The sequence below is a fragment of the Canis lupus genome, chromosome 24 (assembly GCF_011100685.1).
Source record: "Canis lupus familiaris isolate Mischka breed German Shepherd chromosome 24, alternate assembly UU_Cfam_GSD_1.0, whole genome shotgun sequence".
NCBI lineage: Eukaryota > Metazoa > Chordata > Mammalia > Carnivora > Canidae > Canis > Canis lupus.
Genome location: NC_049245.1, coordinates 26,533,517 through 26,650,379, shown reverse-complemented (window position 1 = coordinate 26,650,379; position 116,863 = coordinate 26,533,517). Strand labels below are relative to the sequence as shown.

The following is a 116,863-nucleotide window of genomic DNA, read 5'->3' as shown; positions in this document are numbered from 1 at the left end:
GCACCCAGGCACCCTCAGATGCTCCATGGCCCCCACAAGACCTCTCCAGGGTGTCAGCCTGTGTCCAATTTCATGTAAGCACCAGGTTGGACTCAAGACTTCTGTTCTGAGATCCGCCAAACTTCTCTGGGACCGCATCATATTCCTCGCTGGGACTCAGCCTAGCGGCTGGGGCATGATATTCTGCTGGGGAACCAGGCAACGCCAAAGTTCTAGTCAACGCCCTTGGATTTCTCTCCGTCTACCCACAGGTTGAACATTTACCCTTTCATGAGGCCCAAGCTCTGAATGGTCTTCTCAATCTGCTTACTGTCTTTGCGTAAACTCTTTGTCCCTTCCATTAATTTTGACTCTAAGCTTAGTGACATCCAGAATCTTTCCTTTCTCAAGGCCCAACTCTAGTTCTGAAAGGCAGTGGCTCTCATAATGTAGGCTCCCCTCTGGACGAAAGTCTGCATGATCGTTGTCTGTGCTATGGACTTAACAGAAGCCCACACAGCAGCTAAAGGCCAAGCTAGGGACTCTATATAAATGTCATTACCCCCAAGAGCGGTGCATCCAGGAAGTTTGGATAGTGGGGCAGGGAGTGAGGTAAGAGGGAATTCCACCCACACACAGCATAAGAGAAAAACATTACCATACCCCACACAGTTAAAAAGGGGGTGCCCTGAAGCAGTAAGGAAAGAAGAGATTAGTCAATCAAAGGTGCTGGACAGATCACTAAGCTGTTTGGAAAAGCAAATCCACTTCATTCTTCACTTCGAGTCATACATCAACATGGAGTTCAGATGGATTAAAGATTTAAATTAAAAATCACACTCGAATAAAGCACAAGTGAATATCCATTTGAAACCCTGTGTGAGTGTTACCTTCTCAGCTTAAAAGCAAGGGAAGCATTCAAAAAGAAAAGATAAATAAAAAAGATTTTAAATTTTAGACCTTATAAGAAAGTTGAAAACAACTTGGAGGATGTCATGCAGAGGGTTAATATCCTTGGTGTTTAAGAATCCATACAAATTGAGTTTTAAAAATTCAAATCACTGCTGGATAAATGTGAAGGGATAGGAACACTCAATTAACAGAGATTAATTTTTTATGGCTCATAGGTTGAACCTATTTTCCAATATCTAATTATTTTTTAAAAAGTAAATTAAAACAACAATGAGATAACACTTTTTGCCCAGTACAGAGCAAAGAAAAAAATTTTAATGAGAATACCCCATGCTGGCTAGGGTGTGATGAAACAGACAATACTGCTGATGGGAATGTAAATTACTACAGCCTTTGACCCAGTAATCACACTTACAGCACTCCATCAAAAGGAAATAATCTCAAATTGACAAAGATTTATGTACAAAGAGATTTAGTGTGGCCTTGTTTATAACAACAACAGAAAAATTGAAACAACCAAAATAACCAATCGCTGGAAAAATGTTAAACAAATTATTTCATATCCAAATGGACTAGTATTCATCAAGGAATTGTGATTTTAAAAAAAAATCTCTGAAAAATCCTTTCTATATCAAAATGGGAAGACAAGTGAGAAACCAGGGTGCAGATGGTATGCTGGATACTATCTCAGCTATGGAAACAAAGAAACAAGAACTTTTTTTTTTTTTTAATGAAAGGATATGTGCTGGGACCCTGAACCTAAGGATAACAGAGGGGGTTCAGGACAAATAAGCTTTGAGGAAGGCAGGGAAATAAGTGGTCAAGTCCTAAAAGATGCCCAAGTGGGGTCCTGGTTGTCATCTCAAATCCAAAGAATTTTATAGCTGGAGGAGAGGGGGAGGGAGAGGTTCAGCCTGCCTAAAGCTCGGAGAAAGAATTGCCTTGGGCATTGAGCTCAAGAAACTGCCATTTGTTCAGTACACACAGAGCAAAGAATGAAGAAGGATGGTGGGAAATCTGGGTGAGCAGCTCACGCAGTCTCATTGAGCCATGCCAGGGAGGTTAGGATTTTATCCCAAGGTCAGTGAGGAGCCCTGAAGATTTTTAAGCTTTCCATTTAGATAGATTACAGTATTAGCAGGAACTCTCTTTGCAGTAGCAAAAACCCAGTTGAAACTACTCAGGCACAAAAATAAAAGTAAAACACGAGCCTGAGTGGCACATTTGGTTAAGTGTCTGACTCTTGGTTTCAGCTCAGATCAGGATCTCGGGGTGGTGAGATTGAGCCCCATGTCGGCCTCTGGAGTCAGTGTGGAGTCTGCTTGAGATTCTCTCTCTTTTTTTTTAAGATGTTATTTATTTATTTATTTATTTATTTATTTATTTATTTATTTATTTATGAGAGGCAGAGACACAGGCAGAGGGAGAAGCAGGCTCCATGCAGGGAGCCTAACATGGGACTCGATCCCAGGTCTCCAGGACCAGGCCCTGGGCTGAAGGTGGCACCAAACCACTGAGCCACCTTGGCCGCCCTACTTGAGATTCTCTTTCTCCCACTTGTGTGCTTTCTGTCTCTCTCAAATAAATAATCTTAAAAAAATAAAATAAAAGTAAAAAATTTAAAGGGTAAAATCTAAAACTAAAACTTCTAGAATAAAACATATGAGAAAATCTTTGTGATCTTGGTTTAGGCAAAGATTTCTGAGCTGTGACAACAAAAGCATGATCCAAAAAAAAAAAACAAAAGCGTGATCCATAAAAGAATAAATTGATAAGTTGGACTTCATCAAAGTTTTAAAAAACATGGTTTTTGAAAGACATTGGTGAGTGAATGGAAAGACCAACCACAGACTGGGAGAAAATAGTTGCAAGTTTTATATCTGACAAAGGACTTGTACCTAGACTATATGAAGAAGCGGCAAAACTCAGTAATACAAATAACAAGCAATCCAATAAAAAAAAGGAGCAAAGGATCTGAACAGACACTTCACCACAAAAGATCTACAAATGGTAAATAAGCACATGAAAAGATGCTCAACATAAAAAATAAAATAAAATAAAAAAGAAAGAAAAGATGCTCAACATCATTAGTCATCTGGGGAAAGGCAAATTAAAACCGCAATGGGATACCATTTCGTATCTATTAGAATGTTTAAAATTAAAAAGACCTGATCAGGGGCTCCTGGGGGACGGAATCAGTTAAACACCTGCCTCTTGATTTCAGCTCCAGTTAGGAGCTCAGGATCCCAAAATCGAGCCCTCATCAGGCTCTGCGTTCAAGAGGGAGTCTGCTTGAGGATCCTCTCCCTCTGACTTTCCACCCCGCACACTTGCTCTCCTCTCTCAAATAAATAAATAAATCTTAAAAAGACTGATCAGGAATCCCTGGGTGGCGCAGTGGTTTGGCGCCTGCCTTTGACCCGGGGCGTGATCCTGGAGACCCGGGATCGAATCCCACGTCGGGCTCCCGGTGCATGGAGCCTGCTTCTCCCTCTGCCTCTCTCTCTCTCTCTCTCTCTCTGTGACAATCATAAATAAATAAAAAAAATTAAAAAAAAAAAAGACTGATCAGACCAAATGTTGGTGAGGATGGAACTGGAACTCTCATACATCATGGGTGGGAATATAAAGCAGTACAAACACCTTAGAAAATAATTTGGAAATTTCTTTAAAAGTTGCATATACACCTGTCATACAACCAGCCATTCTTCTGCTAGATATTTATCCCAAAGAAATGAAAGTGTGTGTCCGTACAAAGACTACTACATGAACATTCATAGTAGTTGCATTCGTAATATCCACAAACTGGAAACAGCCCAAATATCCATCAAGAGGTGAATGGATAAATAAACTACGGTCCACCCATACAATGGAACATGAGTCAGCTTTAGAAAGGAATAAACTATCAATACACCTCATGGATGAATCTCGAAATCTGCTGAATGAAAAAAGCCAGACGAAACTGGATGGCTCCATTTGTATAAAATTCTGGGGATTACAGATTAACATATAGTGACAGAGAGTAGATCAAGGATTGCCTGGGGAATGGAAGGAGAGGGTAGGGTAGGTAGAAAGGGAAGGGAAGAGGCGATGACAAAAAAGACACAAGAAATCTTTGGAAATAATGAGTATGTTGATTATCTTGACCACCCATGGTTTCATGGGTGTATACATGTATCAAAACTTACCATGTTGCACTTCATATATGTGCAATTTATTTATATGTCAACATACTTCAATTAAACTGTTAAATAAATAAATAACAAAATAGGAATTATATTGGTCCAGCAGGGGATCAGGGACATTGCCCCAGCTGTCATCTCTATGTTCAGTTTCCCAGGAATCCAGATGAATACCTGCCCTTCCTTTTGCCTAAGTTGTTTCAAACCTTGGGATCCCTGGGTGGCGCAGCGGTTTGGCGCCTGCCTTTGGCCCAGGGCGCGATCCTGGAGACCCAGGATCGAATCCCACGTCGGGCTCCTGGTGCGTGGAGCCTGCTTCTCCCTCTGCCTGTGTCTCTGCCTCTCTCTCTCTCTCTGTGACTATCATAAAAAAAAAAAAAAAAAAAAAAAAAAAAAAAAAAAAAAAAAAAAAAAAAAGTTTAAAAAAAAAACCTGGTTTCCATTGCTTGCAACCAGAAACGTTCTGGGCTAACATAGAGATAATGCTTAGAGCATTATCAGAACACAAAAAGGGGTTTATAACCTCACCTTGGGGACTCAGAATCAGTTAGTGGGAAGGGATGCTCAGGAAAGGGTGGGCACCCCAAGAAGGTAATACCTCAGTTGACTTCTCAAGGAGTGGGGACCAGGGTAGAAGAGACCAAAGAGGTCTCACGCTGCAGAGGGAGCAGCGTGAACAAAGTCATGGAGGATAGGAGACAGGACATGAGGTGTGTGCTTGAAGGCAGCTGGGTGTTCCTGGAATTTGGGATGAGAGAGGGACTGGTGGGAAAGAGCAGGGAGTAGCTAGTGCTATGTTAAAGAGCCCGAATTAACCTTGTTGGTGATGGGGAGCAATGGAAATGTTTAGAGCAGTCAAGTGCCATGGACAGATTTTTGTTTGAAGGAGCTGTCTCTGGGACCTGGAGAAGCAGGTGGACCAGGGAGGGGTCATTGGCACAGTTGAGAGCTGACTTTGAAGGGCCTGCTGACACCTGGGAGGGATGACCGATAGGGAGGCAGGGCCAGGACTCCGGTTCTCTGGAGGACATCTCCCCTGGAGACATAGAGCTGGGGTGGTCACTGTGCCCATGGCCATGGCTGGGGAAGGCTGACAGGTAGAGCGAGCCCCGCCAAAGTCTGAGGACCTCCAACCCATCATTTCAGGGGCTGGCAGAGCCTGGGGCGCCTCCAAAAGCAGCAGAGAGAAGGAAATGTCAGTGCCACGTGGCCACGTGAGCAGAGCGGAGAGCAGGTTGTCATGGAAACTGAGCTCGTGAAGCGTTTCTAGGAGAGAGGGATCAGCAAGACCAAATGTAGCATAAAATTCCAAACTGATGAAGGCTGAAAATTTTCTTTTGATTTGGCAATTAGTAGAACATTGATGAGCTTAACAAGAGCAATTTCAGGAGCTCGCGGACCAGCAAGGGGGTGGAGATGGAGAGAGATTTAGGAGGTAAAACGGACCAGAGTTGGTGATGGGGCACATACTGGAGGAGGAGAAGCAGGAGGGTGGTGTTTAGGAAGACCCCCGGTTCTCTGGTGCTCAGAAGGGACTCGATGGCAGTGGGGAATGCTGTAGAAGGATCAGGTTTGCAAGAGGAAGATCAGGAGTTCTGTGTGGGACATTTTTATCTAACAAACACATTTTTGCTTTGACGGTATGCTTGATATCGTTCTAAGAACTTTACTTATATGAATTCATTTATACTTATAATTATCCTATAAGGTACCTGCTACCACACTTACCACCATTTAGACATAAAGAAACAGAGAGAAACTTGCTTGTAGCAAGGAAGGAGCGGTGTAGGGATGTGAAGCCAGGCAAACCAAACATGTTGGTGTGAGGTCCCCAAGATAAGCAAATGGGGCGTCAGGGGGCAGGTGGACCCAGGCTCCAGGGCTTGGCGGGGAGGTTCTGGCTGGAGGTGTAAGAGCAGCCACCATGTGGGGAAGGACCTTGACTTGCCTCAAGCCAGTGGGAGGTTCATGCTGGGGTCCCTGGGTCTAGAATAGGGTTGAAGCTTCATGGACAAGTGATACCGTGGGAGAGGGTCCAGGTGAAGGCCCAGACCATGCCAGCATTCAGAGGGGCCCACCAGGGAGATGGGAAAGACAGGACCAGAGGGCAGATGTGGGGAAGGCTGTCCCTGCAGGAGGCAGCCAATGGGAGGCCTTGTCCAGAGAGGTCAGGGGAGGTGACCGGGCCACAGACGCTTCTAAGAATCTTTGCCAGGTCAGTCTCAGGGGAAGAGACAGGAACCCCGACAAAGGAAGCAGTCAAAGGTCTGGCTGTGAAGGAAGAAGGGAGGAGGAGTGCTAGGGAGGAGAATAGAGTCCAGAAAGGTACTATTTTTAAATGAAAATGATTTTTTAATTAAAAAATGTTAATTAGAAAATGCATTCATGTGGTTCAATATTTAAAACCTACAAAAGAAGGTCCAGTGAAAAGGCTCCCTCCCACGCCTCTCCCCGTCCCCCAGGTTCCCTTCTTCAAGGCAACCAGCCTATCCTCCCAGAGACAGAGAATACAAATTCACAATTTGGGATTCTCCATTTCTGTAAATACACACAGAAAATACATTTCAGAACATTGAAGCTCTTTGGGGAAGAATGCCTTACAGAGCCAGTGATGGAACAGAGGGACCCCCAAGCTGGAGCCACGGGGGTCCCAAATGGTAGTGGAATATTAGTTTTGGACAAGAGCCTGTGTTTCATTGCGTGGAACAAAATTATATCATCCTCCCGCTACCAAGTACCCAGTATGGGGAGCTCGGTGTTCCGGGCCCCTTTGGCCGCCTGGCCCGGTGGCAGCTCACACTCTGAGGAGTCTGTCCCACCCCACGGCCAGATCCGGGGTGGCCTTTGAATCACTCTCTGCCCCTGGCAACCGCCTCAATCCCGGTGGCTGCTGAAGAAGTGTCTCCTGACACAAAATGAAATGTCTGAAAGGCAGCTCAATCTTTTTTTTTTTTTCTTTTTAATTATCGAAACCAACTGGAGTGTCCAGGAGACATGAATGGAGCCTCCGGGGCTGAGGGAAGGGTGGCAGGGACTGGGGGCAGCGCGGGGGTGAGCAGGGGGGCTCCAGAGCACCAGCTGCCTGTGGCTTGGGGAAAAGAAGCCGCCTGCAGGGGGGCCGTCATTCCTGGGGCGCTGGGGCCCCCTCACAGTAGGGAAGGGGAGCTCGCCCCCCCTTGCCACAGTCCCTGACTACAAGGACGAGGATGCAGGCCTGGACTGAGGAGGAAGCCCAAGGGGTTATGGGCTGGGCTCGTGGTCAGGGGTCACTGTGTTCCCCGGTGCCTCTCCTCTGCCTCACTCTCTGACTCCAGGCAGACAGCACTTCTCTCTGCATCTGTTTGGCTGTAGAAATGGATGGAGGGGTCTTGGGGAGAGCTTGCATGGATGACCTGTCCTTGCTGCCACCATTTTGGGCCTTGACCACAGTGGACTCTCGGGCTCTATGGCTCACCTTCCTTATCTGTAGTGATGCCCCTGCAGCCACCCAAGACTCTGTTCACCACCCATGGGCCTGAGGGGATCCCACTGCCCAGCACACACCAGCATCATGGATCCAGATCATGGGGGCTCATGAGGTCGGTGGCACACCTGAAGACTAGCTTCTGCTATGTTGGAGGAGTTGAAGCTGGGCCCTAGGGCCCACCTGAGCCTTGGGTGGTACATCCTGGGAGAGCCAAGTAGAGGTGGCTGGGTCACAAGGTCACAGGTGGGCTGTACACAGCTCACATGTTGCGGGGGGTGTGTGTGGCCGGTGCTCCCTACTGCCTGGCCCTTCATTCCTCCTGCTTTGGAAAGTGGCCTTCGACAGCCTCGTTCAGTGCAATGACCCCTAAGCAGGGGGCACCCAGGAAACTGCTATGAGGCATTAACACTCTTAGATACATTTTTAATTGAAAATTAGTACATATATGGGGTGAATGCCTCAGTCTCCCTCCTCAGAGGCCACCTGTCACCCGGCTGTTACCAATCCTTGAGGCCTTATCGGGGATGGGTGGAGGAGAGGGACTGGGGGTGCACAGGAGAGGCTCCCCATCAGATGTGGGGGTGACAGGATGGGAGCAATGGGGGTGCTTGTGCCCAGGCTCCCACCTGGGAGAGCCAGTGAGTGTTTGCAGTGCTCCCATGGGGGCAATCGGTAAGGAACATTCTCAGTGAGAGACAACTCATTGGGTTTAGGACACGTTGGACTTTGGGAGGCCCAAAAGTCAGGGAAGAAATTGCCTGGCAGAGCAGATTGGCCAGGTACATCTCACCAGCCTTCCCTGTCTCTCTAGAATCTTCCCCTGCACGGTCCCAGCAACTATTTCATACATTGTCCACTTTCTGTAGAACACTGGCCTCCTCCCCACCTGGCCCGCTTCCCACCAATTGTCCTGCCATAGGGTGGCCATAGTCTTGCCTCAGACCCTGTAGCCTCCAAAGCGGGAATCGCCCTTCCACCCAATATCAGCAGGCCTGTATTTCCCTGAGGCTCCAGATCACCCACCCCCTCCACCCCCGCCAGCCTTCCCTGAGCTCACCCCTCCCCTCTGAATCTCCAAGCCCTCACGCCCTTGCAAAGGACCCCAATCCCATCCAAAGCTGATTGAGGCCAGGCTCCCTGGACCCCATGCCCCACCAGCTCCCGTTTCTCTCAAAGTCCTGGCAAACTTCCCATTTGCCCCCCACACTGCAAGCCGGATCCACTCCCCGTGGGACCTTGAGACCGCTGGTGGCCAGGTCCTGGCAAACCCAATGCCATCTCTCAACTCTCACCTTGCTTGGTGTCTCAGTGAGGCCCCACTGAGGCCCTGAGTGGTACTGCCGACCACCGCCCCATCCACAGCCTCGCCTCGGTGCCCAATGCCACCCTCTCCTGTCTCCCCTTGATGCCCTGCCTTTCGGGGCTCCCTTTCCATGTCCCTTTCCAGGATTTCTCCTCAGCCGTCACATGCTGAAGTCCCTCACGGTGGCCCCCAGAGCCCTTGGCTCTGCTCACTCACAGCCTCTGCACCCATCGCTCTCCTTGCCGTGGCAGGCGGCAGACCAGCCTCTTCAGGTGGGAGAGTCAGAGAGGACCTCCGAGGAGGTGGCATTCCATCAGAGGCCAAAGTGACTGGAGGGAGGGAGTCAAGAGAGGACAGGGGCGGGAGGCATGCCTGGCAGAGGGAGGGCCTTAGTTTGCTGGCGCTGCTGTACCAAGTACCACAAATGTAAACAATGGGAATTCATTGGCTCACAGTCTGGAGACCAGAAGTCCAAGATCAGGTCGCCGGCGGGGTTGGTTCTGTCTGAGGGCTGATCGGGAGAGTCTGTCCCAGGCCTCTCTCTTATCTTTTGGGGGTTTGCTGGCCATCTTTGGCATTTCTTGGCCTGCAGATGCAATACCCCAATCTTCGCCTTCATCTCCACATGTTCTTCCTGTGTGAGTGTGTGTCCAAATGTCTCCTTCTTATAATGACACCAGTTTTTTGGGGTTAGGGGCTCCCCCTATTCCAGCATGACCCCATTCTAACTGAACTCATTATACCTGTAGTGACCCTATTTCCAAATAAGGCCACATTCAGAGCTACTGGGGTTATGACTCCAGTATATGAATTTGGGGGAACACAATTCAACCCATAACAGAGAGTCTCTAGAGGGAAGGCCTGGCAGTAGGAACAAGCCTGGTGTGTTCCGGGAACAGCAAAGAGGCCAGCGTGGCTGCAAGGGAGAGCAGGGGGCAGGGAGTGGTATGTGGAGGTGGGACAGGTAGGCACCTCACATGGGGCCTGGTTGGCTTTTATGCCAAGTGCAGTGGGGAGCACTGTGAGTCTGAGATACGACTTCCATTTGTACAGATCCTTCTGGCTGTCGGCTGGAGAGTAACTGGCACAGAGCGAGTCTGGACGTGGGAGTCCTTTGAACCTGAGATGTGAGGAGGCCCAGCAAGAGTGAGTGGGAGACAAGAGCGTGTTATGGAAAGGACCGGCTCCACACATCAGTGGGACAAGCCAGAGGGCCAGCAGGATTTGGGGAGCCAGTGGCTCTGAGGACAGAAGAGGAGATGCTCGAGAAAGCCTGAGCACTCTGTGTGCAGCCCAGTTGGGAGGGCGCTGAGAAGCATCTGGCATGGTCGGCAGCCAGGGGGCTTCGGTGGTCTGGTCTACAGCTCCGGGGGCAGATCTAACCCAAAACTCCAGGCAGGGATGGAAGAGACAGTCCACGAAGCTGAGGGCACTCTGTAGAGAGGGATCCAGGGGCCTGGTCAGATCCAGGCTCCGGATGCAGCAAGAGAAGCCCAGCAGGGAGACCGGGAAGGCCCAGACGGGGTGGTGGGGAGAACAGGAGAGGACAGGCTGCCAGGCGAAGGAGGAGGGCGTTTCCAGAAGGCGGGAGCGGTCACCTGTGGGCTGTGAGCACGAAGGTTAGAATGGAGATGAGAGGAAAGCCTGGGCTCAGGTGACTGCAGAACTGCCTGGGCCCTCCATGAGAGGCGGGCACAGCAGCCGGAAAGCTTCCTGAGACGGGAAGGGAAAGAGAGGAGGGAGGCAGGGCCAGTGGGACTCAGTCTCCAACATCAGATCTGGGGAAGTTAGTTTTCAGAGGGGACGCAGCAGGGACACAGCAAGTACGGGTGTGGCAACTAGTGACCATACGGGACCAAGGGTGCAGACAGATGTGTGTTAGGCTAAACAGGATTTCATGAAACCGCCTACCTTTCCTGGGCAACCTCATCTCTCCTGTGTTCCCCTCCACGGGTGACAGCAGTCCACGTGGGTGCTAGTTCCATCCTCCTTCTAGACGGGGATAGGGTTATTGATCACCTTCTATCCCCCAGGCCACTTGCAACAGTCAGTAAAACTGACAAGTGCTGGGGCACCTGGGTGGCTCAGTGGTTGGGTGCCTGCCTTCGGCTCAGGTCGTGATCCCGGGGGTCCAGGATCGAGTCTGGCGTCGGGCTCCCCGCAGGGAGCATGCTTCTCTCCCTGCCTATGTCTCTGCCTCTCTCTGTGTCTCTCATGGATAAATAAATAAAATTTTTTTTAAAAACCTGACAAGTGCTGCATATATTTAGTTTTGCGTTAAAGCCTCATATACAAGCAGTGAAGTGTGCAGCTCAGTGATTGTCTGATTATGCATACACCCATGTAACCGCCCCCCAGATCAAGATACACAACGCTTTCATCCCCCTGGAAAGCTCTCGGGCACCCCCTCCCAGTTAGCACCCAGCCTCCAGAAGTGATTACTACCCTGACGAGCTTCACCCACGAGTGGTTTTGTTTGTTCTTGAACTTCACACGAACAGAATCAGTGTGTTCCCTGTATCTGGCTTCTTTCACTAAACATACATCTATGAGACTCACCCATGTCCGTGCATGTAGATTGACTTTGTTCTTTTTCACTGCCATCAGGTGCTCCTTTAAGTGAATATGCCGCCAATGGATCTATTTACGCATTCTCCTTTGGGTTGTTTCTGATTTTCTGTGATGACAAAGAAAAATGCATGAATGTTCTGTGCACATCTTTAGGGGGACCTACACACTACTTCCCATCGGGGTAGTCCTAGTAGCAGACTGTTTGGGTCAGAGGGCAGGGGTATGCTTCACTTTTACAGATATTGCCAGTTTTCCAAAGCAGTTGTACCAATTTACACCCAACACGGTAGGTTTTCTTAAAGGTCATGCTTATTGATACACGATTTACAGGGAATGACATTCACTGTTATTTTTGTGTGCAGTTTTGACAAATGCATATCGTAGCATAGCCCTCACCATAACTGAGATAGAAAATATTTCTATCACTGCAAAACATTCCCTCGTGCACCACCGACCACCACTGGTGTGTTCCCTGTCCCTATGTTTTTGCCTTTTCTAGAATGTCATGTAAAAGGAAATCACAGAGCATTTGGGGTCTGGCTTCTTTCACTTATGATAATGCATTTGAGATTCCCCCCATGCTGTTTCAGTACTCGTTCCTTTTTATTGCTAAGACCTGCTCTACCTTGTAGGTGTGCCACATTTTTGTTGTTGTTGTTTTTAATCTCCATGAGTTGAAAGATATTTGAATTGTTTCCAGTTGGGACAGCTGTGAATAAAATCGCTCTAAACATCCATATAGGATGTTTAAGTGGATGAAAGTTTTTTTCATTAGTTAAATGTCCAAGAAGGGATCATGTGTTCTCCAGTTTAACTCTGCAATGAACTGTCCAACGGTTTTAAAGGCTCAGCCATTTGGTGCTCCCACCAGCAATGGATGAGCGTTCAGGTGGCTCCTCATCCCTGACAGCACCTCATAGTGGGTTTTGTTGTTGTTGTTGTTTTTATTTTAGCCACTCTTGTGACTATACAGTGGTTCAGGTATCAGGCCCTTGTTTTGTGGGGCCGACTAGAGGGGTTTTGAATGAGAAAGGGCACAATCAGATGTGTGCTCAAGGGCTGGCTGGAGGCAACCAGAGCAGATGAGCCTGTACCCTGGGATCTGGAGGGAACCTGTTGCATAGTGACAAGGCCACACCAGGGGTGGCCCTGAGGATGCAGAGTGAGAGGCTATAAACATGGTTCCAAAGATGTTGGAGAGAGGCTGGTGGTCCTTGGCTGTTGTGGTCACTGCTGACTTAGGTCAGGGTCTGCAGAGGCGGTGCATCGACAAGAATTTAGGTACAGGTGGTTGGTTTATTAAAGAAGTGAACCCAAAACAAACAGGTGAGGTATGGGGAAGCAGGATGGGAAAGGAAGAGGCGGACAAGGTCCCACAGGGGGCAGCCCCGGCCTGATCCCACAGGGAGCTCTGGAGGGTCAGGCCCCTCCAAGCTGCCCTTCCTGGCAATAAGGGAGCTGGGCTCGCACCCTGCCTCACCGGTCAGCATTGGCAGGGCTGGAGGCGGCTGACATAAATCCCCATACACTTCTGATTCTCAAAACCTGTATGGAAAGAAAGTCCTGGAGCCTAAAAATAGTCCTCCATCACACAATTGTGAGTGCTAGCTGTAAGAAACTAAACATAACAAAAATGGGGTTTGGGGAGCACAGAAAACTGGCTGAAAAGATGGAGACAGAGAGTCGACATTGCCCATCACCAGTGCTGCAACCTCACACCTAGAACAGTGCCTGGCACTGAGCAGATGCTCAATAAATCCTTGTTGACAGAAGGAGTGGCAAGAGCCACTGAGGCAGGACAACCCAGAAGAAGAGCCAGTTCAGTAGGAAGGAGAGAGACTGGCTTGGGGCCTGATGACTCTGAGGTGGTGATGGGTGATGGGTCTGGCCCCTAGAAGAAGGGCCCCCGGAAGTGGGAGTAAAGAGAGGGAGGAGATGGGAGGGGAAGTCTCAGGGGCTTAGGGCCCAGGGAATAGGAGCTGCTGAAGGTGAGAAGGTGCCCAGAGACAGGGAGGGAGCCCGGAGAGACAGATTTGAGGAAGAAAGGCAGTGGGTCATCCCTGACTCTGCCAAGCGAGAGGCCCTGGCAAGGACCCCACGGAACACCCCGATGTCTTCGGCCAGGGAGGCTACAGTTGCCTGAGGGCCTGGAGGGAGACCAAGAGGGGCAGCCAGAGATGGGCCTGGGAAGGAGGAGGCCTGTGGGCAGAGGAGAAAGAGAGGGTGTGTTAAGAAAGAAGAACGGGGCTGGGGGGTTGTGGGGTGGGGGGCCAGGAGGGGGTGGCCCACATTGACAGGATCCAGGCCGAGTGGAAGGATTAGATTTAAACAATACCTCAGTGTTGGGCTGAGCTGCCTGAGGTGAATTAATTAAGTCCTCAGCGGGTAACACTATCCCCGTGTCCCGGGTGAACCTCATGGGGTCCCCAGCGGTTGTGCCACTTAAACTGCGGCCCACATCGGAAGCCCCCAGAAAGGTGAGCAGGCAGGCAAGATCCTGGGAGCTTTCTGGAAGCCAGATTGGAGGTGGGGTGGGGGAAGGCAGGAGGGGGGCAGGGGTAGGGGGAGCTTGGTGGAGAAGCCAGCCTCTGGAGGAGAAGAGGGAGAGGTGGAGGCAGAGGTGGTGGGTTGGGAGCAGTTGAGAATTGTTCTGGGCAGAGGAAAAAGAGCCAGCAGAGAGGGAGAAATCAGAGGAAGGAGAAGGGGGGTGAGGCCCGGGAGGAGACGGGCAAGGGACAGCTGGCCTCAGACGTGAGAAGGTGCTGGCAGCTCTCTCCGGAGCTGGGGGGCGGGGGGGACAGTGGCAGGAGCCAGCACCCCACAAAGGCCTCTGTTTTCTCTACTGAGTGGGGCCCAGGTCGCCTGCCTGGCCCAGGGGAGCGGGGGGGAGCTGTGGGGCTCAGGGGGCACAGCTGCTGTAAGAGGGGATGGGAAAGAGTTTGGGGACCACTCGAGAGGCTGCTGCACTGCATTTAAGACCCAGCTGAGGTTGAAGAAAATTAATCTGTGTTGGCGTCAATCAGCGTGGTGATGTGATTTTCTCTGGCCACACTTGGCGGCCCAGAGGCCGGATGGAGAAAACAGATGGTTTTCTGAGCTCCTGCTTGTCTACTGTTGAGTTTAGTCTACCCGGCAAAGCCAGCCTCCTCTGGCCTACAGATGAGGAAACAGGCCCAGGGCAGGGAGACCACACGCCCAGGTGTTGCAACAAGTAAGTGGCAGCTGGACTTCCTGCAAACTTTTGCTGGCACACACTGTGAAGAGCATTGTGGCTGCCCCCTGGCCCCTGACCCAAATACTTATGGAGCCCGCTGCCTTGTGTTCCCAGAATTGCTCAGCTCACCTACTCACTGAAACCTCTCCAAGAGGGACCAGGAGGAAACAGGGACACAGATATGGCACATGGCTGGTTCGGGGTCACGCAGCATTGTTAAGATGTCAATTCTCCCCAAATTGATGTAGTGATTCAACACAATTGCAGTCAGAATCCTAGTAGGCTTTCTGTAGAAATTGACTAGCCAACTCTAAAGTGGATAAAGAAATGCAAAGAACTAGAACAGCCAAAACAATTTTGAGAAAGAAGAACAAAGTAGGAGGACTTGCACTATCTAATTTCAAGACTCGCTAAAACCTACAGTAATCAAGACAATGTGGTATTGGCCTGTGGAGAAATGGAATATAATATAGAGTCTGGAAATAGAACCATGCATATATGGTCAATTGATTTTTGACAAGGATGCCAAGGCAATTCAATGGTGAAAGGATAATTTTCCTCAAACTGTGCTGGAACAATAGGAAATCCATAGGGGAGAAAAATGAACCTCAACTCTTACTGACCTCACACCATATCCAGAATATATAAAGAAGGAGTAAATACTGGGCTCAATATTCAACCTGACTTTTTTTGATTGGCAAAAATATGAGCAGATACTTCACCATAGAAGATATAGGAATGGCAGATAAACATGTGGAAAGATGCTCAACATTGTTAGTTATTTAGGAGATGCAAATTAAAACCACAATGAGATGGGATCCCTGGGTGGCGCAGTGGTTTGGCGCCTGCCTTTGGCCCAGGGTGTGATCCTGGAGATCCGGGATCGAATCCCACGTCGGGCTCCCGGTGCATGGAGCCTGCTTCTCCCTCTGCCTGTGTCTCTGCCTCTCTCTCTCTCTCTCTGTGACTATCATAAATAAATAAAAATTAAAAAAAAACACAATGAGCTGCCACTGTACACCCACTAAAATGGCTAAAACTAAAAAGACTGATAATATCAAACGTTGGCAATAATGTAGAGCAACTGGAACGTTCATACATTGCTAGTGGGAGTATAAAATAGTACAACCACTTTGGAAAACATTTTGGAAGTTTCTTATAAAGTTAAACATGCACTAACCATTCAGTTCATCCAGAATAAATGAAAACACATGTCCCCACGAAAACTGGCTCTCAAACATCATAGTGGCTTTATTAATAATCGCCTAAAAATGGGGGAAAGAACAAAATATTCACCAACATGCAAAAGGGTAGAGAAATTTTTATATATTTACACAATGGAATAGTACTCAGCAATAAAAAAGAACAAATGATTGATTACGTGCAGCAACAAGGATAAAATCTCAAAAACATGATGCTGAGCAAAATTAGCCAGAAGCAAAACAATGTGTACTACGTCATTTCATTTATATGAACCCCAGGAAAGTGTCAATCTAATCCATAATGGTGGAAAAGGGATTACTAGTTACTTCAGGCAGCAAATGGTGAGAGATTACTTGTAAAGAGACATTGAGGGAAGTTTCTGGGGGAATGGAATGTTCTATATCTTGACTATAGTAGTGGTTACATTGCTATAGAGTTTGTCAAAACTCATCAAAATGGACACTTAAATTGGGTGCATTTCATTGTATATAACTTAAGCTATGATCATTTTAAAATATTATTAAAATTGTCATCATGAGAAAAACCAGAACTATGTGGACTTCCCTTATACTTTATAGTTCATCAATTGTTTTCATTTATTGTTGAGGTAGAAGGACCATAATCTTGGAGCCCCTGAAGACCTTGATCCAGTCCTGGAGGGCTAGTCAAGGCTAAATACCAGAGGGTCTTGAATGCCAGGTGTAGTGGTTTTAAGATATATCTATAAATTCTTTTACACTCCTCCCTTAGTGACTTACTTCTTACAATAGAATAAAGCAAAACTGATATATAGGATTTTGAGGACTAGGTGATAAAAGGCACTGCAACTCTTCTTTCTCTCTCCTTCTCTCTCATCACTTCCTCTGGGGGAATCCAGCTGCCATGTCCCCAAATACTTCAGGAGCCCCCTGGAGAGCCCACATGGTAAGGAACTGGGGCCTCCTGCCAACAGCCATGTCAGCATGCCATCTTGGAAGCAGATCCTCCAGCCCCAGCCAAACCTTCAGTTCACCAGAGTCCCAGCTTGACCACACCTCCTGAGAGAACCTGAGCCAGAATCACTCAACCGGGCTGCTCCTGGATTTCTGACACTCAGAAACTGTGCGAGAAAATAAATATTTGTTGTTTTATGCTGCCTGGTTTGGAGGTAATTTGTTATGTAGTAAAAGCTATGACACCAAATTAAGAAGTTTGGAATTTGTCCTAGGGACAAATTGAGGAGTTCTGGAAGGTGCTAGAGAAAGGGAGTGACATGGAAAGAGCTGAACTTAGGAAGAAGTCTCTTGGTCCCAGAGTGGAAAAGGGATTGGAAGTCACAGGGTCCAGAGAACATTAGAGGCAGAGACTCTGGAGCTGGGTCTCTGTGCCAGGTGGCTGAGTCAGGGAATTGCACTCTGGCCAGAGGAAACAGCGTGTGCTTAAGTCAAGGAGGGCAGATGTTGCCAAGTGTCAGGGGCTGTGGGTACAGATGGAAAATGAGATCGTTAGCACAGGCGTGGATAGACAGTGAGGTGCTCAGGGCTGGGTCCCACCCCTTCCCACTCTAGCCTTCATCAGGACCAGCAGTTGCTCCAGGATGTGTCGGACACTTATAGAAACCCAGCTCAACTTAAATCCCCCATGACCCCCATTGTGCTGGCCACCCACACTGGGAAATGTAGCAGTGAACAAGCAGACAAAATTTCCTGCCCTCATCAAATTTTCATGTTAGTGGAAGGAAGCAGGTAATGAGCAGAATTTAATAATAAATATATAATAAAAGAAAATAAATATGGAGAGAAATGCCTAGGATTATGTGGATTATAAGTTGGGGTGGTTGTGATTCTAGGTAGGGGGCCACCTACTTAGAATTCACTGAGAAGATAACATTTGAGCAAATACGTGGCAAGTAAGCAAGTTAGCCATGTGGATATCAGCGAAAACAGTGTTCCTGGTGGAGGGAACAGCCAATGCAAAGGCTCTGAGGTGAGTTGATCTTTGAGACAAAAAGTTCAGGTAGGCAGAAGGAGTTGTAAATTGAGGGGCAGATTACCTGACTGAAAAAAGCTCTGCAGAAAACTAGTTCCAGAAATTTAGAGGGGAGTTCCCTTGAGTCATTAGTAAATGCAATGTTGTTCATGTGTAGGGTGAAACCCCACAAGGACAGGCCAAGAAAGACTGGGGAGTTTTGAGCTGAACAATTCTCAGAGCCTACATAGGGTAAGGATGTCTACAAGTGCTGACCAGCTAGAGCTTGAGTGCTTGATGATAATCTGGGCCATTCAATCATCTCTTAGCAGAGAGATAAACTATCCCATAAGTGAAGGCCACGGTGAACCCACCCTAAGAGCCTTAAAAATGAGCCTCAAGGGGCACCTGGGTGACTCAGTCAATTAAGCATCTGCCTTGGGCTCGGGTCATGACCCCGAGTCCTGGGATTGAGCCCCATGTCAGGCTTCCTGCTCAGAGGGGGATCTGCCTCTCCCTCTCCCTAAGCCCCTCCCCTCCTCTCTCTCTCTCTCTCTTAAATAAGTAAATTAAATCTTTTTAAAAAACGGAGTCTCAACAGGTGCCTGAGTGGCTCAGTTAGTTGAATGTCTAACTCTTGATTTTGAAGCAGGTCATGATATCAGGGTTGTGAGATAGAGCCCTGCATTGAACTCTGTGCTCAGTGTGGAGTCTGCCTGATTTGTCTCTCTCCTTCTCCCTCTGCCCCTCCCCGCTAATCACATATACTTTCTCTAAAATAAACAAGTAAATCTTCTTTTAAAAATGAGCCTTAAAAAAAAAAAGAGCCTTAAGGCAGCCACGGTGGCCCAGTGGTTTAGCACCGCCCTCGGCCCAAGGTGTGGTCCTGGAGACCTGAGATCGAGTCCCACGTTGGGATCCCTGCGTGGAGCCTGCTTCTCCCTCTGCCTGTGTCTCTGCCTCTCTCTCTCTCTCTCTCTCTCTGTGTCTGTCATGAATGAATAAATGAAATCTTTTTAAAAAATGAGCCTTAAAATGATTAAAATAATTAGCAAGTAACTTATTTTCATGTCATTTCTTAAAGGAAAACAAACAAAAAAATCCCAGATCAGCAGTAGCATAGCATTCACAATATCCAGCACCCAATAAAAAATTTCTAGACAGGCCAAGAGACAGAAAATTATGACCTACCACTAGAAGAAAAATCAGTAAACAGAAACAGACCCAAAAACAACAGAGATGGTGTGAGAAGGCAAGAATGCTAAAGGGGCTTTTATATCCATGTATTTGAAAGAAAAAGGCGATCTATCTTCTAATCAAAAGTAACCCCAAACCAGAGCTCATGCCTAGAGGAACAGAATAAGGGCTGGATTTTGGCTTCTGCTCACATCCTCAGCAGGGCACCCTAAGCAACCTGGTATGGGTTGTTCAAGGAACCCCAAGAAGGCCAGAGCAGCATGAGCCAGGGGAAAGGAGCAGGAGATGAAGGGAGAGAGGTAACAGGGAGACAGACTACAGAGGCACATAGGCCGTGGTGAGGATATTAGCCTTTACTCTGAGTGACACAAGAGCCATGGGAAGATTTGAGCAAAGAAGATCCATGATCCCCCTGGAAGTTCATGGAGGATGAGGAGGGTGGTCAGAAGACCGGCGGAGGCCCCTGCAGTGAGCCAGACATGATGCTGGGCCTGGGCCAGAGGCCCCGGCTGAAGGGATTGGGATTAGAGGGGTCTCAGAGCGGCCCCTAGGAGGCAGATTGGGCAGGAAGTAGGGACAGATGGCCATGGGTGACAGAGCAGAAGGAGTCAGGGATGACCGGGGCCCCTGGCTGTCATAGCCCCTGGCACACAGAGGCGCTCAGTGGTAGGTGGAAAAGAAACACGTTTCAGGCTATGAGGATGAGGCAGCGGGTTTGAGGCTCCTGTGGATGGATCCGGCTCACGCTGGCTCAGAGTCTATGGCTTGAGGGAAAGGAAACAAAAGACGGGGTTCTGGCTGCTGAAGCAGTTGTGAGGGGGGCGGTGAGCTTGTCTGGGGAGTGTGTGGGCAGTGAGAGAAGAGGAGGGAAAGCAAGAGACCAGACAGACAGGTAGATGCCACCCAGAGCTAACTCAGCATGCTGTGGACAGAGGGATGGACAGACAGACAGGTGAACAGTCCATGACAGTGAGAGAGACAGAGAATGTGGGAGCCACCACTGACAATGCCTCGGCGAGACGTGGCCCACCTGCATGTACACCTGTGCATCCACACCCAGACACACACAGCAGGGTACAGAGAGAGAAAGAGAGAAAAGTCCACAAAGGAGTGAAGGAAAGGTGGGCAGGCACGTCCATGTATGCGCACGCACAAATGCACACACGCAGCAAGAGTGATGCACAAACAGCATATTCAATAGGGCTCCTCTGGAGAGTGGGAAGAAGCGTGGCTGAGTGAGATGGAGACAGAGAAAACAGGAGTGGGGCGGGAAGAGGGCTCCTAGGGACAGTCCCCCCAGAGGGGCAGAGACATTGATATGGCACATTTGAGGGGCACATACATAGATCCACATGCATGAACCACCCCAGCTCCAATACCTGGGAGATTCTCAGTGTCCACGGTAGCGGAGTGGTCGGGAGGACAGTGGGTGTGTAGAAGTCACCCAGCAGACGCGAACTAGGATGAGAAAAAAGATAAAGAGGAACCCACAGGTGATGGGACATGTAATGGGACACACAGACATTAGGTGTCTGACAAGTTGTGAGGATCAAATCTAGAGGGAATATGGAACATTAACTTTACCAGGAGGGCAGTGGGGTGCTGGCTGAGCTGGGTAAGCTGCCAGATGGGAGACTTGGAAAGGTGGCTTGGGCAGCTTCACCAGATGTGGATGGGAGGGGGCAAGACTGGGGACTGGCATCCAGATAAGCTGGTGGTCTGCTAGAGGCAGAGGAGGGTCCCCAGTTTTCATGGAGGGGACCCGACAGCCCTGGGTGGGACTGGGTGTGGCCAGAAAGAGTCAAGAAGATGCCTGTAACTCAGTCCACCTACACCAGGTGTGAGGAGCTAGGCAGTGGGAGGGCAATAGAGAAAATCATTGTGGAAGGGATGGAGAAGAGCCCCTGCCCCCTCCTCCCCTGCTCCTGTATACAGATGTGCAGGTTCCAGTTAGGGAGAGAGCTCTATGGCCAAGAAGGACAATGATGGCAACAGATGTCCTGGAGGAAGGGGAGCCACCCTCGGGCAGCAGGCAGAGTGGGAAGAGGAGGGCTGGGCCCTGCAGAGTATTAGCCCTGGGGAGGGGGTGAAGAAGAAAAGCCCAAGGGATGGGGCAAAGGTCAGGGCACCCAGAGTGCTACGGGAGGAGAGAGGATCTGGAAGCAAGGATGGGCACCATGTCAGGCCTCTGATGGCCAGTGGGAATGAGCAGGCGAAAGGGGCTGTAGGCTGGAAAAGCAGGAGATCAGTGGAGACCTAGCTCAAGAACCATGGTAGACTCAGGGTGACTATGGTCAGCGGCAATGGATGCGGTGATTGGGGGAGAGAACGCAACCCTCTAGCCCAGAGCTCCCTCCACAGCATTTTGGACGGACAGACAGATGGCAGAGCAAGAGAAGAAAGAATGGGTGGCAGGAGAACAGCCCTCATCATGTTAGAGGAAAGTGGACCCCAGAAGAGGGAAAAGGATAGCTGTTGCCAAGGCAACCATACTGGCCGTGGGAACAGAGAGGAGCACGAGAGACGGTGAAAGACTTTGGAGGAAGAAGTGGCGCAAACTAGGGGCACCTAGATGGCTCAGTCGGTTGAGCGTCTGACTCTTGGTTTTGGCTCAGGTCAAGATCTCAGGGTCATGAGATCGAGCCCCGCATTGGGCTATGTGCTCAATGCAGAGTTGATTCAGATTGTCTCTCCCTCTCCCTCCCATTCCCTCTCTCTTACATATAAATAAAGTCGAAGAAGAAGAAGAAGAACAACAACAACAACAACAACAGCAACAACAACAACAAAGCTGAAGGGCAGAGGCAGGGAATGAGCTAGATTCCTGTTCCTGGGGAAGGAGCACCGGGAGTGCAGACCAGGAGTAGAGAGGGTAACGACTGGTCTAGCTCAGGGAGTCTGTGATGATGGCGGTACCTCCGAGTGGGGCTGAGCAGGGGACAACAGGTGCAGGGGACTTGAAAAGGTGGTGGGAGGGGGGAGGCCAGCACAGAAACAAGGGGACCTTCTTGTGGAGGGCATCCCTGAAGCCCTGGGGTGGCCAGTGTGGCTCAGGAGAGCACATGGAGCAGGAGGAGCAGAGGGATGAGGACACAGCCCTGGGGATCATGGCTAAGGAAGAGCAGGAGGAAAGTTAAGAGTCTGAAGAGGTGAGCAAGGCAGTCTGCACACTCACTGGCACGCACACGCAGTGACACCGAGAGTGACTTAGAGACTTCAGAAGTCTTCGGAAGTCCCATCACTCAGTGATAACGGGGTGATAACTGGTCTACCTTCCCCAGGACTTCTTAGAACTCGGCCGGGGGCTTTGAAGCTCCTATCCTCAGCAGAGCACCCAGGTACCCAGGGCAGGTCCCTTGCTGGATGGCCAGGTGCATGGGCCAGTCGTCCACTCAACCATCACCACGATGCCACAGCAGGGGCTGAGGGGGTGGGAGGCTCTAGAGCCCCTTGGAGGGAGAATTGGTGAGGCGGGAAACAGATAGGCTGTGCGTGGCTAAATTGGGGTAGTCAGAAACAGCAGAGGGCTCTGGGCTGCAAAGGCAGCAAAGTTCTGCATTAGTAAGAGAAAGAAAACGGCTGGTTGGGTGTGGAGAGAAGGATTCCAGTCGAGGACATCTGTGGAGGGGGCAGGCCAACACTGGCTCCAACCTGTGGCTCCAGAGACAACGCAGGTGGGTGGTTCTAGGATAACGGGTGTGGGTGGTTCTAGGGTGCAGGAGGGGATTGGGTGCCCTCTCAGGGGGCAGTCGGTAAATTTGTGCGGGGAGCAGGTGCAGCATAAGAGGAAGGGCATCGGACAGCCCCTTGTCCAGAGCCCAGGGGCACTCTGTGGACGGATGAAGCACCTGGGAGTGACGGAAAGGGCAGGAAGCAGCCCTGGCCATGCTGCGGGGAGGCACAACTCACACACGCGTGTACACACAGAGAGACACAGAGAAAGAGCAAAACTCCACAAGCCCCAGAAAGAGAGGGAGGGAGCTGGAGAAGAAAGTTGGAGGCACACTGGCGCACTCACACGCGCGCACACATACACACGCAGTGGAATGACGCACAGACCCGGAGCAAAATTCAATAAAGCTCCTCCGGAGAGCGGGAGCTAAGGCAGCTGAGCGAGGCGAAGACGGAGGCGGGGGAGGGGGGCACATCAATAATAAAGTTAAAAAATAAAACAAAGAAGGGGAGGAGGGACCCTCGGGGAGGCAGAGGCAGGCAGATGCGGAGATGCACGCATGGCAGATGAACGAGTCGGGAGGCTGGAGGGAGGCGTGGGAGGAAGGAACCTGATAAGGAGCCTCTGAAGCTGGCACCCTGCCCACATGTCCACACAGAAGCAGGCACCCATCATGACCCTGGGGGCAAGGGCCAAATCTGGGGAGAAGGAGAAGGGAGGGAGGAGATGAGGCAGGATGAAGGGGGAAGCAGGCAGTACTCAGCCCTGGAGAGGCAGCCCTTCCAATGCTCAAACAGACAGATGGACAGACGGAAGAGGATCCACACACTGTGGACACATTCTGGAGGCCTCCCTAGAATTCAGAAGAGAAAAAGGAAAAAGGGGAGGTCTGGGCATGGACATTTTATCTGTCATAGTGAAAAAGAGAAAGCAGTCTATGTGTCCATCCACAGGAGGACATGCAACCGTGGTCTAGAATATACTCGGGAGCAGATTTTTGACATAGGGTGCATCCTGCAGTGTGCTGGCAAACTGGCTCTCTGAGGAGAAAAAAAATCCCAATTTATATCTTTCGCCTACTTCTGTGGCATAAATACTACCACCGAGGCCGATTTTAAGCTATCTGTGCATCTTCGTTGGATGGAGTTGGGGAGAGATGCCCATGATTGGCAAGGCCATGTGTGAACATGCTCGTGAGAAGAGCTCTAACACTCACCAATGGGCAAAGAAGCCTGCTGGCAAAACCCATACCTAGTAAACAGCATTTACGTTTTAAAATAAATCCCTCCACTCCCCCCAAAGCAACCATATTTATTTAGCTGAGAAGGCATGTATGGACAGTGTGGACGAACGGGTTCACGCAGAACTAGTCACAGTGGTTCTTTGGCGTGGGGGAGGGGTTAAAAAGAGGGTGGGGAGGGGCAAAGACACTCGAGTCCTTTCTGTCATGCTGCATTTGCAAAAAGAATGTCCTCATGTATCACATTTATAATTTCAAACCATTTCTTTTAAATTGGGAGAGGGAAAAAATTGGAGGGGAAAAGAGAAAATTGGAGGGAGAATGAGACTGAGAAGGGGAAGGAAGAGGTCTCCAGTCCTTCATTCTGTCTGCCTGCCCATTCTCTCTTCAGCCAGAGTGCTCCCCAACCCATTTCTCTGTGCTGAGAAGTAGAGAGAAATCAGGTGTAGACCTGCCCTCAAGGAGCCCACAGCCTGGGGTTGGGGGGGACAGGGTGGTGCCCTGATGGGGAATCCTCCCCCCTCCCCCCATACGGTGGGGCCTCCAGGGAGAGGTTGGCAAAGACTTCTTTAGGAGGATGAGGGTTTTCTGGAGTGTGCCTGTGACCCTGCTTAGCAGAGCTGTAACGGGGAGAGGGATGGGCTGGGTGGCATCAGCACAAGGCTGGCTGCCCAGGCCCTCAAGGAAGACCATGCAGGGTAGTGGAGAGAGCAGCAGGAAGAGGGAGGAGGGAGCCCCAGAAGGATAGGCACTAAATGGAGAGATATCCCAAAAAATGGGAGTCGAGGAAGTAGAGGGAGTCCAGTCACCAGGATACACCCCCTGGCATCAGAGGCCTTGGATGAGTAAGAGATGAGAGAGAGAAGAAATGGGCTGTGGGGTCTGGAAGCCTTGCCCAGCCACTCTGGTGGGTACAGAATGGCTGTGGTGGGAAGTTGTGCAAGAAGATGGGTTGGGGGAGTAGTGCGTAGACGCCACCATTGCTATGTCCCTCCCCAGCTGTTCTGTGGATGGAAAGAGAGAGGACAGAAGGAAGATGGGAACAAAAGGTCAGGGGAGAACTCAACTCTTCAGGTGGGAGGGAGATGAGTATGTCCACCTGCTGGTAGAGCCCAGAGGAGGGACAAAGAAGGGGACACCTGTTGCTAAGGCAACCACATAGACTAGGAGGATAGAGAAGATAGGACTTTGGGGGAAGAATCAGTCATAGGTTGGAAGTAGGGGCAGGCAGAGGCGAAAGGGCTAATCTATATTTTCAGCCCTGGTTTTGGGAAGTGGAAGGAACACAGAGCCAGTCCTGGACTTAGTGAGTCTATGATGCTGGTGGGACCTCAGTGGGGTGCCTGGTAAGATGCATAGTACTTCAGCAGAGGATCCTAGGGAAGTAGGGGCATCTCTCTCTCTCTCACACACACACATACATATTGTGATGCTCAGAGAAAAATAAAGAGAGGGGGTTCTTACCCCCATATTCTCATTAACCTACTTCCCTATGGACTTAGCGCCACCAGGATGTAGCGTGGGCTGTGGAGTCTGTGTCCATTGCCAGGCACCCAGTTGGTGCTCAGTGCATGCTTGTCAGATGGACAGACAGATGGATATATTTGGTGCAAGCATAAGATTGTTATATCTGAGCTGAGGTGGAGGTGAAGGGCTGGAGAGAATCTTGACCTGTGCCTTGGAGGAGACTTGGCAGGAAAGAGAATGGGTGAGCCAAGGAGGCAGGAGTAGGAATAGTCAGGGATGATTAGGGGCTCCTGGCTGCATAGCCCTGGGTGCCAGTGATGTCAGCACTGATGAGAATAGAGACAGAAAGACATCCAGCAGGTATAGAAACAGTGCAAGAGGACTGGGGATCTGCGTAAGGGTTGCCTCAAGCTCCAATCAGTTGCTGGAGAAAAATGAGAGGGTCTGGGCTATGGAAGGCACAGTGGAGGGGTCAGCACAGAGGACAGTAGACAAACCCATCCAGGGAATGTGTGTATAGTGAGCAGAGAACCCGGGACAGGACCATGGGGGCCCGGAGGTAAACAGAAAGAGGAGAGTTGGGGAAGGAGAGGAGGAGAGACAGGACAGACACTGAACTAATTAACAGTTTATGGACACGCAGAAGAACAAGCAGAGAATCAGGCAAGGAGAGTGAGGGGGGTGGAAGCCAATTCTAGTCATGCCTCAGAGAAAAAGGCATGAGCCACAAGTGTTCACACATGAGATGAAACAAAGAAAGGACACAGGTCCCAGCACCCAGCAGGTGCTATGACATTTGTGGATGATGGACAGATGGATGGTGGGTGGGTGGATGGATGGTGGATGGATGGATGGATGGGTGAATGGATGGATGGCGGATGGTTGGTGGATGGATGGATGGATGGGTGGTGGGTGGGTGGGTGAATGGATGGTGGATGGATGGATAGGTGAATGGATGGATGGATGAATAGGTGAATGGATGGGTGGTGGAGGGATGGATGGAGAACTCAAGGAATAAGAATAAATTCAGTTAACAGAGCCAGAAAGAGAAAGACTCGTGTGTGACCACTTTGCTGGTCACCTCCCCGAGATGTCCTGTGGGGAAAAGCTGTAGGAACTAGGATCAGGGAAATAAAAGAATTCCAGGGCTTTAGAATAAAACTCTGCAAGCCCCCAGAAAAAGAGAGAGCTACGGGGGAAGGGCAGGCAGCCCAAGCACGCACACTCGCACATACACAGCAGGAATGACGCACAGCCTCAGAGCAAAATTCAATAACTCTCCTCTGGAGAGAGAGAAAGAGCAGAAATGAGCAAGACACAGTCAGATACAGGAAGAGAAGGGGAATTATGTCAATAAGAAAGTTGAAAAGAAGCAGGGGCGGCAGGACCCACAGGCAGACAGGTGGGGGGCAGGCAGAGACCCAGGCGCAGGCTCACGTGTATGCACACACCCCTCGGCAGGTGCTCACCCCACACAGGGCACCTGGGAGAGGCTCGTGCGATTTGCTGGATGGATGGATGGATGGATGGATGGATGGATGTGTGGAAGGGGTTCGATGGATAGATGGATAAAGTAACCCAGAGCTGGAAACAAAACCTGATAGAGGGCCCAGGCAGAGAATGTTCTAGATGTCTTCTGCTTGCTCCTCCAGGTCCCCTTCCACACTTCTCTGCTCCAGGAGGCTGACTGTGCAGATTACCATCAGTAGGCTCCCTGCCCTCTAGCTTCCGGTTGGGTTCGGCCAATGAGATGCCCTGGCAGGAGACAGGCAGGGGAGGAGGGTGGCTCCCCTGGGTCCACTTTGGCTGGATGGTCCTTCAACTGAGGGTAACAGCTCCTCTCACAGCAAAGCCTCTCTGCAACTCCACTTTCTGGTAATTACTGCCACCGCTCGTCCCCTAGGTAGGAGAGGTGGTCATAAACTCCCCACGGTTAGTCCCAGCTGTCGGCAAAATCCCTCCGGGTTTTTCTACTCCACACCTTGCAATATAGTGCCTTCGTGGGAAACACTCCTCAAATGTTCCTAATTTGAATGTTCCATCTCTTTTCTTTTGGGGCCCTGACTAACACACGCACACACACACACACATACACGCACACACACACGTACACACACAGAATGACAACCACATCTAGAAAGAATGGGGAGCCATGAACAGCTGAGAGGGAAAGAGGAAAAGAAGAAGAGAGAGACTAGTTCAGAGTCAGAGCCTGGAGAGGCAGAAGGGAGAGTGCATCTGGAAGGGAGCAGAGACACAGGCATGCATGGCAACCTCGTTTGAATGGCAAGAAAGTAGAAATCATCTAAACATCTATTACTGGAAGAAAGTTAAATAAACCATGACAGTTCGTCATGGAATACCATGCAGCTGATAAAAAGGCTGATGTACATTGTTATGTATTGAGATGGAAAGAGATCCCGAAAAATCAGTCAAAAATCCCACTGAACAGAGGCATGTAGGTGGCTCAGTCAGTTGAGTGTCTGCCTTCAGCTCAGGTCATGACCTCAGGGTCTTGGGATCAAGCCCTATGTCAGGCTGCTTCTCCCTCTCCTCCCCAGCTTGTGCTCTCTCTTGCTCTCTCTGCCTCTCTCTCAAATAAATAAATAAAATCTTTTAAAAATGTCTCACTGAACAATATTCATAGCCTCCCCCATAGCTCAATATCATTTCTATAGGGAAAACACTGTAAACCAAAACTTACTAAAAACCTTTATATTTTCATCGGAAAAAGTATATACATATATTATAGTTTATGTGTATATGTATACGTTTGTATGTGTGAATGAAAGTATAAGTACCTAGTGTGGATGATCCTGCTAAAGCATTAGCTGTGGTTCCACCCCACCTCCCCCCACCCCCCACGAGGAAGTAGCCTGGGAACAGGTGGGAGGAGTGTTCAGGGGAACCCTATCACTATATCTCTGATACTGTACTTTGCATACAAAAATGTGTTTGTGTGTCACTTATGTAGTCAAATATTAATTTTTTTAAAGATTTTATTTATTTATTTATTTGAGAGAGGGAGAGAGAGCATGCGCGAGCAGAGTGGGGGAAAGGCAGAGGGAGAGGGAGACTCTCCGCAGAGCAGGGATCCTGATGTGGGGCTGGGTCCCAAGACCCTGGGATCAGCACTCAAGCCAAAGGCAGACACTTAACCAACTGAGCCACCCAGGAACTCCTCAAATACTAATTTTAAAAGGAGAGGAAACAGCAAGGGTAAAAAGGACAAGAGAGTTGAAGGAAGAAAAGTGACCCTCTGGACAGAGACAGCTTCCATCTGTCTGTCTGCTCATCCTCTCCTCCAGGCACAGCTGTTGGCCAGTTCCTCTGGCTAAGACCCCAGACATGCACATCGGGTCCCAAGAAGCTCAAAAAGACACGCAACCCTCACATGCCGGAGTGCTCCAGGCACCCCTGTGTGTGCCCTCCTCAGGGGAGGATCAGCAGGCACTTCAGGGGGGAGGATACAGGTCTTCTTCTGGGTCGGTGATGAGAGGCACAGGGAGGAGGCCTGTGAAGGCCATGCCAAGTGGATATGGGGGTCCCAGCTCAGCAGGAAGAGGCTGGGGCACAAGCACAGTGGGATGTGGCCAAGATGTGGATGGTCCCAGGCCGTGGGAGTGGTGGAGCTGGGGGTGTTGGCAGGACGTCCAGGTAGAAAGGAAGGATTTAGACACATGGGCCTGCGGTGTAAACAGGAGGGCCTGTGTGGACACAAGACACGAGTGAGGGGCATCTCAGGAGCCCCACCTGTGAGTAGCATGGCCCGGGGAACGTTTGTCAGTGGAAAGGAATAGAAAGAGGAGAACACAACTGATACTAGAGAGATGATGAGGGAGACAGTCTAGAGAGGTGGGCAATGCAGAAAGATCACACACACACACACACACACACACACACACACACACAACCTGTATGGGATCCTCAGAGATCACAACCTGGGGAGCCTTCATCACTCTCCTCATCTTCTCACGCTCTGACTCTTCAAATTGCAGCTTGGGACTTTGGGCTCCTTGCCCTTAGCAGAACACACAGCAGGCATTCCACTTGCATTTGCTGGATGTCTACTGGATGGATGGGTGGGTGGGTGGGTGTGTCATCCAGGTACGAGACTCTGGGTCCTCAGTGAGGCCGGGCTAAGGAGTTAGACAGGCACCCTCAGCAGCCTCTTTGAAGGTCACTTGGTAGGAAGTGGGGATGGATAGGTCATGAGTGGTAGGAGGGCGCAGGGATGATGCAGGGCTCCGAGGAGGGGTGACATTCAGCATTGGCAAGAATTGGAAGAGTTACCCATCTGGGGTCCAGAGATGACGGTGATGCTCTGAATTCAAGGCACCTGGGGAAGGACCCAACCAGTGTTGGCTCTGAGAGGGTCGCATCTCCAGGAACATAGTGGGAGGACAGCATAGGCAGGAGGTCCAGAGGACATGTGAGAGTAAGGGGGGGTACAGGAGAGGACCCGAGCACCCCCCCGCCCTGCCCTGCTCGTGTGAAGTGGGTGGAGGAGGAAGCATAGTTAAGGAAGAACATGAAGAGGGCAGCCCGGGTGGCTCAGTGGTTTAGCGCCACCTTCAGCCCAGGGCCTGATCCTGGAGATCCAGATCAAGTCCCACGTCTGGCTTCCTGCATGGAGCCTGCTTCTCCCTCTGCCTGTCTCTGCCTCTCTCTCTGTCTGTGTCTCTCATGAATAAATAAATAAAATCTTTTTTTTTTAAAGGAAGAACATGAAGAGAAACAGGGCAGACAGACAGATCCTGGTCCAGACCCCTCCACATACTCCAGGGATGTGTGGGTGAAACTATGGAAGGATGGAAGGATAATGGATAGACAGACAGACAGGCAGATGAGGTGGGGACCAAGTTTAATCATGAATACACAAGTTTATACACACACACACACACACACACACGGTGAGGGAAAGAGAAAAACTCTAAACGCCTCAGAAACAAGAGAGAAAGCTGTGGACGAGGCAGCAGCTACACACACAGCAGGAGTGACCCCCACACAGAGTCCAATTCAATAAGTCTCCTCTGGAGGGCAAGAAGAAGCAAGGCTAGGGGAGATGGAGCTGGGGGGCGGCAGGTAGTATGTCAAAGGAAAGTTTAAGAAGTCAAGGGGAGCGGAACCCACAGGCAGCAGGGGATGTAGGTGCATACACAGTTCCCCACAGACATAGCCCACAGGGCCCTGGCTCCCAGACTTCAGATGCTCACCTGCATGCACTGCAGACAGGTGAACGGGGCAACCCAAGGGGGTGAGGACAAAGCCCAAGAAAGCCCCAGAATGACACAGGGTGCCAATGACTCCCGCTGGCCTTGCAGCTCCACCCTCCCTACTGGCCTCGGCCAGTAGAGACCCCCAGCAGGAGATCTGGGGGAGAGTGGGAGAGTCAGCAGTCCCCTGGAGCTCAGGCTGTTGTGTCCCTCTCCACTTGAGGTGGCCTTCTCTATGAAGTTCTGGAAGCTTCTTTCAGTGTTAATGACTGCTCAGTGCCACTTACCCCTGGGCTCCTGCACCAGCCCTCATGGTTGCTTCCACCCACACCCCAGTACCTCTGTAAACACGCATTCCTCAAATACACTTCCTTCAAGGAGACATCTGCTCCCTGTTGGGACCTGTGAGGCAAGAATGGGAACAGGGATCAAAGGCGACTTCTGTTGTATATGGAAGGACTTCATTCTTTTACAAATATGGCTAAGTCCTTACATCACTCATGGAATTAAAAATTATTTGCAAAAAATGAGAAATGGAGCAAGAAGGGGAGAAAAACAAGAGAGCAGGGAAGATGAGGTCCACAGACACCTCTGCCCAGCCTCCCTTCGGTACAGACCCCAAGAGAAAGCAGACCCAGGCCCCCAAAGAGCCTGTGCCCCGGTGGGAAGGGACAAAGGCATGTGCTGTGGTTGATGCTCCCAGAGGGTGCTCGCTGGGTCCAGCAGGTCCTAAGGGATCCTCCCTCGTGCAGTGCAGAGTGGCTGAGCCAGGGCCAGAGCTGAGTGTGTAAGTGGTAAGCCTGGTGGGATGGGAACCAGGACAGGGCCCTGGAGAGCTTGAAAGCTCCATAGAGGCTGTTGGAAAAAACCCTCCCAAGGAAACATATGGAGCACGGCCTGAAAGGTGGAAGAAAACTGAGAGCACTCAGTGTCCCCAGGGGACAGCACAGGGGTCCCCGGAGGCAGAGAGAGAGTGAAGAGTGAAGTGGGCTGACCACATTTGTTGACAAGCAGGTGGGGGAATCTTGCCAAGATGTAGCAGGGGACTTAAGGTGAGAGTCCTTGACTGCAGAGCGTGTGTGGCAGGGGAGAAGAGAGAAAAGACCAGTGCCTACTGTTCCCCCCTCAGCTGTCTGTGGATAGAAGGAGAGAGAAGACAGGAAGGAGATAGGAACCTCACTTCTCAGGTAGGAAAGAGTGAGGGAATCCACCTGTCAAGAGGATCCAGGAAGAGGGGAGATGACAGCCATTGCCAGGGCAACGACACTGACCTTGAGAATGAGGAAGAGCCTGGGGACATGGTGAAAAGCCTGTGAGGAAAGAATCATGAAGAATTGGAAGCAGATTAGAGGTGGGAGTAGTGAGAAGGATGGGGCGGCCAGAATTCTGGCTCTGAAGAGGGGGCTGGCTCTGGTTAGAGGATGAAGAGTTTGGTCCTCACTTGGGGAGTCAGTGGTGCTGGTGGGACCACTAAGTGGAGGCACCAAGCAGACAGATGTGATCTGGGGAGTGAGCAGAAGAGACTGGGTTGGGGGGACTGAGGTGAGGCAGCATCTTGTGGAAGGGGCTTTTGAACCCTCAAGAAAAGACAACAAGCTCAAGAAATCTAAGAGGGAGAGAAGTAGCAGGAGGGCGCTGCAGTTATGAGAGCGTCAATGCTGGGAAACCAGGATGGAGAAAGGTCTAGAGAAGTAGCCCAGACACACACACACACACACACACATACACAAACACACACACACAATCCTCAGAGTGACTTAAGGTCTTGAGGCACCCTTATCACCCATCTTGTAGTGTAGTGAGTGATAACTGGTCTCTCTTCCCCCCTGGATTCAGTTCCTATAAGACACGGGCTGGGGTTTAGGGGCCTTTGTTCTCAGTGGAGACCCAGTGGGTGCTTGGGGCAAGCTTGTTGGGAGATAGATGAATGGATGGGTAGATAAGTAGGTAGTTGGTTGGGGCATGGATAGGGGGATGGATGATGGGGGGATGGATGGTCCAGGCATCACAAAGTTGATAATGGGTCTGTGGCCGAGGCCCCTCAGAGGGAGAGTTGACAGGACAAGGGACAGGTGAAAGAGTGGATGGTGTTAGAGAAAGGACTGGGGGCTCCTGAGGTTCCAGATAGTGGTGATGCTGAGCGCTAATGAGAGCAGAGAAGAAACACACATGGGGCTGGGGAGAGAAGGCACTGGGCTTAAGTGTGGGGGCCCAGTGCCCATGGCAGGAGAGAAAGAAAATTAGTAGAGTCTGAATGGCAGAGGGACACTGGAATATATATGCAAAGAACTCTGACTGCATCCAGGGAGCGGCTGAAATAGAAGAAGGATGCAGGGCGGGGACCTGGGGGCAGCACAATGGGAGATGTGTGAAGCAGGAAGAGTCAGGGAAGGAAGACCACCAGGATAGACAGATCCTAGAACACAGCTCAACAAATATGTTTTGGATAAACAGACAAGTAGATGGATGAAGAGTCACTGAGAATGACAGAGAGCATGGAACCCAATGGTGACCCACCTCAGAGAGAGAAGCACGATGCCACCTGCAGACCTCTGTGTACTCATGAGCACATGGTAAGGCACAGTGAAAGCAGAAAGTTTTACAAGCTTGGGAAAAAGAGATGGAACTGAGGGGGCGAGCTGTGCATACACACACACACACACACACACACACACACACGCCTGCAGAAATTACGCACACAAACTCAGAGCAAAATTGAATGCTTCTCAGGAGAGTGGGAAAGAGTACAGCTGAGCGAGCGACATGAAGACAACAGCAAGAGGAGCACAATGAGGGATAACTTGAAAAATGAGAAAATAACAAAGAAGAAGGGAGGAGACCTTGGAGAACTGAAAGGCAGGCAGACAGAGACACAAGCATGTTCCTGGGCACATGCTCTAACATACACGTGTTTGCTCCTGGGACATGCTAAGGATGTCCTTGTGGGCAGATGCACAGTGGCTGGGAGGACGTGCGGATGGAGGAGACGATGGAGGAGCCACACGCACACTCAGGAGCCACATCCATCAGGAAATCAGTGTTGCAATCAAATTAGGGTAGTCTGAGGAGCTTTCCTCTCTCTGGGGCATTTTCTCAGGTGTTGAGCCCCTGATGGGACCTTTACTGATGCCCATTCAGAGTGGGGAATGGGCAACATGCACACACACATGCAAGCACACATGCACTCAAGAATGAGGGCCAAATGCAAACAGAAGTGGGGAAGATGAAGCAGAAGGAGTGAGGCAGGGAAGGAGACAGAGTTCTCTGAGGCCCCACGAGGCAGGTGAATATACAGACAGGCTGCAGTGGCTGAGAACCTAGAGCAGAGGGAACCAGAAGGAGATGCACATTAGTTCAGTACAGCCTTATCTGTAGTGACAGACTAGAAACTACCAGAATGTCCATCCTTGAAGGAAGGGTGAAGTAGACGCCAGTGCAGCCCTCCTCTAAAACCCTGTGCAGTGGAGGAAAAGAACTGACTGCAAGATACATGCTAAGAGGGAAAATAGGACCCTCAGAGAGCTGTTGAGTGTAAGAGCTCACTGGAGAATAATATTCACAGTATGAGGCAATTTCTTTTAAGAACAAAGACAACAGTGTTCTGAATACTGTTCACCAAACCATACTCTGCATTTTTTAAAGGAATATATATGCTTCCATTTCCAACTGTTCGTTGATTTTTGTGTACTGAGTTTGTACCTTGTGACCTTATAAACTCACTTCATAGTTTTAGGAGCTTTTTTGAAGGTTTTTATAAGTCTCTATGTAAATAATAATGTCATCTGCTAATAAAGACAGATGACATCTTCCTCTCCACTCTGTATGTTCTTTTATTTCTTTTTCCTGCCCTATCACACAGGCTAGGACTTCCACTATGATGCTGAATGGGAGTGGTGAAAGTAGTGTCCTTGCCATATTCTCGATCTTGGTGAGGAAAGCTGTCTTTCACCCCTGAGTATGAGTTTAGCTGCTCTTTAGGATAGTATGTGTGATTAATTTTTTCCTACTCATTTGATAACTCTGGTTTCCACCTGGGAAAGAATTGAGTACCAGAATGTAGGATGAGGAGAACAGTGGAAGAGTCTTTAATTTCATAGGCAATGTTTTAATCTTCCAGGAAGACAATGTATTTGTATATCACTGGTGAGACTGAAAAGTAATATTTATTTTTTAAAAAATAGAGAAGGGGTGGCAGAAAGGAGAGAAAGGGACCACTGGTGAAGAACAAAGAGGAAGAGGAAATCCACCTTCCATCTGTCTATTCATTCTTCCTCCCTACTCAGCCCCAAACATCTCCTAGCTTCCCCCCTCACACCCCTTCTTTTCTGGAAAAGAAATCAGATGCAGGGTTCAGTCTGGTGTGGAGAAAGGCACCCAAACCAAGCCATGCCCAGCTCTGCCTGGGGGAGAGCTCCTGTAAAATGATGGGAATGTGATGGGATATGGGCAGAGAGCTTCATCAAAAAGGGACATGGTGCCTTATTCTTGAAAGATGGGTTTGGAAAGGGGAGGGAAAGAGGCCATTGTAGCCTTGCTGACAATGATGAGAAACCTGAAGGATATCCATGAGGTACTCTCCACTGGGATAAGTAAGAGAAAAGAGACTGTGAATCTAGCAAACAAGAGGCTGGTAGAGAGGGCTTTGCCTGAGCATCAGGGTGGGTACAGAGAAAGTGGAGGCATCAAAGCTAAAGCCAAGATTTAAGCTCTCCAACTCTTCTGAAGATGTAAGAAGAGTGAACAAGAGTGAGATGGGGAAAGATGAAGTGTTTCTCCTCTAGTTAGAAGTGACCCAGCTGGGCAGCCTGGTGGCTCAGCAGTTTAGCGCTGCCTTCAGCCCAGGACCTGATCCTGGAGACCCGGGATCGAGTCCCACGTCAGGCTCCCTACGTGGAGCCTGCTTCTCCTTCTGCCTGTGTCTCTGCCTCTGTGTGTGTGTGTGTGTGTGTGTGTGTGTCATGAATAAATAAATAAAATCTTAAAAAAAAAAAAAGAAGGGACCCAGCTTAGAGGAGCTTGGAAAGAAGGGAGAGAACACCCATGGCCAGGGCAACCATGTTGGCCATGAAGATGAGGAGGGACATGGAGGAGGACTGGAGGGGGACATGGAGGAGGACTGGAGGGAGATGCTGGAGAAAGAATTGGGAAAGAAAGAAAGAAAGAAAGAAAGAAAGAAAGAAAGAAAGAAAGAAAGAAAGAAAGAAAGAAAGAAAGAAAGAAAGAAAGAAAGAAAGAAAAGAAAGAAAAAGAAAGAAAGAAAGAAAGAAAAGAAGAAAGAAGGAAAGAAAGAAAGAAAGAAAGAAAGAAAGAAAGAAAGAAAGAAAAAAAAAAAGAAAATGGAACTAAATTGAAAATGGAGAGGAAGGGAAAAGAGAAGGTGATGTCTGGATTTCTGGTCTTTTTTTTTTTTTTTTTTTTTTTTTTTGGATTTCTGGTCTTAAAGATGAGAAGTGGGCACAAAGGATGAAGGTGAGGACAATTAGGAATTTGATCCTATCTTGGTAAGTCTGTGATGTTGCTCGGGCATCTGAGTGGGGCTGAGGTGTCGCTGAATATACGTGAGGGAGATTCTGAGTGGAGGGGGTGGTCTCTGGAGCCTTGGGCATGGACGGCATGGTGCAGGAGAACTCATGGAAGGGGAAAAGCAGACTGCAGCCCGGGGAGCACAATTCTAGAGATTTGGAAGGAGGAAGGTCTGAAAAAGTGGCCAAAGCAAATAAGATGGATGTCACACACACCCCTCCCCCAAACATACACAGTGTAGTGACCACAGTGACATAGATTCTTAAGCCAAAGGCAGGCGCCAAACCGCTGAGCCACCCAGGCATCCTGACATAGATTCTTGGAACAGCCCCATCACACATCTTCTAAACCAATGATAATTGGTCTGTATTCTCTCTGGACTCTGAGCTTCTGTAGGACATGGTTTTAGGAACTTCGTGCTCAGCATAGACCTAGTAGGTGCTCAGGGCAAGTTTGTTGATTGGGTAGATGGATGGATTGACAAATAAGTGGATGGATGGATGGATGGATGGATGATGAATGCAGTGGTCCAGGCTTCAGTTTTCTGGGCCCAGGCTGAGACAAGGCTGATAAGACAGTGGGGGGTGGGGGCTGCTGAGCAGCTTTTGGGGAAAGATTCTACAGGAAAGAAAACAGATGGGCTGTGGGCGGCAGGAGAGTGAAGACTCAGATGACTCGGGGCTCCTGGCTGCGGACCCAGGCAGGCAATGACAGCGCTAATGAGAACAGGGAGAGAAACCCATTAGAGGTGTGGAAATGATATGGTGAGCTTGTCTTATGCTGGGTTTGAAGTATCAAAGCCAGCTGGGGACTGGCTCTGAGTTTTCAACTCATGAACAAAAAGGGAGTGTGGCCTGCAGGGCTGTCAGCACCAAGGGCAGAATAAGCACATGCAGAAGAGGAGTGGAGTCCAGTGCACACGCTGGGGGTCCCAGGGTGTGAAGGTAGGTGGAGGGAGAGGAGAGAAGAAGACAAGCAGTAGATAGCAGACAGCCATGCACTTACACAACACACACATAACACCAAGGACTGGCCCAGGTCTTGGCATGAAGCAAGTGTTTAATAAACCTCTTGTGGATGAATCAACAAATAAATGGACAAAGTGTGAATGACAGTGACCCAGAGACTGAGAGCCACCTCAGCCTAAGCCCCAGAGGGAAAGATGTGAGAGACTGACAGATGTTCACACACACACACACACACACACACACACACACACGCAAGTTAGAGTGTCACAAGAAAAGAGCATAATTTCACAAGCCATGGAAAGAGAGAGCTAAGAGGAAAGGTCAGCCAGCATGAGTGCATGCACATGCACCCACACATACCACAAACGCTCACAGATTCAGCACGAAAATTCAACAAGCCTCCTTTATAGAAATAACAGAAATGTGGCTTTGCCCAAAGGCAGTGAAGAAGGGAGAAAGGGACCCTCACACAGACAGCAGGGACACAGAAACAGGCACAGTGTGCACAAATACTCACATCCTCACTCACTGGAATAGAATCTGGCACTTGTCAGATGATGGATGGATTGATGGATGGATGGATGGATGGATGGATGGATGGATGGATGGCAGGCATAATCTAGAGAGGAGAACACATGTGAATCACACAACACACACCTAAACTATCTAATATAGCATCTACCACAAGGTATTTAAATATGGGATAACTTCATAAAATTATAAATTAACAAAGGAGTGAATGAATGGAGCAAATCAGAAATTTGGTCAAAACCCATTAAGTGAGAGAGACAGACATGTAACCCATGGTAGGACAGACACAGTTGCACACACACAAAGGTGTGGATATGAATTCACACTCACACACACAGAATGCTCCACTCTCAAGGGGAAGACCACACCTGTGAAGGTTCAGAGAGAACTCAGAAGCTAGGAAAGAATGAAGAAGCACAGTAGAGCAGGGCAGGGAGGCAGAGGGCTGGAATGGAGGCTGCAGAGATGAGAGCTGTCAAGGAACAGACCTGACGGGACTTGGTCTCCAATCAGATTCATGCATGTCACCCATGAATATTTACCAAGCAACTACTATGAGCCAGACACTGTTGAATGAGAAAATTACAGCAGAGAACAGAACAGACTCAGCCCCTGCTCTCCCAGAATGGACCTCCCAGTACAGAAGGCAGAAAAAAATCCCATGTAAATTAAGGAGACCATTTCTGATATTGATAAGAGCTAGAAGGAGCATAAGGCAGGGTGGTAAGACAGAGCTCTCGGGGGAGTGGAGGGGTACTTCAGAAAGGATAATTAGGTAAAGCCTCCCTGATGTGGTGAATCTGAGCTGAGAACTGAGGAATAGGGAGGAAGGAGGCAGCCTTGTGAATTTCTGGGAGAAGGGGTTTCCAGGATGAAAGAGCTGCAAAGCTAAAGTCCTGAGACAAGAATGAGCTTGGCATGTTGGAGGGCTAGCAGGGAGGTCGGTGGGGCTGGAGCTGAGTGAGTAAGAGGGAGAAGTGGCAGGAGGTATAGCTGGAGATGTGGTCAGGGCCACACATGTCAGACTTTGTAGGCACGAAGCTTCGGTTTCATGGTCAACATAATGGGAAACCACTGGAAGGTTTTAAGCAGGTAGTGGTCTGATTCAATCTAAGACCCTTCTGGTTTGTGGATGGAGAATGAATTGAACACAGGAGTAGCAGCAGGAATCCCAAGGAGAAGTCTGGGCTGTTGTCCCAGAGAAGCCATGGGGGCTTAAGTTAGGATGGAATAGCCGGAGTGAAGAAAACAAAATACATTTGAGATCTTTGGGAAGTTTGGTCAGTGGGACTTACCAGTGTATTAAGCATGAATAGGTATGAGTGATGAAGGCAACAAGGGACTCCAGGATGACTTTTTAGGGAGTTAAGATGGTATCATTTACTGATATGGGGAAGGAACAAGTTTGTGGGGGAGATAGAACAATTTCAGCTTTAAACACAGCAAGTTTGAAAGGCCTTTTGGGCATCCAACTAGAGATGTTGAATGGACAGTACAGTCTGGAGTTCAGGGGGAGCTAAAGGTTGTGAGTCACCAGCAAATAAAGAGTATGTCCAACGATTTAACCAGATGAGATCCCCTAAGGAGAGTGTGTAGATGAAGACGAGAAGGGAGCCATTTGGAGACTGGGGGAATTGGAAGGATCCAGCTGAAGAGCCGAGAAGGAAAAACAGAATGTCTTATCATGAAAGCCAAGAAAAGTGAATGCTCCAAAACTGAGGAAGTTCTTGACCACATGCAATATTGCTGATGGGGCAAGGAAAGTGGGGGACTGAGAACTGACCATTGGATCCGACAAGACAAAAGCACTGGTGACCTTGCCAAGAGCAGTGTCAGTAGCGAAGTAGGGATGAAAGGTTAATTAGCAGGGGTTAAAGAAAGAATTGTTAGAGGCTGATTTCCAAGGTCTTGTTGAGATCAAAGCATGAAATGAGAAAATGAGATGGGATGACAACAGATGATGGCTGGCTGGGGAGTGCGATGGCTTGAAATTGGGGTTTCAGATCCAAGCTGTTATTGGGTGACAAGGTCAAAGATGTGGTCATGGTTGAGGTCAAGTAGAGGACAAGATTGTCAGCACTTGGGAGGTCAAGACCATGGTATTGGCTACATCAACCAGTGGTTGTGAAGTCATCAAAGATGGCCATAGGACTAGGAATAGAGAGAGAATAAAACAGGAAATACAGTCCTCAGTGACTGAGGGGGCCCAGTGGGAGATTGGCAAATGACCGACTAATGAGAAGCACTGGTAGAGTGAGCAAAGAAGAGTCAAGTGTGATTTGAGGGTACCACCCTCCATAGTAGGGCACATAGTGATCTTACTAACCCAGGTGAGGCTGGAGGAGCATATGTTGGGGAAGATGCTGAGTTCACTTTGGGACACATGGGGTGGCAGGTGCCAAGGGACACCCAGATGGAAGCATCTAGGAAATGCCTGTACAGATCTAAGGCTCAAAATCATGATTAGGCAGGAGAGAGAAACTCAAAGGTCATCAGCATTTGAGTGGTCATCGAAACAGAGGGCAGGGAAACCGGTAGAGGGAGAACTGAAGACTGGGGACACAGACCTGAGGGTGAGAGACAGTGGCAAGTCTGAAGCAGGGCCCTTGTCTCAGGTTTGGGTAATGGTTGTGCCAGTTACTGAAGTGAGGGAGGTGGGGGAGGGACTAAGCTTGGTGGATGCAAGTCCAAGGCTCATCAGGAGCATGCTTGATTTGAGTTGCCCATAGACTTCCACATGAGGTGTCCAGAGGCAGGTGGGTGCAAGAGTCTGGTGTCCGGGCCCCGGCTGGCAGTCGTCTGCATAAAGCTGGTGTTCAAGTCACGAGACTGGATGAATCAAGATTCCCAAGGAATCGAGAGACAGAGACAGTGAGATATCCAAAGACATCCATTAGCTCACCAACATTTCAACACTCACAAGGGGGTTCTCCAGCTTTTCTCCAGCAGCCAGTCCTGGAAGCACAGGAGGGGAGATGGAGCTGGGTGTCCTGGAAGCAGAGAACAGGCTTGAAATGCTGCTGAGAGTTCCAGTAAAATGTACGTGTCCCTTAAACTGGTGGCTTGGAGGTGGCACCACTGATGTCCTGGGATGGGGTTGCTGATGGTAGCACATCCTGGAGGAAATGGACTACCGGGGGCAATTCTTTCCCTAAACTTTCACAAGGAGAGAGGAAGGAGTAGCTGGGGGAGAGACAGAGTCCAGGGAGGAAAATTTTCTGAGATGGGAGAGATGTGCACACTGACTGGAGGGATCCAAAATTTTTCAAAGGGTAGCCATCCTTCCAACATGTTTAACAAGCACTGCCTTACAGACAAAGTGGGGCAAGGAGGCAGCAGGGACTCAGAGGAGGGCTAGGAAGAGAAGAATGGTGTGCCCACTGGGTCATTCGTTCGTTCATTCAGAAAATCTTTAATAACAACTACCCATTTAATCCTTCATCACGGCTCCGGATTGTGAGCCTGGCCCTGCCGTAACAGCTTTTCAAAATTCTTCTAATCCTCGAGACACCCCATGAGGAACGTGACGTGGGCGGCTTTGTTTACAGACCAGGGGACTTGGGAAGGTGACAGGTGTTTGAGCAAGAAGTAGAGGGGTGGGCGCAGAGGTGGGGGGCCGGGAAGGGGCCCGGAGGGAGAGTCAGCAGGAAGCAGAGACAGATGGCAGTGGGCGGTAGGAGCTGGAGGAGTCAGAGTCGACTCCCGGCTCCTGGCTGCAGCCGGTGGGAGCTAATGAGAACAGGAGAAAAACATGTTTGGGGGCTACGGAGGCAAAGTGGGTGAGGGGGTGTTTAGAGGCATCTGTGGAAAGGCCTAGCTGGTGCTGGCATGTGTCTCGATCCTTGCAGACTGCAGGGAGTCCAGGACACCGGGCAGGGGGACGTACTGTCCAAGGAGAAGGTACGGAGTGAGGGCACGAGGTGCTCAGGGCAAGACAGGAGCTGCAGAAAAGACAAAGACCCTGAGATCCTTTAGACTTGGAGAGAAAAAATGCTTAACCCATAAGCATCTTATATCACTTAGAAGATGTCTCTGGAACCGGACAGCATGGACAAATCCCACCTCCACTATTTGTTTGCTGTGTAACCTGGAACAAGTCACTTAATCTCTCCGAGACTTGGTTTCTCCACCTGTAAAATGGAGATAATAACGTGTCATTTTATGCAGTACTTACTGCCTGCCACAGTTTCCGGCCGGCAGTAAGCACTACATAAAATTAGGTGTTGTCCTTGTTATAGGCTATCTTACTCTACCCTTGAGCACCTGTAGCCTTTGGAGAGACACACACAAAAAGAACAATGATGTGACTCGAGGTTTGTTTTGACAGCCACACTTATGAGAGAACACAGGGAGGGGTCCACTTCCAAATAGGGGGTCAGGAAAGGCTTTAGTGAAAGGGGGCGGTGGCGCGGCAGATGGTCACTTGAACTGGACGTTTTGGGATGCATACAAGTTAGCCAGGTGGAGAAGGAAGGCTTATGCCTTATTTCAGCTACCCTCCAGCATCCCCCCAGCGCCTGGCCTGTGCCAGAGGGGTGAGGCCGAAGCTCCGGGGAAGAGCAGTGCATCTGGCCAGAGCCTGTGTCACTCCCAGGCTGGTGGGGGAGGCAGATCCAGTAGAAATGGAGTTGAACCTTGAACAATGTAGGGATTAGGGGCGCCCACCCCTGCACAGTCAAAAATCATGTATAACTTTTGACTCTCCTCCAAATTTAACTACAAATAGCTAGCTTCCTTTGGACCAAATCCTTACCAATAACGTAGATACCAATTAACGCACATTTGGGAGTTCAATGTATTATATACTGAATTCTTGCAATCAAGTAAGTTAGAGGGGAGAAGAGTTATCAAGAAAATCATAAGGAAGAGAAAATAACACAGTACTACAATGTATTTATCCCCAAAAATCTGCATTTAAGTGGACCATGCAGTTCAAATCTGAGTTATTCAAGGGTCAGCTGTAGATTGGTAGGGAACCGCAGGGATGGGGATCGCCAGGGCTCACGGGAGCCCCCAGGCAGGACGCTCATGTGGGGCCGACAGGCGGAGCACCGCGAGGGAGCAGAAGGAGGGAGTCAGGTAAATGGGATGGGGGGGCGGCTCGCAGCCCACGCCAGGGGACAACTACAGCCAAAGCCTTCAAGGGGGGCACGCTGTGCCGCTAAAGGCCGCTTGTGTCCCCAGCCTTCCCTCCCCCACCTCCACTGCCCACGGGTCTCCATGGTTTCTCTCACCCACTCATTCCCTGCCTATCTAAGTGACACATTGGAAGGGCGGCACCTGGGTGGACCCACCCCCTGCCCTCCCCCGACTGTTGCCCAGCCCCTCCCACCGCCTTCACTGTCCTTCCTGTTCGCTTGCTGTCAGAGGGCTTGTCACCAAACTCCACCACTGCAACAGGATCACTCCCTTGCTCCACAACCTTCACTTGGCCCACAGGGCAAAACCCAGAATTCCTCCTGGCTGCTCTCACCTCTGGGGCCAGAGGAAGCCAGACCATCTCTGGGTCCCCCGTTCTGACACAGGAGAGGCCTCAGCTCACATTTGACTAAATGACGGGCTGGCTGTCTCTATTTGGGGTGCAGTTCTGACTCCCCCACACCCCCTCCACCCACACACTTGCCACAAACACACACTCCTCTCTGTTTCCGTCTTCTGTGTGTGTGTCTCACTTGCTCAGTCTCTCCCTGTCTCCCTCTGGCACCGACACCACTCCCTGACTCTCTCTCATCTCTTTGTGTGTCCCTCTCTCTCTCCCTGTGTCTCTAGGTCTCTACGACTCTCTCTATGTCTGTTTCTCCCTGGATCACTGATACCCTTTGGTTCTCTCCTTCTCTTCCTCTGTCTTCCTTTCTGGCTCTTTGTTGCTCCTTCCCTCTGCCTCTATCTCCGGGTGTCTGCCTCTCTGCCTCTGTGGTCCCGGTTTGCACCGACCAAACGCCCTCAGCAGGGCAGGCTCCCTGCCAGCCTGTCAGGCTCCTGGGCTCTCTGCTGAGGGTCTTTCTCCCACCCACTCCCCAACTTTTGTTTTCTCTTCCTCACGGCCTTCTCTGGGGTTGAATTCAACGTCCTTCCAACCCAAGGGCCAGTCCTGCTGTGTCTGGAGTACACACGCTCACATGTGCAATCGTCTCTGACCATCCGTCTGTCTGCCTGGCTCAGGCCTTTTCTCCAAGTTGTTCTGAGTCACTCATTCAGATGCCAGCAAGGGGGCACCTGCCACGTCACGGATCAGGACCCCCAGTCCCTGAGGAGAGACACAGTGACAAGAACAACCATGGTACGGTTAGAGCACATGCCCACGGAGCCCTGGCCATGCGCTAGGCCCTCTTCTAAGCCCTTGCTTGCATTCTTCAGCCCTCCTTCTGCTTCTGTCTCATACTTGAGGAAACTGAGGCAATGGGGGGGGGGGGCGTGGCAAGGCCCAGCAAGCAGTAGTTACCTCCAATACCCCAGGCTCTGGAATCCACACTCAGAGCCCCTCCAAGTACCCCTCCCTCCCCCCACCCTCTCACCCTCCTCCCCCGAAAAGAAGGAGCCTCAGAGACTGCAAGCCCCACATCTGCCCCCCTGCTCCCAGCATGCCAAGCCCCTTGGGACACAGAAGTCACCACAGGCTAATGGAGGGGCCCTATGAAAGTCCAGGCTGTTCCAAAGCCAAGGCTGGGCCAGGTGCAGGGGTGGGGGTGGAGGAGGTACTTCCGGGAGAGGTTCTGGGGACCTAAGTGACAGGAAGCCGGGACAGTGCAAGAGTGGGTGTTGGAAGGCAAGTGTCAAGTGGGGGCCCTGCTGGGTGCTGACAGCAGGTGACTGGTGGGGCCAGGGGAGACCCCAGATGGCTGCTCAGAGGGGAGTGGGGGGCAGGGAGGTCCCTGAAGCAGGGACCAGGGAGGGAGCTGGGGCAGAGTCGGCCTGGGACTTCTGGAAACTTCAGCAGCTGTACACACACACACACACACACACACACACACACACACACGTGCACACCCAGGCCCAACGCAGAGCCTGGAGCTGGGGAAGAAGTTGTGTGTGGAAGAGAGAAGAGGGGGGAAAGAGAGAGGAAGAAGCATGTGAACAGCCCCTGATTCGGGCAGAGAAGAGGGGAGAGGCAGCCTGGTGGCACCAGCACTAACCAGCGCATGGAGCGCTTGCCGCAGGCCCGGCTCTGCGCTAAGCATTCTTCACATGATCCATCACATTTGTGCTTAAGAACTCCTATTATCCCCATTTTGCTGGTGAGGACACTCAGGCTACCAGGAGTGTCACTAGTCTGAGGACCAGTAAGATGTGAGCCAGGTGTCAGACACCAAAGTCCAGCGGCTCATCCTCTGTGTCCTACGAGCGTCAGAGCCCGAGCAGGAATGGAGCCGAGGGCCCTAGAGGCAGCGGAGAGGGTCCAACAGTGAGACGGAGGGACCTGGAGGGAGACAGCTTTGTTCTCAGCGGGAAGCAGCCTGGGCCTAGGGGAGAGGCTGGGAGGCTCCAGGCCGCCCCACTCCCTCTGCTCCCCTATGCCTGCTCCCAGCCCTTACAGGGGTGAGACGAGAGGCAGGCCCTCAGTGCCCAGGCCCCTGCTCCTCCGCCACCCTCGTCTCGCAGGCTGCTCAAGGAGACCCTCCAGAAGCACTGCCCGGCTTCCTGCTTTCCCTCGCTGGTGGAAGGTGTGCTGTCCACCTGCATTATCCTACCCCGATCCCAACACCATCCTCTAGCTCTTTCCTTCCTTCTTAGGGAACCAGAGAACAAAGAGGCAGGAAAAGGAACGGAAGGACAGACGGACAGATGCGAGGAGGCCCCCAGCACGGTGGGTCCTGCATCTAGAGGGAAGCAGCTGGACAGAGACAGAGAAGGGAGGGGAGGGGACATGGGGTCTCTCTCTCCCCCACCCCTTTTCTTCCTGCTCACTTTCTCTGTCTATCTAGCTTTCTCTCTCTCTCTCTCTCTCTCTCTCCTCTCTACACACACACACACACACACACACACACACACACACACACACACGATACAGCCCCAGAGCAAAAGGGGAAGATGGGAGGAAGGTAGGAGACTGTCAGACAGACAGACCTTCCCAGACAAAGACATTCCGACCGTTCAGCTGGGCTGACAAAGACACCTGGGGGGTGTCCCGAGTGGGGGCCCCCCAAATGCTTTTGAAGGAACGAATGAATGAGATTCCAATGAAATCGAGGGCAGAGAAAGACACACCCAGGGGGAGAAAAGATTCATAGGCACAGGGAAGAGACTGGAAAAAGACCCGCAAAATTAGCAGTGGTTTCTTTCTGCCTGGGAAGCGGGATTACAGGGGATTTTTATTTTATACTCTTCCACACCTTCTTTTTGGTATTTCCACCTTTCCTGCAGTGAACACATATGAGTTCTGAGACCAAAGGAAAACAATACATGTCTTTTCTAAAAGAAAGGAAATGTCCACAGAGGGAGATCGAGGCTGCCAGGGCTGCCAGGGCAGCGAGGGTGAGGGAGGGGACGGAGCCAATACACACGCTCACACACGCTCACACACACTTGCCCCCAGGCCCACACACAGGCTCTTACACACTCACATGCACCTACTCATGTACACATACACACAGACACACACACACAACCCATTCCTTCCGCTCACAGAGGAACAACCAGAGTGAAATTCCAGAAATCTCTGAGGGAGGAAGAGGGCAGAGAAGGAAAGAAAGAGGCAGACAGGGAATACTGGAGATGGATGAACAGACAGACACACAGACCCAGCACAGGGCATGACTCAGCGTGGATGCTACCCATGGCGCCTAACACCCTCACTATTCTTATGGTGGTTGTGGTTATAACTTTAATGGGCTTTTCTTACTATAAAGGTAATAAAGCAATTTGTGCTTCTGGCAGACAACTTTTTTTCTTAAAGATGTTCTGTATTTTTGAATGAGCAAAAGAACTTATGAACGAAAGTGACCAACAGAGACCAAACTGTGAGGAAGCCAGAGAGGAGGCTGGCAAGGCAAGAGCCGCGTGGAGGGATACACACATGTGCACACGTGAGACGTGTGCGTGCGCGCGCACACACACACACACAGGATGGGGCAGGAGCAAGACGGCAGTTCAAAAAGGCTGCAGAAAGAGGGAGGTGGCAAGCAGATAGACAGGCAAATGGGCGTCCAGGGAGCCAGACACATGGACACACACTCCCAACATGTACCCCAAGGAGCTCACAGAGTGGGGGCAAAATTCAGTGAGACGCTATCCCATAGATACACCCCCCCCAGTCTGCAGAGTGAGTCGAATGAATGAATGAATGAATGAACGAATGAATATCAGTGTGGATGGAATACCCAGGACAGGGCAGGGGTGATGCCCCCAGAGACAGAGGGACAGGCTGTGAGAGGCACAGAGCAGGCCTCAGAGACCCACCAGGGAGTGACAGCCATAGGTGGGAACAGAGTGCGAGACAGAGAGGGTGCCCCAGGTACAGCCCAGTGCAGGGTCCACTCCCCAGTATGCTCCCAGGGAATCCTCCTCTTGGGAAATGGGACTTCTATTGTTTCTCCAGTGCTTCTCCGTATTATCTAAACTTTCTATTGTGAAGATGGATGCATTACCTTTGAGATCAGGAAAAAATATGTGCCTTGAAAGAAAAAGAAAAAAGGGGACCTGGGTGGTTCAGTTGATTGAGCATCTGCCTTCAGCTCAGATCACGATCCTGGAGTCCTGGGATGGTGCCCTGCATCAGGCTCTCTGCTCCGCAGGGAGCCTGCTTCTCCCTCTGCCTGCGGATCCCTCTGCTTGTGCTCTCTCTCTCTAATAGGTAAATTTTTTAAAAATCTTAAAAAAAAAGAAGAAAGAAAGAAAGAAAGAAAGAAAGAAAGAAAGAAAGAAAGAAAAAGAAAGAAAGAAAGACAGACAAACAGTACAGAGTGAATGGAGATGAAGCTAGAGAGTGTGCACACATGCACACGCACACATGCACACACTGGAACCATGGGGAGACAGGAGCAGGGAGCAGGGAGGCAGTGGGGAGGAAGGGGAAGTGGACTGACTGAGGCACTGAGCCCCAAGCCTCCAAACACATTCACACAGGGCAAACAAACTCCTGGAGGAGCCTGGCAAGTGCATTTAGGATTGCCGACTGTGTGCAGGCTCCTAGGGTTACACTGATCCCCTCAAGCCCGCCACAATCTTGGTGGCATGGCTGGGTTGACCCAGAGACCTGGGACAGGGGAGGGGTCTCCCAGAAAAGCGTGGGGGTGGGGGAGTTGCCAAGGAAGAAGGCGTGGGGCAAAGGTGGGCCGGCTGGCCAGACAGAGGGTAAAGCCTGAGCACAAAGAGCAGAGTGGTGAGGGGGAGAGAGAGAGAGAGAGAGAGAGAATGGGAGGAGGCTGCAGGGACAGACAGGGCCTGAAAGTTGGCTTTGTTCCTCGAACAGGATTTAAGATCAGGAGATGGGGCTTGTTTCTGGTCCCCAGTGGCAGCAGAAGCAGGGAGACCACAAGGCAGCCCAGGGAGAGATGGGGTGTCCTGATGAGGGGGGAGAGGAGTCGCCTGAGAGCAGCTTAGGGGCAGCATCTGCATGAAGGTTTTCTCTGGGTGTGGGGAGCAGAGGGGAAATGATGAGGGCCCCCAACTTGGAAGCCCTGGGGACCAGGTCTCAGAAGAAGAACATGAGTCTAGATTCATGGCAAATATGAGGGAGTGAGGATCTCTTCCGCAAGAGGCCCCAGGAGCGGGGAGGTGACAGCTGGGGGAGCCAGTGGGAACACAAGACTCCCAGGCAGTGCCCCCTGGGAGCCCCAGAGGTTGGGAGCAGGCACAGGGAGTGGAAGGAGGCCCAGGTGTGAAGGCACACTCACGCCAGGCATGCACGTGCACACACACACACATGCACACGCATGCACACATGCACGTGCGCCAGAGACCAGGAGGAAGGGGAGAAGAGAGAGCCTGAGCGAGGGGGAGGGAGGGAGACACGTGGCGTGAGAGTCAGACGTGGGCACATCTGGAAAAATCAGGGAGGAAGGAGAGGGAGGCCCTGAGAAGGAGGAAGAGGGAGAGAGCGGGGAGCAGAGAGGCGGAGAGGCGCAGCGGGAGAGACGGAGAGAGGGATAAAGTTAGTGATGGGGAAGAGAGAAGGATAGACCCAGAGAGTCAGGGTCAGAGCTGGGGTGTGACACACACACAGGAGAGTCAGGGACAGAGCTGGGGCGTGAGGCCGAGAGAGAGAGAGAGAGAGAGAGAGAGAGAGAGAGAGAGAGAGAGAGAGACCTCGGAGAGCCAGGGCAGATTTCAGTGCCGCCTTAGAGACAGAGAGAGGGCAGAGGGAGGGGGAAGAGGCGCTCCCTCTCCCTCCCCCTCCCCCTCACACACACACACACACACACACACACACACACACACACACACAGAGGCACGCACACCCAAGCCACAGCCCAGCACGCGGAGGGGTGTTGACTGAGCAGAGGGATGAAAGCCAGTGACTCACTGGAGCAAGCACAAAAGCAAGAACCCTGCAGAGAGGGGCCATGCAGGGGGCTCTCTCTCACTCCCTCTCTCATTCTGGGCTGGAGGGGGCGTTGTGCGTGTGTATCTCACACACACATACGGAGAATGACAATGACTCCCAGCGCTGGAGCAGAGAGAAAGCAGGAGTACAGCTGGGCGGGACAGTCAGCTGCAAACAGACAGACTGGCCAAGGGAAGAGGAACAGACACACCCTGGAAAAGCATCTGATGCTCGAAAAGAGCACGAAGTCAGCTAATGCTCCAGAGAAGGAAGTGTGACAATCAGATGGACAAAAGCCACCCTCACACAGTGTGAGAGGAGACTGGGGCTCGAGACCCTCAGAGGAAGAGGTGAAGACAAGGGAGAGCAGGGCCTGAGGGGCCCTTCCATCACCCCTTCTTTTCCTCACCCATAAGTCCCTCTCGCACCTGCCTGCCAGGAGCGCCATCCTGGGCACCCGTGACCCAGGACCTGGACCAGCACACAGTGGGGCAGGAGCTTTCCTGGAAGCCCCTTCCTTCCAGAACCCATAGATGGAAAAGGCATGCATCCAGCCCAGGGTGGCCCAGATTATCCCAGGAACATGAGGGCCAGAGAAGGAAGAGTCCAGCCTTCGAAAGGGGGTCCTTTGAGACTCAAAAGGCAGGGCGGATAAATTACACCATGCAATATTATTATTCATCCATAAAGGAGGAAAGAAGTCTTGATAAGTGCTACCGTGTGGGTGAACCTCGAAAAACTTAGGCTAAGTGCAAGAAGCCAGACTTGAAAGGTCACATTTCCTCTGACTCCTTTTATATGAAATATCCAGAATAGATAGTCTGCAGACCAGAAAGCAGATCTGTGGTTGCCAGGGACGGGAAGTGGGGAGGAGAACCAGGGAGTAACTGCTTAATGGGGTTAATGGGATTTTATCTGGGGGTGATAAAAAAGGTTTTAAAACTAGACAAAGCCTGCATGAAACATTGTGGGTGCCACTAAGCTGTTTACTAAAATGGTTAATTTTGTTATATGAATTTTACCTTGAAAAAAATGCGTTTAATTTTTTAAAAAGTAGGAGTTCACTAAGCAGACACCCAGGGAAGAGATTTCCGGGTGGAAAGACCAGCACACGCAAAGGTGTCGAGGCTTGGAAAGCAGGTGAGGGGGGAGGTATGGCTGAGTGGGGCGAGGGGCTTGGAAGCAGGAGACTGTACAGGAGGTGGGGTGGGCTTGGCCACTTCTGGGAGGTGGGAATGTATGATCCAGGAGGATGGGGGAAGACCTGAGATAGGGAGACCAGGAGGAGGCAGATGTCTGAACCACCAAGCACGGGCTGCTGGAACCAGTTAGCCAAGGTGGGGGGCGGGCAGATTGGGAAGGCCAGGATGGAACCAGGAGTTGGGGTGAACAAGGAGAGACACTTCCCCACATCCTGGCCAAACAAGGCTTAGAAATTAGATTGTCCATTCATCGTCAAACATGAGTGCCTTCTGCGCGCAGGGCAGTGTCCTAGGACTGGAGACCCGACACCAAGCAGATAGACTATCCCCGCCCTCCCGAGGTGCACAGTGCAATAGCTTAAAAGACTGAAGATAACCAATATATCAATATATCAGATGACGACCAGAGTGATAAGTGCTCTGAAGACAAATACAGCAAGGGAGTGGTAGGAGAGCAATGGAGAGCTCTTTTAGACCAAGTGGTCAGTGAAGGCCTCTGTGAAGAGGGGGGACTTTGGAGCAGAGAATGGAAGGGCATAAGCAAGCACACAGATCTCCAGGAAGAGCCCTCCAGGCAGCAGGGACAGCAAGTGCAAAGGCCCTGAGGTGGGAGCAGCTCATGTTACATTTAGAGAAAGACATAGCAGGGAGGCTGGAGCAGAAGGAGGTGAGGAGGGACAGCAGAAAGGACACCAAAAGGCCTTCCCACAGGTCTAGGTGAGTGCTTTTGATTTGGTTCTCCAGAGACATGCCCCTGGAGGGAGGGGGACCCTATTGAGGACAAGAGGCAGAAGGAAAGGAGGAGTCATGTCAGGCCCTCAACCCCTCCCTACCACCCTGTGATTCACAGGTTTGTGAATCAAAGACTGAGTAAACCCTAAGTTCCCCTGATAAACTCACTCAGCAGCAGAAAGTTAACAGGAGGCGAGAGGAGAGAACTTCACGCAGATGCCACACGAAGGAAGGGGAAGAAAGCTCAGGAAAGTCTCAGGCAGAGGGCAGGAGGGAGCCAGGGGAGCCGAGCAAAGAGGCAAGACCCCCACACAGCCAGGGGCTCCAGGATGACGCACAAGGGGACAGCGGCAGCAGTGGCAGCCGGGGCTCGGCACAAGGTGTGACGCACGCCGCCTGCTTGCAGGCTTGCAAGGCGGCCAGACACAGACGTGACGTGCAGCCCCAATAAAGCCCCCCGAGAAGGAGAAGGGACGCAGGGAAGGAAGAGGAGGGGGGACACGTGAGGTAGACAGCCAGGCGGCGCATCGCGGCCAGCGGGACAGACGGGAAGCCCGGGACATCAGAGACAGAAGGACCCACAGACAAAATCACCCAGACAGACCCCTACACTCGGGGAGACACAACCAGAGACACGGTGATGCTCGCAACACGTGGAGACACAGCCAGGAGGGACCCTCCCTGATACACAGACAGACATCCCCGCACACGCACATCACTGCACACAGACGGGACTGGCCAACAAACACACACATGAGACAAAGACAGACACACAGAGAGACATAGAGACACAGCTGCCACACAGACACATACGGACCCACCGACACTCCCATTCACACGGACAGAAGTCGGAAACCCAGGTCGGGATGCACAGGCTGTGTGACGAGCAAAATGAAGAGAAACAGACACAGGCATACAGGCACTAGAATGTCCTGACAGTCGGGGACACACACACACACACACACACACACACACACACACACGCTCGCACATCCAGACCCACAGAGAAGCAGGAAGGCCAGATACACACACCGGTGTCTGTCCCTGATGCACAGACAGATCTCAATGCCTGACATGGACAGAGATGCAAAGCCCCTCACTCTGACATTGGAAAGACACAGTGTGATGTTGGAGACAGACGGGCTGGACAGCCCGAAGGCAAGACCGAAGCAAAGGGAAGTTGGTAAAAATTAGAAGATGAAGAGGAGGAAGAGTAGAAGGGGCCTCATGCCGCACCCCGGCCCACGCGGCTCAGGGTCCCTCTTCCACATGAGGGTACCAGGCCACGTATAGGCTTTGACCACGAGGCCTGCCCCACCGTGGGCCCTCTGCCACTGTTTGTTGACCAAATGCTCGACCAAATTTGCCCAATGCCTGAAAGTCGCTTTGGGAGGCCCCAAGTGCAGACCAGAGCATTGCAACAGGAGTCAGGGGGCGGGGAGCCAGTGAGGACACTGGAGCATAGCCCAAGAGAGGGGACAAGCCCCAAAAGAAGGCAAGGTGCTGGAACGGAGAGGAAGGAGCGGGGCAAGGCCCATGTGGGGGATCACATGAGCAGGAAGTAGGCAGGGAGGGGACAGAGGAGCCGGGACAAGCCCAGGGGTGGACCTGGGTGCTCAATGGGCAGTGGTGCCTGTGGAATGTCCAGGAGGCAGGTGTACGTGGAGATCTGCCAATGGGAGGGGAGAGGTGAGGCCCAGAGTGAGTGAGGCCACCAGGCACGGGCAGGAAGGGAGAGGAGGGCGAGGCACAGAGAACGAGCCATCTGGGAGGTAAGGAGAGACTCAGGAGATACAGAGTCACTTATGTCTGCAGAGGCAAACCCCAGGCTTGCTGGCAGGCGGAAGAGGTCATGGTGGGAGCCGTACTGGGGGTTGAGAACAAAGTGCAGCTGGACAGAGAGGGAGAAGGAGGTGCTGACAACGGACAGCTCTGGGACAGGATGGGACCCGGGGAGGGGGTCTCGCCCTGGGAGAGATGGACCTGAGCCCGGGCCAGTCAGGGGCTTAGCACCAAGATCCCCACTAGGGACCCGTGGGCAGAAGGTCGACCCCGAGCAAAGAGTCTGCAAAGGGGGCTGGGGAGATGCAAGGGGCAGCAGGCAGGGGCGAGGCTGGAGCTGAGGTGGACACACACACACACACACACGTGCACACACATGCTCAGTGCCAGCCAGCTCTCCCCCACCCCTCAGAGATAGGGAGGGGAGAAAGGAGGAGAGAGAGAGAGAAATAGGGCCAGACTCACCTGGAACAATCTAAATCTTTTTTTTTTTTAAGATTTTTATTTACTTATTCATGAGAGACACAGAGAGAGAGGCAGAGACACAGGCAGATGGAGAAGCAGGCTCCATACAGGGAGCCCGATGTGGGACTCGATCCCAGGTCCCCAGGATCACACCTGGGCTGAAGGCGGCGCCAAATCGCTAAGCCACCTGGGCTGTCCCTCACCTGGAACAATCCAGATGGAGCCCCCAGGAGTGGGAGAGAAGAGGCAGAGGTGGGTTGGGGAAGCAGTGAGTGAGGGGGAGGTGGTGGGTGGGCAAGCGGGGACACACACACGCACACACACGCACACACACACACGCACTCCTGCAGTGACTCACAGAATGGAAGGAGAATTCAATAATGGCTTAGAGACGAAGCAGGGGGAGCGGGAAAGAGGGGGGGCAGCTGACATACAGCCCCATCTTCGGAGGTACTACAATTGTTGAGGGGAGGAAGAAAGATGAGGGACTCCCAGAAAGGAGGCAACAACCCAGAAAGTTCTCAGACAGGCAGGACATCACACATGCACACAGTGAGAACACCACTTCCCCATGAGAGTGAACAGTAAGAGTCAGAACAGCAGCTCCCTGGGAGTGGGGTGGTCGTGGAGAGGGGGCTGCCGGGCGCTGGGAGGCCTGGGTCTCACTCAAGAAGGTGGATCTGCAGGTGTGGACACATGTAAAATTCACTGAGGCTTTTCACTTAAGGTTTGTGCATTTTATGGTATGTATGGTATGTATTTATTATTTTTTTATTGAGAGAAAGGATAAGAGGGGAAGGAAAGAGGTGTGCATCAGACAGGGAGCCAGGAATAGAAGCACACACACAGGTGCACACACACACCAATGCCCAGGTGAAAGAGCAAATCCTGACCATGTCTGATGAAAACGGACATAGAAAAGTGATGTGACCAAGAAACACTGACGCCAAGACCCTCACGTGGAAAGGGAGAGACTCCGGGAGACACCTGAATGCTGGGGAGGCCCACAGGGCAGGAAGAAAATCACCAACCTTGGCCCCTTGAGCTGGAGCGAGTGTCTACCACTGTGGAATGGCCCGGCCAGGGTGACTTGTTCAGGGCTGTGACATGTGGGGTGAGGGGGCGGGATGGGTCTCAAGGGATGCGGGGGCTGGGGTGAGGGAGTGGGGGGCCAAGAAGCTCACACAGAAGGGCCGCAAGGAGATGGAGGCTGGTGTGGGGGCCCAGATGGCCCAGCAGTGTGCCGCTGAAGACCACGGGGGCCCAGGAGGGGGGTTAGGAGCAGGGCCTAGAAATAACTCTCAGACACACAGATGGAGGGGTGGACACACAGACAGATCACCATATGCTTATCAGCACAGAGAAAGCAAATGCCGGACAGAGCCTCAGACATGGATGTAGAAGGAGAAAAAGAGAGTTTGGGGGAAATGGGAGAGACCCAGATACCAGTGTGTCTTGAAAAATCCAGATGGAGCCAGAGAGGGGATGGGACGTAGAGAGCAAGAGGGTGAGAGATCTGTCTGTCTGTCTGTCTCTCTCTCTCTCTCTCTCACACACACACACACACACACACACACACACACACACCTGGGCAGGAGCAGCTGTTTCACGATGAGTGTTCTAGGAAGAGCAGAGGAGAAAGACCCCCAGGGGATGGCTGTGACCCTCCGAGTACTGATGGGCGGCAGCAGCTGCCCACCCTGGAAACCCAAGTCTGCAGAGATGGGGGGTGCCCAGGCTCAGGGACCCCCAACAGGGCCACACAAACACAAGCACAGTCCTAAGAAGCACTGACCCAGTGTTGGGGGCTGAGCGAATGGGGGGAGCATGTTGTGGCACACAGACACACCCGTGTGCACACACACATGTGATTGCGCAGTCACATCTGGGTGGGAAGACCCACCTCACGCTCGGGAGCACACAGAGTCCCGCTAAGGCTCAGAGGCAGAGACAGACAGACAAACAACGACAGGCAAACAAAGAGAAAAAGGGAGAAAGACTGGGAGGGGCGGTGACAGACACAAGTGCAGGCAGGACACCGAAGTCTACAACCAGGCAGCACAATGGCCCGGAGAGAGGAGTTTGGAAAGAGAAAACCGAGATGGAGACCGAATGAAGGAGGATGAAGAGAAAGATCAGCCGAGGGAGAGAGATGCACCCGTGCGCCCTGGGCTGCCGCCTAAGAATGGCTCGAATCAGGATTTTAAGTCCGAATAAATGAAAGAAATGTTTGAACGCATGTGAGGCGCTGCCTATGCAGGATCCGGGCAACAGCGACGGAGGGGGAGGGACCACATGCCACACACAGCACCCCTCACACACACACCACACACCGCTACCCATCGCATACCACCCCTCACACACACACACACCACACACGTCACACATGCCACACCTACTACACACAACACATCACATACAACACACACACACAAGACACCATACAAACATCACACATCCACACCTACCACACACACACCACATATACCACACTTGTCACACACAACATACATACCACACACAACACACATAACACGTACGCCACACACTATACTACATACATGCCACACAGAGGTTACGCACACCCCACACACACTACACCACACATACCATACATGTGCATGCACACACATGTCAGAAGCCCAGAGAAAAGACAAGACCCAGAGATGCCCCAGAGAGAAAAAGGAAGGAGAGAAACAGGAGATAAACACAGGAAAAGCAGGAGACTTCCATGCGCCTCTCTCGCCCTCCCCCAGGGCCTGTCTGGATGTCCGTTCGTCTCCCTGTCTGTCGGGCTTCCTCACACAGTCACAACCCCGGGATGACTCGACAGCCATCCCACCCTGGCTCTGCTAGCTCCCGCTTCCTGGCCTTTGTCCCCTCCCTCAGCAATGCTCCTCGCCATCGGGCCTCACTCAGGCCTGTGTCCTCGGGGAGCCCTCCACACCTCCGTTCCCACTCGGGACCCCATCTCCACTCCCCCGGGACCACCTGTTGTGCTCATCTGTCCCAGGCAGGAAGTGCCGTGTCCGTGTCCAGGCTTCCCAGAAGTTGTTCCTCACCCCTGAACCTCCAACCCCACCAGAGCCAGACACACAGCAGGTGCTCAATGGAAACTTGTCGAATGGGCCGGGGAGTGCATGAATGCTGACACACGTGGGCGGAGGCAAAGTTGGGGAGCAACAAGGTGAACAGGTGAATGTGCACAGAGGGTAAGAGCTGGGTGGAGGGAAGGAAGGCAAGAGCTGGAGGAGATGGAAAGGCCAGGCAGGCACCCCTGGAATGATCAAGAAGGAGGCTGGGGTGGGGAGAGCCCTGGGAGCCTCTGGCAGGAGTGGAAGGAAGCACTCACCCCCCAGCCCCAGCCCCTGCCGAGGGGAAGGGACGGGGCTGCAGGAGCAGGCCCAGGGGAAATTCAAGAAGCCCACAGAGGGACAGATGGGGAGCCAGACACACAGACAGCAGGGCCACATGTTAGTTGGAGGAATAAATGAATTAATGGGGGGACCCCTAGAGAAAAGGACAAACCTGCTAGGGCAAGAGAGAGCTGGACATAGAGAGACAGAGGCAGTGGGGGAGAGGGTGACGCACCCCACCTTGCTCTGATGCACCCGCACTGAAGTCAAGGGCAAACCACAGAGGGCGGAATGGAGAAGCAGGAACAGAGAGGGCAGAAGGCAAAGAGGACACATGGCCTGCCGGGAGCAGCATTTACCCCCGCCTGGCTCAGAGGAGAGGCTCAGTAAATCTATAGCCCACAGTATTTTTAGGGGCCCACAAAAAAATTAATTTCTCTTAAAATCAGAAGACAAACTATTAGCTCAATTTCTTTTTTGACTAAACCCTACACCCAGCTTGGGACTCAAACTCATGACCCAGAGATCGAGAATCACACATTCCACCAACTGAGCCAGCCAGGCGCCCCTCAAACAATGTTTTCATAGTTAATTATAAATTTGACTTTGCACCAATATTGTAAACTAATTTTGCATATTTCCTATGGAGGAAGGGACCCACAAAGGCAAAGCTAACTCGGGCCCACCAGAGTCAAAGGGGGCCCTCTGCAGAGGGGGTGGGAGTAGACAGGGAGTGGTTGAGTTTGGGGTGCGGGAGGATGAGGTGTCCAGGGAAGGGTTGGCAAGGAAACCGTCCTGGAGGAAGGCCTTGGGGCTGAGGCTGGACAGAGCATGGGACTAAGTCTGGGGTTAGGATGGCATGTGGGCAAAAAATCACCCTGAAGGCCAAGTCCCAGGAGTCCTGGGGAAGGGAAAGAGGGTGGGTGAGATGTTCACACCCAGACATATGTACAGAGGTGGGAAAGGAGGATTTTTAAGAAAACTGCAGAGACGTGGAGGCAGGAGGCAGAGAAAGACACAGAGCTCCAGCCACACACACAAGGACACACAGACACACCCCACCCAGGGGAGGGGGCAAAGAAAAAGATAAACAGTGAATGAGACCATAGTAAGGGGGGAGGCGTGGGGGGGAACAGAAGCAGACGGACGCCAGACAGAGAGACACAGACTCAGGATCGCAGGGGTCACCCTCTGAGGGCAGCACAGGTCTGGGCACTGGGTGGGAAGAGCCCTCCGGTGGGGAGGGCTGGGGACCGCGAGGCCTGGATGAATGACAGACAGACAGACAGGGCTCCATCTCCCCCTACCCATCCAGAACTCCTTCCCTGGCTCTTCCCAACTCTGCCTCTGTTTCTGTCTGTCTCTCTTTTTCTCTGCAAACCACAGCTTTTTGGCCTGGGAGAGAAAAATGGGAAAAGATGAGATGAGAGGAAATGCAGACAATGGACCTTGCATGTGTATGTGTGCACGAGTGGGTGGGTGTGTGTGCACCCGTGTGTGCATGTGTGCATGTGTGTGTGTATGCACACGCCTTCGGCACAGGTCGGGTCAGAGTTTCATGAGGGGATGAAAGGAGTAGAGGAGGAATGAAGAGAGCCACAGCTTGGGAGGCTGCAGGGAGCAGGGATGCGCATGTGGCCCACACACCACACACACACAGGGACACACACACACACACACACACTGGAAGTGCAGTAGCCGAAAGCACAACCAGCACAGAAGGCCTGACACAGATACACCGGCAGTCGGAGGGCAGATGGGGGGCTGTTTGCTCACACCTCCACACGGGCCACGGCAGCACCGGGCCCAGGGCAGATCTTCAAGACGAGTTTTCCACGTGAATGTATGGCTGAACGGGCTAGCAGCCCACAGTGAGAGCCAGTGAGCGTGAGCCGGAGCTCGGAGAGACAGAGACAGACACACTCCGAGAGGGAGAGAGAGACAAGGGAACACGGAGGCCGATGGGCCGAGAACAGACGACAGACCTCCAGGGACACGCACAGAGACACGTGGCCCACGCTCTCCAGGTGGGAGGGATGGGCTAGGGGGCACAGAGTATGGTGTTTTTTTTTTTTTTTAAGATTTTATTTATTTACTTAGACACAGAGAGGCAGAGACACAGGCAGAGGGAGAAACAGGCTCCATGCAGGGAGCTCGATGCGGGACTCGATCCAGGGTCTCCAGGATCGTGCCCTGGGCCGAAGGCAGCACTAAACCGCTGAGCCCCCCGGGCTGCCCGAGTATGGTGTTTTTTTGTGTGTGTTTTACTACATCTTTCCTACTTTGCTATAAGGAATATGTATCATTTTTTTTCATGAAGGAAAGCATCTCATTTTCCTCCAAGGAAAAAAAAAAAAAAGCATGTGGCATAAGAAAAACACTGAGTCCAGGAAGGGAAGGTGGAGAGGACGTGGGGGACCCAGGTCTCCCACCCCCTGAAGTGGGCTAGAATCAGGACAGGGCTGCAGGAGGAGCAAGCAGAGGGGCTGTGGGGCAGTGGCCCCAGCAGACGGCACACCTCTCACCTCTCACCTCTCCACTGTCTCTCTCACAAGTCGAGCAAAAGCAAACTGGACAGCAGCCCAGAGAGAGGGATCAAAACCAGAGGAGGAGCCAGAGACGAGAGGTGGGGGAGACAGCAGCTTTCCCGCCTCCCTTCCCTGACCAGACGACGCCATCCATGTGGGCCAGATCTGGGGGCATCAGCTAGAATTTCCCCAGGCCCTCAGGCTCTTGTTCTAGTGGGTGAGCTTTGTGAACGAGCACAGCAGCGTTTGCAAGTTCCAGGGGAGTCAGGGGAAGCTCCGACGGGTGGTCTGTGGCCTCTGAGATGTGTTTTGAAGGATGAATAGGAGTTTGCCACGTTGCAGAGAGAAAAGAAAGGGCATTCTCCATCGTGTAAAGAGCTTGGGCAGAAGCACGGACCCGTGGGAGGGCCTGAGGACGAGTCAGAAGCCAGAGAGATTGATGAAGAAGAAAATGTGTGAGACAGAGACACAGAGAAACAGGAGAGAGAGAGACAGCAGCCAGGCACAGAGCAAAAGAGAAGCCAGCAACAGCCCGAAACAGACAGAAACTCAGAAGCGCACAGAGCTGCGCTGGAAACTATAGAGAAGGGGGGGGGGGGGGGGGGGAGTAGAAAGAAAGAAAAAGAAATGTTGAGACAGAGAGCCAGGGTCAGACAGCCAGAGACTGGAGAGGCCGACAGAGGCGGGAGACTGACGGAGACAGAGACAGAGAGACACAGAGAAATGCAGAGCAAGATAGGTGCAGAGAAGGGGGGCTCAGCGAGGCCCCACGCCCTGGGCCCACCACCCAGCATCGTACAGGTGTGCTCCCCACCTGCCGTGCAGGGTGAGCGCCTTGTCCCTGTCCCCGTGAGGGCTGAGGCACACCCCTGGCCTGCTGGCACGTGTTCCTGAGTTCCTCCAGCCCCAGCCCAGCGCACGTGGGCCCTGCCAGGAGCGGCCAACGCTGTGTGCGCCCTCTGATCCCACAGAACCAGCTGCACGCATCGGTGCCCGGCCCCCGGAGCCCAAAGCTCAGGCACCAACTACCTGCATTTGTATTCATGTGCTACACACAAATCCTTGCACACACAGCGGGAGAAAACAGACACACTGGTTTCACACCCCACTCATACCCAGGTACACACTTACCCCAGGAGCCTGCAGGCTGGCACACGACCTGGACATGTGTATTTACAGATGCACACAGCCTCGGGCAGACCTCCCATTCACACACCCATGTGAACATAAAGGTTCACACAGCTAGATACACAGTCCCAGGAGCCCCAGACTCACAAACCACCCGAACACATGTCCACATACACCTACACAGACACCCATGGGTAAACTTATATACCCACGTGAACACGAAGGCACACACGTCCTAGGCACACAGTCCCAGGAGCAAAGAGGACACATGCCACAAACATCCATGCTCTTACGCTCCCAAGTCATGCCCATACCCATGGAGTCTCTGGGTGTCCATTCTGACCTGGATACTATGGGATTTGGCTTATGAAAATACTACTGCAGAGAGAAATGTCCTAATTCTGAAATTTGTTTTTAATTGGACCCTTATTACGGCCAGAGGTGACACACGAACACATGTGTGGTCTCACGTTCTCACGTAAGATAAATGTCTTCATATAGACTGTCGCAAATAACTACCTAGTTGTGTCCCTTAGTGGTGAGGGAAAAGGGAGGAGACGAAAGGTCTTTGGGTTTTTCTCTAGAGTGGATCCAGCTCCACCCCAGCCTGGCGCTCCTGCAAAACACAGCACACACACAGCCACATCACCCTGTAAGCACGCCTGTGACCCCACACAGGCCTGACAGTCCCTCCCGGCCCCCAGAGTGTCAACTGCCACCATCCACCCAGGGCATCTGCATCCTGAATGGCTCACCCTGTGGGAGTCCTGGCTTCACTGGTGCATGTCAGACACAAGCCAGCCTCTGCCAGATGTGCTCACTCTGGTGAGTGCAGACAGGTGCAGTCTGTCTCCAATCTGATCACGTCTCCCCCTGGCCTAAAGCCCTCTAGCCACCAGCGTGGCCCGAACAAGGCCCCTCCCACCACAGTCTGTCCTCACATCCCACCCCTCTCACTCTCCAGCACACGGTAGATGCTCAATAAACCACAGGCCAAACTTTGAGGTCTGTTTGTGTTTAATCAGACAATATGCAAAGTATTTACAACCAATTCTGGATCCCTCCCCCCCAAGCCTGGGCCGTGAAATCTGGGACCCCCAGGCCCTGCCCAGAGCTGAGGGTCCCCTAGGCCTCTGCATAGTCATCTGAAATCTACAAAACACTGTTTATTTAAAAAAACAAAACAAAACAGTATTAGGACACCTTATACAAAGGGCCCCGGGCAGCTGGAAGGGGGACTTGAGAGCACGCCGGGGTCAGCGAGCCCAGATCCGACTGGGACGGACAGCAGACTTGCGTAATAAACATGTATGAAAGGAAAAGTTGAAATTTCATAGGCAGGCACCGCTTGGCCTCCTTTCCCACTGGCAGGGCCTGGCTGGCTCGAGCACCCCTGGCAGCAGGAATGTTATTGCTATGATGGGGGGCTGTGGGTGAAATGTACAACATGTCTCGGGGACAGAGCAGGGGAGCATTTTTACATGTTAAATATGGACATACATGGAAGAACACACATGTGCACACACACACAACGCACATACACACACATGGGGCCCTTGGCAAGATGCCCACAAACCGTCAGCCACCCCTTTTAAGATGGGCACACCAAGGCCCAGGGAGGAGCCACCACATACCCTAAGGCTAAACACCAGAGCTAGGGCCAGAGAGCCTCCGGATGCCCCAGGCGGGGCTCACCAAGTGATGCCAGGCCACAGGGTCTGGAGCAGAGCAGTTGCAGAGGCCACGGCCACACATGAAGGCAGACACTGCAGCCGAGGGAGGAAGCAGGGGCCACCCGAGGTCACACCGCCAGCACAGCCAGGCTTGGCACATAGCAGCGGACACTCATCCTCTCCCACCCCAGCATTAGGTACTCCTTTCCCCGCTCATGAGTTAAGGGGTGCCAACTTGGGGAGGAGGGCAGGCGCCAGGCATTGAAATGACACAGGACAAACTGGGGTTCCTCCTGAGGCCAGGACCGCCCAACCACTTAGATCTTCTATTTCTGTTCAATTGCGTCCGGAGCCTGGGAGCTCACTCTCTTTCATGCTGGCTGGCCCCAAGGATGAGAACCACTCACATTCTGTTCGACATCTTCCCAACGCCTGCATGGTCACCCCTCATTCCTAGCCCCGCCCTCCGTCCCCCTCCACTCTCTCCCTGCACAGCAGCCCCGCCAGGCAGGCAGTGGCAGCAGGACTCTCTCTGCTATCTCTAATTCAGCCTCAGGCCCCTGGTCCCCTAGGCTGCCCTGGGCTGTCCACGCTGCCTCCAAGGACAATCTTGTTGGTTCCTGAGGAAGACAGAGGGAGCACCGGGTTCCGAACCCACCTCAACCCTGAACTTCTCTGTGGTCTTGGGCAAGTCACATCCCCTCTCTGGACTGTTTCCCCAGGGGTACTATGAGGACAAGGAATTGGTGATCTCTCAGGGTCCGTGGGGTCTAAGAACAGGACTTGAGGGGGGTGCCCACCCTACCCACCACCATGAAGTCAAGCTACACCTCAGCTGCACAGCCGGGGAGCCGTGGCAGAGGGGCCTGGAGCCAGCAGCTTCCACCAACAGGTGTTTCAGAAATGGACGGCAAGGGGTAGGGTGGCGGGCAGGCCGTGGGCCAGGGGCCCATCACTCCTCTTTGGAAAGGCTCTTCGGCCAGCTCTGGAGGCAGACCTGGGATGACATGGAAGTGGGAAGGAGCCAATGTGGGGAGCAGCCCGTCCTTCTTCCTGCTTCCTCCTGCTGAGCAGCACAGAGCTCCAGAAGGGAAGGCTGGGGGGACACATGTGGCCGGAGCAGGAACCGGGATGCAGTCACTGTGCCAGCCTTGGACCCTGTCCCCGAGGCCACCCCAGGCCCCAAGCCCTTCCATGCCACAAAAGAGGGAGGGGCCTCATCACTGACAATTCAGCCCCACAGAGGGGATCAATGCAGGCAGGCGGAGGGAGGCAAGATCCTACATCAGGGGCCACCCAGCCCAGGATCCAAGCCGAGAAGCCAGTCTGGCCCTGTAGCTTGCTCCCTATAGGTTCTCTCCCGGCTGGTACTGGGGCTCGGTGGATGTGAAGTAGTCCTCCAGGAAGGCCTGCAGGTACTCAAAGGTGGGTCGTTCCTCAGGCTCCTTCCGCCAGCACTGGCACATGAGGTCGTGCAGGGACTCGGGACACTCAGGCGGGCAGGGCATCCGGTAGCCCCGTTCCACCTGGTCAAGCACCTCACGGTTGACCATCCCTGTGGGTAGAGGGAAGCATGAGGAGACTGGCTCTTGTGAGGAAAGCCAGGTGGGGGGAGGATGATGAGGAGAGCAGAGATGACCTCTCGCCTAGGGCAGGGGGCTGTGATCACGGGTAAGTCCCCTCCCATGGCAGAGAGCCCTGACCAGAGAGCCCCTAAGATGGGATACTCAACCTCTTTATTATACAGATGGGGAAACTGAGCCTGGGAAGGGGTGTGGTTTGCCCTAGATCACCAGGGCAGAGGGGTTCAGGGATCAAAGATGGGCCACAGAGAGCCCTCTTACCGGGGTAGGGCACCCGCCCCTTTGTCGTGAGCTCCGTCAGCAGGATCCCAAAGGACCACACATCTGACTTGATGGTGAATCGGCCATAGAGGGCCGCTTCCGGAGCTGTCCACTTGATGGGGAATTTGGCACCTGCGGGAGGGAGAAAGATCAGGGGAGGCTCAGTAGAGTGTCATGACCATGCTGCCAGGAGGTACCACTCTCATCCTCACTGGACAGAGGCAGAAACAGGCTCAGAGAAGGCCAGATGGCAAGGACCTAGACCCTGCCCACCTTGCCGGGCGGTGTACTCGTTGTCTTCAATGAGCCGGGCCAGCCCAAAGTCGGCCACTTTGCACACGAGATTCTCTCCAACCAGAATGTTGGCAGCACGGAGGTCACGGTGGACGTAGTTCATCCGTTCCACGTAGGCCATGCCTGAGGCGATCTGCGGGCAGAACCCAAGGAACCCGGCTCAGGGACCACCCCTGCCCCCCTGTCCCCAAGGTCACGGGTCACATGCCCAGAGAGCCAATCAGATGCCCTAGTCTTCTGGCTAGTAAAGTCTGCTTACAATAAGCACCGTTGGCACAGAAAGCAGGACCAGCACTTAGCAGAAAGAGGAAATGCAGGACAAAGGGCAAGAGCAAAGAGGAAACATAGACAAGATACAGCCCGGAAGGCAGGTGACCATGAAAAAGAGGCCCCAGATGCCCCACCGATACAGGCGAGTGCCAGGTCCTGCCTGCTGTCCTGAGTCCCCTCTCTGAACCTGTTTTCTTATGTCAAACGGAGTGACAGCCAGTCCTACCTCCCCTGATTGGGATAAGGATTAATGAAGAGATGACTGTTGAGCACCACCTACAGCAAGCAAGTTCTAATGCATGGTTATCGAGTGACTGAATAACCTCCTCACTGACCTCGGATACTGGCCCAGCAAAGGTTCTTTTCTCTGCCCGGTGGTAAATGTGGTGAGATTCAAGAGTGTGGGGGGCAGTCAAGGCAAGCTGCCTGGAGGGATCCCTCATGCGGATAAAACCAGCTGAGCTACTGAGCTAAGAGGGACGGAGTGTTCTAGGGCCAAGGCTGTGAGAGGTGGGAGGGGTGGACTCACCTGAGCGGCCATGTCCACCAGCTGAGGTAGTCGCAGGTACTTGCCTGTCTCCCCCTTGAGGAAGTCCAGCAGACTCCCTGGGAGGAAAGAAAGCGGCACTAGTCCCGGCCCTGTCCTCCCTGAGCCAGGAAGCAGCGATTCCCACATCCTGTCCACCTCCGCAGGCCAGCCTCGCTCTAAGCGGCACAGCAGATTTCACATAAACCCGTCTCGGAAGGAAGACTCTCTCAGCATTCATCACTCAGAAGGCAAAGTGGGATGGGAAACAACCCAATGTCTCCTTCCAGGAGCACAGAGACTGTGGTCCGTCCCTGCGATGCACTGCTACTGCCCAGCGATAGAAACAAAACGTACTACTGATACATGTGACAAGGATGAACCTCGGATGTAAATGAGAACACGTGTGAAGTTCTAGAAGAAACACCCGTGATGACAGAGAGAGAGCTACTACCTGCCTTGAGCGCTGGAAGGTACTTGTCTGCAAGGGGCAACAAGAGAGTTTTCTGGGGAGATCTCCTGTAGCTCAGTCGTGGTAAGGGAAACACAGAGTGTCCGTTTGTTAAAACTCATCGAACTGGATGCTTAAAATATTGGATTCTATCATCTGCAAATTATGCCTCTGAAAAGCACATTTTGAATAATTCAACTAATTTAAAAATTAAGTAAAGGTCAAGCCAGGGACTTGTCCCAGAAGTGGCTCAGCTTGGAGGGTTGGGGGACTTCTCTTTCAGATGCAGAATGACAGATGGCTTTAGAAAACCAGCAAACTGGAGGGAGAAAAGATGCATTGTGGGAAATCATTAAAAACAAAACAAAATGAGAAAGGCAACCTTTGGCTTGACTTTCCATTGACATGACAAGTTGGTTCTATTCTGTTCCACCTTTTAAAATGTACACTCTAGTTTGGCGCCTGCCTTTGGCCCAGGGCGCGATCCTGGAGACCCGGGATCGAGTCCCACATCGGGCTCCCGGTGCATGGAGCCTGCTTCTCCCTCTGCCTGTGTCTCTGCCTCTCTCTCTCTCACTGTGTGCCTATCATAAATAAATAAAAAAAAATAAAAAAAAAAAAATAAAAAATAAAATGTACACTCTAGGGTAGCCCCGGTGGCGCAGTGGTTTAGCGCCGCCAGCAGCCCGGGGGACCCGGGATTGAGTCCCACGTCAGGCTTCCTGCACGGAGCCTGCTTCTCCCTCTGCCTGTGTCTGTGTCTCTGCCTCTCTCTCTCTCTCTTTCTCTCTCTGAATAAATAAATAAATAAATCTTTAAAAAATATATTTGTAAAATAAAATGTACACTCTAGATCTGGGGGGACATGAAGCGCGTGCCCTCCTGCCCAGGAAGGGACTGCCCCATGCATCTCCACGCGGGTCTCTCGGGCCTCACCCTTGCTCATGTACTCTGTGACGATGTAGATGGGCTCCTCAGACACCACCGCGTACAGCTGCACCAGCTTCTCGTGCCTCAGTTTCTTCATGACCTGAGCCTCCTGCAGGAAGGCCTCTGGAGACATCGTGCCTGGCTTCAGGGTTTTGATGGCCACCCTGGTGGTTCCGTTCCAGGTTCCTGTGGACAGGGGTACAGGCTGCCTCAGTGAAGGTCCCCCTATTTACATCCCACAGGGACCCGCATCTGCCTGCCTGCGTACCAGTTTTAGCCCTGGCCTCCCTAGCCACGTGACAAGCCCAGCCAAGGTCCAGCCCCTTTCTGAACCACGACAGGCCACTCCTCAGGGAGTTATTAAAAGGATGGAATGAATCTCTGGTACACACTCAAGAAACAGTGGCCGTTGATCTTTTGTTGGGATTGCCATTATTAGGAATGTCCCAAAAAGCAGCACTTTCACCAAAGAGATGGACAATCATGGCCCCAAAACTCAACTACTCTCTCCTGAGTGACCGTGTTCCTTCTGGGCAGCACACAGGAGGTGAGTCAGGAGTTAGCAAATGAATGGGGCTGGCGGGGGAAGCAGAGCTGGCCTCAGGACAAAGCCACCTCCACGAGAGGCATGCTCTCTAAAAAGCAAGGCCTGGACCAGACACAGAGGGCGTGAAGGTCAGACTGGCCAGGGTCTGAAGCCCAACTCTGCCTCCTGACAGCAGTGAGACCGTGGGCCAGTCAGTTCCCTTCTCTGAGCCCGTCTTCTCCTCTGGAAAATGCAGATGTTATAGTGTCTCCCTGCGGGGTTGTTTGAGAATTAAATGAGATTTTAGGCTCTGGGCCCAACCGACTGTGAGGGCTCGGTAAATAATAGTTACACTTGTCATTTTATTATTATCTGGATTTTCACACTGAGAGGCCTTGGGGGAAGTTGTGTGCTAGAGCAGCGTGTTTAATCCGAGTTCTTAGCACACTGGACCCAAGGTCCTCTGATGAGTGGCCCTGGGCCCATTCCTCCCAGTCTCTGGGCCTCCATCTGAGAGTGGGGGCCCAGGCCTACCTCTGGGGCACCTCCAGCACAATGTCTGGGGATCTGTACCTGCCACTTCATGAGTCTACCTGCAGTGTCCACAGCTACTACCACACACGTGTGCCAGGAATGAGTCTTTGCAGTCTCCGGAACATCCCCCTCCCCTCTCCCCAGCTAAAAGCCAGCACTTCCCCTTTCCTGACTTGGCCTGACCAGCCTGCAGGCCTGTGTCCCTGCAGGGCCTCCCACCCAGGAACTGTCCTTGCTCTCCCCTGAGAGGAGGAAAGTGGAGACAGTGGTGCCAAGTGAACACTGGGGCTTACATGACGGCACATGATGATTCCCCAGCTGAAGCCACGGGCTTAAGACTGTCTTGCCTGTCTCACACCAACCTCCCTGATTCCTCTGTGGCAGCAGGAACCAAGCAGAGGGTGCCTGCATTTTGTCAGGGTTTCATGGTGTTTGTTTTCAAGGACAGTTTTGCCATTTCTCCAGGGTTAGACAGGAGATCGTGAACAGGCCCAGAACATGCCAGACCTTGTGCTTCCAAGCACTCCCTCTGAGAGCTGAGGCTTCACGTCCCGCGGCTAAGCACTAACGTGTGGATGCACACTGGGCCAGCGTTCTCTCACAGTCCGCGGGTGGGTCCTATTATCCTCATCTCCACTTTACACTGAGGAGGACTAAGACTCACAGTGGAGCCACCTGGCCTGGACCACACAGCATCTTTGGGGAATCGGGATGCCCAGCCCCAAGCAGCTCTCGGCAAACAGGTGCCATGGTTTGCAGAGGTGTGGGGGAGCTCCACCTTTAAAACACAGCCCACTGGGGGCACCTGGGTGGCTCAGCAGTTGAATGTCTGCCTTTGGTTCAGGGCGTGATCCCGGGATCCTGGAATCAAGTCCCACATTGGGCTCCCCGCAGAGAGCCTGCTTCTCCCTCTGCCTCTGCCTCTCTCTGTGTGTCTCTCATGAATAAATACATAGAATCTTAAAAAAAAAAAAAAAAAAAATAGAGCCCACTGTTCAGCAGAGGCAACTGAGACTCATGGAGGTGAAGGGTTGTGGGGGAGCCCTGGGACCTTGAGCTGTCCTATGGGATGGACATCTCCCTGGTTCTCGACTGGGGACACCAGAGCCCCCCCAAGGGGACCATGGTTTCCTCTGGGGGCAGAGGCAAGGCCTTACCCATCCACACCTCTCCGAAACAGCCCTGGCCCAGTTTGACCTCCAGCCGCAGAGACTCCCGAGGGATCTCCCAGGCATCCTTGGCCAGCCCCTGAGTCTGTGGCTTGGATGTGGGGCACACGGTGGTGAGGCGGTGGCACAGGCCATCGGCATGTTCTGAAGACAGAGGCAGGGAGGTAGAGTTCAGGCAGGGGGTCTGCCCTGGGACCTCCCCGTCCCACGGTCTGATATACACATGGTACACACACAGGCTTTGGGGACACAAAGGATGCCCTTGAGGCCAGGGATCCACACCTGAGTGTCCACACCCTCACCCCACACAGGCCCACACTGCCTCATGCACATGCTCACCGAATTATTCATTCATTCATTCAGCAGACTTTAAAGGGTGGCCACCCCGGTCAGTGGCAAGGACACAGTGCCGGACAAGCCCAGTGGAATCCTGCCCTTGGGGAGCTCACAGTGCCAAGTGAGCCCCACCTCCCTTAATCACCTCCCGGCCACAAGTGTGACGGAGGAGAGCCATGGGTGCCACAGCAGATGGGTTGGATGGAGTCTGGGAAGGCTTCCCTGAGGAAGTGGCCCCTGAGCTTGGGTCTGCAGGACAGTGAGTGGTTGACTAAGGCCCACCACTCCAAACAGCAGGTTTGCACTACGCATGCACATGCAGAGGCCCTGGGAGAGGAACAAGCCTCTGGTTGCACGAACTGAAAGGAGGCCAGAGGCACTGCAAGAGAGTGAACGGGGGCAAGGGGCCCCAGGTAAGGCAGGGAGGCCAGCCCGGTTTAGAGCAGCCACTTGGGGGTCTCTATCCTGAGATCGATTTTGCTGTGGGGGAACAGTGTGCAGAATGAACTGCAGAATGAGAGCCAAGGAGACAGAGGGGTGGCAGATGGTAGAGGGTGTCAGGCGGCCCAGCAGAAGGAGAGGAGGGTGGCACAGGATGGGCACGAACTGGCACTCTCAAGTTAGGCCATACCTGCACACAGAGTCCACGGCCACACACACAGGCACCAACAGAGACCCACCCACCTGAGTACACACAGACCCTTGAGCCTTCGGTGTCCCCAGGGAAGCCCCGAAATGTGCAGACACTGCATGCATGCTCCCCCCCATGACCTGCGCGCACGCGTGTGTGTGTGTGTGTGTGTGTGTGTGTGTGTATGTGTGTGTGTGTACCTGAAGCCCTCGCCCTGGCTCCCTACGCAGCCACTTATGCTCCCTCCCACTCCCTCCTCCCTCTGTGGGCTATGGGCTGCAGCGGTCTAGCCGCCCCCTCCCCTCCCAGCAACCAGTTCAGACCGGTCCTAGGGCTGCAGAGACAAACGACACCAGCCTCAGCCCCCCTCCCTTCCCTGCTCCCCTCTAGGCAGTGCCCTCCTCTCCAGCCAGCTGCAGAGGGGGAGAAAGAGGGGGGATGGGCCTGGTGGGAGGAGGGCACGGGAGGATCCAGGACGAAAAAGGGGGGGAGGAAAGGAGGGGGAAGAGGGAAGGGAGAGGAGGGGCAGGGGGACAAAGGAGCTCCACACTCCCAGGGTAACAAGAGCCCCAGCCCCGGGTTGGCCCCAAAGGCCCCCCCTCCCAGCATCCGCTCTGCTGGCCCTCACTGGAGTAGTAGGCCACCAGCTGCTGCAGGCTGTTGAACTGTGTGCGCGAGGTGATGTAGAAGCCACCACTGTCGAGCTTGCGGATCTTGTAGTGCTTCACATTGAGGCCCTTGGCGTTGTCGAAATCCGACACAGAGAGGCAGTAGGCGCCTGCAAGGTGGGACCAGAGAGGAGCAGTGACCCCATGCCCAACACCCCCCCCCCCCCCCAGGCCACAGCACTCAGTGAGGTTCTGTGCCTACCCAGCACGGGAGGACATGGAGGCCAGAGCCAGGTCCAGTCTGCCCTATCTTGGAGCACCTAGCCTGTGGGTGGCCATCAAGGCAGGGCCCAGTGAGCAAAGGGGCACCTGATCAGAGAACCTCTCCATGCACTCTTGGCCCTGGCAAGATCTTCAAGGCAGAGTGTCTATCCCAACTGTGTGGCCTGGACCAGTCACCTGCCCCCTGGGCCTCAGTTTCCTCCTCTGCACAACAGGGTGACTCCCAGGGATGTCAGGAAAATTTGAGACCACCTCTTATAAGTGGTGGAGGAGGAGAGCCATGGGTGCCACAGCAGATGGGTTGGATGGAGTCTGGGAAGGCTTCCCTGAGGAAGAGGGCCTGGCACATGGTAGGTGCTCAATAAATGTTTGCTAGGAGCCAGAAATGGTTGTGTCCCTGGCTTAACTGCTTCCCCTCTCTGCCCCACACTTCCTGAACACCCTGGGCTCAGGCAGGAGTGGGTGGCTGGCTAAAACTACAGCCCGGGCAGGAGGCCATGTGCTGGGTGTGGCCTTCAGGCCGCCAAAGCCAAGAGGGGCCAGCCCTGGTGGCCTCCTCCCTGACTCTCTTGAGCCTGGAAAAGCATTTGGCTGGAAAAGTTTCCTCCTGCCTAGCAGGCCTGGCTAGGAGCCTCTGTTAACCTGAGCCCAAGAGAAGCCTGGGGTAGAGGCTTCACCACCCAGAAAGAGCCTTTTTCAGAAGGTAGGGTACAGGCCCCACAGCCCATGGCCCTCTGGACAGTCCTCAACTGCGAGTTACAATCTCCAGCGTAAAGAAGGGGAAAATGAGGCCCAGAGAGGGAAAGCAGCTAGCCTCAGGTCTCCCAGCCAGTTAGGCACACAGAATCGTAACCAGGTCTCTAAAGCCTGCGTTGGGCAACCACAACTAACACATGGCCCAGGACACACACATGTGGACACCTGTGGCCTGAGCCTAGAGCCAGCCCCTGAGCACATGTGTATGTGCACATATACAGGCATGCCCATGCTCACACTGGGATGCACTCCCCAAGCCCCCAGGCACAAAGACAAACCCACAACTATCTGCTCCCACACGGCAACACCCAGACAATTCCACCCCCATGTGCACACACATGCCTGGACTCACACATGGCATGCCCGGCACACAACTGCCCATAAATGCACACACATGACATGGGTGCTCTGCTTCCCACTAAACCCCAGGCCCACAGGATGTGGCCCAGCTTTGTCTCCATGGTGTCAGGTAGCCTGCAAGCCACTTGAAGAGGGGCTAGAGAGGGGATGACCTATGTTCTCTGGCTGGGGGAGGGATGGAAGAGGAACAGGGACCAGGACGGCTGGGGAAGGGCAAAGCTGGCTCCTGGCACCTCGTCCAGCTCTAGAAGCCCCTGGAGAAGGAGAAGAAGGGCCTACTTCATCCGCACCCATCCTGGAAATAAGTCTTTGGCTGTGTGACCCCCAGGCCTCCCGACAGCCTGTGCACATTCCTCGTCTGAGGAAAGTGAGACCAGAGAGGCTAAGTATCACCATTTGCTTCATCTCTGGCCACCCTGGATATCTCAGTCTTCCTCAAACATACCTCCCTGCCGTTGATCCTACCACTTACTCCACCTGGAGGGCTCTTCCTACCCCACTCCAGGTACCAAACTCCTATTCATTCCACAATACCCAGCTCAAACAACCCACAAAAGGCTCAGTTCTCATTGGCCAAAAGGAGCACTCCTACCTTTCGTGGTCTCGCTTTCTCGCACCAGGAAGGTCCCTCTCGGGTTCTCTGCATTGAGCAATAACCGCTCTGACTCCCGTCTGGTGATCTTGCCAAAGTACCACCTAGGAGGAAGGAGGGTAGTATTGGTGACCCAGGCTTCCATCTACCTGCTGCGCCGAGGCTCCAGGCACCCCACCCACTCCAACCCAGGAGAGAAGCTCCAAACCTGCGGGGATAGGGGGCAGGCAAGAGACCAGGTTCCATACTCACTCCTCAGCCTGGATAGAGTCAGAGGGCGCCACGTAGTTGCTGGGGATGTAGCCTGTCTGTCCCGTGCTGAGCGAGTGGGCCAGCCACCAGTCACCCTCTCTAAGGAGGGGGAGAGGAAAGGAGCAAAGGAGAAGGAGCCGTCAGTGGTGGGCCCAATTCTGCAATCTTCACAGGTGCTGTGCTGGGGGTCCCCAAGGCCAAGTGAGGTGCTGGGAGCTGTGGGACCGGCTGGAGTTCTCGTGCCACCAGGCCAAGCTGGCCCGGAATTCTTTCTCTCCCCAGCCCAGATGCCTCTTGGCCCAAGCTGACTCAGACGGACTTTGTCCAGGACCGTGGCAGGACTGACCTTGGTCAGCCTGAGGTCTAAATTCACAGGGGGCAGAGTCCTGGGATGGGGAGGAAGCTGCTTCCCTGCAAATAGACCAAGCCATCTCAAGATGCCAAGGGCTGTCTTGGGAATGAGGGAGGGAGCTCCCTGTCTCTGGGAAGGAAGCAAGTTGTAACAGGAGAGATGATTCCTGCCTAAGACAGATGTCAAATCAGATCTCCAAAGCCTCCCCAAGCCCTGAGATTTGGAAGCTGCTGAGACCTGGGTGGAGGTAGGGGGCGGCCCCTTGGGGGCTTGGTGACAATCCAGGCACTGATCCTGCAATGCTTGCCTTTGTTGCAAACCACTGGTCATCCATAAGGGACTCCTTAACTGAATACTACAGGCCTCTTCCTGCGGCTTACCCATCCTACCCTACTGGGGAAACTGAGGCCAAAGGGGGCTGGGACTTGCCCAGAGTCACACAGAGCCATGTCAGAGGGGCTGAGGTGGCAGAGACTCAAAGCCCAGGGCACTTCTACACTAACTGCCCCATGAGGAGGAAATGGGGACGGGGCGGAGGAGCTCCCTGCAAGGTCGGGTCCCCTGGGCCTGGGTGGGAGTGGGGAGGGGGCGAAGTACCTTTGCAGCCATCTGAATGTGAACCAGGTCTGGCTGGAGCGGGGGTCCAGAGACACAGAGGAGAGAGGAGAAAGCGAGAGCCCAACAGGAAAGAAGAGGCAGAGATGGGGGTGGTGAGAGAGAAAGGCAGAAAGAGCAAGGAAGAGAGCAGGAGAGCAGGCGGTGCTGGGGACAGGGGACAAGGCGGGGCAGCCACAGAGGCCTCACATCCAAAGCAACCGAAGGGGAAGGGGATGGGGAGGGGTCTGGGGCGGGGTGGAGGGGGACGGTGGGGAGGGGAGGCCAGTGGGAAAGGCTGCCTGGGAAATAGGGCTCAGCCCCCTTCCATTCCCACCGTGCAGATGGGAAGACAGGCCAGAGAAGCAAAGGCCTCTGCTCAAGGTCACACAGCCAGGCCCAGGCTCCTGACTCCCACATCAGAAGGAATCTTCCCCTGCGGGGTGTGCTGGGGCCTGATCACTTGCGGAGCTTCTCACTCCAAGGCTGCCTTTGGACCTCACCGCAACCAGGACCCTGAGAAGACACACAGCAGGCAGGATGTGCCCCCCTTCCTCAGTGCCAGGGCCCAGAGAAAAGGGCCCGTGCCCACATTTGCACAGTCTGGACTTGAACCTGGATCCCTGGCTCCTGATTCTTTTGAGCTGCCTTGGACACAGTCTTCGACCCATTTTGAAGATAGAGTAGTTGAAGCAAGGAGAAAGCAGGCTGGGAGAGCTCTCCAAACACTGGAGAGCACCCAGACCTGGGGGCTCAGTAGGGGCGCATCGAGGCTGAACCAGACGGTATAGAGTGCCTTCCAGACAGCGAAGGGAGCGTGGCCGGGGGCTGTGAGGAACACCTCAGCCGCGCAATTGCTGCACGCACACTCAGGCAGGGGCATGAGCTCACACGGCGGTCTCCGCTGGAGAGGGGGGGCTCTGGAGTTAGGGGGCACGGTCGACCTCAGGGAAGGCCCTTCCTTGGAAGCTCAGGACCACCATCCATCCCCCTGTTGTGCAAACACCCACGGGTGTCCACTTCTGTCTGTCCCATGTGATCCTCGAGGCCACCCTGTGAGGAAGGGGGGCCTCAGCCCCCCGATGAGGAAACTGTGGCTCAGAAACATCAAGGGATCAGCCCAAAGCCACACAGCACCCAGGCTGGAGTAACTTAGTACTTTGTAGGGAGACTGAGTCATAGAGATGGGCAAAGACTTGCCCAAAGCTATAAAGCAAGAACTTACAGGGAACAGCTGAGATCTTCCAGTAGGAAAATAAGGCAGAGGGGCAGTGATTTGTTGAAAGCCATAGCAAACCAATGGCAGGGCAAGGGTGACTACCAGGGCCCAAGTGCCCAAAGCCAGACACAGAAGGCCCTCCTGGACCCCTGCAGCTTCCCCAGGCCACTTAGAGGCTCAGAGACCCTCAGAAAAGCCAGGGGAAGCAAGAGGAGGAGGCAGCAGGGCTAGGGGCGGGAGACTGGGCCAAGGTCTAGGTCAGAGGCAACAAAACGAGACAGATTGACAAAGCCAGAGTCTGCAAACTGGCTGGCCTCTGGGGAGCCCCCATCCACACACTCAAGAGTGGAAGGTCGGCAAGGAGTATGTGCCCAGAGGCCAACCAAGCAGGGCCCCGGAATCAAGGGGGGGTTCAATCCTGCTGACATTACCCAGACTTCAGCCAGCACATCCTCCAGCTCCCTGATATCAGCCCAGTTGTGAGTTTGGGGTTTCAAGTCCAGATCTAGGGTTTTATTTAGTTCACAAGGCAGGGGTGAGGTACACCACAGTCTCACAATGGACCCAAGGTCCAACTTTGACCTGGCCCCAGCTTGAGAGGTATCTAAGAGCTTGAGCTCCAAGAGTCAGACCTCCCTGGGCACCATCCCATCCACCATTTGCAGGTTACGTGACCGGGGCCCTGCCTCAGTTTCCCCACCTGCCCACCTGTAGGGATACTCAGGCCTCCCTACAAGTACATAAAATACTGGCACAGGGCCTGGCACATAGTGGGGGCTCTATGTTCATGAGCTGTTAGTATCTTGATTTGGCTTTAAAAAGAAAAACAATTAGGGATCCCTGGGTGGCGCAGCGGTTTAGCGCCTGCCTTTGGCCCAGGGCACGATCCTGGAGACCCAGGATCGAATCCCACATCGGGCTCCCGGTGCATGGAGCCTGCTTCTCCCTCTCCCTCTGCTTATGTCTCTGCCCCTCTCTCTCTCTTTCTGTGTGACTATCATAAATAAAAATTAAAAAAAAAAAAAAGAAAAACAATTAAATCTGTATCTCTGTGGGACCCCTCCCTACTCTCCAAAATGTTTTTAAAAACTACAGCAACAAAATTAATTAATTTATTTATTAACTAAAAACCAAAGCAGCTGATGAAGGGAAAATATTTGTAATAGTCTAAATGCCCAGCAACAGGAAATGTCCCAAAGACATTATGGAGATTACTCTCAGATATTTACACTATGCAATATGGGGAAAGAATGAGGGAGGAGCTAGATGTACTGACAATGGCAAGATATCTCTGTCCTAATGATTAGTAAAGAAAGCAAATCATTAAATAAAATGTATAGTTGAAGTAGGAAAAAAAAAAAAAAAAAACCAAAGCAGCTCAGTCTCAGTCTTCAATAAGGATCTGCTGTGTGACTTTGGGCAAGTACCCTATCTTCTCTGGGTCTTAATTTCCTCATCTATAAAAAGGAAATAATATTCCCAGAATCTCCCTTGTAGGCAAAGTGTATCAGTCATCAATAAGCTGGGTTTAGGGCCAACTAAGATAATTACTATGACACCATCTAGGCCCACCTGTGAAAAGGAGCTATCAAGCCACATCTTCCTATGTCCATGGTCTGGGAGGCTCGAACGTGCCTTGGGTAGGTCCCAAGTGAGGGACCCCACAGCCTCCCAGATGGGTCCAGTCCAGCAGCGACACCAACCTAAGCCCAGACTTAGAAGTCATCTATCAGTTTGAGCAGATTTACTACATCTAGCACCTTCCCCAGGGGCCTGGTCCTTATCAGATGGATGTGAAAAAGGGAAGGAAGGAAGGGTATTACACACATTCCCTGACCCACTCCTCACCTTCCCTTAGGTGGTCAGAGAAGCACTGGACCAGGAGTCCTCGAATTTTACACCCCAAGTGCTGTTCACTAGCTGTGTGACCTCAGACAACTGACCTCACCTCTCTGAGCCTCAGGATCCTCTTTTGGGACCCTAATCCTTGAGCCGGCCATGCAGGCATGGAGATCGGGAGTATGGCAGCTTCAGAACCTGGGAAGTTATTCTGGTTTGGGAACTTATATTTAACTCACTTGGATTGTTGGAACTGGTCAGTCAGATAAGCACTTTGGGGATTGCGGGCAAGCCAGGGTTCCCTGAGGCCTGGGCACATGGTCAGTGGGGAGGCAGCAGGGTGAGGCGAGGGCAGGTTGCATGAGAAGGGTAAAAAGGTATCCCCATGGTGGGAAGTGGGACTGCAGTGCCCAGAACGAGTTGGGGAGACATCAGTACCTGCTGGAGGGCTCCCCCAGAGAAGCTGCTGGAATCTGGGTCAGAGGAAAGAGCAGATCAGGGAAGAACCCAGAGTCAGACTCAGAAGGGCCCTGACTCCTAGAGACTCAGACAGCAGGGCAGGGTGCTCAGGATAGTCAGATCTCAGAACCCTCTGGGCTTCCTCAGACCCAGGCCACACAGCGCACAGGATTCCAGGACCCAGGGCTGTTTGGCATGAAGATCCACGGAGCAGGGTCTCCAGGACTGCTACTGTGAGGACCAGGACCCGGCAAGCCCTGGCCAAACCCCACCAACGGACGGGCTAGTCCTTAAGCTCTCCCTGACACCCAGCCCAGCCACAGGCTGGCCTCAGGAAGCCCCTCCTTCATCCAGGGGCGGGACAGGAGGTGTAAATCATGGGCCCTAAGCAATAAGGGGGACAGGACATGCAGGGTAGCCCCTGGGTGGCCATGAGGCCTGAACACCTCAACTTTGGGTGGCCCATCTGTCACTAAGTGCCCCCAGTCCCCTGTCCCCCACTTCCTCTAGGGCCCCAACTCCACCACCACCTGACTTCTCAGGCAAAGGAGTGGCTGAGCACTGCGATGGGGGAAGGGCTCCCAGTCCCCCTCTCCGGTCATGGCAGGTCACCGCTTCCCTTGGACGGGCCTCCACCACTTGCAGCCCCAGGCCTGGCCCAACACCGTCAGCCCTACTTGGACAGCAGGAAGAAGGGAGGGGAGGGGCCGGGCGAAGGAAAGGGGAGAGAGGCAGAACCAGAGCTTCCAGAGCCTTCCCTCCCACCACACCTTCGCTCAAGCTGTGGCCCCAGCCTGAGGCGCCCTTCCCATCATCACGGGTCGAGATGGGGAGAGATCCCCCTGAAGCATCCTCCCCAGCAGCACGCCCCGTCCTGGTGCCTCTACGGAGCCCCTCCTGCAAGGGCCGTGGGTGGGAGGGCCTGCCCGCCCCTCCCAGCTCTGCCACCGCCAGCCGTGTGACCTCGAACAAGTCACCTCACCTCCCGGGGCCTCAGTTTCCTCCTGTGCAAAATAAAGCAAAGCAGAGTTTCCACTTCCCGGGGCTGTGGTGTCGTATAAATAAAACAACGCAACTTAAGACCAGGCTGGCAGCCAGAGCACCGTAAATGGTGGCCGATTACTGGTCGTTCATCTTGCTTGGTGACACCAGGGAGGCACCCCCTGCTGCGCTGAGCGACAGGTGATCTGGGACCCACAAAGGCGGCAGACCTGAGAGCAGCCCCCCAGGAGCTCCCGGTCTGGGGGAGGCCGATGCGAACCGCTTGGAACCACCAGGGCACCGAGCGGCACTAGGACTGACACGCAAGGGGCGGAAAGATGGGGAGAGAGCCGCGGCCCGAGTTTCCATCCCGGCTTTGCCACCTGCTAGCTGTGTGACCTTGGTCAAGGGCCTTCACAACTCTGAGCCTCAGTTTCCTCGCTTGCAGAATGGAGACAGCCCCTCCCCCGTCACCAGAGCCCTGGCAGGACTGCATCGAGGAGTAAATACAAGGACATGGGTAGAAACGCCTGGCACAGCACCTGGCACCTCTTTTCCCTTTTGCCTCCCAGAGAAGGCGTCCTGAGCTGGATCTTGAAGGATGAATAGGAGTTTGCCAGGCAGAGACGGGAGAAAGGTGTTTCAGGCGGAGGGAAGAGCGTGCACAAGGGTAGGGAGGCATGACCGAGCAAGACACACTTGGAGTTGGTGATGTCCAATCTCCTCAGCCAGGCCTTTGAGGACGCTGGGGGACCAATCCTACTCTATCCCCAGCTCCTTCCTGCCTTTCCACTGCCCTGCCCTCTCCAGCAGACCGCCCCTCCGAGAGGGACTGCCTGCCTCCCGCCCCTTCCACCTGCCCCAAAGCATCACTGCTCTCCTTGGAGGACTTGCTTGGAACCTTCCAGTCCCTGTAGTCACCACCAGAGGGGGGCACACAGCAGGAACCAAAATGCATGAGCAAGGACCCCAGCCCTGCCCTCTCTGCCTATCACTTGGTCTGGACTGGAGCTCGCACCACCCTCTCCTGCCACACTGGCTCCAGGAAGGGCCCCTTCTCCACCCAGGCCTCACCGGGCCGGCACTGGACCCTGCATGCAGCTGGCACTCAGTGGACGCTGAGCAGTCAGGATGGAGAGCGGGAGGGTGAGCAGGAAGGTGGCTGGGGAGGAGGCCTGATGGTGAGTGACAGGGGGACGGTAGGGCCCTCCCCAACCTCAGCCTGGGGGTTAAGGTGGGGACCCGGCCACACCGGTTGGGGGTAGGGCCGAAGCTGAGGAGGCTGGCTGGGGGCAGCCAAGGGAGCCAGGACCCGCAGGCAGGGACATGCAGAGGCAGCACATGCAGATAGCAGCCCCCCCCCCCTTAACCAGCAAAGCCCCCCAACCCCCCGACCCCAGCCCGCCACCTACGAAGCATGTACACACCTGACATCCACTTTCCTCCTAAGGGCCAGCGAGAGAGAAGCAGAGAGAGGGAGAAGCTGAGAGGGGGCTGGAGGGAGCAAGCAGGAGCCAGGAATTGGGGAAGGGGTTCCAAATGAGGATGGGGGCGTAGAGTAGGCCTTGCCCAGGGCAGGAATGCAGCGGGTGCTGAGCTCTGCCCGGCGCTGTGCTGGCAGCGCCTGCGGGAACAAGCCCCCGCCCCTCACCCCTGTGCGTGTGTCCCAAAGCCTGCACCCCCCACACCCCCCTCCCTGCCCCGTGACAGGCACTGCAGCCCACCCCCGGGACACTCCTGGCAGGGAAAGGAGAAGAGGAAAGAGGAGAGGAAGGACCCCTACCCCATGGCTAGAGCCCCAGCTACCACTCACTAGTTTATCCCCCCCTTCCCCCGGCCCTGCTCCCCTGCCCACAGGAGCCCCAGAGCCAGCTTGGCCCTAGGACGCCCCACCCCAAGGCTGGAGTCTCTGGAGGTCAATCAGACGTCCACACCCCATCCCTGTGCCCCGTCATAACCCCTCACACTGAGTGCCCAGTATGGGGTCTCTGTCCCCTGCTGCTAGAGACTGGTTCCACCAGCTGCCCCAGGCCCTCCAACCCCAGGTCCCTAAGGAGGGCACGTCTAGGGGCACAGCATCCTGCTTTAGGCCCTGTTTTCTGTAGTCCTGGGTCCTAGACCCAGTCCTGCCCTGACCATATGCCCCTCTGTGGGGTCTGGGATGATGTGCCCTACTGAGTAGTTACTGAACCCAGATCCCTGCCCTGGGAGCCCTCCAGGATCCCTGACCACCACCACCTATCTCATCTCTCATAGGCTCAGGACAGTTCCCTGGACCTTGGCGAGCCTTGACACTAGCCATGCCTGCTGCCCATCATGCTGCCCCCAGCTCTGGGATGCTCAGAAGTGGCTCTGGCCCAAGACCAGGTCAGGGGGATAGGGTCCCAAGGGATGAGGGACAGGGGGTCGGTCACTCACGTGTTGTTGACAATCTGGAGCCGCTCCCCTTTCTTGAAGGACAGATCGGTCTCTGTCCGAGACTCATAGTCATAGAGGGCCACAAAGGTGGTCACTCCACCTGCAGAGAGAGGTGGGAAGTGTCAGAATGGCCAGGGTCATCGCTCAAAAGAGGGGTGGACAGGAGGGCCCTGGGCAGAATAGAGGCTGGTCTCCCACAGCCGCACAGCCCAGCCCAGAGCCGTGGCCACCTTTACAGGGGCTGGCCCAGCAGTGAGTGTGTCCACCTGTGTGCATGTGTCTGGGTACCCCTGTGAGGGTGTGTAGGAGGCGTGTGCGTCTCTTCACATCTGAGCGTGCCCACTGGGCTCTGGGTGATCCTGACTTCTGGCTTCTGTTTAGTGCCCATCCTCCACACAGACCCAGAAGCCCCCAGCAACAGGCTTCTTAGCACACAGTAGGTGCTCGAGAAGCGACTGGGGGTGAATGAGCCAGTGAATGAAGGAAACTGCACCCGGTTGGGCTGTTCTGTTTCTGTGTCTGTGTGACTGGGTGTATTGGGGGAGAGCTCAGTTCCAGGTACTGTGCCCTCAAAGAGATCCCTCTGTCCCCCATTTTAACCACAACCTTCACCCCATACCCCCCAAGACCCCCCCTGCCCTTTTTGCTCCTTCAACGGCAGCACCGCCTTCGAGCAGCCTACACATTTTACGAGCCTTGCTCTGTTTTTCTCCCCCATGCTCTGCATACTGCTGTGTCCCCAGCACCAGAAGAGTCCTGGCTCACAGTACGGGCATCACAAATGAATGGGTGTGTTTGTGGGTCTGTGTCTCACTCGGGTATGTGTCTGTATCTAAGGCATCCGTGAGTGTCCCTGTGTGTCCGTGCGTCTGTGTGTTCTCACTGTGTGTATGTACATCTGTGAACCTGTGGGTATCCGTGATGGTGCTCCTAGCTGAACCTGTCCGTACCCTGTGTGTGTCTTTGAGGGGCTTCTGACTGCCTGTGTGTGTGTCTTCATCTGGGAGTACGAGGTTATCTGTGCGTGTGTGTCTGTGTTTGCGTACATCTGCCTGGTTGCATGTCTGTGCCCGTCCATGTGTCCCTAAGTGGGTCTCTATGTCCACAGTGTATCTATGAGTATCTCATCTTTGATGGTGTCTCCAGCTCATCTCGTTCAAGGGTCTGCATAGGTATCTTAGGAGCTGCTGTGTGTGTGGCCCTGAGTGTGTCGAGGGAAGAATGCACGTGTTTGTGTGAGTGTCTTCCAGCTGTGTGTCTCTGAGACCACGTTGGCATCTTTCCGTGAGCATCCCCGGCCTGGGACTGCCATACCGCGAAGCGCCAGCAGAGGGCGCAGGGGCGCATCGCGGCGCTGGGCCAGGCCCCTGAGAACCAGAGAGCTGCCTCCTGCCCTCCCTTGCCCCCTCTGCCACCCAAGGCCTCCCGACCTGACCCATCGCTGGGCTGCCCAGAGCAAAAAGCAACGCCTCAAACCCAGTCCTCATGCTGCCCTGAGCCAACAGCCCCCGGGGCCCCCTGCACCTCGGTTCCCCTCTGCAGGCCCATATCTCTAGACCCTGTTACTGTCCACTTTGGATTTGCTCTCAAAGGCAGTGGGATTTGCACCACACTGTCCAGTTTATAAAGCTCTTCCCCACCCACAGTCTCCAGGAAACCCCCAACAGTCCCCAAGCCCAAGACACCCACAGCCCTGCTGCGAGAGAGGCCCGGCCCGCAGGCACCCACGCTCCCAAAGCCCACTGACCAGCCAGCGGCCCCGCCCGCTGCGGGGAGGTGACCGTGTCCGAGGAGTTGAAGCCCCCAAACAGCTTGGGCTCAGCAGCTGCGGAAGGGAAGGCTGTACTGGGGCCTCGGTGGCCATCAGCGGAGGCTGGCTTGCTGGGTGTCTGTGAGGTGGGGAAGGCACCCCCGCCGCCACCGTGGGTGTTCTCAGCTGGCTCTAGGCTGCGGCGCCGTTGGCTGGCATCCTTGGGCTTGCTCTTGTTGCTGCCCATGGTCCTGGCTGGAGATGAGAAAGCACACTGGGTGAAGGACTCTGGGAGCAGGCAGGGCTGCTGGGCCCGGGCCCTTTAGACAGCCTCCACCCCCACCCACCATTCTACAGACGAGGACACCGAGGCCCAAAGAAGGGCACCAGCCTCTTTTGGATAAGTTAGACTTTCAGAGCCTCAGTTTTTTAACCTGTAAAATGGGGATAATAATGGGACCCATAAATGGCTTCCTTGGGACAAAGCCAGGCACAGAAGCAATGACTCATAATCAGAAGCCCTAACCTCCCTCACTTCCCCCTGAGTCAGTTTCTGTCGGTCATGGGCAGGGACAGTATCTGAGTCATGGCCATATCCCAGGCATACAACACATAGGAGAGGGCTCACTGAGGGCTTGCTGAGCAATTACATGACTGACTGAGATGGTCTCACACCAGAGTGAAAGGTGCTAATAGTTGCAGCCAAGACAGGGATACAGAGGAAGCTGGAAGGAGAGATGTCTGGGAGCTCACCCAGCCACAGGGCCTTTGCACATGCTGTTCCCTCTGCCTGAATGCTCTTCCCTGACCACTTCACCAGAATAACTCATGCCTCCTTCAGTTCTCAACTCAAAAGTCACCTCATGGGGAGGTGTTCCCCAAATCCTTTCTGGTTTAAGTACCCCCTTACTTTTGTACCTCTCTTGATAACACGTGGCCCAGAAAAAAAAAAAAAAACAAACTGAAAACTCTCCAGTGATGCCCATAGCCCCGCCACCCCCTTTTGCCTCCTACCTCCCACTCCACAGATCCTGGTTGGTCCCAGCTTCCAACAAATGTGGCCAGGGTCTTCCCACCCATCACGGCCACCCCTCCCTATGCCCCCCATCTTGGCAGCCCTGATGGGCCATCACCTCACCTGGGGGAAGGCAGGGGCTGTCCCAGAAGGTCTGGGAAGCAGCCTGAGGTCTCAGCACGAACACCAGGTCAGGGGTCTTGAACTAGAGGCCCTGCTCCACGTCTCCCTGCTATGTGACCCTAAGCAACTGACTTCCCCTCTTTGGGCCTCAACGTCTTCATCTGCAAAACAGGGAGAAGGCAGACCTCTCAGGCTGTTGTATGGATATGATTAGAAAGAGAAATCACCATGGCCCTGAGTCTTGGGTCCCAGTTTACCAGGCTCTGACTCTGACAGTTCCAATGCTAAGAGCTTCCCAGACCTTCCCTTCCATCAACCTTCCCAAAGCATTTTATGAGCATGAGCAAGGCAGGGTATGACGCAGCGGTTAAGAGTGGGCTCTGGAGCCAAACTCCCCGAACTCAGATCCCACCTTTACCCTCATCGGCCATATCACCTCAGGGTAATGACCTAACCTCTCTGTGCCCTATTTCTTCATCTGGAAATGATGGGGTCATCAGGGTCCATGGTAAGTGAACGAGGCAAGTATGTTCTTGCTGGGAATGAGGCAGGTCATCCCACCACATCCGCTATGACTGATACTGTGTGATTCTGGATATACCGGCAAGGTAGGTTTGGGATATTCTCCAGGGAATGCTGCAGGCCCTGGAATCAGTCCAGAACTTCCTCTGGGAACCCATGGATGGGGAAAAGTGTTCTTGACTGGTTGAGGCCTTAGGCAAGACTACCGGCCCTGAGCCCCAAGCCCAGCTCTGCAAGCTCTCCTCCTGCAGGAACTTTAGCCAGTTCCTGCACCCCTGAACCCCTCAGGCTGACGGACTGCACAATGTGGGCGTGGCCTGCATGCTCCCTGGGGACCATCCAGCTCAGAGAATGGGCTGGGGAGGCCCTGAGGAGACCTGCTCAACAGCCCAAGGGATCACCAGGGCCTCCTGAGGGACAGGCCAACAAGCCTGGAGACAAAGAAGACCAAGTTCCATGGCAACCCAATCCACCGGGGTCATATCAGCACTCATATTGTTGGTGTCCCGTGGGTCCTACTGACCCAGTTCCCCGCGGCTCCAGGCTGCACCTGCTACGCAATGGCTCCCTGGTACAGCATTCACAGCACTGACTGTGCAGCAGAAGCTACGCTAGTCCATGGAAGGACACAGGGACGAATTGCCCGGGCCTCGTGTCAGGGGACACATGCTTTAGCAGGACACTCATTTGTGGGACTTTCGGAGGAAACTAAAACTATAAAAAATATTTTTTAAGGATGATTTAAAAAAAATTTTTAAATGGAGAACTTTCTAAGGGCCTGAACTTTCTTTATTTTCCTTTTTAAGATTTTATTTATGGAGCACCTGGGTGGCTCTGTGGTTGAGTGTCTGTCTTTGGCTCAGGTCGTGATCCCAGGGTCCTGGAATCAAGTCCCGCATCTTCCCCTTCTGCCTATGTCTCTGCCTCTCTCTGTGTCTCTCATGAATAAATAAATAAAATCTTTAAAAAAAAAAAAAGAAAGATATTATTTATTTATTTATTTGAGAGAGACAGCACAAGTTGGGGGTCAGGCAGAGGGAGAGGGAGAAGCAGACTCCCCACTGAGCAAAAGCCCAACGTGGGACTCAATCCCAGGACCTCAGAATCATGACCTGAGCCAAAGGTAGATGGTTAACTGACTGAGCCACCCAGGCATGCTGAATTTTCTTTAGATTGAACTAAATGATGCAGAGGGAGCTCCCTGTCACTGGAGGTAATAATCAAGGACAGGAGAAAGAGTCATTGGGTGGTGTGCTATAGAGAAAAGAGGGAGAGTCAGGCCTGGATCTTGAGCACCGTCCCAGCTCCTAGAAAATGCATGTGCCCTTTTTGGTGGGGGTGAGGGAAAAAAAGACAGCTCTTGCTCCCAAACTCTTACACTGACCCAGACTCCCCAGCAGGGCACTCAGCAAAAGCACAAGAGAGCCTTCAAGACCCAGCCAAGGTGGTCTGGTCTCCTGTTGCAATGTTTGTTGGTTGGAGGAGTTTCTGTTCTGTTTGTTTTGTTGGTCTTTGCGGTTAAAACCAATTACGTACGTAACACGTGTTTGTGGAAAGGCAGGGGTGTGGAGGTGAAGAGCTAGAGTACTAGAGTGTTTGAACCCCAGCCCTACCACCCCATCATGGGACTCTGCCTCAGTTTCCTCCTCTGTCAGTCGGGGAGACCGGCACTGATCATCTAGTGCCTTTGACCAAGCCCCCTGCAGGCAGGACTGGATCATATCCATCTCCACCACCCCAGTGGCCAGGACAGGCCTGGCACCTACTACTACTTATTGCTCTGGAAATATCTGCAGAATAGACAAGAGACTAAATGAGCACAGATATGAATTGCATCCTGCTTTGTTCCCCCAACGCCATGCTGTGGAGACCAAGTATCATTCTGGATATTCAAACACTCCCAGGGCCTCGACCTTATACAGGCCCTGCTCTAAGCTGTTTGAAAATTCTCATTCGTCAAATTCTCATGATAATCTGGAAGGTAGATACTAGTAGTGTTCCTGTTTTACCAATAAGGAAACTGAGGCCCAATGGGGTTGAGGAACTTGTCTGAGGTCACACAGCGAGGGTGAGAGAGGACAGGGAACCCCACTGAGCAGGTGCAGGTATCAGGGGCTGCTCATGGGGTCTGCTGGGGAAACCTGTGACCCTACCTCCTGCCCTCAGGATGTCCCCTCACAGGGAACAGCCAGATGCCCTTGGTGGATGGCGCACAAGCAGATCACGCAGCCCAGTCCCCTCTCCTAGAGAAAGCCAGACGTTCCCAGCTTCAACAAAGCAGAGTGTGCCCATGGAAGGACAGGCACATTCAGGGTGGGGTCTAGTCCCTGCAGGGCTGTGGCCACACTGTGTGACCTCAGGAGAGACCACCCTCCTGGGCCCCAGGCTCCCTTCCTGAGGCAGGACCCCATCGCAGGACCTTTTGGTTCTGAGGTCCGAACGCCAAGTCACCATGAGTTGCCCATCTGAGAGGAACCAACCCACATCTCTTCCGCCACTTGCACGCTCTGAGGTACAGATAGACCCTTGGGGGACCGAGAGGAAGTGGTGAGGCCTCTGTCCTGGGGGAGACCAAGGTTTCCAGAGGAAGGAGGCCCCTTTCCTCTGGGGAGCCACTCCTAACCTCAGCCTCCTGACCACACTCTCCAGACGGAGGGGAGGGCTTGTGCACAAGAGGTGCCAGGAAGCCAGCCTGCAACACCTCCCCTCACCCCCGGGGTCCCCACCTGGCTTGGCATCTCCCCCAGCCCAGCCCGTGGCCCCAGCCCTGCGTCACGTGTCCCTGTCTCAGCGCTGGTGCCCCCACCCCCCCAAATCTTCCTCAGACGTGTCCCTGCCCTCAGCCGGGCGCCTGGCTTCTGGGGCCTGGACGCAGGAGTCTGGCCCTCAGGCGCACCCTGCTCCCTGCAGCCAGGGCATCTCTGCAAACTACACAGACAACGGGGCCTCCTCTGCTTGGCACGCTCCATGGAAAGCCAGACACGACGTCCGTCCTCGCGAGGGAGGGGCTGGCGAGTCAACGATGGTCTGCTCACCGTGGGGACGGCCGTGCAGCTGAGGAGACAGGGCAAGAGCTGGGGCAGCCCGAGAAGATGCAGCGGCAGGGGAAGAGGGGCAGCTGCCAGGGCACAATGTCCTCTGGGCCCCTAGGGACCTCAGTTTCCACAACTGGGAAAGGGGTACAATGACGCTACCTAAGCCATGGGGTTAGTGAGAGGAGTAAATGAGCCACCGCTTGCCGTGGGCTTGGTGTGGTGCTGGCCCAGAGGACACGTGAGCTACGAGGATTCTGTAAAGGAAGTGTGTGTGTGTGTCTATGACAGCACACTGAGGTGCAGAGAAAGTTCTGGAAGGATTCCAAATTCCTCACAATGCTTCATCCAAGAGATGTGGGACATGGAGAGGAAAAAAATCCCTTTTTTACTGTATGTGCTATATCACTTGACATTTAGAAATTACGTTATTAGTGGGGCCCCTGGGGGGGCTCAGTCGGTTAAGCACCTGCCTTCAGCTCAGGTCATGATCTCAGGGTCCTGGGGTCGAGTCCTGCATTGGGCTCCCTGCTCAGAAAGCCCCCCCTTTCCCTCTGCCCCTATGCCCACTTGTGCTTTCTCTCTCTCTCTCCCTCTCTCAAATGAGTAAATAAAATCTTTTTTAAAAATTACATTGTCAAAAATTGTTTTTTAATGAGAGTTAAAAAAAAAAACAAAGAACAGAAGAGCTTTCCATCACTCTGGGTGAACCCCTCTTCACCCAGCCCTGCACAATTGGTGCTGTCACCCTCTCCATGACCCCTCTGCTGGAGGGCACCACACTCTCCCTCACCTCCTGACCTGGCTGCGCCCCCTCCCCAGGCACATGGACACTCACAACATCCAGAACCGTCTGGGGGATAAACTGCTGTTCGGTCACAGCACTCCCACCCCCTCCTTCCCTACTCTGGCGAGCATCACCTTCACTTCTAAGGGTGGAAGGAAGCCAGAGGATTAGGATGTGAGAGTGAGGAATCCAGTTAGGCCTGGGTTCAAATCCTGATTCCAGTACTTACTAGCTAAATCTTCTTGGGCAAGTTACTCTGTGTCTCAGCCTCATTATTTTCTTTTTTTAAGATTTTAAAAATTCATTTGACAGAGAGAAAGAGAGCACAAGCAGGGGGAACAGAAGGCAGAGGGAGAGGGAGAAGAAGGCTCCTTGCTGAGCAGGGAGTCCAACTCAGTCCAGTGTCCTGGGATCATGATCTGAGCCAAATGCAGATGCTTAACCGACTGAGCCAGCCAGGCACCCCTCAGCCTCCTTATCTTTAAAATGGGAATAATAGGGACTTCTGGGTGGCTCAGTGGTTAAGCGCCTGCCTTTGGCTCAGGACATGATCCTGGAGTCCCAGGATCGAGTCCCGCGTCGGGCTCCCGGCATGGAGCCTGCTTCTCCCTCTGCCTGTGTCTCTGCCTCTCCGTCTCTCTGTATCTTTCATGAATAAATAAATAAAATTCAAAAAAATAAATAAATAAAATGGGAATAATAATAAACCTAACATCTGAGAATTAAAGGAGAGAGGCCATGTGCCAGGCACAGAATAAGTGCTTGATAAACAGTGCACAGTGGTGTTTGCTGTCATTATTAATATTACAGGGGATAAGAGGAACCATGAAGGAGGAGACAGGAGTTAGGTTTCAAAGCCTTGAATGCCAAGCATAGAGCTAACTTACACCCAGTTGATACTCAACTGTCCTGACAGCACAGTGAAGTATAGACTATAACTGTGCCCACTTAACAGATGGGAGCAAGTTCAGAGAAGCCAAACCTTACCTGAGGACACAAAGCAAATGAGTGCACCAGGGTTGGGATGCTCGAGGGCTAGGAGAATGGCATCAGAAGGCACCTCTGCGTCCTGCCCACTGTGTAGCCAGCCCCCACACTCCAGACACACCCACCACCCACCATTCCCCCATTGCCGCCTCCTGGACACAGAGGCAACACAGGGACCAGAAGCCAAGCCCCAACATCACCCACCATAACTCTGGACCTTCCAGGGAAGCAGAAATGTCACAAAAATACAGGCCTGGAGCTTGAAAGCCAGGTTCAGATGCCGTCTTGCATCCAAGGGCCTCAGTCTACTCCTCATCAAAAATGGGAATCAGTATAATCGTTCCCACATAACTAGTTTTGTTGTAAGAAGTATGAGGTAATACATATGCAGTGCCTAGCACATAAGAAGTACCCAATAAATATTAGCTATCATCATCATCATTACTGTGGAAGATCTCCTTTAGATCCTTGCTCTTTTTCTTTTCTTTTTTTTTTTTCTTTTTAAAGGTTTTATTTATTTATTTGAGAGAGGAGAGAGAGAGAGAGAGAGAGAGAGCACGAGTGGGAGAGGGTTAAAGGGAGGGGGAGAAGCAGACTCCCCGCTGAGCACAGAGCCCTAGACTGGGGTCAATCTCACAACCCTGAGATCATGATCTGACCCCAAATCAAGAGTCAGATGCTTAACTGACTGAACTACCCAGGCACCCCAGATCCTTACTCTTTTGTAATCACTCTCACAATGAGGCAAACTTCCCAGATTCCTCCTATGTGTCAAGCTCTGTGCATGACCGTGAAGGGATTTTCTGGTAGAGTTCATCAGGAGCCCAGGCCCAGAAAAGCCACTTCACAGGGAAAGAGTCCAGAAAAGACAAGCATGTCCACTAGTTAACCTTGCTCTGAGATCTTTGCCAATCCAATGAGCTAAGAACAAGAAATGGAAGTAATAAAATGAAATTAGAAAGGAGAAAATGAGTATCATCATTTGCAGATGTTATCAGCACAGATCTGGGAAATCCAAGAGAATCTGCTGCAAAACTATTAAACAAAAAGCAAATTAAGTAAAGTGGAAGGAAATTAAAAGTTAATACACCTAAATCAACAATGTAGCTATATACCAACAGCAATCAGAAAATAAAACTCCTGAGTGCCCGGGTTGCTCAGTTAGTTTTAAGCCTCCGACTCTTGATTTGGGCTCAGGTCATGATCTCAGGGTGATGAGATCAAGCCCCACATCGGGCTGTGCTCCAACACTTGTTCCTCTCCCTCTCCTACTGCCCCTCCCCCATCTCACACTTATGTTCTCTCACTCTCAAATAAATAAATAAATAAAATCTCTTTTAAAAAGAAAATTAAAAGAAAGCTTAGCATTATGAAAATATCAATCCTTCTAAATTAATCTAAAAATTGAATATGATCCCAATAAAAACTCCAACAGGATTGTTTTTTAATCTTATCAATTTTAAAGTTACAATTAAAAGTAAATATATACAAGTAGCCAGAAAAATCCTAAAAAAAAAAAGGAGTGGGAAATAGCTGACCAGATAGTAAAAATTACTATAAAGTCACAGTAATTAAAACTGTGTCACATCAGCACAAAAACAGGCAAGTCAACGCAACAGAACAGAGAATCCAAATATTGCCTCAAACATACAGAGAATTAACACAACGAAAGTGGTATTCGATGCCATTGCAAAGAAGGTAGATTATTTTTAAAATAGAGCTGGGATCAATGACCTGCAACCAAGAAACAAAGCTGGATTTCAAACTTACTCCATATGACTATAAATTCCAGATCAATCAGATTTATACCACACAAAAATAAAACCAAAAAGCTTAAAAAGGGGAGTAGAGAATAAATTTTCTAATCTCAAAATGGGAAAAACATTTAACACAGCACAAAACACAAAACCTGAAAATCATTCTTAAAATGATAAATCTATCTATATAGATAAATCTAAAATGTCTTCATGGTTAAATAAATATCATAAACACACTCAAAAGGGAGACAACAAACTAAGAAAAATATTTGTAGCTCATATGATAGACAAGGATTTTCCCCTTAATATATAATAAACTCCCACAAAATAAGAAAAATAACCACAGGTAGTTTACAGCAAATCAAATGGCTCTTCAACATACAACAAGATACTCACCTCACTTATAAGATTATACAAATTAAAAATACACAATTTCCCCAAGCACAGAATACAGATTCTTCTCTTTTTTTTTTTTTTTTCAAAATTTATTTATTCATGATAGACATAGAGAGAGAGGCAGAGACACAGGAGGAGGGAGAAGCAGGCTCCATGCTGGAAGCCCGACACGGGACTCGATCCTAGGACTCCAGGATCGCGCCTGCACGGAGCCTGCTTGTCCCTCTGCCTGTGTCTCTGCCTCTCTCTCTGCATCTCTCTGTGTCTCTCATGGATAAATAAATAAAATCTTTAAAAATAATAATAATAAATAAATAAATAAATAAATTATCAGAACTAATAAACAAGTTCAGCAAAGTTGTAAGGTACAAGATCAACATATAAAAAATAATTATATTTCTATACACTAGCAAAAATCCAAAAATAAAATTAAGAAAACAATTTACAATATCAAAGGAATAGTTAGGAATAAGAGTAACTAAAGAAGTGCAAAATTTATACTCTTAATTTTAAATTTTAATTTTAAATTTTAATTTTAATTTTGAAATTAAAAAATTTCAAAAATTGTTGAATGAAATTAAAATCTAAATAAGTGGAAAGACATCCCATGTTCGTGGACTGGAAAACTAAACATTGCTAAGATGGCAATATTCCCCAAATTTATCTACAGACTCAACATAATCCTTATCAAAAATCCAAGCTATCTTCTTTGCACAATTGACAAACTGATCTTAAAATTCATATGGAAGGTCAAGGGACCCAGAATAGCCAAAACAACCTTAAAATAGAGAAACAAAGCTTGCAGGCTCACTCCTCTCAATTTCAAAATTGAGGAAAAGGTCCAGTAGTCAAAATACTATAGGGGCACCTATCTGGCTCAGATGGTAGAGCACACGACTCTTGATCTTGGGGTGGTAAGTTAGAGCCCCACGGTGGGGGTAGAGATTACTTTAAATAAATAAATAAATAAACAAACAAACAAACAAACAAACAAACCATGGTACTTGCATGAAGACAGACATATAAATTAATAGGACAGAAATGAGGGACAGAAATCAACCCTCACATTTATAGTCAATTGAGTTTTGACAAGAGTGCCAACATCACACAATGGAGAAAATACAGTCTTTTCAACAAGTGGTTCAGGAAACAGTGGATATACACATGCAAAAGTAGGAAACTGGATACCTTCCTCAAACCCTACACCCAAAATTAACTCAAAATAGATCATGAACCTAAGTATGCAAAGTAAAGCTGAAAAAAATTCTTATAAGAAAATATAGGTATAAATTTCACAATCTTGGCTTCTTAGATATGGCACCCACGGCACAAGCAACAGAAGAAAAAACTGGATGCCATCAAAATTTAAAAAATTGTATCCAACGGACACCATCAAGGAGATAAAAAGAATTCACAGAATGGGAGAAAATATTTGTAAATCATATATATGATAAGGGATCTGTACCAAGAATACATAAAGAACTCTTACAACTCAACAACAAAAAGACAAATACCCCAATTAGACATTTCTCCAAAAAAGAATTACACATGGCCAATAACTGCATGCAAAGATGCTCAACATCATTAGTCATTAAGGAGACGCAAATCAAAACCACAATGAGCTACCCCTTCACGCCCACTAGGAAAGCTATAATTAAAAAGACAGATAACAGTAAGTTGTTGGAAACCTCATACATTGCCGGCGGGAATGTACAATGGTGTTGCTGCTTTGGAAAACAGCCTGGTATTTTTCCTCAAAAGATTAAACATAAAGTTACCACATGATCCAGAAAGTCTGCTTTAGGTATGTACCCAAGAGAAAAGAGAACTTTTATGTGAAAACATAAAAATGTGTATGTGAAAAAAAAATTTTAAAAAAACTTGTATGTGAATATTCATAACAGCTTTGTTCATAATAGCCAAAAAGTGGAAACCACCATATATCCAGCAGCTGATGAATGGACAGATGACATGTGGTACTATGTCCAGACAATGGAATATTATTTTGCAAGAAAAAGGAATGATGCCTGACAACATGCTATAACATGGATGAACCTTGAAAGCATGATGCTAAGTGAAAGAAGCCAGACACAAAAGACCACATGCTGTATGATTCCATTTATATAAAAGGACCAGAATAGGCAAATCTATAGAAACAGAAAGACTGGTTGTTGCCCGGAGCTGGAGGAGGAACGTCTGAGGGGGAGTGGGGAGTGACTAATGGGTACACAGTTTCTTTTTGGGGTGATAGAAGTGTTCTAAAATTGATTGTGGTGATAGTTACACAACTCTGTGAATATACTAAAAACCATTAAATAGTACATTTTAAATGGGCGAGTTGTTCGGTATGTGAATTATATCTCAGTAAAGCTGTGATATTAAAAAACAAAACAAAACACTACAGCAGAGGGCCACTGTTCAACTATTAGACTGGCAAAGACCTCGAAATTCTATAGCAAAACCCACACTGGTTAAGAGTGAGGGAAGCCGGGGGTGGAGGGGCAGCGTGAGGGTCTATTTGCACAACCTGCAGCTAGGACAATCTGGCAATTGCCATCAAATGGCAACTGCATACAACCTCTGAGCCTGCAGATTGGGCTCAATCCTAGAGGAATCCTCGCACATGAATACTAAGTGAATGACAGGATATTCATCACAGAATTGTCTATAAGAAGCAAAAGACTAGAAACAACTAAAGTATTCTTCACTAATTATTTGTTTAAAGAGATATGCAACTTTTGTTTAAAAGATTTTATTTATTTATTTGATAGGGAGAGAGAGAGCACAGAAGGAGAGGGAGAAGCAGAGAAGTTCTCTCCTTGCTGAGCAGAGAACCTGATGCGGGGCTCTATCCCAGGACCCTAAGATCATAACCCTAGCCAAAGACAGATGCTGAAACAACTGAGCCACCCAGGCCTCCCATTCCTCACTAATTAAATAAAGCCTGGTCTCCAGCCACACAAAGCATACAATGCAACCATGGAAAAGAAAGCAGTGGCACCAAATGGTCCCCAGGGTACACTGCCAAGAAGAAACAGGCAGGTGTAAGACAGGGTACACCACATGCTACCATTTGTGTGTGTGTGTGTGTGTGTGTGTGTTAATTTTCTAACATACGTGTTTACATATGCATCCTCCATCTCCCTAGAAGGACACATCAGAACCCCTCCAGTAGTTGCCTCTGACAAGGAGACCTGCAGCCAAGAGGAGTTTTTCCCTGTCTTCCTTTGTACTTTGAATTATTTTTTACTGTGTGCATGTTAATGCTTTTTCTTTTCCTTTTTTTTTTTTAAGATTTTATTTATTTATTCATGAGAGACACAGAGAGAGAGGCAGAGGCAGAGGCAGAGGGAGAGGGAGAAGCAGGCTCCCTGCAGGAAGCCCGATGTAGGACTCGATCCCTGGACTCCGGGATCACACCCTGGGCTAAAGGTGGGCACTAAACCGCTGAGCCACCCAGGGGTCCCTTTTTCTTTTCCTTTTAAGAAAAAATACAGGCTTACCTGGTCTCAAATCCTGGCATGCCCTCTCTCATAGCTGGGAAGGTCACTTCACTTCTCTGAGCTTCTGTGTTCTGCAAAGAGAGGGATAATAATAATGCCCAGCTTCAAGGTTGTTGTGGAGGAGTGAATAAGACAACCCATGCACGGGGCTGCCCATGTGCCTAGTGCCCATTCACTGCACGGTTCTTGTTGTTTATTAATATGTTACTAAGTCCACCAAGTTGGATTGTAAAAGGTGCCAGCAGAGAGCCTCAGACCAAGTGTGCAGAACACCAGCAATACTCTGACAGGGAGAAGGTGGGAAGGGCTTGCTGTGAGAGGCAACATTTGAGGAGGACTTCAAGGACAAGAAGGAGTTCCACAAGCAGAGAGACTGGGGACAGTGCTCCTGGCAAAGGGAGCTATGCACAAAAAGACAGAAATAGGAAAGCCCTGGGTATTCACTCAAGAGTTGTGCATTTGTTGGCTCCTTCCACAAGGCTTGGCTGAGCACCTGCTATGTGCCAGGCATTATGGTGGGAAAGACAAAAGCCAAGTGGCCAAACGGGCCAAGGGATGAATTACAGAGAATACAGCAATGGGGACAAGGGGGCACTGGGGTAGAGCTGCACTCACTCATACCCAACTGCTCAAAGAGCAGACCAGGAAAAGGAGGCTCAGAGAGGGATAGGGACTGCCTAAGGTCCCTCATCCCACAGGCACCCTCCTGATGTGCACCCCTCAGAAGGTACCATCTAAACTGGGGGCCCCACCTAAAGGAGAGGCAACTAGTTCTCAAATGATAACAACAGCTGGTTGATGGGTAGAGAGACTCCTGCGTGTCAGGCACCAGACTAAGAATGGCACTACATGCGTGAGTCCCAATGAACCCACTGCAGCCATACGTGGTCAGCCCCATTTGCAGATGAGAAAACCAAGGCATACAGAGTTCACGGTGCTTGCCTCAAGTCACAGAGCTTGTAAGAGGCAGCATCAGCCAGCAGACTTGAACTGTGGGTTCTGCAGCCTCGTGTCCCAGGGCCCCACTCCCAGAGGAGCCACCAACAGGGCCTCTGTCAGCAGTCACAACCCCTCTCAGAGGGGCCCAAGGTAGGAGCTCTTCTCAGCCAGTCCAGGAATGTCTCCTGATAACAGTGACCCAACCCGGGGTGGGGGAAGGATGGGAGTGGAGGTTGTGTCAGGAATGTGTGGGGTGGAGGAGGGAGGAGGTGGCGGGGAGGGAAACAGCCCATCAGCAGCCCATCAGCAGCCATCTGGAGAGATGGACTGGGAAGTCCTGCCTGAGCCAGTTGGGGTACAGCATCATGGTTAGAGGGGCCCTGCTGTGGCCCACGGGTGGACCCTGGGTAAACTGATCAAAGCCTCCTTCGGTACCACGGAGTCAGCCATGGTCATCCCCAGGCAGCTGCAAAGGCAGATGAGTTAACGGACGCAGAGCCCTGAGCACACAGGCTATTCTTCCAAAACGGGGCCCTTACTATTGTGAACATGACAGTTTCCATCATTGCTTAGCTATCTAGTTCTCTCCGGGACCCAGCCATACAGGGATGATCAGCCCTGTCTCGCAGAGGTGGAGACAGAGAGAGGCTCAGAGAAGCCAAGTCAGGTGTCCCAGCCACCATCCAAGACAGAAGCAGGCCAGCTGGGGATCCTGGCTCTCCTGGCCCTAGGCCACTGTCAGCCCTTCTCTCCAAGGCCACTGCTCCCAGCTGAACTCTGGCAGGTAGCCCACACATCGAGGATAAAGCAGGGCTCCGGGGCCAGTCCATTTTTCCAAAAGAGGAATTGGAGGCCAAGACAGGGGAGCCCCAGGAGGACCATTTATGGAGTGAACATGTGACCCCTCTGAACCTCCAAGACTCAGTCCCCAACTGACGCCCCTCCCTCCTCAAAGCCCCGTGGGGCAGGTACCACTAGCACTGCCCTGTCCACGGAGGGGGAAGCTAAGGCCAGAGGAGCCTGGCGAGGGGGCCAGTCCAATGCTCCCATTTCACAGATGGGGGCTCCATCCCTCTCCTGCCTCCCTATAGCCTTCCACATGAGAATGGAAGCTCCCCATGGGCAGGGGGCTTCACCTGATTCCTTCCTTCCTTTCACACTCTCAAAAGAATTCCCTGTCGAACTGGGGTGTTTTTCTACAAGTGGTTTCGGAATATGGAAAGGACTCTGACTCCAGAGTGGGGGTAATATGAACGATGACAGTAGTAATAGCTGGTATTTATTTAGGACCTACTACGTACCGTTCTCATTACCCCATTCACAGATGGAGAAACTGGCACACACAGATTAAATGATGAGACTAAGACCTCACCTCCTAGCAGCTGACTGGCAAGTCCCTCCCTCTCGGATCTTCCCCCTACAGAGAAGGGCCCAAGGAAGGAGCCTTGGCTGGGCTCTTCTTGGTGGGGTCTAGGGCCACCTCGGCTCCCTCTCCAAAACTCAATACCATTGGCTGCTCCAATGCAGGCCAGTGGGGTGGAATGGGGCATGCTGAAGGCCACACTTCCCCCCACCTACTTCCTCCCACCTAGGGTTCACACTACCCCTTCAAATGCTCCCAATAGCCCTGAAGTGAGCCGTGGCCACACGCATGTCACACACGAGGATATAAGGTCTCCCAGAAGCTGCCCAGCCAGGAAGTGAAGACCCAGATGCCAACACAAATCTGAGTGATACCAAAGCCCATCCTGTCTCCACTAGATATATAAGGAGGCATGGGAAGGGCAATCTAGGAGGTTGGCACAGCTTGTGCAAAGGCCCTGAGACAGGAAGGTCAGATGTACAGGGGGTTATCAAGTGAGCCGTCTGGACTGTGTGAGTCCCAACTTAACTAGGTCACTCGCTGCTAGTCTTTGGCCAAGGCCTGAAAAGGTCTGAAGGAGGGCCTGAAAGGGATCTGTCTAGCAATTCAGATCAGAAAAACTGAGAGAAGAGGCCATGAAAGTTTTCTCAGGCCCCTGAGACTGTGGGGTGGGGCAGGGTTAGGTTACTGAGCCTTCATCCCCCAGCGATCATCTCAGAGCACAGTGACCTCCAGCTCTAGAGGGCTGGAGGGCCAAGAAGGGGCCTAAACCATGGCGAACTTCCCAAAGGAGGGGATATCTCAGTTGAGGTCCGAAGGCTGGACAGTGTGCGAAAGAGGAAAGGGAAGTATGATCCAGGCAGAAGAGACTGCTTGGGCAAAGGCCTAAAGGTAGGATCGTTAAGAGAAAGGAAGGGAGCCAGTCAGTATAAGGCATGCAGCCTCAGTCTCCCCAGCAACAAAATGGGGGAAAAGACAGGCATCCAGTGGGTGGCTCCAGCTTTCCCATGCCTGCTTCCCACCATTCCCCCACTCCAAGGCCCAAGAGGTTAGTCACTGGAAGGGTCCTCCTGCCCATGGGAGCATCTTGGGGCCAGGGAGGTCCACAGGCTTGGGAGGTTTCACCCACCCTACTCCAGCCTCTACCCCAGAGCCTAGGCCAGGCAGCCTGGCCAGTGGGCGGGCAGGGAGGCTCACAGGCCAAAGGTCACAGCCCTGGTGTCAGGGAGCCTTTGTGAGACATCCTCCTTCACAGACCAAGAGCTGAGGCTTAGAGGGGGGCTCCCAGGCCCAGGTCACACAGCGAGGCGAGTCTGGCCCCTGAATGAGGGTGTGGGCACCGGGACTGAAGAGAAGATTCTCAAGGCACTAAGCCCAGTACAGGCAGGTTCCAGGGACCCAGCCAGGTACCACCTGGCTGAATGGAAGTTCTCCATCGGAATCGCTGTGTGACCTTGGGCCAGTCACGCCCCATCTTGGGGCTCAGTGTCTGTACCCTGACAGAGGCCCTGGCATGTCAAAGGTTCCTTAGCAGATGCCACTCCCGACCCCACCCCCCACCCCCATGCCACTGAGGTGACAAGTTTTGCTTTCTCTGGGCCTCTCCAAGGTGGCTGGAGATGGGTGATGGGCCTTGGGGGGACCATTGCCAGCCAGTGGCCTCTGCCCACTGCATTCAGGGGCTCACAGTGTTCGCTACTCCCTGACAGCAGCTCTGCTTCTCTGCTCTGGGAATACATAGTGCCCCCTCTTCCCCGCCCACACCCAGGCAGAACTCCCTCTGGGGACACTGGTGGGCAGAAGCACCTGGTGGCCCGGCCCCTCCACAAAGTCAACCCGAGCTCCAGCCCCCGTCCCCCGCCCCCAGCCTCAAAGCCCACACACAGGTGGCCCACCCTGCATGCGTGACCAGGAAGTCCAGCCCACCCTTCACTTACCCACAAAATGATGCCTCTGGCAGCCCTGAGGAAGACAGCCTCTGAGCCTGAGGTTGGGGACAGTGTCAGCGGGACGGCCTGTGGGCCTGCTGCTCACAGGATGGAGGCCTGCTGCATCTCCTTCCTCCCACCTCTCAACCCTGCCTTCAACTTATAATCACCCTCTAACCTTCACACGTGGCACGCGCTGTCTGCCCCCCACCAAAGCTTCCCCACCTGCCTTCCCCTGACCCTTCACAAATTCCAGTGAGAGGAGGGAGGGAGGGAGGGAGAGATGAATGGGTCCTACCCAGGGACCCAGACAACAAAGAGGCACAGGGGGTGGGGGGTGGGGGCACCTCGGCCTGGGTCTGTCCAGCCCCACGGCCTACACCCTGACCCCCCGCTCGCTGCTGCCGTCGCCAGACACGTCCCCGTGCCAGAGCTTGCGACCTCCCTGACCTCCACAGGGCAGTGTGCAAGTCTGAGGCACCCACCTCCAGGCCCCGAGCCCCACGCCGCACGGGCCGGGACGCAGAACGGGTCCCAGGGGATGTTTGCGGGGGGAGCGAGGAGCGCGGGAAGAGTGAGCCAGGGGCCATCCACGGGCCAGGGCAGCCACAACGTGTCTGGTCCCGTGTTCGTGGAGCAAACACGCTCGGGGCTGGCAGGCCTCAAACCGGCTCTGCCAGTGTGGCCGGGGCGGGGCGGGGCGCTGCAGGCTCGGGCTGGCATCCGGGAGAGGGATGGAGGGGGGCCGCCGGGGACAGGGCCCGCAGCCCGGGGAAGGCAAAGGCTAAGCAGCCCGGGGAGCCCCCCTAAGCCCAGCCTGCAGAGGCAGAGCCATGCCAGCCCCTGCAGCTCTTGGGTTTCTTCCTGGGCAGGAAGGGGACTCCTTTCCAGACTCCAGGCCCTGACCTGCCCTGTAGCGTGCAGGATCCCTTCCCGCTGGGACCTGTCTACACCTGTCCACAGCCTAGAAGCCCTAGAGGGAAAGGGAAGGGCAAGGCCCGGAAGTGGGTGGCGCGGGAGCAGGGCAGGGCGGCAGGCCACCTGGTGTAAAACGCTGCTCTGTCCCTGGTTGCTTCGTGGCCAGTTTCCCCGTGTGGAAAGTAGTGCTGGGCATGGATCCCGGGGACCTCCTATCCCTTGGCGCTGAGTTATCTAGAAGACACCTCCTGGCAACTGCAGCGCTGCCCCAAAGCCCAGCTCTGGGGGTGACATAGCCAGAGGCCCAACTTACACACATGTCCTCACTCCCCACAGAAACAACAATAATAAACCTACTGATTACTTAATGTTTATTGTATGCCAGGCATCAGGCGTGGCACTTAACGTGCATCGTTTTATCTGCCCCGCCCCCCAACACTGCTGTGATCTAGGAATCCCCAGCAGAGGAAACAGGTCCAGGTCACGTGGCAAGTTAGAGTCCAGGCTCCTGACCCCACCTCTGAGGTCACACTGAGGCAGCCTCCATCTCCCTAAGATAGTTCAGGGCAGGAAAGAAATCTTAGGTACAGAAATCTTTAGCTGGAACTGGGGAGGCAGGGTCCGTACTCCCCAAATCCATAGATCCCTTGAGTCCTGAGAGACCAAGCCCCAACCCTGCCCCACTATGTAACCCAGGCAGTGGGTGTACCACTCTTAGCCTCAGTTTTCTCATCTGTAAAATGGGTAGGGTCCTGCCAGTTTTGCCTAACATGTACAGAGCCATGGGAACAGAAAGGCTCAGCCCAGCCATCAGGACACCGTGAGGAAGGCACTGGGAATTTGTGCCTCCAGATGGACCAGGGAGAGGGAACAAACAAACCAGAAGCCACCATGGCCTGTGGCGAGGACTCAGCCCCTCATCACCAGCAAGCAGCCCAAGAGAGGAACGATGATTCCTCCTGCCCCCACGTAACCCGGTTCCCAGTCCTGCCTATCCCACCTTCTAAACACATTCTGAATCCACTTCCCTCTCACCATGGCCACCCCACTGCCCAGGTTCAGCCTCCTCCCCCAAGCTGGACAACTGGGGGCAGAGACCCTTTCTGGAATGTCAGTCTGAACCATGACTCTTGCTTAACACCCTTCACGGCCCCTATGAAACAAAGGACAAAGTCCTCCCCCCGGGCCTCCAAGCCTTCTAGTGGACTCTACCGGCCCCACCCCCTTCACTTCTGTTCTTCTCACACTGTCCACTCCTTCCCCTTTCCCTGAGAACCGGGCGCACACACTCACTCGGGCCTTTGCCCTTGTCGTCCCCTCTACCAGAGCCTACCGATCCCAGACATCCACACACCCCACCCCTTCATGTCTTCCAGGTGCTTCATCACAGGCTCAGAAGGCCCTGCCTGGCCACCTGTTTCAATGGCAACATGCCCCACCAACTCTGTCCTCTCTTTGAGTCTCATTTCAATAGCTACCTCCTCACAGAAGGCTTCTCTTGACCTCCTCCTGCCCAAGTAAGGACCTTCAACTTCTCCTTCCTAGCACAGACCACAGCACTGATGACATAGCTGCCCATGGGAGCACACGTCTGAGGACAGGGGCCACTTCTGTCTCACTCACTGCTGAATGCCCTGCAGCGGGTGTAATATTCAAAATAGATAACAGCTGGGAAGCTTGGCTACCATCTGGCCAGAGTGGCCCCTGGCCGAAAGCATAGGGCCTAGCACACAGTGGATACCTGGTAATTACAGAATGGATGGACAGATTCATGGATGGATGGATGGGCAGATGGATAGACGGATGGATAAGTGAAAAGGGCATACACAGTGGGGTTGGGACTTGCCAGGGATGCTCAAGGCCCTGAAAGGTGGCCCAGAAAAGGGATGGATCCGTCCAAGCTCATCAGCCAGACTCTCTGGCCTACGCAGCTGCAGCCAGCCTGGACTCTCCTCCTGCACAACCCGACTTTCATTTCCCATCTCCTCTGCCTGAGGAAGCTCCTTCCCCCGGGGGGACTGGGTGAGGAGGAGGGGCAGGCGGCCCTCTGGTCCTGGATGAGAGGGGGGCTCCCAGGCTCCATCTGTCTCGCCACAAAGGGGCTTTGTCCTCGGTGCCTGTGCTGAGCCCAAGGCAGACCGGAAGCCACCCCTCAGCCACTCAGCAAGTCTTACCACCCCTGGTCAGCTGGGCCAACAGCTCCAAAGCCAGACCCCAGGGGCCGGCATGGTGTTGGGCACAGCCTTGTGAAATCTTATTAAGCCCTAGGAGACTCTAAGGTGACCCCCATTTTGCAGATGGGGAAACTGAGGCTCAGAATAGCAAAGACACTTGGTCAAGGGCTCCTGGCCCACAGAGAACAAAGCTGGGTTTCAAACCCATGCCTATCAGGCATCAGAGTCTTCAGCCATCGTTCCTTACTCACCTTGTCTGGAGTACAGACCGTCTGAGTTTAAGAGGGCAGAGGGGCCTTTCCGGAGGCTCGAATGGACCCAAGCAGGGAGACCTTTGCCCTGGCAAGCTTTACCCAACATGGCAGGGAGATCAGGCCTTGAACCCGGAGCCCTTGCCCCATGCCCAGCCCATGTCCCAGGCGCCTTCAGAATCAGCCAGCCAGGCCCCAACACGTCTCCACCACTTCCTGCCAGGCGGGCTTCCACAAGGAAAGGATGTACAGGCAGGCAGAGTGGGGGCTGAGGCCTCCATCCCCCACCTTGCTGCTCCCCCATCAATCCCAGACTTGCCATTTACCTGGCTGGCACCCACCTTCTCCCCAGGGCCACCTCACCAAAGCCACAATGCTGACAGGGCTCCCACTCACGGTGCTAGATGAATCAGTTCTGTCCAGCTATCTCCTCATGCCCAAGGATGGCATGTAGACTCTGAGCAGGCCCTCAGACCTCTCCATGGGTGGGCACCAGCACCTCTGAAGTCAAAATTCTACCCTTCCTTGGGGCTCCAACAAGAGGAGCTGCCCATGCCACAGCTTCAGGCCCCAGTTCAAGCTCCACCTCCCCACAGAGAACTATCTCATCCTTTCAAGTATGTCATGTACTGCTTCCTCCAGGAAGTCCTCCCTGATCTGCTTCCTCTGAGGCCCCAGAACAGCCCCTACCTTCTGCCTCAGGTAGGGGTTCTTGATCCCTATCTGGAACCCCAGCCTCTTTGGACTACCTTCATTTGGTAACAGTAACTGAGCACTGGAGAGCCAAGTCTGGCCTTTGTCTTCCCTTCGCACCTTCAGCAGGAGGCCTCAGCAAAGCCTGGCAAGATATTGAGGCCTTGCCTGGTCAACCTAGTCCCCTTCTAACTACCCTGTACATGACCTGACACACACACACACACCCCACCTCCCAAGGCTATACCTGCACACACCAGGTGAGTTCCCACCTCCAGATATTTGCCCAGGCTCTGCCTTTGTCCTGGCATGTCCTCACCATTGCTTTTTCCCTGTGAGCTCCTGCTCATCCTTTAGGATTCAAGTCAGGTAACACTTCCTCTAGGAAGCCCTTCTGGCCTTGTAATGGGCTGCCAGGGTTCCTGTGGTGCCTACCCTGTGGTAGGACAATGATCAGGGTCTGTGTCTGGCTCCACCAGAGTGCAGGCTGTTCCCAGAGTGCATCCCTTGGGGGTCTCTAGCACCCAACACAAGGTCCAGACACCAGCAGCACGTAATCAAGAGTCCAGCTGCCAATTCCCTACCCAGAGAATCCAGGGACAGAGGCCAGGAACAACTCCCAGAGGCAATAATGAGTCCTATTTTGCCCATGCTGCCCACAGATCTAAGGTATGGGCGGAGTGGTGGTGGGGGGGTGCTTTCTGCAAATGGCCAACTGGTAACCAAACCCACGTCGTTTCTAAAACTAGGGCACAGGAGAGAAACGGGAACAGCAGAATTGTCCCCAAATAGAACTGTGGCTCATCTGGTTCCAGGGCCTTCGGGAACACCTGGCAGGGAGGGGGGTGGGGAGCACAGGTGGCTGCTCCCAAGGCTCTGAAAGGAATTCTAAAGTTTGGAGGGCAGGAAGGTCAACATCACCACAGTCACTGCTGACACCCTGCCCACCCCCTCAGGGTCAGTCCAAATCCTAGAAGGTGGCAGTCCACTCCACCTACCCCCCAACTAACTACAGGGTACTCCCTAAACTGTCCTACTCTGAGCCTTGGCTCACATGGGTCCTCTGCCTGGAATGCTGTTGCCCCTTCTTGCCAGTCAGAATCCTGCCCATCCTCATACCTGTAACCACTAGCTGGGGCCTTTCTCTAAGCCTAGCATGGGCAGGCATCTGGAGGGAAATGAGCTATCCAGTCCTCCCAACAGCTTCGTGAAGAAAGATGTCTGCCCCCATCTCACAGATGAGAAACTGAGGCTCAATGAAAGAAGCCATTCGTCTAGAGCACACAGCAGAGGAGGCAGGTGGACCAGGTGATATGGTGGGACCTGGGTGCTGGTGGCTGCAGGGCACCCCGAAGGCCTGGCCTGGCCTGATTCAGCCTCCTAGGCAAGCCTAGCCTTGAGAACTTGGCATAATTCAGGGACAAAGTCCACAGGGCACAGCCCCCATCTGCCTAGACAGGTGCCCCTACCTCCCCCAACCCCCACCCTAGGGTGGCTGCGGACTAAGGAACCACATTGGTTTGATGTGATGGAACTATCTCCCCACCATATGCACAAACCCACTGAACAGATGAGAAAACTGAGTCCTGGAAGGGGATAGTTTCCCTATCTGGAAATGGGATGTGCCCCCAGGAACATGTGATATCCCTCTGTGTCCTGATGGATGCTATTTCCTTTCTCTAAGTCTCAGTTTTCCAATCTGGAGAATGGGATTGTCAATTCTTTCCTCTTCAAGCTGATACAGATTATAACAAAATAGCGACTAATCTTTCTCCAGTGCCCATTAGGTGCTGGCTTTGCTGAGAGCATCCCGCACCTTAGAACAAGCCTATGGCATGGATACTGGCATTAGGCCCATTTTTCAGGTAGGGAAGCTGAAGCATAGAGAGGTGAAGTGACTCACCAAAGTCACACAATTTGTGGGTGACAGCAGTTGGAGGTAGGAGAGCCCTGGGGCTGGGGGCCGGTAGCTTGCCAGAGAAGTCTCCAGGCCTCATCACTCTGAGAGGAATGCCAGGAAAGGGCTAGAGGAGGATCAGGGGTCAGACAGAAGGCAAAGAAGGGCTCAGCCCACATGAGGCACGGCAGGCCTGTGGAGTCCTTGGGGCCCCGGGTCCAAATTCATGCACTGGGTGACCTTAGGCAAGCTGCTTTGCTTGTCTGAGCCTCAGTTTCCTGTCTGGTGAAATGGGGCCAGAACTTGCTGCCTGGCAGGATGCTGTGAGGACCAGACACAAGCACTTACCTGGCACCGGCCCAGGGCCCACCTACGTGCTGAGGGAGCCAGTGACTCCTGAAGGACCTCCAGGGGCTGATCCCTGCTCCCTCAGGACCACGGGTGCATCCAGTTCTCCACTCAGGAGTGGGAGCATGGGCACAACCTGTCCCTTCTCGGAGGCCCAGAAGGAACCCTCCCAGCTCTGCCAGCCTTCCAGGCCACGGGACCTCACACAAGTCACTTCACCTCTCTGAACCTCCAAATCCTTTCGAGGGGTTCCTGCCTCGGGAGACTGTGGGCTCATGGGGGTGGGGGCGGGGCTCAGTGCCAGCAGAGAGAGCCACTGGGGGGACCCTGACGTGGCGTCTCATTTTCCTAATTTGCCAAACGAAGATTATTACTCCTAGCCCTGCTGGGGGCGCTGAGAGGTGGCCGTGGAACGTGCTCTGTAGACTGTAAAGTGCAGTGCCCTTGAGCCATGATTACCATCACCGTCCTGCCTAAGAGGCAAAAAGAATCCTGTGACTTGCCATGTAGGGCAGAAGGTGTCAGAGCCATGCGGGAAGGCAGAGAAGGGCAGTGGGGTGCAGAGGAGGGAAGAATGGACTCGGGCTGGGGCACAGAGCGTGGTCACTGAGAGCTTCCCGGCGGCAGGCGCAGAGGCCTCTCAGCCGCTTAGACGAGTATGGAGAGGGGGGGCCACTGGGCGGTGGGCCCACAGGGGCAAGGCACGGAGGCAGAGCACCCGGGCCCACAGGGGACAGCTGAAGGTTCCAAAAGCCCAAAGCCCACTGAGTACCAGGGAAATGTGGGCGTGGCCGGGGCGGGGCAGAGGCAGGGCTCACCTCCAGGACCCCGAGCTGGGGGGCCCCTACCCCCACCCACCTTGCCTCGCTCTGAGCCTCGGCTACCCCTGCAAAGCACCAGCGCAGTAACAGCTCCCGCCTCGCGGGCCAAGCACCCACGGCTCCATCAGTGGTCACCTTCACAGAGAATGGGCCCGCTCAGTGACGAGGCCTCAAATGTCGCGATCAGGACACCGGGAGGCCTTGACAAGTCGCAGGTGGGCAAGCCACAGGTGGGCTAAGGCGGGAGCCCGTCAGGGAGGCAGGATGGCGCTCATGGTCTCCAACTCACCCAGTCCAAAACCTGTGTTTCTAGTTAACCTTCCCCTTGGCCACGTCCCATTGGACAAGCCTCCCACAGACACATACGTCCGGTCTCAGCCCCAGGGAGTCCCCAATTGATTGGCCTGTAATTCCTGTCCACAGTTCCCGCCTGGTCAGGGAACTGCCTTCATAATTATGGGCGCTCAGAAATACAAAGCACTTACTGTGTGCAGACTCTGCCAAAGCAGACATACATTCACTCATCTGATCCTCACATCACCTTGTCAAAGCTGCCATTGGCACTGTCATCCCCATTTCTAAGACAGGGAAACCAGGGCCCCAAGCAATTGTTTTTCCACAATCCTACACAGCAAATGGCAGTCAGGATTTGAACCCAGAACCAATCAGCTCCAAAAGCCTTGCTACTTCTAATCCCTTTATGCCATGAGTAGCCACTGAGCACCCATGAGATGCCAACCCTTGGAGCTGGGGGCTCCCTGCAAGACCCTATATTCCATATCTGAGGGGAGATCCATCAGCCAGAACCAGAAGCCCAGAAAGTAAGGATCACCTGTCCCCGGCAATACACCAGCCCTATTCCTTGGGTAAGATTTCAGGCAAGCTGGGTGCACACTCAGTGGGAATTGGATGCTACAGATCATTCAGAAGGCAGAAGTCTGGGCTCACACTTCGCTGTGCTGGGAGACCTTGGCCCCAGCCATTGTCCCTTCTGAGCCTCTCAGTTTCCTTTTCTGTGTAATGGGAACAAAAGTTTTGCCCATCCCCTGCTAAGGCAAAGGATGGAATGGTCCACGTGGCTACAACCTGGCTGGAGAGGGCACGACATGAGAACATCCACATCAGACAGAGTAAAGGTCAGGGCAACAAATCTGGGCAGGGCAAGAGAAAGTAATCGGGCCCGGACGGGGAGGCTGAGTCTCCCGACTTCCATCCACGGCACCAGGAGTCTGCCTGCAGGCTGCTTGGAGGACTCATTGCCACAGTTTCTAACGGCCCCACGTGGGCTCAACGGCCAGGCCTGCCCTGGACAACTCCCGCAGGAGAGGCTTCTCATTTTATTCTGGAACTCCTCCGGGTCATTGTGCTGGGAAGAGAGGAGCTGAGGCCCAGGGTAGAAGGGAGTCCCTTGCTCAAGGTCCTATAGCCAGGGCTTTGCTCCTGGCTGTGGGCTCTGGGGTCCTTCCTATCCACCTCTCCCTTGACTCGGCCCCACCCAGGCTGTCCAGTGGGAAGGCGCAGGCTGGCTGAGTTGGGAGAGCCTTGGATCAAAAGACAAGAGATGTGCATTTTTCTCCTAGCTTGGATAATATGTCCCGGGTCTTTCTGGCCTCAATTCCCCCATCTGTGAAAAGAGAAGGTCAGAATGGATCGGGAATGACAAACGCACGGCACATGGACAACATGCTCTAATCCTCTGCCAATGGCAGACATTACTCATCTCTCACAGCGCTCCTTCCCAGGAAGCCAAGCCTGGACCTCAGAACGCTTCTCGACACAGCAGCGCAGGCCTGGGCCATCTTAAAACTGGATGATATCTGAGTCCCCGAGAGGGAAGGGAGGGGAGAAAGATGTCACATTTACTGAGTGTCCAGTAGACTCAAGCCACTGGGAGAAAATAGCAAATCTAATCTCCACAAAGGAGGTATGCAGAGGTTTGGGTTTCCTTTGGACAGACGGTGGGAACCAGGCCTTGAACACAGGGGAAGGACCTGCTGGGGCTATATTTCCGAGAACCATGATGCCGAGCCAGCGCCCAGGTAAAGGCAGGGACCAGCTCATCCCACTCTCCCCTTGGCCTCACTAAGGGTAAAACCGCATGCCCATTTACAGCTTCAGGAACTGTTTCACAGGAAGGGGGTGTCTGCTGCCAGAGGATGAAGGATTTAAGCTGTACCTGGTTCTTCCCCACCCCTATTTATCTAGTTAATGAGTGCTAAATGCTTTATTTCAGTCCTCTCAGGGCACCCTAGGAGCCATGACTCATATTATCCCACTTCACAGATGAGGAAACTGAGGTACCCCAGAGGAAGTACCCTCCCCTCCCCTCCCCGCTAACTGGCTTGAGTGGAAACCAGAGTGGTTTACTGTAGAGATAAGGGGGTTAGAGCAGTGGTGGGGGAGTAAAGGACCCAAGGGGAGATAGAGGTGCTGGGAGCCACACGATCCATGCAGGAAGTGGCTTCTCCTCTCTGGGTCTTAGTATTAACATCTGGAAAATGGACCAATCTCACCTAAGGCAGGCTCTCAAGAAGTTGGGCTGAACTAGACTAACAGCACTCTCCCCAGTCCAGCCTCCTCGCACAGCAAGGGCAGAGCAGGATTCAAATCACCCGGCACAGGGATCCCTGGGTGGCGCAGCGGTTTGGCGCCTGCCTTTGGCCCAGGGCGCGATCCTGGAGACCCGGGATCGAATCCCACATCGGGCTCCCGGTGCATGGAGCCTGCTTCTCCCTCTGCCTGTGTCTCTGCCTCTCTCTCTCTCACTGTGTGCCTATCATAAAATAAAAATAATAAAAAAAATTAAAAAAAAAAAAAAAAATCACCCGGCACAGGGGTGGCCTTGTCTGCCAACATCCTTTCCTAGGCCAGCACCTTCGGACTCCATGAGTTCATCCACTTAAAGCCTTCCAAACACAGCTGATGAGGCCAGACCCACCGGGCCCAGGGGCTACCCAGTGTATCACTACTTGAGGCAGGTCACCTTCCCTAAGCACCTATGGGCACCAGGCATGGGGGCCATGTAGGCCTCCTTTGACTGCTACCTGATAGGGAGATACATATTGTCCTTGTTTTCAAGACAAAGAAAGTGAAGTCTCAGAAAGATACAGTGAATGACCCAAAGATACACAACGGGTGGAGACAGTCAGAACTCAAACACAGACCTGTTTGACTCCTGAGCCCTTATCATAACCCTGTCATACCTTTGGTCTCCAGCTGTCCCCTGCCTGCCCACCCCCCCACCTCACACCCAGCCTCCAGCCACCCTGCATGCACTTCCCAACTGCTGGCTCCCACCCTCTCCTGCCTTCCTGCCAGTGAACTCCTACTCCACTTTCAAAGCCCAGCCTCAAATGCCTCCTCCTCTTGACTCCTGATCTAGGCCCCCACAGAATACTTGGAGTCCAGCCCACAGATCTATTTCTACCAAGTGCCTTGAACAGCTCTGTATCCCTGGCCTCCAGCATGGGGCTGTTCACACAGGGCACGCTGAGTAGTCCCTTGTGTGAAGATGAAGGTCAAACTCATCCCCAAGGCCCACACAGCTCCATATGGTCCAGCCATATGAGTGATTACCCCCCAAAACACCCCCTACTTCACCTCTCACCCACTCTCCTTAATTCTCTGTGCTCCGAATTCAGAGGCTTTCCCATCGTTTCTCTATAACACACACTTCCCCACCTCAGGGCCTTTGCACATGCATTTCTCTCTGCCTGACAAGCCCTTCCCCAGCTCCATGCTTGGCCAACTCCTACATACTTCCTTCAAAATTCCTCTGCACCCCACGCCTCTCTCTCTGAGCCCTTATCGCATCTGTGATTATATATTAATTTATTTGGTAACTTGTTTGCTATTTGGCTCACCCTCTAGACTCAAATATCTAGGAGGCCAGGGACCTGTTCACAATTCTGCAGCAGGATGACCACCTCCACAATCCCAGCAACCCTGGGAAGTGTCCGAATAGAAGAAAGAGCACCCTCCCTCCTTCTTTGTTGAGCAAACTTCTTGCCCTCCCTCACCTCTTGGAAGCCCCCTGATGCCTCCTACAACTCCCACTACTAACCCCTTCGCCACACTGCTCAGCCTGAGTTTGAAGCTCCTAGCATATAGCAGAGGCTCACACAGGGTCACGGATGTTTGCATCTGGGCAGGTTTGGAAAATGGGATCAACGAGGACCAGGGGGTTGGGGAGTGTTGTCAGCAGGTCACTGAGCCATGTCCTCCCTGGCTCCTGGGGCTCGCGGGAGCCAGACATCCCCCCCCACCCGCCAGGTCACAATCAGGAAGAAGCCACAGCAGGCACTGTGCTGTGAGCTGGGGAGAGTTCATGCTCCAGGAAGAGGATGGGGAGGGGAGGCAGAGCCAGGGAGCCTTCCTGGAAGAGGTGGGCCTGAAGCTAAGTCTTCAAGAGTAAGAACAGATAAACAGCTCACAGAGGAGAGGGCAGTCCTGGCAGGGACACCTACAGGAGGAAAAAAGCCCAAGAGCCACACAGAAGGGCTTAGGCAGGCAGTCAGCTGAGAGAGGTGACACACTGTAAATCACTTCCCTAGGTGGAAAGACCACATCACCGAGGCACACCACATCACCACATCCCCAGGAGGACCTCGTGGCTTCCATGCAATCACTCATCAATCTGTATGGTCTAACACCGTTGCATGCCTCGTCCCATACTGAGAAACCCCTGCTCCCCCCACACTGGAGGGGTCAAGGGCAGCCAAACTGGGGTCTCTGAAGTGTACGTTCTCATTCCAGCTTCAAACTGTGTGGGCTTGGTCAAGTCCTTTCCCCTCTCTGAGCCTCGGTTTCTCCATTTGGCCTATTTTATACTTAATAAGACTGAGGCCCAAGGAGGCAGCGAGTTGCTCGAGGTCACACAGCTGCTGGGTGGCAGGATGGTGCTGGAGTTGTTTCTCAAGGGGCTCTCAGGTGGCTTTTCGGACACCAATCCATCCTCTTCTGGACACAAGCCCCACTGGGACCAGCCCCCTCAGCCCCCTCCCATTTTAGGCAATTCATCCAGTGAAGCACTCATTTATTGAGCACCTACTACACACTGAGCTCCTACACGTAGAAGTGCATATATTCTTCCCCCATTCCACATGTGGGTGCTCAGAGGGGCAGTCCCTTGGCCCAGGTCACCCAGGGAGACAAGAAGTCTTGTCTGTCCAGCCAGGAGGCTGACAAGAGGGGCACTAACAGGACCCGCCTGGTCTATGCCTGAAACCAAGTCTGATCTCAGCAGCACTGTGTCTGGGCCTGGACTCATCCCAGGTAACCCAGGGACCCCTGCCCCAAATGTAGAGGTCCTGAAGCTCAGGAAGCCCCACTTGACAAGCCTCACTTGTTCGGCCCACCGGCCAGTGAGCCTGAAGGCCCCAGAGGCAGAACTGATACCCCATAGGTGAGCCTCTTCTGTTTACCGTCATCCTTCCACCAGCCCAGCAGTCCCAGCCAGACCCACCTGCCACTGATCAGGACCCCCAGATCAGAGAGGGTAGGCAGTTGCCTGACCACACAGAGCTGGGCAAGCGGCAGCCCCTGTGGGCACCTAAGCTCACCCCCAACCGAAGCCCAGGCAGGGAGATGGACCCAGCCTGGTGGAGAAAACCCAAAACTTTTGCCAACTTCTGAGCAGGCAGGCGGCTGGGCCTGCCAGGGGCGAGGCTGGGGGCTGGGGGCAGTGGACCGACAGTGCGGCCCTGTCCCTTCCAGACCCGCGGCACCAGGCCCTACCCCAAGCTCCAGGAGGACAGGGTGGTCCTGGGGCCCCGGCCCGCGCCCCTGGCTCGGCGCCCCCAGGCCCACCCTGCCCGCCCCCTCTCCACCTCCCATCCCGGCCGGGGGCGCCAGGCCCGGCAGCCGCGGCCAGAGGCGGCGCCGACAGGCTCAGATTTCAGATTTGGCCTAGACCTGGCCCGGGGGCTCGGCCGGGCTCCCGCTCCGGGGGCTCCGGGGGCTCCGGGGGCTCCGGGGAAGGGGGAGCCGGCGGCGGCCCCCGCGCCGGCCGGACCCCGAGCCCCCGCCCGCCCCCTCCCCCCCAAGGCATCACAACAAAAGGCCGCGCCGGGCAGGTCCCCCTGCGCCCGCCCAGCGCCCCGGGATCGCGCCTCGGACCCGGCGAGGCCGGAGCGGGGCCCCGAGCCCCCCGCCGCCCGCCCTCCGACGCCACGGGGTCCGGGCGGGGCTCCCCCGGGCCGGCGGGGACCGGGGCCCGCGGAGGGGCGGGGGGCGCTCACCTGGGCCGCTGGGCGGCGGCGCACGGGCGGACGGACGCGCGGGAGGGCGGACCGCGGGACGGCGGGGTCGGGCACTCGGCGGCCTGGCCGCTCCGGCTCCCAGGCCGGAATGGATTCCGGGCCGGGAGAGACAGATCGGGAGAGAAAGGGAGGAGGAGGCGGCGGCGGCCGGGGAGGGGAGAGGAGGGAGGGAGCGCGCGAGCGGGGAGGAGGGGCCCGGCCGGCCGCCGGGGGGAGGAGGAAGGAGGAAGCGTGCGGGGCCCGACTCCCCGCGGTGACCCGGGAGAGACCCACGCGCGGGCCCCACCCCGTGGGCGCAGGAGCCGCAGGAGCCGGGGTGCGGAGGGGCAGGCGGGGGGCGGGGACACAGAAACCCTGCCCCCACCCCGACCCGTGAGAGCGCCCCACCCTGTGGGACCCCTAAATACCCCCCAGCCAAAATGCCCTCCCTAACCGGGCCCAAGCACCCGTCCTGCTGACCCCAAATCCACCTCTTCCTCAATTACCGGTAATAAGAATAATAATGTCAGCGCTAACGGAGCCTTTGCTCTTTCCCAGGCACCATGCCAATGGCTCAGGTCGACTTTTAAAAGGCTCTATTCCTAACAACACCTAGGCTGGGCAGGCTGATGATTATCCCCATTTTACAGATGAAAAACTGAGGCACAGAGAAGGAAGTCACCTGAGGAGAACCAGGCCTTGGACCCGCCTTGACTTGAGTTTCCCAAAGCAAGGACCGGGGCAGGAGGAACAGTGTAGGGAAGAGCAACATTTATTTTAATAGATACACGTTCATTTTATATTTTATTTTATTTTTTTAGATTGTATTTCTTTTCAGAGAGAGAGCAGGGGGAGGGGGAGGGGCACAGGGAGAGAGAGAAGCAGACTCACTGCTCAGCAGGGAGCCAGTTGCAGGCAGGGCTCCATCCCAGGGCCTGAGATCATGACCAGAGCTGAAGTCAGGTACTTAGCTGATTGAGCCACCCAGGTGCCCTGATATATGTTCATTTTAATGTGCATTTAAAAAACAAAACAGTAACTAAGGCAGCTTATCAGAAGTCATTGAGTTTTAGATATTCCTGCTTATGAGGGGGCTGAAGCCAGTATTTAGTGGCAATCACACTTCCCAGAAAATAAAGAGGCAAATTATATCTGGATGCAGGGGGCAAGGAGTAGAGCAAAGAAAAGGGACAATAAGGAAATGCTGCTTTAGGCCACAAAGGCTTCTGCAAACACTATGCCAACAATCTCACCCCATGCTCCAAAACTGCACCCCACTTTTGGCTCTTCACTAGTCCTCCTGGAATCATGGCATAGGGAAGGGTGAGTGTGAATCCAGCTTTAAATACCATCCCTGTTTTGTCTCTCCTTCTTTGAAATTTCTCCCATTTCACAGATGGGAAACTAAGGCCCATCCAGGTCAAACAGCACCAGGCCTCGGCTTCTCTTCCCAAGAGGAGCTGGGAGGTGAACCCTAGAAGAGAGGAGGCAAAGGCCTCAGAGCACAATAGAGCCTCCAAGAGACCAGGAATGGGCAAGGCCTAGAGCCAGACCAATCTGGGTTCAAATCTAGACTAGTTGCCCACCTGCCGTATCTCCTACAAGTCCACCGAGTTCCCCAGCCCTATCCCCTTGCCTATAAAACGAAGTGATTGTGGCCCCATAGGACTCCTGAGAAGGTTAGAATGGACAAACGTGAGGGTGGCTGAGCTTGTGCTCAGCTAATGGTACCAGCTAATGGTAGTTCTCATAGTCAGTAAACTGAGGCCAGAGGGGGAAGCATATGTTCAAAGTCCCACAGCAAGTCGGCTGCAGAGGCAGCACCAGAAACCAGCCTGGGCTGATAAAATAGCTGCACTTGTTTGCAAGGCTGACTTAAAGATTAACCACAGTTTCCTGGGATTCTGGGCAGGCCCCCCGCTGGAGGAGCAAGTTTCTCAGCCCTTATTTCTCAGTCCTGATGGGCTTCACTGGCCACACTAGGGCAGGGACAGGATAGTCATCCAGTGGGTGCTGGGACTGACTCTTACCACTTAGGTAAGCTTAGGTGCTAACTGTGCTAACTTAGGTGCTAACTGTGTTCATCTCTTTCCAATTCCAAGTCCAGTGGTGTCACATTGGTAGCCTGATGTTAGCCACAGTTAGAGGGAATAGTTACACCTTGGAAATAAGAAGAAGAAAAAAAAAGCCTTTTTCTCCTTCCAGTGAGCTTTATAAATGTTCAGTATGTCCAAGCACAGCACATTCATCCTTAGGAGTTCAACTGAAAGTTCTAGACTTCTTCTGGACTTGGGATGACAGAGGGCTTTAAAAGAGACAGACTTTTGGGATCCCTGGGTGGCTCAGCGGTTTAGCGCCTGCCTTCGGCCCAGGCTGTGATCCTGGAGTCCCAGGATCGAGTTCCATATCGGACTTCTTGCATGGAGCCTGTGTCTCCCTCTGCCTGTGTCTCTGCTTCTCTCCCTCTCTCTGTGTCTCTCATGAATAAATAAATAAAAATCTTTAAAAAAATAAAAGAGACAGACTTTGGATCCACAGACCTGGGTTCACTGCCATTTCTTGTCTATGTGACGGCTAGCATGCTGCTTCTCTGAATCTCAGTATGCCAATCTGCAATAGGGGCTAAAGATCGTGCTTCCCTCAGAAGGCTCTCAGTATGATGAAACAGGTGACCTACACTTAGTATATGTGAGCCCTCAGTGAACCTACACACTTTCTCAGAGGAGTGGGGTGGGGGTGACAACTGGGACAGGTCTTGGCTCTACAAGCACAGATGAGGCCTTCTACCTGGAGCTACCACTGGTTTTGAGGGTTGGCCAGAGGCTGAGGTTCTCAGGAGGCCCTTCCAAGAGGATGTGGCAATATGATGGTTTCATTATTGAGCGGTGGAAGTGTTTGCTAGTTTCAAACCACCCCTCTGGGCCTTTGTTCATGCTGTAAGCCAGCCAAGAATGCCTGTCCCATATTTCTAGCTTCCCAACACTTACCCACCCCCACCCCCACCACCCCTCTCATCAAGGTCCTAAATAAATTCCACCTCTTCCAGCACACGCTTCCTGACAAACCCCTGATGGAGGCACACTCCAAGCCTGTCCCCACCCTGAGGACAGGGACTATGGTCTGATCCATGCCCGGCACAGAGCAGATAATGCCCAGTTGGCGGGAGAGATCACAATGACTAGGGACATCCACATAGAAAGTTCAAGTTCCAACTGCTCCATTCATTGACTCTATGACCCTGCCCTCTCTGAGCCTCAATTTACTCATCAGTAATGTGTGGGAAACAACTGTACCAACTTCCATGATTATACAGATACAAGAGTTGCTGGTCTGTCTGGGCTGGTAGATTAAATAACTCTTTGTGCATTATTTTGTTTAAAACATTGTCAGTAAAACAGCAACTCATTGGTTAATACCTGCAAATTATTCACCATGGTTTATGGACACAAAGCACTTATTGACCATCAATGGTATATAAAGGTCCTGGGCCAGGTCTGGAATACCACAAGGACAATCTTGCGACCCAAAGCACCCAACAAATGACAGATATTATTGATGTCAACATGTTATGTTTCTGGAATCCTCCTCTTTCCTCTGACACCCAACCTGGGCAAAGCTACAGGAAGGATAGAGTGGTAGGTGTCAGGGACACCTGGACCCACACAACTGGCAGCAGTCCCCTGGGTGAGAGCTTTCCCATAACATGGGATCTGAGGCACCACCTGTACCTCACCCAGGGCGCTGGTGGCTCTGGTTCAATGATGGCCCATTTGCCACACCCATCCCAAACCAGCTCACCCTTGGAGCGACGACTAGGAAGCTGACCCATCATAGACTCTCAGTGGGAAATTCCAGACCAGCCCTGTCATTCTCCAGAAGGCTTATAGCAAGCTGTCTGTTTGAAGCCACGGGGTTCAGAGTGGAAGAGTGGGTAGGCTCTAGCTTGAGGCTGTAGAAAGGGTGTGGCCCCTTGCATGGCTGCCCAGTGCTTCAGTGCGTCAACCTGGTTTGGTCCTTGCCAACCACGCAGGCCTCTTAGCAGGCCCTGGTCACCTTCCCTCCGCGTCAAGCTTGCCTCCCTGCAGTCACTCCATCATAGCAGATCATTCTATGCAGAGATGTTACACCTACTGGTCCCTCTGCCTGCAATGCTCTCTGTGCCCTAGTTCCTGGCTAAGCCCCACTCTTCTCTCCTCTGGTCAGTCAGTATTTATTGCACATATACCAGGTGCAAGGGTCTGTGCTGGGGGCTAGAGATGCAGCAGTGAACAAAACAAGTCTGGTCTCTACCTTGGAATTGTTCACAGCCTCCAGATGAGGGAAGTCTGACGACTGCACCAGGCATGATGATGGGGGAAGCACTGAGGGTGAGAAGGGTCCACCAGAGCCCCCCCACAGCCCGCCAGCATGTGTGATGGAACAGAAGGCTAGTGGAAAAAGAAAAGGTCCTCTACGGAGAGTGTAGAAGCCTGAGGAGAGCACTGCAGATGAAAATAGGACAGAGATGATGTTCCAGGCAAAGGGAACAGCATGAGCAAGGACACAGGAGCCCGAAGCACTGCAGAGGCAGTGCTGATAGGGCACAACATGATGGGCAGGCTGGAGTGGGGGAAGTGAGCAGGGAAGGGCTTCTGGGTAGAATGATCTGCTATGATGGAGTGACTGCAGGGAGGGAGGCAGGCTGGACAAGGAGGGGAGGCAACTGATGGTCCCCCAGTGCCAGGCTTGCTTTCTGTCCCCGAGGCCTTGGAGAGCCATGGAGGGTCACAAGGAGAGAAATGCCTGGGGAAATGTGCTATCACGGACTGGGAGACAGATCGAGGGGTAGCAGGGAGCACCTGGAAGCATCTGTGCTGGCAGCAGCCACAGGTCAGGGCCAGCTGAAGCCAAGTCCTGGGCTTACCTGGTGTGTGGGGGGTGGTGGGGGGGTTGGAATTCCAGGGAGGGAGGCCAAACCAGCCCAAAGGCTTAAGACACAGGACATTCGAGAAGCATCCTGAGCCCCATGAGAGTCCAAAGGATCTCGGAGCAACAAGCACGTTCTCCTTCAGGGCTGGCTGCCAGGAGGGTGGCCAGCCCCCAGCAGGTTCATCCCGCATCCACCCACCTGCCCGGCAAGGGCTGGAGACAGAGGGTGCCTGGACCAGGTGGAGCTCAAGCAAACCATGATGTTAACCAGTGAGTGTAGCTCCAGATGATCCAAATCCTCACAGCCCCACCCTCTGGGTATACACAGCCGATTCAGATGGGAAGCCTG

At 52.9% G+C, this 116,863-nt stretch overlaps 1 protein-coding gene across 6 annotated transcripts; it reads right to left on the bottom strand.

Annotated features, from left to right (window-relative positions):
• Window positions 1-61,266: 61,266 nt before the first annotated feature.
• On the bottom strand, window positions 61,267-111,680 carry SRC (SRC proto-oncogene, non-receptor tyrosine kinase). 6 transcript variants are annotated; one of them, XM_038572270.1, is made up of 16 exons: window positions 111,607-111,680; window positions 94,036-94,106; window positions 83,052-83,212; window positions 81,911-82,168; window positions 80,164-80,263; window positions 79,173-79,190; window positions 73,251-73,283; window positions 72,302-72,400; window positions 72,050-72,153; window positions 70,080-70,229; window positions 68,473-68,628; window positions 66,262-66,441; window positions 64,878-64,954; window positions 64,058-64,211; window positions 63,785-63,916; window positions 61,267-63,495 (listed from the first exon to the last, which is right to left on the bottom strand). In XM_038572270.1, the coding sequence occupies exons 4-16, from the start codon at window positions 82,158-82,160 to the stop codon at window positions 63,287-63,289; spliced, it is 1,662 nt and encodes a 553-aa protein (XP_038428198.1). In that variant the 5' UTR covers window positions 82,161-82,168; window positions 83,052-83,212; window positions 94,036-94,106; window positions 111,607-111,680; the 3' UTR covers window positions 61,267-63,286. The 6 variants fall into 6 exon arrangements, with proteins under 6 accessions (XP_038428198.1, XP_038428199.1, XP_038428202.1 ...); XM_038572271.1 differs by lacking the exon at window positions 111,607-111,680 and adding an exon at window positions 98,275-98,299; XM_038572274.1 differs by lacking the exon at window positions 73,251-73,283.
• Window positions 111,681-116,863: the final 5,183 nt, after the last annotated feature.

Excerpts from the sequence above, each read along its gene's own strand:
- SRC (XM_038572270.1), bottom strand. The coding sequence starts at position 82,160 with ATGGGCAGCAACAAGAGCAAGCCCAAGGATGCCAGCCAACGGCGCCGC. Across the intron at positions 64,955-66,261 it reads CACAGAGTACATGAGCAAGG|GGAGTCTGCTGGACTTCCTC; the intron begins GTGAGGCCCGAG and ends CTTTCCTCCCAG. Across the intron at positions 63,496-63,784 it reads GGGGCGGGTGCCCTACCCCG|GGATGGTCAACCGTGAGGTG; the intron begins GTAAGAGGGCTC and ends CTCTACCCACAG.